The sequence below is a fragment of the Carya illinoinensis genome, chromosome 10 (genome assembly GCF_018687715.1).
Source record: "Carya illinoinensis cultivar Pawnee chromosome 10, C.illinoinensisPawnee_v1, whole genome shotgun sequence".
NCBI classification, from domain to species: domain Eukaryota; kingdom Viridiplantae; phylum Streptophyta; class Magnoliopsida; order Fagales; family Juglandaceae; genus Carya; species Carya illinoinensis.
This window is the reverse complement of record NC_056761.1, coordinates 17,105,279-17,249,457: the sequence shown is the minus strand read 5'-3', so window position 1 is coordinate 17,249,457 and position 144,179 is coordinate 17,105,279. Positions and strand designations below refer to the sequence as shown.

At 36.0% G+C, this 144,179-nt stretch overlaps 6 protein-coding genes across 8 annotated transcripts; 3 read left to right on the top strand and 3 right to left on the bottom strand.

Annotated features, from left to right (window-relative positions):
• Positions 1 to 28,959: 28,959 nt before the first annotated feature.
• On the bottom strand, positions 28,960 to 31,001 carry LOC122278281 (probable purine permease 4). Its single transcript, XM_043088464.1, has one exon. The coding sequence runs from the start codon at positions 30,238 to 30,240 to the stop codon at positions 29,161 to 29,163; it is 1,080 nt and encodes a 359-aa protein (XP_042944398.1). The 5' UTR covers positions 30,241 to 31,001; the 3' UTR covers positions 28,960 to 29,160.
• A 31,214-nt stretch (positions 31,002 to 62,215) lies between these two features.
• LOC122278501 lies at positions 62,216 to 63,610 on the top strand. Its single transcript, XM_043088683.1, has one exon. It carries the CDS (start codon positions 62,216 to 62,218, stop codon positions 63,608 to 63,610), a length of 1,395 nt encoding a protein of 464 aa, XP_042944617.1.
• A 6,108-nt stretch (positions 63,611 to 69,718) lies between these two features.
• LOC122278500 lies at positions 69,719 to 70,670 on the top strand. Its single transcript, XM_043088682.1, is given in 2 exon segments — positions 69,719 to 70,241; positions 70,244 to 70,670. Coding segments are annotated over 2 exon segments (762 nt in total). The 3' UTR covers positions 70,483 to 70,670.
• Positions 70,671 to 81,909: 11,239 nt separating this feature from the next.
• LOC122279454 (galactan beta-1,4-galactosyltransferase GALS3-like) lies at positions 81,910 to 85,084 on the bottom strand. The gene is made up of 2 exons (XM_043090135.1): positions 83,751 to 85,084; positions 81,910 to 82,408 (listed from the first exon to the last, which is right to left on the bottom strand). Exons 1-2 carry the CDS (start codon positions 84,947 to 84,949, stop codon positions 82,063 to 82,065), a joined length of 1,545 nt encoding a protein of 514 aa, XP_042946069.1. The 5' UTR covers positions 84,950 to 85,084; the 3' UTR covers positions 81,910 to 82,062.
• A 17,275-nt stretch (positions 85,085 to 102,359) lies between these two features.
• On the top strand, positions 102,360 to 104,763 carry LOC122278050. Of its 2 annotated transcripts, XM_043088121.1 has the most exons (4): positions 102,360 to 102,540; positions 102,636 to 102,773; positions 103,414 to 103,475; positions 104,492 to 104,763. In XM_043088121.1, exons 1-4 carry the CDS (start codon positions 102,450 to 102,452, stop codon positions 104,579 to 104,581), a joined length of 381 nt encoding a protein of 126 aa, XP_042944055.1. In that variant the 5' UTR covers positions 102,360 to 102,449; the 3' UTR covers positions 104,582 to 104,763. The 2 variants fall into 2 exon arrangements, with proteins under 2 accessions (XP_042944055.1, XP_042944056.1); XM_043088122.1 differs by lacking the exon at positions 103,414 to 103,475 and having other exon boundaries at positions 102,376 to 102,540.
• Positions 104,764 to 116,507: 11,744 nt separating this feature from the next.
• On the bottom strand, positions 116,508 to 136,379 carry LOC122279282 (DDB1- and CUL4-associated factor 4). Of its 2 annotated transcripts, XM_043089806.1 has the most exons (14): positions 136,163 to 136,379; positions 135,878 to 136,002; positions 135,062 to 135,124; positions 133,868 to 134,011; positions 130,557 to 130,687; positions 129,961 to 130,191; positions 129,245 to 129,423; positions 128,741 to 128,841; positions 128,091 to 128,246; positions 127,208 to 127,263; positions 127,055 to 127,112; positions 117,612 to 117,732; positions 117,423 to 117,533; positions 116,508 to 117,258 (listed from the first exon to the last, which is right to left on the bottom strand). In XM_043089806.1, the coding sequence occupies exons 1-14, from the start codon at positions 136,170 to 136,172 to the stop codon at positions 117,140 to 117,142; spliced, it is 1,605 nt and encodes a 534-aa protein (XP_042945740.1). In that variant the 5' UTR covers positions 136,173 to 136,379; the 3' UTR covers positions 116,508 to 117,139. The 2 variants fall into 2 exon arrangements, with proteins under 2 accessions (XP_042945740.1, XP_042945741.1); XM_043089807.1 differs by lacking the exon at positions 135,062 to 135,124 and having other exon boundaries at positions 136,163 to 136,373.
• Positions 136,380 to 144,179: the final 7,800 nt, after the last annotated feature.

Below are 144,179 nucleotides of genomic sequence, written 5' to 3'. Positions count from 1 at the left end.
CCCGAGGATGCGGCTCCGCCGGGTTGCTGATGTTATGCTTTATAGTTTGGTCTAAAACTATATTCGTGTTTTGTAATATTTTATTTAGGTATGTTTTAAACAGCTTGTATTACATTAAGAAAAATTCTGGTACTTAGTTATGACTTTCGTTATCCGCTGCGTGTTTCTTCGTGCACATATGTTGCTTTTGCACACACTTGGCACTCGCCGATAGGGTGGTGACCCGGGTTGTCATCATCCGGACGTCTCGATTTCGCCGTGTCCATGCATGGGGATTTGGGGGCGTCACAAATGGTTTTCCCAAGTCCCCTGAAATTCCATGACACAGCGTCGCAACATGTCTCCAAGAGTCTGAATGGTGCGCTCCGATTGGCCGTCTGTCTGAGGGTGGTAAGCAGTACTGAACTTCAACTTATACCCAAAGCTGCCTGCAAACTTTTCCAGAACTGCGACGTGAACCTTGGGTCTCGATCCGACACTATACTCTTTGGTATGCCGTGCAGCCGCACTATTTCTTTCACGTACAAGCGTGTCAACTTACCCAAGGAGTCGGTGTTATTAACAGGCAGGAAATGAGCACTTTTCGTTAACCGGTCAGCAATCACCCAAACAGAATTTTTCCCACTAGGCATTCTCGGCAAACCCACTACAAAGTCCATCGTGATGTCATCCTATTTCCACTCAGGAATAGGAAGGGATTGGAGCATACCTGCAGGTCTTTGATGCTCAGCCTTCACTTGACGGCATGTGTGGCATTTCTCAACATATAAGGCAATATCCCTCTTCATTCCATCCCACCAGTAATTTTTCTTCAAGTCCCGATACATCTTTGTACTGCCGGGATGAACTGAATAAGGGGCCGCATGAGCTTCTGCCATGATCTGCTCCTTGAATTCTGAATCTTTGGGGACCACTCTGCGATCTCGGAACCGAAGTATCCCATCTTTATCCATGCTATAATGCAACGGCCCTCGAGATTTTCTGACCCTTTTTCTGATATTCAACAGTTTTGGATCCTTCATTTGAAGAGTCTTCAACTCCTCAAAATCAGTTACCCGAATATTAAGAACTGAAGATAAAATCTCTTCTTGCTGCGAACTCTCAATAAGGAGCCTTCTCATCCCACAAAGCAACGAATTCAATTCCGATGGCTCGGCTTCATCTTCCAAGTGCGATTTTCGGCTCAAAGCATCAGCAACAATATTAACCTTCCCCGGATGATATTTGATCTCACACTGGTAGTCACTGATTAGCTCTAGCCATCGCATCTGCCTCATGTTAAGATTTTTCTAGGAAAACAAATGCTTCAAGCTCTTTTGATCAGTGCAAAAAGTGCTGCCAGATCTTGAGTGCAAAAACAATCGCAGCCAATTCCAAATCGTGCGTCGGATAATTTTTCTCATGGTCCTTTAGCTGACGAGATGCATAGGCAACAACCCGTCCTTCCTGCATAAGGACACAACCCAAACCAAACTTAGACGCATCACTAAAGACTACGAATGGCTTATGCGATTCTGGAAGCGCTAACACTGGTGCCGTCGTCAACCTGTTCTTTAATTCTTGGAAGCTTCTCTCACACTTATCTGACCAAACAAATTCTGTATTCTTCCGAGTCACAGCTGTGAGAGGTCCAGATAGACGAGCAAATCCCTCCACAAATCTTTGGTAATAACCAGCAAGCCCCAAGAAACTCCGGATCTCGCGCACCTTAGTAGGCTCAACAGCCACTCCGTCTCGGGAAATCACATGCCCAAGAAATCTGACTTCCTCTAGCCAGAATTCACACTTGCTAAGCTTGGCATAAAGCTGGTGTTCTCTCAATTTCCCAAGTACCAGACGAAGATGATACACATGTTCTTCAACATCTCGGGAATAAATCAGAATATCATCAATAAACACTACCACAAAGGAATCCAGATAAGGTCGAAATACTCGATTCATCAAATCCATGAAAGCGGCAGGGGCATTAACTAACCCAAACGGCATCACCTTAAATTCATAATGCCTGTACCTCGACCTGAAAGCAGTTTTAGGCACATCCTTGTCTCTGATCCTCAGCTGGTAGTATCCTGACCTCAAATCAATCTTCGAGAACACGGCTGCTCCTTGAAGCTGATCAAATAAATCATCAATCCGCGGGAGAGGATATTTATTTTTGATGGTCACCTTGTTTAATTCCCGATAATCTATGCACATATGGAGGGTTCCATCTTTCTTTTTAACCAACAACACTGGCGCACCCCACGGCGAAGTACTAGGCTGAATAAATCCCTTATCTACCAGTTCTTGCAACTGAGTCTTCAACTCTTTTAATTCAGCAGGTGCCATGCGATAAGGAGCTTTATGTACAGGAGCCGCTCCAGGTTCCAAGTCGATAACAAACTCCATTTCCCGAACAGGGGGTAGTCCGGGCAAGTCATCCACAAACACATCGGGAAATTCTTCTACAATTAGAATGTCTACCAAAGACTTCTCCTCGGACGGCGTGGACACCATCTGAACTAAGAATGCATCCGCTCCCCATACAATCTCTCTTCTTGCTTGAATTGCCGATATAATTATAGGCTTTTCTTTCAACTTACTCCCCGCAAATTCCAGACAATCATCATCTGAAAGCTGAAAGGTAATTACCCTACTTCTGCAATTAATACTCGCAGAATATCGGTATAGCCAATCCATCCCGAGGATGATATCAAAACCCAACAGCTTAAACACAACTAAATCAACATCCAAGAACCTTCCATTAAAATTTAACGGGCATCCCAACGCAACCTTGGAGCACCATACCATTTCACCATCGGGTAAAGCCACCACCAATGACTTTGGCAAAGGTTCCGTGACCAAATTACACATCCGCGCAAACGTGGAAGATACAAATGACTGTGAAGCACCGAAATCAAACAAAGTGCAAGCATAAAACTCATACAAACAGACTCTCCCTGAACCAAACACACAACCCACGAAATCCAAAAAAACAAAGGAGAAACCAAATACACCAAAATTAAATCCAACATAGAATCAAATTAATCCATACCTGTAATTACCCCAACATCATGGGTCGTTGGTGCCTCATCATCCACATCTCCGAGTGTGACAGCATAAACTCGGGCTTGCACTGCTTGCCTTGGATTTGTTCTTCCACCCCGTCTACCTCCACGGCTTCCTTGAACTGTTCTTGGACATTCTCGGGCAAAATGACCCTGCTGGCCACAATTATAACATCGAGCCCCACCAGAAGGGCACTCACCCACATGGGCTCTATTACAAACTCCGCAAACAGGCACATGTCCTCTCATGCGAACACCTGAGGATGCTTGCGGTTGAGTTCCGGTCCGCTGAACAAATTTCTGAGGCGAACCCGAGCTGCTTCCTTCACCAGAAAAACTCCGCCTCTTATGACCAGGAGGGGAGCCCATACTTAGATTATTTTCTCGTTCCACAAGGGTGGCCTCATCCACTAATTCCTGAAAAGTGGATATCCGATGGCTGACCACCATACAGCGTATATCAGGGCGTAGTCCCTCCTGAAAATGATCAGCTCGAATCTCCTCTGTGGCGATAAGGTGGGGAGCAAATCGCCCAAGTTCTATAAACCTTTGGGCGTACTGTTCCACTGTCATGCCTCCTTGAACCAAATTTGAGAACTTTCTTGCCTTTTGTTTCCTTACCGATGCGGGAAAGAAGCGATCATTAAATTCTTTCTTGAAGCGCTGCCAGGTTACAGTGGCAAATGATCCCAACTCTGCTTCCAACATTACCCTCTTGGTATCCCACCAATCAGAAGCAGTGCCTTGCAAGAGATAGCTGGCGTAGAGTAACTGTTGCGCCTCGGTGCAACCACACACCTCAAAAGTTCTTTCCAGGTCTTTGATCCACTTTCCAGCTTGAAGTGGATCCTCTTCTCCAGTGAAGTGTGGCGTCCTATGCGCTAGAAAGCGCTCATAGATGCATCTGGCTTGCACCATGCTGCTAGATCCTCCCGAGTAAAGCCAAGGCCCTCTCTGATATGGCCAAGGACCTCCTGCTTGCAGCCAAAATCCTTCTTATTGCGGACAAGGCCCTCCTTGTGGCGGCCAGGGACCTCCTTGTTGTGGTCAAGGTCCCCCTGGTTGTGGCCAAGGCCCTGTCTGTTGTGGCCTAAAATTTTGCTGCATAAACTCCGTCATCTGCCGTATGGCTTGGGCTATGGAGTCATCTCTTGATGTATTGTCCCGTGGCTCCTGAGTAGATTTCTTTGGCCTTCCCATTTTCCTGCCACCACAACCTTTGACCCCCTTTCAGAAAACAAAAACAAATAAAACCAACAACCAACAAAAACAGAACCAAAGACCAACACCACATCACACAAAACAAAAGAAACCAACTTGCAAAAACATAACTAAATAAATAAAACAAACAAACAAGTTCAAACAAATAAAACAAATAAAACAATTAAAACAATTTAAATAACTTTACTTAACATAATTTTAAAACACAACTTTAAAAGCATTCTGGTACTACCTACGGGACATGTGGTTTTAACCAGAGCCAAACCGCTCTGATACCACCTGTGACGCCCCTAAATCCCCATGCACGGACACGGGAAAATCGAGACATCCGGATGATGACATCACGAGTCATCATCCTATCGACGTGTGCCAAGTGTGTGTATAAGCGACGAATGTGCACGAGAAATACGCAGCAAAAAGCAAGTCAATAACTAAGTACCAGAATTTTTCTTGTTTAATACAAAGATATTCAAAACATACATAAATAAATATTACAAGACCCAAATATAATTTAATATCAAATACAAATACATAACATCAGCATTCCGGCGGAGCCGCATCCTCGGGCTCATTCTCCTCCTCCTCATCCTCGATCTCTGCACCAAAATCTACGGTACCAAAAATGGTGCCGCAGGTAAGTAAACTCCAAACACCACTAGATAAAAACATATAAAACTCAAACAACATGGATGCAAAAAAAGCCAATGCACATGTCCCGTAAAACCATAATTTTACCACGCACGCCAAAAACCCATTTGGCCCATAAAAACATATCCTTAAAACCAAGCCTCGCCATTATCCCAGATAATGGCCCAAACCACCATTTTCCCAGAAAATGGATCAATGCATCGAAAACCAACATCGCTATATTCCCAAAAAATGGCCCACATCCGAAAACTATAAAACAATTCGATTATGCATGCACCATGATCTCCCCTAGGGATCATCCGCACACCCTGCCTCTGTGCCACACCGCAGGTAACGACTACGCATGTGACACCTAAACGAGCGATGCCCAGACTCGCGCCCAGCACGTACCTGGGCAGGCCATCCTCTAGCCCTCGCCAGCGAAGGGCCACGGAGTTGGTGAGTAGAGCGATTTCCAGACTCGCGCCCAGCGCGTACCTGGCCAGGCCATCCTCTAGCCCTGCTCCCGTCGTCGCCCAGCGACAACTCAGGTGACGTCACTCAGTATTATCCACTCCCGAGTGACCAGAGGAGCTCCACCGAGATAATAACCCATCCCGGCTTGGGCTCGTGAGACACACGCACTCGAAAATCCATTCACGCCAGCAAAACAGGATTTCTCAAATAAAATAAAAATACGCGTGCATGCACCATGCAAATGCAATTTCAATGCACAAAACAATCAACCGACAACAAATCAATAAATCAAGCAACTCCATCCTCCATCCATCCGACCCCCGAACTCCTCGGACTCAGTCCGGAATCAACCAACCAGTAGCAATAATTTGTTGTAAGAGCAAAATATATTTAAATCTAAAAGTTGGGTTTGAAAAATACTTACAGCGCTATATGGTATTTTTAGAAAGCTTGCGACGTTGCAAACGGCAGAAGGAAAGCAACGTAACAGTGAAAATTCATTGTGGCCGTGGGTTGTAAAATACCCACTTTTGAACGGAGACAAACCAGGGCTTGGGATTGATAGGGAATGGTCTAAGGATGATTATGAAGCTAGTGGAAGTGAAGTTTGGCCGTGGGTGGTGGCGGAAACGGTGGTTGATGGCCGGATTTCCCAAAATGGAAAGTTAGCTCGTGGGAGCTGTTCCGGTGACTATTAGAGGCCGGAAATGGGTGGGTTAGGACGGCAAGGAACCGATGATGAAGTGGTGAAGAGGTGGTGGCCAGAGGTGGAGCGACGGTGGCGGATCGAGGCAAAAATCGTGGGGCTTTGTTGGGCGTTTTCCAGCCAAACGGCTGGCCGGATGGGGCTGGGATTCGGTGGGGTGGTGCGCCGGAGGGAGGGGGTTCGACCGGTGGGGGCGGTGTCGCCCACGGTGGCCGGACGGCGGTGGGTCGGGGCTAAAGGTGATTCCAGCGTGGGAGAGAGAGAGAGAGAGAGAGAGAGAGAGAGAGAGAGAGAGAGAGAGAGAGAGAGAGAGAGAGAGAGAGAAGAAAAGAAAAAGAAAGAAAAAAGAAAAAGAAAAAGAAAAGAGAAAAGGGGAAAAAGGAAAAAGGAAAAAAAAAAAGAGATGTAGGAGGAAATGAGGTCCAATCCTCACTCCGGACAACAAAACAAATCCGCCGAGAAAGAGATTAAAAACCGTAAAACAAATAAATAAATGAAACACAACATCAATTAAATAAAAACCAATTAAAATACATTAATTTAAAATAAATAAACTAATATATTAATTAAATTAAAAACAACCCTTCAGTGAAAAAAAAAACACGTGAAAGCGGGTCATGACAATTATTAATTCAAAAAATTAATAACTTCAAAATTATAATTGAAAAAGAAATATACTCCAATTTACCTAATACTTTTTGAAATAAAAAACAACATATAGTTGAATTATCTTATAAAAAGGAATTCTCTGAAAAGAATATTTCTATTAAAGCTAGACAAATTCAAATTCAAATGAATTATTAAAATTCTGTAAAAAAGAAATTAATTTATTAACAAAATGATTATAGGAAAAGCAAGTCACCATGGAGTTGTGTTGCATTTTACGTTCAGGCATATATAATTAGAAAGAGGAGTTTCTCGATTAGTCATTAATTATAAACCATTAAACAAAGTATTACAATGGAATGGGTACCCAATTTCTAATAAAAAAATATTTGTTATCTCGACTTTTTAATGATTTATTAAAAAATGCTTCTAGTGAATTTCAGAATAGTATGAATGAAATATTTACTCATTTTACTCACTTTTCAATAGTTTATATAGATAATGTATTAATCTTTTTCTCATCTGTTGAACAACATTAGAAACATTTGAATACTTTTGTCCAAATTATTAAACAAAATGGATTAGTTGTTTGATTACCTAAAATAAAACTATTCCAAAATAAAATTAGATTTCTTGGACATGATATCTATCAAGGAACTATTATACCAATTAGTAGAGCAATATAATTTGCTAATAAATTTTCTGATGAAATAAAAGATAAGCAACAATTACAAAGATTTTTAAGAAGTCTTAGGTTGTGTTTGGCCACTTTGAAATTTTCATCTCAAAGATAAAATTCTCATCTCATCATTACAACTTTCCTAAATTTCCATATAAAATATAATAAACTATTTAACTTTTTCAAATCTCAAAACAATAATAATATTAAAATATAATATCTTAATATTTTATCTTAAAACTTAAAATTTTCATATGAAAATTCTCAGTGGCTAAGCAGAACCTAAAGTCTTCTGTGGGCAAACCGATTCTTGGGCTTCAATTAATGCAAGGCTTCCTTGTGTTTCTTCACATGGCCCTCTATTAGGCCTGATTTAAGTCATGGGTTGCAAGTCCTTCTCGGGTTGCCTTCTCTACATGGTTTGTTCATCATATCACATACATGAGCTTTGGCTATGGACATGGGCTTCTATTGTGATAATTTATTTTCAGGTCCTAAGACATGATCAATCCTAGAACACCATAAGCAACATGAGCCCATTTGAATTTAAATAGGGGTAAAAAAATATCATTTCACATGTCGGAAACAGTTAATCACATTGTCAAATTAATACCCTTCATTTAACAAATAAAGTTCACTTAATCCATTGTATTAAGAGTATTAAAAGTAACATAATTATCCATTTATCATGCTTATTCTTTTTTTTTTTTTTTTTACTTTTATGTAGAGCTCATGGAAGTAGTTGGATGTTCATTAAAACTTGCATAAGTTGTTGGAGATGATTAAGGTTGGTCATCTTTTTACACTTCTTTCCTCAAGTTTTTTCTTCATTTAATGTAATTGATAGCTTTTAATTGGAATTAACTGTTTGATTTGTTTTAATACAATTGCAATGTTTGTTTGAATGGACTATTGGAGTTGGTGGCTTGGTGCATAGATCTTTATTCTGGTAGTATTTTTCTTATTGTGTAAATAATTAATATTGGTACAATGGTTGTCTTTTTATTTTATAATGTGGACATTTGAGGAGACTGTAACTATTTTATTATTAGTTTTATTTTGTAATCAGGACTTTGTGTGCCAGCTTGTAATCTAGACTTTGTGTGGTAGTCTGGTAGCTTGTAATATGGAATTGTAAATTTAAAATATGTAATACGGAAATTGCACTCCCGAACTTGTTTTATTTTATAGCAGATTTTTTATAGTTGATTTAGTGATTTTATTTTATAGCAGATTTTATTTTATTGCAGATTTTTATTTTCTATTTTTAACTTTTTATAGCAGTTTTATTTATAGTAGATTTTTTTACATTAGATTTTCCTTTTCCGTGATTATCTTTTTATAGCAGTTTTATTTATAGCGGAATTTCTTTTACAACGGATTTTCATAGCAGATTTTTTCTTTTTATAGCAGATTTTTTTACAGCAAATTTTTTTATACAACAGATTTTTTTTATACAACAATTTTTTTATAATAATTTTTTTTTATGAAATTGGCACTTGATTAAAACCGGACAACTAGACCAAAACCGGTAAAATCGGAAGTATCAACCGATGCGAAATTGGTTCTTGAAAATATAAAACCAATGTAACCAATTCGGTTTCAAAATTGTACAAAATTGTATTGAACCGGACCTGTTACACCCGTAAGTAAAATTTCAAATCTGAAATCCTGAGAATAAAGACAATCAATCTAAATTAGCTAGAAATAGATCAAGTTGTTCTGGAGTATGAGCTACCTCATCCCACATATTAGACTAGGTAAACAAAGATCCATCAGTATCCAATCCTTTAAAACCACAGTAATCAACAACCTCTCTAAAAGCAGTCGAGTGTCCATCCGCATGATTACGGCCTTCTTTCTTTTCATATTGAACCAAAATTTAATTAAAGTCTCCAAAACATAGCCATGAACTAGTAACATAAGCAGAAATAAACTTCACCAACTTCCACGCATCACATCTCCTTCTACTTTAGGATGCCCATATACCGCTGTGAGTCACTATGTTAATCCAGATACCTTGTCAAGTCACCCAAGCATCACTTGATGCTTGGAATATGACAAAAGATCCAGATTGGTTTTACAACGCCAAAATAGTCCCAACCCACTGCTACGACCTTCATAATTAACTATTAAACATTCATCAAATCCCAAACCAAGTTTCAACCCTTCTAAATTATATGTTGAGAATCTAGTTTCCATGACAAAAACCAAATTGGAAACTTCTCTCTAGATAAAATCCAAAAGAACTCAAACTCCCTGTGGTTCCCAAGCCCACGGGAGTTCCAACTGTGAATCATTATAGCTGTAGGTGACGCTAAACCTCAGCCTTTGCCAAAATCACTGCCACTTTCGAATCTCGAGGATTAATCAAAATAGAAGAAGCGCACACCTTAGCAATATGTTTAGAGGGAGTCACCGAGAACTAACATGTACCATTGTGGTTCGAAGAGCTCCTCGTCCATCATCGTTGTGCCTATAGTAGTGATGAGTTTGTGTTTGAAACCCTAGCAAACAAGCATTTGTTCTTCCTCCCAAACTTGGACAATATTGGAGCCTTCCCAGTATTAGGACTTTTAAAATGAGGACCAGGCCCAAATGGGCCCGATCAGAAACTGAACACAAGCTAGGCTTCTTAGACTTTGGTGCATATCCATGAGAAGATGTAACCCATGTATTCTCTGATGTAACCTTACCAACCAATGAATCATCTGTCGATACGTTGTCCCAAGAACTAGAAACCGCCGCCAAACTTAACCTTACATTGCCGAACAAACAATTGTTATCAGTCGAGGACCCATAGAGACATTCTTTCGAAGACTGGAAGCATCAGTCGAAGCTCTCAATCACGCACTAAAAGGAAACCCAATCTTCTTTTATACATACCGATTATCCACCCTCAAATCATAATCCTGATCTCTATGACCCAATTTTTCACAATAATAGTAAAAATTGGACAATTTTTCATATTTGAATTAGACCTAAACAACAGTTGAATCAGCCAGCACCACACGCTTAACTCTTGGCAATGGTTTGTTGATGTCTCAAGAAACAAGAACTCTCAAAAAATCCCCCACTCCGGAGAGTTTTTTGGCAAGTCAATATCTTCAACAACACTAACTGAAGCACCAATTTGTTTAACAATTTCACCATCATACCTTTCAATTGTAAGTCAAATACCCAAACCCAAAAAAGAGGCCAAAACCATTTTAATATCGGAAGGTTGGAGATCAACATTATAATTTTGGAGAAAAACCAAACTCTTAACAAAAGTCCATGGACTGTTGCGAAGAACCTTGTCCTTATCCCTCAAATCAGAGAATTGTGCTAAGAAGAGATTATCCCCCAATTCAAAAAAATTTACCCCTCACACAAGAGTCCAAACTTTACGCATCACGGATTTAAATGCCTCTTTGTTGTAAAATTTCCTTGAACAAAGTTTTAAACAAGAGGCAATATCACGAGGATTAATAGAAAAATCCATATCAGAATCCTATACCAAAACATCTACATTCTCAACTTCAAATAGAAAAACACGTTGCCATTGATAAGACAACTCCTCATCCATTGTGGGATAAAATCCCAAACCTACCCTATAAAAGGGAAGACCACTTGCAAGAAATAAGAAATAAACTCCCAAGTAGCAAGAAAATTGATTGCAAACGGAGAAAGCAAAATCTCCAAAAAAAGGCAAATAATCTTCATACTTAATCACCGGAGCAAATAATAACTAACCAGAAGGCCAATATTTATTATTTGAGAAATGCTACATGGAAGTCTTACACCACATACCTCCACCTAATCAACATATGATTTTTCATTTTTTTCCCTTCTATTTAAACACAAACATATTTAAGCATTAAGATAAAAGGATAAAAATGAAAAATCACATGTTGATTAGGTGAAGGTGAGTGATATAAGGCTTAAGTGTAGAAGTTCTCTTATTTTATTTGATCCACATCAGTCCACACTCTGGCTTGTGTGGCCAGTGTGTTAAAATAAGGGCTTCTCCTTAGCAGTTCTGGTTTTATTAATGTGTATTACTTACTTGTTGAGAAAACAATAAGCTACACATTTGAAGTTAAATGAAGGTATAAGAAATGGGTTTTAGCTAGCCTACTAGATGATAGAGTAAGGATTAAATGCATAAAACCTCTTCAGTTTGATCAACTAATGCTTGAATGTCTATTTCAACGAAACAATAAATTCCTTACAAGGTCAAAGGTTGCTCGACAAGAGAGAGTCCAGATCTTACATACATATGTTGGAGAAGTTGAGACCGGCCAATTGTTTTGCCGAATTATTTGATACACTACATGAAATGCTCGTTGGCATCTACACCATTTGAAAATCCAACACAACCAACATTAAAAGTCGTAAGAGTCATATGGTGTATCTATCTCTCTCCAAAATTAGACCATTCAACTCAATTACATAATTAGAGAGGATCTTTATTATCATGTGGAATTTTTTTTTTAATAACAAAACCATTCATTAATAAGGTTATAACAATCATTACAAACTATTTTTGTCAAGCCAAATGGCTTAAGAAACAAATACTAGAACATCAGCCCACCACATTTCAATATTCTCAACATTTCAAGCATAATGAGCAAGCCTATGAGCTACCTCATTTCTCATATGATGCACATGTTGAATCTTATACTCAGTAGATGGTTCTAGCATCCGCTTTGTTTCTTTTAGCAAGTTCTTGATAGTTGAAAAGGATTCTACATCTTCCTGTGGCTCCTTAACCATCAATAAACAGTCACTTTCTAGAATTAGTTTTAAGATTCCCAAATGAGCACACACATGTAAGCCTTGAAACATAGCAAGAAGCTCAATAGTTTCTAGATCATGCACTTCATTCTCAACTTTGCTAGCAGCCATCACAAGGTCCTCTTTCTCATCTCTAAGAACCACACCTACATCAGCCTTATGAATGTCAAGAAACATTGCTCTATCCACATTCAGTTTGAGGTAGCCAATTGATGGTGACTTCCAATAGCTAACAGTCTTTGATTTTGTAGTTGGTAAGGAGGTCATCTCCTTGTGAGTTCTCTACAAAAATAATGCATAGTCAATCACACTGATTGGATCAATAAGAGTTCTTTAAGCTTGCATCTTGTTTCTTCTAAATCAAAAGTCTCAAGATATCAGGAAAAATGTTGTCATGTCATTTATATTGCCCTTCTCTAGCACATATTGTATATTTGTTCTACAGCTCTCGAATGACAGGGCAAAATATTAAAGTGTGTTGAGTATCTTCTAGACAAGACTTACAAAACAAACACACATTTTCAACCTCCACATTCCTTTTCCTAAGATTAGATTGAGTAGGTGGACCTTCTTTACAAGCTCGCCATGCAAATATTTTGATTTTATTAGGAACTTTCATCCTCCATAGGACTTTTTGCACTTGAGATTGGCTATGAACTCTAGAGCTTCCCCTATGGCTACCTCTAACATGTTCTCTAAAAAATCTATAAGCACTTCAAACACTGAAATTGCCATTTTTTTCCTATGTCCATATCCATTGGTCTTCATTATGAGTTAGACATAGAATTTTCAATATATCAACTACTACATATGGATTCAATAGAGTTCTAACTTTGTCAGCCTTCCACCACATAATATCTCGATCAATAAGATTATTCACAATATCTTTCGTATTATCTACCTCTATCTCACTTATTTCCATTTGTAAAGCTTGATGTCCAGGAATCCATGCATCTATCCAGATCTTCACTGATTTCCCATCACCTACTCTCTATCTACAACCTTAGAATAACACCTTTTTAGCTTCTCAAATTCCTCTCCAAGCGTTTAAGGAGTTTGTTTTCAACTTTGACTCAAAAAATATGGTCTCCGAGCCATTGCCACTTGTGGTGGCTTGGTAGCCTTCACTATTTTATCTTTCTTTCTTTCTTTTGAAATATAAAATCTTTTTTTATTTAAAAAAGTTATTTATGTGTTTCTGAAAACTCATTTAGATTCTTAAAAAAAAGGTTAAAATTATCATGTGATAGGGTATGATTCGACCACATTTTGTAATTTACATTGATTGATGGAAAAATAAAAAGATGATGATCATTCTTATAGATTCATATCACAAGTGATTATTATTATTTCTTAAAAAATACAATAACCCTAAATCAAAGTACTCATGCATAGGGGGTTTTTAGTCAAAGTTTCCTATCTCATTTTATTCTAACTTATTAAAATCCATTAGTTTGCTCCTAATTAATGTAAAATTCTATGTACTCTCCTATATAAGTTTTACTACTTATCATTCACACACAACATACATCATACTTATTTTAATTTTTTTTATGTTTTATTCTTTCTAAACTAATTGAATTTTTCACTCATCATCTATACAACACACATTTGATAAGAGAAAAAAAAAATTAAAAAAATAAAAAAATTATGTGTGGTATGTGGTGATGATAAGTAGAATTTTTCCTCCTATACTATCAAGGGAATATCAAGTAGTATGTTTATATTAAACAAATTTAGTCCTCTAATTATATTGTTTGCACTGTATTGATTTCACCGTAGGACTCGATCAAGATGAACCTACAAGAGTAATGCACTAATGCCTAAGTTAGTGCCTTGAACAAGTCGTGAGTTGTGCAAGTGAGAAATTGACAACTTGAGTCCAATCTTTTGATCACCTGGTTCTTGATTTCTTTTATTATGGTTGTGCAAAACTCCAAAAACTCCAAAACTCTGACTCCAGTATTGACTCCGTACTATTGGAGTCGGAGCTCTGATAAAATAGAGTCGAAGTTTGAGGTTTTTTTTTTTTGTATTTTTAGTACAAGCCGATGACTCCAACATCCGACCTCTGCCTCTAACTGTAGCCTCCGACTCCACGATGACATCCGCCGCCAACTTCGATATTAGTTACATAGGTTATAAAAAATATGTATTATATAGTGATCATATATACTTATATTGATAGTCTATAACTTATATAGTTAAATTTGAAATTATACTAATACGTGTTAATTATTATAAAATAATATATTTATACTGTAATATAAAATATATACTAATAGTCTAGTATATGTGTATATCATAGTATTACTGTCATATATAGTCTAGCATAGAAATAATATACTTGATTAGCTAATATTGAGTAATATGTAATTGTCTATTATAATAGCATATACTTAGAAAAATGGTGTGTGATTTTATATATAGAGTAATTGTTTATAGTTATAAACAACAAATAATTAGTAATTAGATATACTCATAGCTCAATGAGTCAATACTAGACACTCGTAAATTAGTAATTGTTAGTAATCAATACCAAAAATTAAACTCAGGTTTTAGTTAGTAATCAATACCAAAAATTAAACTCAGGATTAAAACCATAAAATCCATAAATAAATAAAACTTGGGGTTAAAACAAAGATTAAAATTAAATTTAGGGTTTAAGAAAAATAAGGTTCAGGGTGTAGGGAAAAAAACAAAACCCAAAACAGGGTTTTGGAAAAAAAATAATAAAATAAAATAGGGTTTAGAAAAGAAATTTTCAATAATTTGACCCAAAATATGGACTTTGTATGGAGCCTATCGTATCGATCCAAAAATTGGGATTGAAAAATCGGTTGGATCATAGTTTAAAATAAAGCCCACTAAAAAAAGGACAAAAACATATATAGCCCAATTTTGCAACCCAAATCTGACATCCGATCCAACTGATCTGCTCCGTTTAATAGAGTTGGAGTTGGCTCATATTTTGAACGTGTCATAGTCGGAGAAAGAGGTCAGTATCAACTCTGACTGAATCGTAGTCGGAGTCGGAAAAATGCTGAATCTAACTCTGACTTGGTCGGTGCTCAACCTAACTTTTATAACCTTATCCTAGTCCTAGGCATATGCTTGGCATCGACCAAGTTATTAAGTGCACTCAGATCATGCCATAGATGAGGTGTGGCGGTCTTGTGGTGTGGTCTCCCCTACTCCCTTACTATTTGGGACGAACCGTGTTTCACTTCCAATTTCATGAACTTCAATCTTATCCTTCTATCTAATTCCATTGTCGCTTCTTGGAGGCGTTCTTTCTTGAGCATGTTGATCCAACACGTACGGCACCTTGACACATACTTTCAAGTTTTTGCTCTAACAACGGGGAGGGTGATGAGATCGTGTGTTCTAATTTTCACGGAGATGTTCCATCTATTCGTGAAAATAAAAAAGATAGAAAGAAGTCGTATATAACCTCTAAGAGTGACACGTATGCACTGCAAAAAGACATAATATGCTAGAAGTAAGAGGAATATATATATATATATATACACACACACATACACACACGTCCTTAATATGTTACCATGAGATACCGCCATTTGGCAAATTCCAAAGAGAGAGAGAGAGAGAGAGATCGAAGATTTTGCTCTAACACACTATCTCATGGAATATCTACCTACATAATTACCTGATGATATCTTCAACTTAATATACCATATTCTAGAGCATAAAGAATAAAAGAAGGGAATAATTCCAGGTGTACATACTCATTTCACTAACTTAAGAATCAGGGACATACATGAATTCCCAAGTTCTTGTGTAAAAAGAGGGCAGGCAAAGCTCAAGATCAGAAAAAGAAAGAAAGAGCATTTGTAGAATATCTGACAAGCTATATAGGGTTCGTCCTAGCCAACCCCCTCAGCACCCTTGAGAACCGCAGACTCATAAAGAACCAGTTTTGAGTGTCATCTGTTGCATGCTGCATGCTTTTGCCGGAGGAATTGGATCCGCGCTCCAACATCATAATCAGCTTTTATGTGTCTTTCTTCTTTGTTAATGTTGTTCAATCCAATACATATGTTTAACTTCTAAGTACATGTAATCTTTTTGCTGCAGGCAGGACTCTTATTTTTTGAAGTGTAAAGTGATCATGATAAGTTCGATCCCAAAGAAACTTGAACATAAATATTGTTCTTGATTCACATATATACAAACATTACTCGTGCAAACTCTTAACATATTATATATGGAAAATTCTTCTTATCATCCTCACACTTCACATACTATACTTATTTTAATTTTTTTATTATTTTTTCTATAATAAACATGTAGTGTGTAGATGATAAATATAATAATTTAATTATTTTAATAAGAATAAAATGAAATAAAAAATAAAAAAAATAAAAAATATTATTTTAATATATAAAGTGTGTGGTGTGGGATGATGTGTAGCATTCCCCATTATATATACACACACACGACATCATCATCAAAATCTTGACATGTGTTTGAGAATTTAAAATGATGTACTTGTATATGTAGATATATGTACTTCTTTGATAGGGATAAATATACAGTTGATTATCGAAATATCGCCATTTTTATAACGTGGTATTCGAATTATTGCACATTGCAACCTTAAACTATCAAAAAATTGTAATTAATATGCACCCTTTATTAAGTGACCATCAATAAAGTGTTATATCATGAACTTTTTTTGTCTATATTTTAACGGCCAAAATTGAATAAATGGTGTTATTTGACAATACTTATAAATGAAAAATTCTATTCATCATCTTCAAGTACACCACACATAATTTTTTAATTTTTTTAATTATTTTTCTCTTACCAAATATGTGGTGTATGGATGATGATTAGAAGAACTTAATTAGTTTAGGAAGAATAAAGCCCAAAAAATATTTTAAAAAATTTTAAAAAATAAAAATAAATGTAGTGTGTGGGGATGATGAATAGCAAAACTCTTTATAAAGAGGTTGAACATTTTACATCTTCAAACTATCATTCCTTTAACAATTTGGCACCATTTAGACATTTTTATAAGATTTCGAGCTTCTATATGTGTGTGTGTGTGTGTGTGTGTGAGAATGGCTGTTTAAATTTTAAAAACTAAGCTTGAGGATGATTAATTTAATTAGCAAACCACAAGTTTTAAGTGCTTGTTTATGCCGAAGAATTCTAAGCCAATATTCTTCTCATATCCCAATTAAGCTACATTCACTTTGATAATATCCTTAAGCCAGTACCGTTTGGTCATTTCATTTTATTATTACAATTTTTTCAAATTCACATATAAAAATATAATAAACAATTCAACTTTTTCAAATTCCAATTCAATGTTTTCAAATTTCAAAACAATAATAATATTTAAAAATAATATTCTAACAATATTTTATTCAACTTTCATCGACAAAAATCATCTCATCGCATCCTATCTCATCCCATCATCCAAACAAGCCTAATTCTCTCATTTTAGCTTCAACTCTCAAAAATAGATATATCCGGATCGATATCCCACTCTCCTATATATTTCAGTTGGATCAACTTTAAACCCTATATATTAAATGATTAATTAAGAACTTTGTTTTTTTTTTTCATATAGTTAGCCTAATTAATGATATTAATAGTAGTGTGGACACATTATCGATCATGTCATGCACAAGTACAGTACTGTTAGTTTAAATAATTAAAATGGACAAGTTTACTTTGGTTGACCTTTTTATCATCATTGGCTTCTAGTATTTGTTCATAATTAAAGGTGGATACAAATGGCAGACAACCATGTCCCCTCTCATTCTCCTCACTTCTAGTATAATAGTTAAAGTCAAAAGATTTTATTGGTTAGGACTCGAGGCAAGATTAGTAGAAAAACTTAAAGCAAAAGAGGTGTAGCTTTGTGTGCTAGGATCCAAGTGTAAAGATTAGGCCTATATCTTAAAGAAATAGGCATTAATCAATGAAATATTAATATATGTTATACACAAACATATAAATCTAATCACTTCTTAAAGAAACCGAAAGGAAAAGAGAAAAAGAAACAAGAGGTACTTCAAATCTTATCTGTAATTTCATTAAAAAAACATCCTCTTCTGTTCACTCTCTCTCTCTCTCCCTCCTTTTTCTTTTCTTTTACATATCACTAAGCCAACTTAGTTATGTAGATATATATTCTGGTTTATAATCATTTTTCATTTGCCTATATACCAATTAACTAATATTACAAAAGAGATCTCTTATGTATCATTTAAATGGCCCTTGATTATGTATGAAATGTATAGCTAAATATGATAAAAGTTAGCTAGGATGAACGTCAGCAATATCGCTCTAACAAATTTACAAATACGATTTGACAAATTATATATTATTCATTCTAGAATATTTTGGCATCCTCAATCACCCATGTTATGTGGTACACTATAAGTGGTAGGCATATTAAGTCATCATTTAAAATAGGACTTGGATCTTCTCCTATATATAGTTCTTTATTGAATTTAGGGTCTAAAGTAGAAGAGAGATAGACACATAAAATAAACTTCACAACATTTATATTTAGCTAGCTAAGTAAATTCTTTGAACAGTATTAAATACTCAATAAATGTTGTGGGATCTACTTTATATAATTACTATCTCTCTACCACTTTAGACTCTAGAATTTGATCAAGAATTCTAGTAGATCCAAGTTTTTAATCTACAATATACTACAACAAAATTGAGATTTAGTGACGCTTTAGAATTAGTGACAGTCCCCAAACTATCACAAAAAATCAGTTTTTGTGACGGTTTATACAAACCGTCACTAAATCTATATGAGAATTCGTTTGACGTTCGAATGTAGGAAAATTTACGTTCAAACGTTACATGAACGTTCGAACATTAAAGATTTTTACGTGCAAACATAAAATTTTTTGACGCCAACGTTCGAACGTTAATTAGTGATGTGCGAACGTTAATCAGTGACGTTCGAACGTTAATGGGTGAAGTTCGAATGTTAGATAGAGTATTTGGTAAATATGACTATAATTTAAATTTTATGTAGTTTTTAAATAAAATAATGCATCATTTGTGAACAATTATTACAAATTTAAAGAGATTGAAATTTGAAGCGCAATGATTTAATATTAAAATTGGATAAGTTAACTGTAGTATATTATAAACTATATATATAGTATATAATACACTATATTATATACTAGTTAAGTATATAATATATATTATACATATAGTCTAGTGCTATTTACTATACTATATATAGTCTAATATATAATATATATATATATATACTCATTATATATTATATCTATAGTCATTACATATAATATATTATATAGTTAATATACTATATATATTATTTATAATAATAGAGTACATTTCTTTCACATACGTTCGAACGTTAGTGGGTGAAATTCGAACATTAGATAGAGTATTTGGTAAATATGACTATGATGTAAATTTTATGTAGTTTTTAAATAAAATAATGCATTCTTTGTGAACAATTATTACAAATTTAAAGAGATTGAAATTTGATGCGCAATGATTTGATATTAAAATTCGATAAGCTAAATACAGTATATTATATACTATATATAATATATAATACACTATATTATATACTAGTTAAGTATATAATATATATTATATATATAGTCTACTGCTATATACTATACTATATATAGTCTAGTATATATTATATAATATATATATAGTATATATATACTCATTATATATTATATATATAGTCATTACATATAATATATAATATATAATATATTATATAGTTAATATATTAATATTATATAGTTAATATATATAGTTTATATTATAGTATATAGTTAATATTATATATAGTTAATATACTATATATATTAGTATATATTATTTATAATAATAGAGTACATTTCTTTTACATACGTTCGAACGTTAGTGGGTGAAATTCGAACGTTAGATAGAGTATTTGGTAAATATGACTATAATTTAAATTTTATGTAGTTTTTAAATAAAATAATGCATTCTTTATGAAAAATTATTACAAATTTAAAGAGATTGAAATTTGAAGGGCAATGATTTAATATTAAAATTGGATAAGCTAACTGCAGTATGTTATATACTATATGCATAATATATAATACATTATATTATATACTAGTTAAGTATATAATATATATTATATATATAGTCTAGTGCTATATACTATACTATATATAGTCTAGTATATATTATATAATATATATAGTATATATATACTCATTATATATTATATATATAGTCATTACATATAATATATAATATATTATATAGTTAATATATAGTATATTATATAGTTATATATATTATTATATATTATTTATAATAATCGAGTATATTTCTTTCACATACGTTTGAACGTATATGCAAAGATGTTTGAATATTAAAAAATGCGGGAAATTTCCCACTCATTTTTAAATAACATTCGAACGTTACTTTTTAAACATTCGAACGTATATGCATATACGTTCAAACGTGAAAAAATGCGAAAAAGTTTTCACTCATTTTTAAATAACGTTCGAACATTAAAATTTAACATTCGAACGTTACTTTTTAAATGTTCGAACGTATATGCATATACGTTCGAACGTGAAAAAATGCAGAAAATTTCTTATTCATTTTTAAATAACGTTCAAACGTTAAAATTTAACATTCGAATGTTACTTTTTAAACGTTCAAATGTATATGCATGTATGTTTAAACGTGAAAAAATGTGAGAAATTTCCTACTCATTTTTAAATAACGTTCGAACGTAAAAATTTAACATTCGAATGTTACTTTTTAAATATTCGAATGTTACTTTTTAAACGTTCAAACATCATATCAAATCAGAGTGATATTAATGAATAAATGCACGGGAGGAAGCAGAATCATTTCTTCTGCTTCTCCGGTGCGTGAAAGAGAGAGTGAGAGTGAGAGAGGGTTGTGGGTTAGAGAGGGAGTGTGTGTGTTAGAGTGAGAGATGGTTAGAGAGAGAGAGTAGAGTGAGAGAGGATTAATATTTTTGCTCTCTCCATTGATTTTGGTAAGGAAAAACTCTTTTTTCCTTTAAATGTTTTGCAATTTTATGATATTTATTTTGTGTTTTTTTATATATATGTCTTTAACTAACTAGTGTTGTGATTTTTTTGAAAGATTGGTTGTTGTGACTTGTTCAAAACTTGTGATTTGTAAGAGGATATTGTGAGTGATAGGTATATTTCTAAACTTTATTAAGATGTTTATATATTTTGTTGTGCTTTTGTTATGGATAATGATGAATATTTTGATGTGTATAATGTGAGTTGATTGTGGATTTTGAAGGATTAGATATGGGTATAATATTGTGAGTTGAGTACTGAATTTTGATTGTATATATTGTGAATATGTTTTGAATTGGATATTATTGATGAATTAGAAGGAATTGAATTGTTTATGTTGATGAATTAAAAGCAAAACTTTGTTATATGGATTATGTAATATGATGAATTAAAATAAAAAATTGTGTTGTGTGTATGCTTATTCTTAAAATGAAAATATAAATATTTGTGTATATTTATAGATTAAAATGAATATGTTTTACAATTGTGTATGTGAATTTGAAGCATATGTTGTGGTTATTTTTTTGTGACTATGTTTTGGTATTTGTGAATTAGTTATTATTGTGCACATGTATATGTGATTTGTGAATTAGTTTAGTCTATGGGAAATATGTTTATATATTGTGAATTTGTGTATTACATTATTTATTAAAATTGTTGGGAATATGTAAAATATTGTAAATTTAGTTGTGAATATGTTTATATATTGTGGAAATATATGATATCATTTTGAATAAATTTGTGAACTTTTATTGAATATGTTGGAAATAATTTATTAAATTATGCAACATGTCATTAATTTAATTTTTATTTGTATTTCTTTTAAATGTTACTTATTTTGCAGCATTTTTTTTTATCAAATGAGTATATGAGATCAAGACAACAAGAGTTGGAGTCTCTCTTAGAGCAACAATCTGATTTAGAGATGCGTTTGCAGGAGCAACATAGAAACTAGGAGGAAAAAATGTGCAATGAAGTTTAAAAACAAGTGCAGAGGGAGATAAGAGTCCAGATAAGGCGTGTTATGTTACTCCAGTAGAATCACGGTGGGTGAGGAAAGAAGAAGAAATGAAATCAATTCAATCAGTTTTCTCATTGTATAGAACTTTTAATATCTAATTTTACAACTATATAAAACATTGTTAGTTGTTAATTTGATGATGTAATATGATGATACAATTTGTATATTTTTTAATTTTATGAAAATAGTATTTTTGATCTATATGTTCAAATGTATATAACAAACGTTCGAATGTTGGTTCACGTTAGAACTAACATTCGAATGTAATTACATAAAATTATGAAATAATGTTCGAATGTACGACCCAACGTTCGAACATATTCACTCTCAAAACGAACACAACGTTCAAATGTTTAAAGGATTTACATTCGAACGTTTTGTTTGATGTTCCAACATAAATATGATACGTTCGAACTATAACCAACGAATGTCAAATTTTCTCATTCGAATGTCAATCAGTCAGGTTAACGTTCGAACTCTCTGTTGGACGTTCGAACGTTACATTTTATGACAGATTTCAACTGTCACAAAAAATCTCACATTCGAACGTGACATCAAACGGAAGACCTCCAACCGTCACTAAAAATATTTTTTGTGACGGTTGAATAGTAAACTGTCACCAATTGTTTTCTGTGACGCACATTAGGTTAGGCCTGTGCAAGAAATACAATAACCCGATCAACCCGTCAGACCCGTTTGAATATGACCCAATAAAGGTGGGTTGAAATTAAAATCGGTTTGAAAATTATTTGACCCGATTAATGTCGGGCCGTTATTTCAAACCCGTGTCTTAAAACTCCTCTGTAATCTTCTCTTACTTTCTCATCAAAACCCTAACCCCTGCCCTGTGTTCTCCTTATCGTGCTCTGTACCTTGCCTCCCGGTGACATTTCTGCATGAAACAAGAGTGAAATCGGCATTTTGATGCAAAAGTTCCAGGCCGCATCGTCTTCGAGAAGGATCTTGACAACTTTCTTCTTGGCGTGGCCGTGCTTGGACACATGCATGAGCGGAGTGAGGCCTTCCCTGTCGAAACCCATGCCCGATTGAGTATGAAACCCATGTCCATCTCTTGCGCGATTGAGGCCTTGCCAACTTTTTTCTTTTCCTCTCCGGAGTCTCCAGTGCATCTGATACCATTACTCAATCCCAGTCCATTATTGAGGGCAGTTCCTTGATTTCCAAAGAAGCGGCTCTGGACTTGGTTTCTTTAGCCTAGGTAGTTCCACCAACCGTTACTTGGGAAACCCTTGTTAAGCTTCAGCTTGATTTCCAGAAACCCTTTGTGTTATGCTAATCAATCTGATTCCACCTCGTCTGCAAACCCTAGAAAATCGAAGAGCAGCCCTGCATCCCCAGGATCAAAGGCAACGTAGTTGTCGGCCGCATCGAGTTCATAGCTTCTGCAGATGGCTTCACTTATGCAGACAAAGAGAACTGCATCGAGGATTCGAGTTCATCGCTTCTGCAGACGAGGAGAACTGCATCAAGTTCATCATTCATAGCTTTCTGATGTCCCTTTCGACTTCCCTTTTTTTTTTTTGGGTAAATGTCGAATATACGGGTTCGACCCGCTTTTATTTTTGTCGGGTCGGACCGGATCGGTTTGGCGCCTTATGTGGTTGGTTTCGGGTCGGATCAAACAGAAACCCGGTTTTGTCAAGACGGGTTGCAGCCCTATATTAGGTGACGGTAGTCGTGACGGTTTCGAACCGTCACCAAATGTCTTTAGTGACATTTTGGTCATTTTTTGTGACGTTTTCCTCTATCACAAAAAACTAATTGTGTTGTAGTGATAACAAATATGAGTATGATTATAAAATTTGAGATTAAGAGTAACATTGCTTTATCATTTTTCTTGTTGAATATATTCAAAAGATATGTATTTTAAGTGGTTTCGTAGTATGAAGAGTTGTGTTACTCTATAATCAGATGCTTTGAGTCGATGTTAAAAAATTTCTCAATACTTGCTCGATTTCAAAATTACCAGCATTAATTAACCTAATTAATGTTGCATTTAGATGGTGGGATTTAGGGAAAAGGGTTTGGATTTGGAAAATCCACTGTTTTGGATTATATATTAAACCTAGATATGGACCAGATTTTTAAACTTTCAAAATCTTGGCATTAAAAGAACGGAGTTTGAAATCATGACATTGATTAATGATTCAAATTCTTTTATCCAAATATTAAAATCTAAAGAAGATAACAAATTTTCACGTCACATTATTATATATTCTCCAATTATATTAACTGAATTTTCTAGAAGTTTTAGGCCGGCCGTTTGGAATTTAGACTAAATTGAGATAAACTCAGTTCAATTTAATTTTAAACTAAATCTAACATCTAAACATCCAACTCTCAAATCATTATATTCATCTCAACTCAAAATCTCTTTACACATAGGACCCACAACCATTTTTCAACTCAGCACCTTTTTATATGAGGAACCCACAACCTTTTTCAATTTATCACAAATACATTTAAACTCATCTTAACATCTAAATCTATATAAACTCATCTTAAGTGGACTCAACTCACTCCACTATCTCAACTCACTAGTATTATTCATAAAGAATTCAATTCAACTCAACATTTAAAATGAGCTTTAATTAAAACAACATTTTTCACATCTTCCAAGACCCCCGTTACTCCTAGTTGCCAACAATTAAGTTCCTCCTTTCTCATGATGGAGCTCTCTCCCGCTCTCTACGCTCTCTCTGTAAACCCACTCTCTTCTCCCTAATCTTCCCCAACACCAGAGCCGTGCAACGGGGGGTGGGAGCTTCGGCTCCCCCTTCCCTCCCTTCCCTCTCCCTTTCTCTATTAGTTTTTTCTTTTTATTTGGTTTTTCAGGCCAATAAGGGAGGAATGCCGCTCAGAATTGTCCAGCCACCAACCATCAACATATGCCCCTCTAAGATGTTGGTCAACTATCGATCTACAAGCCAACAAAACGTGGTGCCAAATGGAGTGGTGCATAACCCAAACGCGTGGGACGAAGCCTCGCTTTTTGCGACATGGCTATCACATGCCACCAAGCGGCCACCTGCAAACACTATTTTTTGCTTTTTTGGGTCCTCAGACTTCAGGAATTCAGTTTTTGAGCAATGGCTTTCCTTCCAAAGTAGTATGCGTCTTGCACGGCCTCTATTTGCTGGTTGTTTTTGTGTTGTCCTTTAGTTCTTCGGTGTTCGGTTTGTTGTGTCTTGCATGGCTTCTGTCGCCGTTGTGTGTGTTATGTACCTCTATTTTTGGAGTTTGGTTCTTTTGTGTCTTGCACGGCAGCACTTTGTAGCACGTGTTTGTGTCTTGCACAGCCTCTACTGTCGTGGCTTTGGTTTTTTTTTTTTTTTTTTTGTTCTGTTGGTTTCCTGTGTTGTCCAGGGTGAGTTGATGAGCTGTTGATTGGTTGCAATCTGAGGCAAAGAGCTGGTTGAGAGCGGTGGGCAATGTTATGGCCGGTGGTCGTATGGCCAACCTTCGTTGTGGAGGTTGCTGTGGTCCGTATGCAAGTTGGGTGCTCGTGCTATCTAGGCTCGTGATGCTGATTGCCTGCGGTGGGTGTGCCGTTGGAGCTCATGCCATGTTCATGGTTGGGTTGTTCTATCGTGTGTTTTGTTTTGTGGGTTTGTCTGTTTATTTAGTTTTAGTATAGAAATTTGCTATTGGACTTTTTGTTTATAGTAGTTGTTTCCCGTATTCCGCCTCCCTGGAGGTTGGAGGGAGTCATTCCATTCTAGTCATCTAGAGCGTTTACTCTTTCTTTTGAGAGATTTAGAAGTTAAGACAATGTTCGTCACTTTGTGTGCGGGAAAGCTCCTGAGCAAATGTGTTAGTTGACTTATAATCTAGTTCTACTATATTGATAAGTTACAGTTGTAACTTTGTTTATTGAATGAATACAATGAAGCATATTTCCATTAAAAAAAAAAAAAAAAAAACAACCCCCTTACTTTTTTATCAACCTCAAACCAATCTCAAAGCAAAAAAAATCAGTTCAAATTTTTAAAAATACTATTCATCATTATTTTATTATTATTAAATTAAAAAATTATTTATTATATTTTGCTTAATTTACAATCATGTCGCACCATATTAAAGGATGGTAATTTAAAGGGATAATGAATAATATTTTTTTATTATTTTTCTTTTGTTCATCATGATTAAAATATATCTCTTCCGCACACCCATATTTTTTTATGTATTCCTAGGTGCATGCTTTTAGTTTTTATCTTAATTATGGGGTGATCATAGGCCACCATTTGCACCCACAAACAAAAAAAGGGATCTGGATTCTGAATGCTTTAAACAAAAGATCGAAGTACTAGTACTAGTGATCTATCAAATGACTTTGTGATGATCGCTTAATTAGAAAGACATTAGAGAGCAATATAACGACAACCTATGTTGTATATACACCTAGCTATAGGTTATCATTCAGTAGTAATATATAGACCATGATTTGGAAAAAAATAATAATAATAATTTGAACAGTTCTTTTCAAAAAGATAAGGACAAATCACTTTCTTAATTTCTTTCATATCCTATAAATATTTTATATATGGTTTCTGTGCTACTACTTGTTTGTTTCTGAGGAAAACAAACATGACAGCTTGCTCATGATCTTTTGATCTCTATAGAAATGGCAACGTGAGAACCAAAAGAGTGGCTGCAGAGTGGAAAAAATTACAGTACTATTTGTGCATATATATATACACGAATGTTCTTTTTACCTGAAAAGGACATTGACTGAGTATTTTAAAAGATAATTAATAACTATAGTATATATCTTTAATTATTTAATCTTTCTTTTTAGCATATGATCTGCATCTTACGCTGACAAATATCTATAGTGGAATATTGCCTGTTTGATCTTAGTACGTATGCAGTGATCGATTACCACTTAATAGTCTTGAAATTGTTTTAATTGCAAGTGGCAAAATCCTCCAACAAGAAATCTTTTTCATGCAGACCAAACAGTAACATATGGGGAATAAATTCCGAAGCTAGCTTAGCTTGATCATCGATCAGCTGCATGCGTGATCAACAAAAGCACCACCATCTCGATCCCACCATGCATGGTTTAAATTTTTTCTTTGGTTTCAAGTGTTTTTCTTCTTGCCATTAGTCAATATTCCCTAAGAAAATATGGCATAATTATGTGTGTGCTAGCTTTAATTAACATTTTGATAGTCATTAATTAACAATATATATATTAATATTAATTTAATATTTATGCAAAAATATTTCTTAATTTTTTTAATTTGAGAGATATTTATTATTAATTTGAGAAGAGCTAATTATTTTCTCCATTAATGCCTGCATGTGATTTTCCTTTTAAACTGTTGATAAGTTCGTTAATTTCCAATTAATCACCTCATTAATTTAAAAGGAACTGTTTAGTTCTGTAATTTTAAACATTGATCCATTAGTAGTGAGTTGAGATATATGGTAGAGCGAGTTTTGCAGGCCTACCTAAGATGAGTTTATATGTGTTTAGATGTTAAAATGAGTTAAATATATATATATATATATATTTTTATATGAAATTGAAAAATATTGTAGGTCCCTCGTGTAAAGAGATGTTGAGTTGAAAAAAGTTGTGGATCCCACGTGTAAGGTGGTTTTAAGTTAAAATGAGTTTAATAATTTAAGAGTTGTGTATTTGAATGTTAGACACAGCTTAAAACTAGACTGAACTGAGTTGATTTTATTTGCGTCTAAGATATCTTCCTCATTGATTATGTACCAATTAATTAAGACGTTAATTATGGCCTACATACAATTCATTACATATTAATTAAAAGTACAGAAAAATTATTGTTCTTATAAAAGAAAGATATATAATAATCAATTCACCGCCACGCCTACCCTTTGAACATTTTAATTACCCTTTCAATTGTTGATAATTAATTATCTCTAGAAGTTAGATATACATAATTAAGGGATCATGGTGATTCATATAATACAATATATTTATATATATATATATATATATAGAAGTTGGGGTTTGATTAGGCATCCAATTATGTAGTAGTTTGATGGGACCGTGAGTAATCCACCATTAATAATGGATGGCAATACAGATAAATGCATATGTTACCCACCATCACTTAATGATGATGCTGAAAATTAATATTTGTGATAACACATTTATATATATATATATATATTGTCTGGAGTTCTTAATTAAGAACTTATTAATTAATGCCTCTGCATTAATTTCCTTATTAATTATTAAGAAAATACAGCTCAATGTCCGATGAACCCGTTTTTATTTTTTATTTTTACAAAGTTTAGTAAATAATTAAGAATTTACTACTGTATGGATTTAAAATTTTAATCAAGAACAATCTACATATATGAGCATGACCGACCTATATAATAAAGTACTAAATGGTTTTCAGGCATGCAAAATTAAGTACTAGATCATCTGTTATACATATGTTATGTAATCAACATATATATGATCACCAATTGAGATTTAAAATAGATAGACTTCGATCATGGATGATGATGAGACTTGATTAATTGAAAGACTATTGGTAAAGTCAACTTCAAATTACTAATCTCTAGCTAGCATGCATACATGAGCTCTTAGTTAGCGGGTGCTTAATCCTGTTTCCACACTTTTAATTGGATGATGATGATATTGATAGTTGATACTGATAACTATAATAATGATAATATAGTTTATCATGCTTTCAAATCTCTCATGAAAATTGATCCAATATTAGTCATTCATACATATTACAAGCTAAGCTAGGTAGCTAGCTAGGAGATAAACTCGGTAAGTGACCTGAGCTCTATCTTAATTTTGCTAGCTTGAGTCCCTTCGGCCCTCCTCCTGATCATCATCATCATCATCATCTCCAATCATGTCTTATTTAGAATCAAATGCTATCATTTACCCTAAGAACCATCTCCATCCTTTGATTGGTTTTCTCCTCCTCTCTTTTCTCTTCCTTCGTCTTCACGTACAAACCATACACATATGAACAAAACCCCCAACAACACAGCACTGTCGACACCACCTTTACGCCTCCAAACTCGTCTCCATACACCAAAACTCCTCCCAGCACGTTCATGGCCAACAAGGCTGTCATGCAGATGCCTCCGGTTAATGAAGACGTCAAAAACACCATCCCTGCTGTGCCCAGAAAGCACAGCTGCCATGTCAGTACGTTGAAAAACACCGTCACCCAGTACGCGGTTGGCCCCTTGTCGAATACCCTTTGGCTTTCTGTCTTCATTTCGGAGAATCCGCGGTCCAACGCCATCCCTGTGCTCGCCAATGCCGTGGCGGCGACCTCCATCACGAGCTGCATTTCCATCACCATCTGGTAGCAGTAAATTTTCCTGTAGATCATCTCCATGACTGGAAGATAGAGAGCAAACAGCAAACCGGCACCTATTGTGCAAAAGAAGCCAATGAAATATTTGGCACGGGTTAAACCGTTTGATCTGTCGTGTCTGGAATCCAAGGCTAAGAGCACAGAGCTCAGGGTTAAGAGAATCACAGAGTTGAGATTCGAGAATGTGATCTTTTGCTTGACAATGATAAAGGAGAATATGAGATTGAAAACCAACTGGGAGGATAATATGAGAGATGAGGTAGAGACGGGTAGATAAGAATTTCCCCAGGAGAAGAGGAGATTGTTTACGCCTAACATGAGGCCTATGAAGATTGACAAGATCAAGATCTTTGGAGTGAAGCAAGTGAAGGGTCTCCTCTTGGTGCATTTGAGGAGATAAGGGAGGTAAATGGTAAAGAGAAGGAGAGGAAACCCAGCGGACTGAACCCATGTGGAAAGCCATCTGCTTGAGCCCTTGTGATTGAAATAGAACTTGGAGAGCAGAGAAGAAGAAATCGAACCCACAAAAAGGAGAAGGTAATTCACCACCAAAAGGGGCAAATATCGCTTGCTTGTCTTTGATTTGTGGTCTTCATGCACTTGGGTCGAGTTCTCCATGGCTAATGATTATGAATCTTGCTTCAGTTGTTTCTGGGGAGGTGTTTGGGAGAATGTTTGGTTATGGTGTTGGGAAAAGGGTTCTGGGAGATTTTGCTGGGGGGGAATGATGTTGAGGCTTCCATTTAATAAAAAAGAAAAAGAATTTTGAAACAATTTAAAGAGACGAAACACTTCTGATGAGTGATGCCTATTGACTCTTATATGAGAGTAATGATTTAATATGTTTACACTAAAAAGCAATATTGAAGGAGGAGGCCTTGGATTGGGTGTATGGAGGCTATGGGCTCTATGAAACCTTTCGGCTCATAGGAGCTAGGCTAATTAGCCTGATTTTGATTGGTTGAAGTACGGATTGAAAGAGAATGATCCAATCATTATGGAATCAGAATGACTCGAATCATGCTCCTCATACATACATTATGAGAGCCTATTACCTAGTAGGCCAGCCCCTGCTTTCTGAAAATCCAACCGTCTGATTTGGACCCAAAAATGTGACGAATGAATGATTATGAGTAATGGGTCATGATCATCCTCACGAGATCAATGCTACATAGAAAGTTTTAGTGCATCATGAGGTGCATGCTAGTAGATCAGGGAATGATTCAAATAGATGGAGGAGGATAAGGGCGAGAGATCGAAGGATAAGGGTCATGAGAGGAGGATACGGAGGCAGATCAGAGTGAAAAACATGCAGGAAAGTCTACAAATGGCGTTGGGAAAGAGTATGGAAAGTACAGATGGAGGGAGTTATGATTTAGGATGCATGTAACGGCTAATTTTGACTGCTTCCCCACCAAATGCCTTGTGCTCCATGCAGCTTAATTATATAACACGCGTTTGTCATTACAAGAGCAGAGCAGCATGCGTTTTTAATGCTGTTTTCTGTTCATACTTCAAACTGTCTCTTAATTATAACACGCGTCCATCCTCTTTGGCATTTGTCTTTCCATTTTGGCTCCAACTCTACGTTCCTGAGAGGCCCGGTGAATTGGAAGCTGCTTCGTCATGGGTTAGTGTCACTCAGTACTGAACCTTTTTTAACTTAAAATTCAGAATAATACAAATTTAAATACAATAATCCTTCGTAATCAAATGAATTATAATTCAGACGGTGAGAAAATAAACAAAAATTAGATATTAAGACTGAGAGAAGATGAAAAATAAAGCCAAAATTATGAGAGTAAGGTTTATTCATAAAAGTCGAACTCCTTCGGAAACCCACAAGTCGGACTCAAATATATAGTTAAGGAAATCCGAAATTTTGATAATTTTGTCCAAAAATGCAAGTTCCTAATTATTGTATAAAAGTGAAAATTATGTAATAAAATAAGAATATTGCCAAACATTTAGCCCAAATTAGAATAAAAATCATTTCTAAAAAAAAAAGGCGCAACATTACCATTAAAGGAAACAATAACTTAAATTGATGATTCGTAGGGGAAAACAATTGATTTTATGATCGAAATAGGGATCACTAGACATGTATAGCTTATGACCACGACATGCAGTCTGAAAAGAACTTTCCAAATTGTGGTCATATATGCAATTTTGATACCCATAACTAATGTAATGGCCAAAAATATACTGGCATGTACGCAATATAGACCCAATTTGCCATATTTTTGTTGATGTGCTTTCTTGAGGTAGTTAATGTTAAATATTTTAACATGAAACATTAATATTAGGATTTTTGATTTTATATAATCCAGGATATTGAATATAATAATACAAATTTAAAAAGTACCCCTCTCCATTATAGTTTGACAAAGAGTTGACCTGACGATGAGGAAATGATTACACTAGCAACTTTACTCTTAAGTATCTCTCAATGACTAAAGGCATAATTATGTTGCAAGGGAGAACCCTTAATCCTCTCAATGCTTAAATAGATTTTTTGGTCATCATTGAATCTAGCCATCGTGAAGTAGTGGTGATTTGCATCATACTTCTACATGACCAAAAGTGGATTTCCTGCTATCAAAGCAACCGAAAAAATAAAAGTTTGAATATCCAATTACCTCTAAATTGTTAGTTCTTCTAAAGGTAGGCTGATAATTCTTAGGTCTTTGCAAATAGCGCAATACCCTCTTCGCAACTTCCCAATGAGACATTCATGGGTTGCTTTGGTAGTGCCCAAGCATGCTAACTGCAAAACTAATGTCTAGCCTCGTACAAATCCATAGAAATATCAAGCTTCCTACAACTAAAGCATAGGGTATCTTTTCCATCTCTTTACATTCCCACACAATTTTAAGACATTGTAATATGCTAAACTTATCAACTTTTGATATTGGAGTATTTAGCAATAAAGAACTTTTTATGCCAAATCTCTCAAGAACTCTCTCTATATAACTTTTCTGAGACAATTCTAACAGTCTTTGTATTTGATCTCAAGAAGCTTCAATTCCAATTACGAATGATGCCTCACCCATATCTATCATTTCATTATTCTTATAGAGAAAACCCTTGGTTTCATAACTAGATCGACCTAGATCACTACGAGCCAACAACATATCATCAACATACAGGATCAAAAATACAAACCTACTCCCACTAACTTTCAAATATATACATCGATCAAGAATCTTTCCTTAAATCCAAAAACAGTAATGGTGTTATTAAACTGTAAATATCGTTGTCGAGGGGGCTTGTTTAAGCCCATATATTGAATTCTTGAGCCTCCATACTAACTGGCCTTTGCCCATTTCTCAGTAATTTTTTGGTTGCTCTATGTAGATCTCTTTATCAAAACTTACAATTAAAAATGTCATTTTCAAATCCATCTGGTACAATTCAAAATCATATTGAGCCATTAATGTCATAATGATTCTGAAGAAGTCTTTATTAGACCCTCAAGAAAACGTCTTTTTGTAAACAATGCCTTCTTTTATAACCTTTGGCAACAAGTCTAGCCTTAAATCATTTGAAATTAATTTTTGAGTCACATTTTGTCTTAAAAGGCACATTTATGACCAACTTTTTTACACCCTTCAGAAAATTCAATGAGATCTTAGGTTTTATTCTAGTCCATGGACTTTCAATTCTATTGCCTTGATCCATTTACTAGATTCAATTCTTTCTATGGCTTGTGAGATTGTTAATGGATCTTCATTTTTCTCTATGTCAAATTCAAATTCCTGAAGATGCACCATGTAGTCCATCGATATAGCAAAAATGTGATCTCTCTGAGATATGGGTAAGAATTGTTCTGGCGACTCTATACTTGGTTCATCAAACTTAGATGCAAGAGTTTTGTCGACATCTAGATATAACTCTATCAGAAGGGTTGAAGATATCAAAGTTTAGTAAATACAATGAGGTCGACAACCCATATCATCACTTTCTATCCATAGTGTTTTTATTATAAGATGAGTGATTATTTACTTATTTCAAGGTATCATTATGATAAATCAAAGGAACCACTATCTTTTCTCAAGTTGCGAGGATGGGGACATTTATTCCTACTTTCTCAATGATCACATCTCTTGATTTCATTCTCCCCTTGATCTACTCGAGTTCAAGGAATTTGACATTTCCTATTTCCATTGTTCTCAGATTATAATTACGAAGTAAAACCTATATGCCAGGACTTCTCTAGTGAAAAAGTATATACCTCCATCCAGAAGCAAAAATGAAGGCAAAGAAGAGAGCCTTTCCTTATCGAGTGGAAGGAAAAGATGATCCTCCCTTGATTTGGGTGGAAAACAAGGCAGTGATGGTCTGCAGAGTATAACTTGAGGGTAAGCAAGCACCTAGGCGAGAACGAGAAGCTGAAGAGACTCCTAAATCTAAAAAGCCACCTAACGTACAAAGGCGAAGAATAAGCTTAAGGTGAACAATAGTTGAGGACAAGACCCCTCATTGACATGTACGAGCTTTTCAAAACTAAATGGAAATGTTCAGAAAGTGGCATATGTAGAAGCCCACACTCCATCTGAAGAGTGAGTGGATATGTCGAAAGGAATACGACTTAGCAGATCATATCATCTGAGCCCAAAGGTATGGTTTAATGCCATCTAGGAGACATTCAATCAGAGAGAGACTGAAGATTAGACATAAGGCAAACCTTAAGAACATGCAGACCATTCCTTGTCAATTTGTCTCTATCATCCTATAGTGGCACGATTGAGACTATAGGACTTCTATTTAATCACATCTAGAGCAAGAAGGACACCAGATGAACTTGTGCTATAAAAGGCTTAAGCCAAAAACCAAAATTTCACTTTTGAAATTGTAAACACATGAGAGCCCTTAGAGTTAGATTTTTCAAAAAAATAAAGTAACTTCAAACAAGAGAAACAAAGGAGCAATGCAGTGCCACTATAATTCTAAGACAATGGGATAAGTTAGTTTCTAAGATAGTGTCGAGGAATGAGGGGGAAACGTTGTGTGAGGATGTTATGGAATTTTGGCATATGCATACTCTGTAATCTCCCCTAATCTGATTATGAAATAATAAATATTTTTCCTTTATGTTTACACGCATTTTTACTTCTTGATTTTTCATATTTGAAAGCATTGGTTTTTTATGTTTGCTTTGAGTATTTCTATATTCTTGTGAGTAAGTGTATCACATGTCGATCATCATGGGACGAGACAGAGAATTCCTCACACCATTCCTACAATACGTCGCCCCTAGCTTTATACGAGTAGAGAAAGTTTCCGTATATGATTGGTGCTAGCCTCACCTAATAAAAAGAATGAAGAATCCTCTAGACGTATCACGTGTTGGTGTCTATGAGTTGGTTGGCTGGGTAGACATTCCACAGTGCAACCTGCATATCTCTATATCAGAGTCGACCTGTGTTAGGGAAAAGTGAGTTGACTTTCATCATGTTGGTTGGGTGGGAGAGATTTCTCAATTTTGAATGGTGGAGCAGCTCACCCCCATTGGCCCATCAGAAGATGAATGTTTGAGTGATGAATATCTATTTGATAACTATGAATTGCTATATGATTAGTGTTACTAGTTTTATGTGCTGCATAAGAGGGTGATTTCTCGCCTTGGTATGTGCAATTATATATATATTGAGTTTTGCGTAGATGGTAATTATTCAGAGGGTGATTCCTATACAAGTGTTCTCTCATTTTATATATGAAACTATTGATTGCATATTCACGAGCATTGTTTCTCATTAGCAGTCTTGTCATAGTTATCTAACCTATGTATGGTTTTGATATCAGAACCATAGATTTTGATGCATAAATAAACTCATGAGTGATACTAACAAGGAAGAGCCAACCAAGCCTAAGCAATAGGTACGAAGGCCTCTTTCCTGTCGTAGAACTTGATCATTTTGAGAGTTGTAAGTGTAAACATTAGTTAGACAACTAGATGTGTTTGTTCGACCTTATTTGGTTGTACGAACCAAATAGCTGGACATATGAATGATTTTCAAATGAAAGAAGTAACATAAGGATATTGCGAGAATGTAATTATAGTTTTTAAATTTCTAGTACTCTTACGTTTAGCCTTTTGACTAAACTTTTATTTTTCGCTACAAATCAAATACTCATTTCTTTACATGTGTACTTCCAAGTGACTATTGCACACCTAACCTGATTCGAATATTGGGTGTTGCCAATTGGTTGGCACTCTCGGCACCATGGATTCTTGCCACGACTATTATCAAAGAATGAGGTGCCAGACTATACCCTTTAGACCTTTATAGATAATCAATAAAGTATCCACTCACTATTCTAGGATCCAATTTCTTTTCTAGGTTGTAAAGTCTTGCTTCAATTGGACAACTTCAAACATGCATATATTTTAAACTTTGTGTCTTACTGGTCCATAGCTCGAAAGGAGTTTTTTGAACCCACTTACTGAACTCGAATATACATTGTCATTTTAAAAATTTCACTCCATAATGACTTGGATAAGGCAGAATTACTTACCATACTTCTAACCATATCTAATAAAGTTCGATTATGTCTCTTAGCAATATCATTTTGCTGAAATGTTTCCTAACATTATGTATTGTGCAATAATGAAATGCCATTCAAAAAGTTTGGCAAATGGGTCAGGGTTATGACCCGATTTTTCATACTTTTTATAGTATTCTCCACCTTAATCCGACCTAATGATTTTCACTTGCCTATTTAATTAGCTTTTACCTTCATGAGAAATACCTAAAGTACTGAAATATCTTAATATTTATGATGTAGCAGATATATATATATAGTGAAAAATCGTTTATGAAGATGATAAAGTACTTTTTCACACCAAAATATTTTATAGAGAATGGTCCACATATATTTGTATATATTATTTCAGGAAGCTCCTTACTTTTTATTGCTTTCCTTTAAGGTATTTTTGAACAAATTGAAATTACAATTATGAAATAAACATGAATAATCACTAATGCCAAATCTGGATAGAGAAATCAAATTTCACATCACATAAGTCACAAAAATTGTGTCACGGAGGTTTAAAAAATGGCCTATACTTAAAACTAAATGAAAGGTTCCCATGGCTAAAACTTCAACCATATTCTCTTTTCCCACAAAAATAAATCGTTCACTTGGTTTTAGTGCATGGCTTGTAAAGAATCCTTATATGGCAATGGAAACATGAACACTAGCACATGAATCTAACCATCAAGAGTTAGTAGGAAGAGTTTTGCTATTCATCATCTTCACACACCATACACTACATTTTTTTTATTTTATTTTATTTTTTTTAAAAATGGTTTATTCTTCTTAAAGTAATTGAATTTTTCTACTCACTGTCCATATACAATACATCTGGTAAGAGAAAAAAATAAAAATAAATATGGTGTGTGGTGTGAGAGATGATGAATAAAATTTTTTTAGTAGGAATATAAATCTAGTCCGTCCAGTCTGAATGCCAACACCACACACTATGACAAGACGAACCCAGCCAAACCACCATGTCACGGTTTTTCACTTACATGGCTCAAAAACCCCCTAACAATTTCTCTCCTTCATCTTTCTTTGAATTGCAAACCCCCCCCCCCCCCCCCCAACTCCATTTGAGTCCTCTCCTTCATCTCTCTCTGGATCATAAAAAACCCCCAACTCCATTTTGAGTTCATCTTTCTCAACCTCTTTCTCTAAATCACAAAAAATCTAAAAACCCCCAACTCCATTTGAGTCCTCTCCTTCGTTTTTCTCTGGATTGTAGAAAACCCCTAACTTCATTTCAAGTTCGTCTTTTGTGATGACCCGCTTTTACGTGTATTTTCACTGAAGGGTTATTTTTAATTTAATTAATATATTGGTTTATTTATTTTAAATTAATGTATTTAAATTGGTTTTTAATTTATTTGATATCGTGTTTAATTTATTTAGTCATTTTACGGTTTTTAATATCGTTTTCGGCAGATCAGTTTTTAGTTTCCGGAGTGAGGATTGGACTTCATTTCTTCTCTTTTCTCCTTTTCTTTTTCCCTTTTCCTTTTCTTTTTCTTCTTTTCTTTCTTTTCTTTCTTTTTCTTCTTCTTTTTCTTCCCGTTTTCTCTCTCCTCGCGCAGCTCTTCTTCCTTTTATCCTTACCGTCGCCGCCCCTTTGACTTCCTGGTGCGCTGCCGTCCAGCCGCCGTGTAGTGCACCACCCCCACCATTCTCTTCCCCTCCCACCACAGATCATCCCCACCAATTTTCAGAGCCATCCGACCAGCCGTTAGCCACCACGAGCCCCTGGAAGTTACGGCACCTGCCCTGTTTTTGTCCCCTGTCACCCATTGCTTTCGCAGCCCAGAATCACCGATCACCGATGGCGTGGCCTACACCACCCATCCAATTTTCTTCCCCTCTCATCGGTGAACATCCCCACCAAGTTTCACCTTCATCTGAGCCACCGTTAGCCACCACGAGCTCCTCCAAACCATACGCTTTTTCACCGATTTCGGCACCATCGCACCACCTCTGGCCACCATCTCTTCACAGCTTCTTCCCCCACCTCTTGCTGTCCTAACCCACCCAATTTCGGTCTCAATCCGTTGCCGAAGCAGCTCCCATGAGCTCAACTCCGTTCAACCCCTTTTTGGCTTTCCACCGCCAATTCCACCACCACCCATGGCCAAAACTTGTTTCCCTTAGCTTCATAAATATCTCAAGACCTTTTCCTATCAATTTCGTGCCTTGGTTTGTTCCTGTTCGAAAGTGGGTTATTTATTACCCATGGCAACAGTGTAAATTACACTATTACGTTGCTTTTCCTCCGCCGTTTGCAACGTCGCAAGCTTTCAAAAAATACCATATAGCGCTGTAAGTATTTTCCAAACTCTACTTTTAGATTTAAATGTATTTTGCTCTTACAATAAATATTTATCTGCTGGTTGGTTGATTCCGGACTCAGTCCGAGGAGTTCGGGGGTCGGATGGATGAAGACGGAGTTGCTTGGATTGTTGTTTTGTGCATTGTGGTTGCTTTTACATGGTACATGCACATGCATTTTATTTATTTGAGAAAATCATGTTTTGTTAGCGTAAATGGATTTTCGGGTGCGTGTGTCTCACGAGCCTAAGTCGGGATGGGTTATTATCTCGGTAGAGCTCCTCTGTCATTCGGGAGCATAATATACTGAGTGACGTCCCCTGAGTTGTCGCTGGGCGACGACAGGAGCGGGGGCTAGAGGATGCTTGACTACGAACGCGCCGGACGCGGAACTGGGCATCGCTCTACGCACCGACTCCGTGACCCTTCACTGGTGAGGGCCAGAGGATACTTGGCTACAAATGAGTGGCGCGAAACTTGGCATCGCTCGTTTAGGTGTCACACGCGTGGTCGTTACCTGCATTGTGGCACAGGAACCAGGGTGTGCGGATGACCCCTAGGGGAGGTCATGGTGCATACGGATTAATTGGTTAATGGATTGAGTTGGTTATGGACCAAATGTGACTTTTGGCGTGATATTTAGAAATAATATGTTTTTGGGCCAAATGAGATTTTTTTGGCGTGTGTGGAAAAAATATGGTTTTATGAGTTTCGTTTGAGTTTTAATATGCTTTAGTGGTATTTGGATTTTACTTACCTACGGCACCATTTTTGGTACCGTAGTTTTTGGTGCAAAGTTCGAGGAGGAGGAGGAGGCTGAGCTCGAGGATGCAGCTCCGCCGGAGTTTTGAGTTGAAGTTTAACCTTGTAGTTTGGTTTGAATCTATATTTATGTTTTGTAATATTTTAATATGTAAGTTTTGAACAGTTTTGTATTAAATAAGAAAAAATTCTAATACTTAGTTATGACTTTCGTTATTCGCTGCGTGTTTCTTTTTGCATATTTATTATTTTTACACACACTTGACACTCGTCGATTGGATAGTGACCCGTGTTGTCATCATCTGGAAGTCTTGATTTCCCCATGTTCGTGCGTGGGGATTTGGGGGTGTCACATCTTTCTCAACACCCAACTCCATTTCGAGTTTTTTCTTTCTCTGAAATGTTTGCCATTTCATCTTCGTCTTTCTTTGAGAATCATACAAACCCTAAAGGGGTACACAAAGAACCCATGGTGAATGTCTTCAACTATTCACCTTCATCTTTCTTTGGGAAGCGCAAAAACCCTAAAGGGGTATGCAGAGAACCCATGGCATTTTTCTATCTCATCTTCAAGTGTGGCGTTTTTGTGCCTGTTGGTGCACGTCTTCCACTCCATGACGGTAAGGTAATCCCTCTCACTCTATCGTAACGAAATAATTTTCTCTTGCTTTTCTTCTTATTTAACTCTTTAGGACCCTACAAAGGCTGATAAGTTGTTAAGAATTAAAAGGAAGTTAGTGAAACTAAAATAGAGCATATTGATAACCTAGTTCTGACATTGGTGACAAACATACTGAGGCGCTATTGCTTAAGATTCATCTCCATGCCTTCAATAGATTTGAAATTGGATTTTTAATTCAGTTGCATTTCAGCCATATGACTTAGAAAATCAAGAGACATTGATCACTTGCTTTAAGAAACAAAGATAAATGGCCAAGATTTGGAAGTTTAACCGTGAGTACTAAAAGCTATGTGAGCCTGCTTCATGTGCTAGAAGTTCAGCTTTATTACTAATCGGTATACTTGGTGTGAAGAGTCATGGATTCCCAATTAGATGCATTCTATCTTTTTCATTTCTAAGATCTCTATTTCTCTTTTTCATTGGCTTTTTTCCTTCATTTTTATCATGTTAGAAAAGAATTCACCATGCCCTATATCCTTTGAAGCGTAATTATTTGTTGATTGATCAATTAAATAAAATGTGGCCATAATGCATTTTTCCATGACTAAAATTTGTCTTCAAATGTAGATGGTGGTTTTCGTATTTGCTTACATCTACCATTAGTCAATTGTCATGCAACAAGGCTTATCAGTTGTCATTTGTGACGCCCCCAAATCCCCACGCACGGACACGGGGAAATCGAGACGTCCGGATGATGACAACCCGGGTCACCACCCTATCGACGAGTGCCAAGTGTGTGCAAAAGCAACAAATGTGTACGAAGGAACACGCAGCGGATAACGAAAGTCATATAACTAAGTACCAGAATTTTTCTTAATATAAAACAAGCAGTTTAAAACATACATAAATAAAATAGTACAAGATACAAATATAGTTTTAAACCAAACTATAAAGCATGACTTTGACTCAAAACTCTGGCGGAGCTGCATCCTCGGGCTCAGCCTCCTCCTCCTCCTCGAATCATGCACCAAAATCTACGGAATCAAAAAAAAATGGTACTGCAGGTAAGTAAAATCCAAACACCACCAGATAAAAAAATATAAAACTCAAGCAATATGCATGAAGTGATGCCAATGCACAAAACCCATAAAAACACATTTTTCCACACACGCCAAAAAAACCCATTTGGCTCAAAAACAAACCTTTCCAAATATCACGCCAAAAGTCACATTTGGCCCATATTCATCTCAAACCATTATCCAATTAAACCGTATGCACCATGACCTCCCCTAAGGGTCATCCACACACCTTGGCTCCAGTGCCACACTGTAGGTTACGACCACGCATGTGACACCTAACGAGCGATGCCCAGTTCCGCGCCCCGCGCGTTCGTAGCCAAGCATCCTCTAGCCCTCGCCAGCGAAGGGCCACGGAGTCGGTGCGTAGAGCGATGCCCGGTTCTGCGCCCGGCGCGTTCGTAGCCAAGCATCCCCTAGTCCCTACTCCCGTCGTCGCCCAGCGACAACTCAGGGGACGTCACTCAGTTTATTCCACTCCCGAGTGATAAGAGGAGCTCCACCGAGATAATACCCCATCCCGGCTTGGGGTCGTGATACACACGCACCCGTAAGTCCACTTACGCCAATAAACAGGCTTTTCTCAATTAAATAAAAACACACGTGCATGCACCATGTAAATGTTATATCAATGCATAAAAATAACTAACCAACATAAATCACTAAAATAAGCAACTCCGCCCTCCATCCATCCGACCCCCGAACTCCTCGGACTCAGTCCGGAATCAGCCAACCAACAGATAAATAATTATTGAATGAGCAAAATATATTTAAATCTGAAAGTAGGATTTGGAAAATACTTACAGCGCTATATGGTATTTTTAAAAAGCTTGCGGCGTTGCAAACGGCGGAAGGGAAGCAACGTAACAGTGAAAATTCACTGTGGCCATGGGTTGTAAAATACCCACTTTTGAACGGGGACAAACCAAGGCTTGGGATTGATAGGAAATGGTCTAAAGATGATTATGAAGCTATTGGAAGTGAAGTTTGGCTGTGGGTGGCGGCGAAAATGGTGGAAGGAGGCCGGATTTCCCAAAATGGAAAGCTAGCTCGTGGGAGCTGTTCCGGTGGCTATTAGGGGCCGGAAATGGGTGGGTTAGGACGGCAAGGAACCGGTGATGAAGTGGTGAAGAGGTGGTGGCCGGAGGTGGAGCGACGGCGGCGGATCGGGACAAAAACCGTGGGGCTTCTTGGGCGTTTTCCGGCCAAACGGCTGGCCGGATGGGGCTGAGATTCGGTAGGGTGGTGCGTCGGAGGGAGGTGAAGGTTTTGGTGGGGGTGGTGTGCCGCACGGTGGCCGGCGGCAGTGGGTCTGGGCAGAAGACAGCTCCGGCATGGGAGAGGAGAGAGAGAGAGAGAGAGAGAGAGAGAGAGAGAGAGAGAGAGAGAGAGAGAGAGAGAGAGAGAGAGAGAGAGAGACGAACAGGACGCGGGAAGAAGAAAAAGAAAAGGAAGAAGCAAAAGAAAAGAAAGAAAAAAGAAAAAGAAAAGAAAGAAGAAAAAGAAAAGAGAAAAAGAGAAAAAGGAAAAAAGGGAAAAAGAGATGTAGGAAGAAATGAGGTCCAATCCTCACTCCGGACAACAAAACAAATTCGCCAAGAACGAGATTAAAATCCGTAAAACAATTAAATAAATGAAACACAACATCCAACAAATAAAAATCAAATTTTAAAACGCAATAAATTAAAATAAATAAACTAATATATTAATTAAAATAAAAACAACCCTTCAGTGAAAATACACGCAAAAGCAGGTCATCACATCCTCCCCTCTTAAAAACAAATTTCATCCTCGAAATTTGCAAGATCAACTACCAACTTAAAACAAGCCACATAAAAACACATAAACCAGATGTGACCAAGATTAAGATACATACCTTCATTATTCAAACAAGTATGGGTACTACTCCCTCATGTCCGCTACTCGCTCCCAAGAGAAGTCTTGAGCTAACAGATCTCCCCAAGCCACCTTAACCAGAGGTATCGTCTTGGACCTCAACTGTTACTCCTTCCAATCCATGATCTGCGACGGAACAACCTCATAAGTGAGATCCGGTTGCAACTGAATACCCTCTGGGTCGACGAAGTGTGGCTCTTGCTGTCCAAAGCTCTTCTTCAGGGACGATACGTGGAAAACATCATGAATATTTCCAAAATATTCTGGCAAAGCAACTCTATAGGCGACGGACCCTACCTTCTCCAGAATCTGAAAAGGGCCGACATACCTCGGATCCAACTTCCTCTTCTTACCAAAACGCTTAACACCTCTCATGGGAGAGACTTTAAGGTAAACCCAATCACCAACTTCAAAAGATAACTCTCTCCTCCTGGTATCAGCATAACTTTTCTGGCGACTCTGAGCTGCCGCCATTTTATCTCTGATGATCCGGACTTGGCTTTGCATCTCTTGAATTATTTCGGGTCTAATTATCCTACTATCCCCGACTTCATCCCAACACAAGGGCAACCTGCACTTTCTCCCGTAAAGAGCTTCATAGGGAGCCATCTGAATGGTCGCATGGAAGCTATTATTATATGCAAACTCAATGAGCTGCAAATGGTTTTCCCAACTCCCTTGAAATTCCATGACATATGCTCGCAACATGTCTTCAAGGGTCTGAATGGTGCGCTCTGATTGGCCGTCTGTCTACGGGTGATATGCAATACTGAACTTCAACTTAGTACCCAAAGCTGACTACAAACTCTTCCAGAACTGCGACGTAAACCTTGGGTCTCGATCCGACACTATACTCTTTGGTATGCCGTGCAGTCGCACTATTTGTTTCACGTACAAGCGTGTCAACTTACCCAAGGAGTCGGTGTTATTAACAGGCAGGAAATTAGCACTTTTCGTTAACCGGTCAACAATCACCCAAACAGAATTTTTCCCACTAGGCGTTCTCGGCAAACCCACTACAAAGTCCATCATGATGTCATCACATTTCCACTCAGGAATAGGGAGGGGTTGGAGCATACCTGCAGGTCTTTGATGCTCGGCCTTCACTTGACGGCATGTGTGGCATTTCTCAACATATAAGGCAATATCCTTCTTCATTCCATCCCACCAGTAATTTTTCTTTAAGTCCCAATATATCTTTGTACTGCCGGGATGAACTGAATAAGGGGCCACATGAGCTTCTGCCATGATCCGCTCCTTGAATCCTGAATCTTTAGGGACCACCCTGCGATCTCGAAACCGAACTATCCCATCTTTATCCATGCTATAATGCAACGGCCCTCGAGATTTTCTGACTCTTTTTCTGATATTCAGCAGCTTTGGATCCTTCCTTTGAAGAGTCTTCAATTCTTCAAAATCAGTTACCCGAATATCAAGAACTGAAGATAAAATCTCTTCTTGCTGCGAACTCTCAATAAGGAGCCTTCTCATCCCACAAAGCAAAGAATCCAATTCTGACGGCTCGGCTTCATCTTCCAAGTGCGACTTTCGGCTCAAAGCATCAGCAACTATATTAGCCTTCCCCGGATGGTACTTGATCTCACACTGATAGTCACTGATTAGCTCTAGCCATCGCCTCTGCCTCATGTTCAGATTTTTCTGGGAAAACAAATGCTTCAAGCTCTTGTGATCAGTAAATACCTCGCAAGCTTCCCCATACAAGAAGTGCTGCCAGATCTTGAGGGCAAAAACAATCGCAGCTAATTCTAAATCGTGCGTCGGATAATTCTTCTCATGGTCCTTTGGAAATGAAGTTTGGCCGTGGGTGGCAGCGAAAACGGTGGAGGGAGGCCGGATTTCCCAAAATGGAAAGCTAGCTCGTGGGAGCTATTCCGGTGGCTATTAGGGGCCGGAAATGGGTGGGTTAGGACGGCAAGGAACCGGTGATGAAGTAGTGAAGATGTGGTGGCCGGAGGTGGAGCGACGGCGGCGGATCGGGACAAAAACCGTGGGGCTTCTTGGGCGTTTTCCGACCAAACGGTTGGCCGGATGGGGCTGAGGTTCGGTGGGGTGATGCGCCGGAGGGAGGGAAAGGTTTTGGTGGGGGTGGTGTGCCGCACGGTGGCCGGCGGCAGTGGGTCTGGGTAGAAGACAGCTCCGGTGTGAGAGAGAGAGAGAGAGAGAGAGAGAGAGAGAGAGAGAGAGAGAGAGAGAGAGAGAGAGAGAGAGACGAACGGGACGCGGGAAGAAGAAAAAGAAAAGGAAGAAGAAAAAGAAAAGGAAGAAGAAAAAGAAAAGAAAGAAAAAAGAAAAAGAAAAAGAAAGAAGAAAAAGAAAAGAGAAAAAGAGAAAAAGGAAAAAAAGGGAAAAGGAGATGTAGGAAGAAATGAGGTCCAATCCTCACTCCGGACAACAAAACAAATCCGCCGAGAACGAGATTAAAAACCGTAAAACAATTAAATAAATGAAACACAACATCCAACAAATAAAAACCAAATTTTAAAATGCAATAAATTAAAATAAATAAGCTAATATATTAATTAAAATAAAAACAACCATTCAGTGAAAATACACGCAAAAGCGGGTCATCACATCATTGTTTAAAGGTGGACAATGACTGATTGAGCTACGTTCCTTCAATTTTCTTAATTGTGGATTCTAGAGTTCTTTTTTAGTTGGATATGTGCTTTTTCTTTAACTAAACAATCATCCATTTTAGATCTTTTGCTGCTTCATAATTCTCAGATCAGTTGTGCATGATATTTGGCAGGTTTTTGTTTTTTGGTTTAACATTTTAGCAGCATTATGGTCATTCTACTTACTTTCATGAACTGATTTAACAATCTACATTGAAACTCATACATCCTCTTCGCCTAAATTGGTCGAGCTTATCTTAAATACCAAAACTCAAGTATTAGCTTGCATAAAAAAGCATTATTTCTCTCAACCATTATTGTATTGCAAATTTATCTTGACATTGGTTTACTTGTTAAGGTTAGAATATTGTTCACTGTTGGAGATAGATCACCTATGGCATCAAGTCAATCATCATGTGTAGTTAATGCATCGCAAATGGAATCACCAACCTATTGGTGTGGCTTGAAAGCCTCATTAAAGGACTCTCAAACTGACAAAAATCCTTGAAGGAAATTTTAAGCATGCTCAAAGTACAACACGGTAAAACATAGAATTTTTTCTCATATTTTTATATTACTTTTTAACTTATCATATTTTACATTGGTCAAATTGACAATTTGTACTGCAGGAGAAGCAAAGTGCCAATTCTTCATATGGGAAGACATATTTCAACTAGTAGAGAAGAAAATTTGCACAAGAGAGAATGCAGTTCAAAAAATAAAGGAAGATTTATTGTTGCGCGAGTATGCAGTTTAGAAAAAGAAAGATAAACTAGTTGAGAGAGAGAAAGTTCTTTACAAGCAAGAGGAGAAAATTAGAAAGCAAGTTGTAGAGAATAGATGTACACAAATATTATTATGTATGTATAGGGTGTTATCAATTGTAATAACTTTTTGTTGACTTGGACCATAAATGTATTTTTGAAGAAGTTAATTGTAAATGGATGGTTCGGGTTATAATATATTAATGTATTTCTCTTTTTGTTATGAAGGGAGATCTCAAGTGTTAATGGATTGTAAACTTTTGTTACTCAAAATGGATGGTTCCTGCATGTTGAACCAAATAATTCACCTAATTTGAACCTGACTATAATTCATCTAATTTGAACCAAATAATCAAATAAATCACAACCTGATATAACAAATGAGAAAATCATATATGAGTGGCTACACATATAAATAAGGACACATTTCCAGTTCAGACAAATACCACCAGTATCAATACAAAATTTTCTCCTAGAATTACAAAATAGAATTACAAAGTAGAAACATCCAAAATAAAAGGTCAAATACATCACAACCCCCAAAATACACTAATATATATCACAATGCCCAAAATCAGTCAAAATACATCACAAAATCCGAAATACATCAAAATACTTGCTTGCAACCACAACCTCACATCTCCTCATTAACCGATGGTGTTGGTTGTGTGAAAGTATTGTGCTGTGTTAGAACAACAAAATCATCCTTACTTGCACTGACTATCTAAAATAATTAAAAATAAAGAAATGAAAACCCATTATAAAAAAAATTTCAAATCAGTGAGAAGCAATATAGACTTAATGCACAAAAAAATTTATTACCTTATCAATTTCTAGAGCTTTAGATACCTCACCATCTTATGATACATCATCAAATATTTTTCTACAAGTCTAAACAAATTTCAAAAGAAAAGAATAACATCCATGAGAAAGAAATATATATGCAGTCAGAAGCAACATAGAATTAATACACTAAAAAATTTATTACCGGTTTCTTCTTTTGCCTTGTTGCAGCCTTCTCTACAAGCAGAACCTTCATTTTCATTGGCGTCATCCCTTTCCCTCGAACAACATGCGAGCTTAAGATTTTCTTTACCCTTGTCCGTGACCACAGTCTCTTTTATCCTGGTTGAACCGAACTCAATTTTTAATCCTTTAAATTAATTTTCAAACTCATCCAAGTGGCGCATGAATGTAATAACAGGGTTGTCACTTGGACAAACACGAGTTGCTAATTTTAGACATCGTTTAACCACAAACTCATACATCCGTGATTCCATGTTTTGCCGCAAGTCATCATGACTACTTTTTACCACTGTGTATATCCTCCTAAAGTCATTCCTCAATCAATCCAAGACGTACTTATTAAGTAATGAATGAATTTTATTCATCTGATAAACGTTCAATGCATGCCGACAAAGAATCCCCCTCATCTCAAATAACGCACATGTGTATTTCACATCAACTTCCTACTCATTAAAGTAAACTGTGTACTTGATGCTCTTAACATGGTCATCATTAGTGGTAATTTCATCCAAAACATCATATGTGGAAATGCAACCCTCATTGCTTATAAGTATGCAGTTACATAAAATCATTCCCCACACCTATCTTTGGACCTCTTTAAATTTTGCATTCATATACACTACTTGAAATTGTTTCTCAATATAAAATGCAGATGAACATGGGATGATTTGGTTGGAGAAACTGAAATCTGCTGTCGTCTCGACCTCTACCTTCTTCCTAAGCACATTTTCAAATTGATTGATAAATTCTTTCAACGTCATACCAAAATGCACAAACCCATTGAAGAAAGCATTCATGCTTTCAGACCTTTGTGTTGTGCTCATGCCAGCCAAAAATATTCCCTTAAGGTACACTGGTACATAGAACGACCTCTCATTATACAACCCTTGCGGCCATACATTCTCACCAAGGTCATACTTTTGAATAAGTTGCCCCAACTTCTGCTCAAATTCTACGCATTTTTATGAAGCATATAGAGCACTATGGATGGAAGTCTTCAACCATACTTTGAAGGCAAGGTGAGATCTCAATTTCTCGAGTAGTTTTCACATTATATGCTATAAATAAAATCTATAGCGAGTGTCTGGGAATACCACGCAATAGCACTCTTTATTGCTCGATCTTGGTCTGTTACAATCACTTTGGAGCTCGACCATCCGTGCACTCCAACCATGCTCAAAACAACCACACAAAAGTACTTGTGTCTTCACTTGAAATCAACCCAGCCTCTAATAGTATAGACTACCCATGATGATATACACAAACAAATGGAGCAAACGACATACCGTATCTATTTGTTAGATATGTTGTATCGAAGGTGATAACATTTCTGAAATACTCATATGCTACGCTACTACGTGCGTCAGCCCAGAACACATTTCTCGGTCTCAACTCCTCATCCACATCAATCATATTAACAAAATCATCATTTTGCAACCTCATCCTCTTGAAGTACTCAGTAAGTGCTTCACCACCTTCTTTACCCAATATTAATTGTTTGGCTTTATCAATAAAATCTCAATAGTCTTTTTCTTGAAAATCAAGATTCTCGAACCCCCTGCATCAACAACAAGTGCCCCAAAATTCTTTTTCATTCGAATACCTGCTCTGTCATTCAAATCAAGCATCCTCTAACTGTGTTCATCTAAACATTCATGCGATCTAAAGAATCTAGACTTCTATGGGCTTACAGTACTATGATTATGGGCAATCTCAACAGTGGTCACTATCCAAGTACGCTTCACTAAGTGAGCATTTATCCTTGTCTTATAATCTATTTTAATAGTTGATCATGGCATCGAGATATTACTATCGCGAGGTTAGTAATTGCCACCTCGCGCACACCCAATCACGAAATACTTCACCCTCCCATCTGCCTCTCTCTTTATCTTTTGTGTTATAACACCAAACCTTGTTGCTTGGCATATCGCTTATAAGAGGCCATAAGCTCATGATCAGTGGTAAACTCCATACCAGGTTTAGGCTCTTCCTCAACTCGGTCATCATCATAGTTTTCTTCATTTATCTCCTTGGCTTCTGTCTCTATGTCTAATGAAGTTTCTAAAAATGAAAATATTCACTTAGGATAAGCATTTAGCATTTATATTACCTCCAACAATACGGGATTTCTAATAAAATACATCAAATACATCAAAAGTGATGTACCTCGAACATTAGTTTTACTTTCAAATATAAATGGTATAGTATTGACGGTCTCTGTATTACTTGCTGTCTTTTCGGTGCTTCTCAACTCCTCTCCAGTACTCAATGGATACATGGCATTGATGGGGGCTGTAATCAAGTACAATGTTAGAATGGGTAACAATGAATGTAAGGGAAAAAAAAAAGATTAGAAAGGAATCTATCTAGCTCACTTGTTGAAGATAGCCCGACTCCTTCCTATTAGTCGACGAAGGGTAGAACATTATTGGGATAGGTGGCATTGGTGAGGGCTATAATCAAGCATGATATTAGAACGGGTAATAATATAAGTAAAAAAAGAGGTTACAAAAATTTCTACCTAGCTCATTTGTTGAACATGGCCCTACTTCTCCGCATTAGTTGACAAAGGGTATATGAACTTTATTGGAATACGTGGCATTGGTGGGGGTTGTAATTAGGCACGATATTAGAACGGGTAACAAAATTTGAAACAAAAAAGTTAGAAAAATTTATACTTGGCTTGTTTGTTGAAGATGGCCCGAACCTTTCGCATTACTTGACGGAGGGTAGAGGAATGTTGTTGAAAAATGTGGCATTGGTGGGAGATGCAATCGAGCATAGTATTAGAACAAGTAATAATACATGTAAAGAAAAAAATAAAAGGTTAGAAAGGAATCTACCTGGCTCATTTGTTGAAGACGGCCCGACTCCTTTGCATTACTTAACGAATGATAGATGAACGTTGTTGGAAAATGTGGCATTGGTGGGGGCTCCAATCAGGCACAGTGTTAGAACAAGTAACAATGCATGTAAGGAAAAAAAATAAAAGGTTAGAAAGGAATCTACCTGGCTTGTTTGTTGAAGACTGCCCAACTCTTCTGCATTACTCAACGAAGGATAGATTAACGTTGTTGGAAACGGTGGCATTGGTGGGGGATGTGATCAGGCACAGTGTTAAAAGGTGGCATTGGTAACCTACTTAAGAAAAAAAAATTTGAAAGTTTAGAAATCTATATACCTAGATCGTTTGTTGAACACAGCCCCTCCTCCACATTACTTGATAGAGGATAGATGAATGTTGTTGAAAACGGTGGCATTGGTGGGGGCTATAATCAGTCACAGTGTTAGAAAGGGTAAGAATGAACTTAAGGAAAAAAATTGAAAGTTTAGAAATCAACATACTTGGCTATCCCATGCGTATGTATATGAATTCAAATATGCATTTGAATGCATCATAAATGCCGGGTAGTAAGCATTTCCTAGACCATAATATCCCTACAATACACGAATAAAAATACAATAGCTAGTTGGAATAGAGATATCTTCCTTTGTTGAATGACCAATGTATCATACTTGAGTCGGTGAAATTGGTGTAAAAGGCTTAGGAGGCCTTTTATCTTCATTTCCGTCCATCATGCTATTTCAACTTAGTTTTTTAATAAGTGCCAACAAGCAATTAGTTTTTTAATAAGTGGCAACAAGCAATCCATGATGTGCACCTAGCCAAAAACATCTCATGCTAAAGAAGAAATTTGATTAAGGTCAAAACTGCCCTTATACCAAACATAAGGTAAATCTTTTGAAACAATAAATTACACTAAGCAACATGGTACTAGGAATGACAGCCACCAAAAAAAGTCATGCTAATTCAACAATATGAAATCGAACTTCTATGTTATAGTATAGAACAGCAAGTCAGCTATCATATAGCTAAGTTATTGTTTTCAATATCCAAATGTAACACAAAACTACACTCAAGTAGATCTTGCTCTACCTTTTCATTTAAATTTTCTCTCTTGCAAGTCTAAGTTATATAAACAACCATTTAAATTTTGCTCTCTTGTAAGTCTGCTGCATCATCCCACTGTCCAAGATCAACATTACATATTATATAGCAACACATATGGCGCAATGAAAAAATCAAATTAATAGAAAAATGAAGTTGGTCTTAAAGCCAAGTTTGAAAATCTCAACAGTCCAAAAAAAATAGAAAGGACGAAAAGTCCAACATTAGTTATCATAATATTACCATGGCTAAAGATTGAAAGCAAAAAACTCTAAGAATAGGAGAACAATTAGGGGTGAATGTGATAGCCTGGTGGTGCAAATCTTCAAAAAAAAAATACACATCCGTTAGACATTACAGTCCCACAAGTAGAGTTTAGTTCTCATCACTATCCATTACACAAACAATGCACAATAACTGAGATGAGAAATTAAACAGCACAACAATAAATCATCTTTACAAAATCGTACCCAAAATCACAGAATGCGTATTACAAAGCAGAGCATGTATTCCCAATAAATTACAGCATGCCCAATAAATTACAAAGCAAAGTTGTAACACCTGGACCTGGGTCCAGTGCCAAACTGTTTTAAAAAAACTTTAGATTTATGTTTGTGAAAAACCTATTTGAATTTTCAAATATCTTTTTCTTTTATTCTTTTTAAATAGACTACGGGTTTAAAAATATTTGTTTTGGTGGATTATGATTTTCTTTAAATTTGATATTTTAATTAAAAAAAATCTTTGCCCAAAATCTTTTATGAGCCAACTTTTTTTTTTTTTTTTTTTTTTCTGAACAAGCTGGTTTATTTGTTTTTAAGGTGGAGTCGAGACCCAAAATTTAAAGAAAAAATGGCCCCATCCAAAATGCAAGTCGTGATAATCCTATGGGCTGTAGTCTCCTCGCCATGCATGCCTTGCACCTATGTCCTTCCGATGCACGTTCCCTCTTATTTTGTTTGTCTCCTATAGTGTTTCAGCCATTTGACCTATATATATAGATGCACATACACGTCTCTTATGATTATAGTGATATTGCCGCCAGCCTCATCCAAAGCCAAACCCCTCCAGTCGTTGTCCCTGCACTGTAGCCCCTCCCTCCATTATACGTCAACCATTCCTCATGCTCGAAGAAAACCCAAGCTGCTGCTTCAATTTTCTCCTTCTCCTCTCAATTTCTCACTGTCACCGTCGCGCCTCCTCCTTGACTACACACCGTCTGAAACCAACCTCCAATCTCGCGTCACCCCCAGTGCTCAGCCACGTTCAACGTTTACATCATAGCACTCTTGCTTAGCCACTGCCCATTAACATGAAGTTGTTGCCACCCACACGCATGGCAACACCACCACAAGTCGCCAACCCAACTTCCATTGACCAATACTCCTCAGCCGTCCAACACCGAAGCACTGCCTCACATCACCGAAGCACCTCTGTTTTGGTTCTAAAAAACAGAGCAACCCGTCCAACTTCCATAGATTGCACTGTGAGCTGTCTCACGTCCTCCCAACTCCATGGGTTGCCACTCTCAGAGCTTTCTCACTGGAAGAACACGGTCAGTGCTCCACCCATAGCCATGACTATCGCATCTCGGTAAGCACCCAATGTCTTCCCCATTTCTCTCCCTCACACTGTGTTCTCTGTTCTCTCTATCTTACCTCTCTCTATTTGCTCCCTCTCTCAACACTTTCTCTCTCCCTCCCATAGTCCACAACCACTGCCCAGCCCCTGCTCAGTCACACGCCTCCTTCTCTCTCGGTATGGAAGTCTCCTCTTGATAGCACTAGTTGGTCTCAAGAGTAGTTTGTAGTTCAGAAAGTTTACTTTTAAATTTTACAGCCCGTCCAAGAAACCTATACCTGTTTTGCTTTATGCCTAGAATACCCCTTGTCATTAGGCTAGTTCTTCCTTGACCATAATTATAACCACTTTTTGTGGGTTTTGTTTTAAATTCAAGAATTTATAAAGAAAATAAATAAGTTTATAAATTGAATTTTTTGGTATTATATTATTTTTAATAGATTGAATTTCAAAAGCAAATAGTAGGAGTATAGTCCTATTTTTAAATACTTTAAATATGATTAAGTCTATTTTTATTAAATGACGTTTTTACTAGTACCAATATTAGTGAATATTGATTCATTTGAAAAATGGTTAGTTTCATTTTTAAGGTTATTTTTCAGTCACTCACTGGGTTGGTTTTTACACCAAGCCTGAGTCTTTTGTAGTAAATTATTGAATTTATTTCAGTGGAGTTGTTTCAACTTGGTTTCTTTCTATATTGTTTAAGTGTGTTATGTTGAGTTATTTTGAAGTAAAATGTTTTCTAGTTGAGTTTGAGTTTTAAATTATTTTGGGTTGGGTAATATATTTTTATTTCAGTGACTTTTCATTTTTTTTTTTAAATGGGTTGGGTTTTTTTTTCTTTTAAATAAACTTGTGAATAAGTGAAAATTAGGTTAAGAAAATATTAAGTAGACATCGATGAATTTTGGGAAGTGACGATATCTTAGGGTTAAGAGAATTTTTAGGTTTTTGAGGAATTAAAAAAGTTATTTCAGGTATAAATATGAGGTAACTGTTCATTTGAAGATTTATTCAAGTTACATGAATATTTCTATAGGTGACAATAGATATTTGTTTGGCACTGCTGTGAGGATATTCTAAAAAGTTAAGAAGTCCGAGTAAACAGGATTTCTATGCTAGACTTTGCGTAAAAATAAAATGAATTGAGGTTGATTTATGAAAATGTGCATTATATGTTATGAAAATTAGAATGATAAAAACAACCTCAGTTATTTGTTCAACATCATTCATAAATTTTGATGAAAGAGAAAGCATTTTTGTCACGATTAGTGCAGAAATGAGCTTATTTTCTAACATTTTATTTTTGAATTACACAAATGAGAGCGAATATGAAATTTTGTGCATAAATTATATTTTTGTGATTTGATTCCGTTCTGTTTTGAAGATGTTTTGAACTCTGATATGATATGATGTGATTTTTGAAAACTTTTGACATGACATTTTAAATTTATGATATGATTTGTGGATGGTGATCTATTTAACCTACTATGAATGCTAATAGTGTCTTCTGTTTGGGTTGGTACCAATTATTCTATTTCTGGTGCACCCACTTTGAAAAAAAAAATGATTTTTCTTGTGGTCTTTCATGTGTGCACGCACACTCGGGGCTCCGAGAATAATTAGGGGAAGATTCACATTTTATTTATGTTTGGTTTGCTACCGGGGTTTGCACACTATGGGGATTAAACATGACCTCTGATGTGATATGATGTTCAGGTATGATAGTGGTCAGTATGCTATGCTGAAGGAATTTTAAATAAGAATATTTTTTTAACTTTTGCTCTGATATTTTTGGATAACATGTTCAGACTCTGCATTCTGAACTCTGTAAATGTTCATGTTTGAATACTAGTATATGTTCTTTGCTTACTGAGTTGTTAATAACTCGCCCCTTGTCTCCATAACATTTTTTAGATATTTGTGATGGTTCAGCTAAAGAACACGAGTAGGAATTATTGGAAAACTTTAATGATCATATATGAATAAGTGCTAAGGGTACAAGTATTTTTGGAGGATCATATTTTGTAGATTTACCTTTGGCGGTTATTTTGGTACGTCGAGTTATGGGTAATTCGAGGTTTTTTTTTTTTTTGTGGAGTTGTTATTTTATTTTATTAAGGGTTTCGATTAGTATTTTTGTGGAAAGACATGGATATTTGTATTGAACAAATAAGTTAATATTTTATGGAGTTTTTTTTATTATTTTTTAGATTTTATGGTCAGGATATCGGAGTTGGCATTAAATAATAAGAACTAACTCTCCAAACTTTTGAGACCGGTGCATTACAAGATTAATCACAACATTCCCAATAAATTTATTTATAAAATGACAATGATTGAATAGAGTAAGTTCATTATGTTTAACCCCACAATATCAGCAGATTAAGAATCATATAACCGTGAAAAAAATATCAAATAATTGCAGTAAAGTTTGGACCTTTAACAGGTTTCTTATCATCGAAAGCTAGGTAAATTGATGACTGCTGCTGCAGCTAATATTGGACTCCTTCTGGAATTTGGAAAAAACAAACTATAAGTATAAACCAACATAACCCAAAAATCCCCATTAACCCAGAAGAAATACCCACACTGAAAATGCGTGACCTCACAAGAACAGCACAACAGAGGGTAGGCAGTAGACGACAGAAGATGGCAGAAGAGCGGCGAGAAGTGAGGGGAACCGAGCAGGAGGGTTGAAGTTGGAGGGAGGGAGAAATTCAACTACACGATTTTGTTTGGAAATGCAGACAGGAATAGATTTCATTTTGAGTAAAATGCATGCGTTCTACAGTAGAAATAAAAAAAAAAATGGAAAAAGCCACATAGGCAGTGTGTGGTGTCAGTGAAGTAGAAGGCTTAAGTTTAGAAGAACTCTTACAAGATTTGATTTGAAACATACAAAGGTAAAAGACTTACTCTTCTTTTCAAACTAAGCCTTACGATTCAGGCACTTAGCCTTCATGTCTCCTGGTTTCCCACAGAAGTGGCACTTGCCACTATTATCTTGAACTTAACTGACTATAGCAAGCTCATTTTCTTTTGGTGGTTCAATTTTCCTCATTTTTCCAAAATGTGGCTTTTTCTTTCCTACTTCTTTAGTCATAAAATTAACATAATAATGTACTTATTGTTTCAATCTTGCTTACTCCTGAACTACCATTCTTGTCAACTCATCCACATTCCAATTGTCTTTAATGGAATTATAGTGAATATGGAATGAATCATCTAAGATGGTAATGAATTCAAGATAAACTGCACAATAAACGACTCCTCTACTTTCATTTCTAGGGTTTGTAATCTAGCAACAATATTTTTCATTTCAAGGATATGCTCTTACATTCCTTTAGCTCTATCATATTTTATGGTGGTAAGTATAGCCATCAAAGTTCCTACTAAAGATTTATGGGTGGATCGAAACCCCTTCTCAATATTTTTCAAAAATATTTGATCATCTTCAATACTAGGAAGTGAATTGTTTGTTTATATTTTCAGCTATGGTCATCCTCATGAACATTAGACTTAACTTGTTTGATCTCTCTCCCACAACTTAGATGTTTCTTTTTCATTCTTACTACTATTCTCAGTGATGGATGCTTGTTTTGGACTTATAAGGGATAAGTCCAAGTCAAGAACTCTTAAGGTGAATCGGACTCCCTCAACCCACTCTAAAAATTTAGAGCCAATAGGAACATATGATGTCTATGAATGCAATGATATTGGTATGCTTAATGTAAGAAATCAAATTGTCGTCATGCAATGCTTTAAGTTAAAAAATTATAAACAATAATCATAATTTAAACAACTATGAATGAACTAATAGTGTCATTAATATTTCTCTCTTGGGTGTGAATCTCAATACACAAGGTGTTCTCACCAATATTAATTATGTTGATAAACTAATAGTGTCATCAAAATCTCCCTTTGGGAGTAACGGCCTTATTTTGATAGATGAACTAATAGTATCATCAAAATCTCTCCTTTGGGAGTGAACTTTGATACACAACTTGCTCACTCCAACCTTGTTTTCATGTATGAACCAATAAATAATGTTATCAAAATTCTTCTTATGGGAGTGAACTTTGATAGAGAGATGAATGACCTATGAATGAACTAATAGTGTCATTAATGTTTCTCTTTTGGGTGTGAATCTCAATACACAAGGTGTTCTCACCAATATTAAATTATGTTGATAAACTAATAGTATCATCAAAATCTCCCTTTGGGAGTAACGGCCTTATTTTGATAGATGAACTAATAGTGTCATCAAAATCTCTCCTTTGGGAGTGAACTTTGATACACAACTTGCTCACTCCAACCTTATTTTCATGTATGAACCAATAAATAATGTTATCAAAATTCCTCTTCTGGGAGTGAACTTTGATACAGAGTTGAAATGAGATGAGATCAGTGGCAGAACTAGCAATTATGTTGAGGGGGACCAACTTTTCTACCTTGACACATTTATGTAAAAAGTAATAATAGCTACAGTTGTAGGATTGCAAGCACTACACGCTCCCTTTGGAAAAAGAGTGAGGTCCATTGTTAAAAAATAATTTTTTCTTGTGAATTATAGATTTACTTTTTTTTTTCAAAATAAGTGTACGGAGCTTGCATATCCTAGGACCACAAACATCATTTCTCTTATGCAAATTAAAAAGAGATTAAAAAATTATAAAAACATAACTACATATAAAAGTATATGTCGATAATTTGCTGCGTACATGTAGAAATAAAATTATAAAAATACAACTTAATATATGTTTTAGATTCTAACGATAATGTTTCATGGAATAATATTCATCCATTGTTATTTTTTAATGAAATATTTAGAATTTATTTTCTTCATATAAAATATTAGTAGATCTTTTAAATGCCACATTTTATTCTAGTATGTAAGTTACTTTATCAGATTTCATGAAAAATTTATATATTTTTGAATCACATTAAACATATAATTCTATAATTGAAAGTTTACATAAATTCTTTTCTTACTTAATAACGTCTAGAGGATAAAATCTCCCAACTATTTTTCATATAGGTCATCGACCTTAAATAATTTTTCTTGTATTTTCACTTTAGATTCTATATTAAGAAGCCAAATATTGTATAACAAAAAATTTTGGGATTCATATATATTAATAAGCTTATTATTTTTCCTAAACTTAGTTTTAAGTTTAATTTCGAAGAGGTCATATCCTTGAAAATAAATAATATATAGAAATTAAATAGAATTTTGGGACTATAAGAAGGAAAAAAAAAAAAAACTAGAGAGATGCATTTTTAAGTATATTGAAATTTTAAAAACTTGTAGAGAGTACATAGAGATTATAAATTTTTTAAAGGGCCCATTTTCTATATTTATAGAATTATGTATAAAATCTAGTTGGATATATTGTGTTTTCAAAAAGTTTGACCCCCCTCAAGACAAACATGGATCTGCCATTGGATGAAATGGTTTTAGATAAAAGATGAAAGTTGAATAAAATATTGTTAGAATCTTATTTTTTAATATTATTATTGTTTTGAGATTTGAAAAAGTTGAATTGTTTATTATATTTTGTATGAGGATTTGGAAAAGTTGTAATGATGAAATGAGATGAGACGAAACGCTTTTCGAATCCAAATGGGGCATAATTGTTAGCTCCACCTTACCCATCTTATTATGGAGTTGAACCATTTGGTACCTTTCGACAACCAGTCCTTTTTGTAAGAGAAATTCTGGATGCAGTCTCCGTATGGGCCTCCCTGCACATGAAATGAAATGCATAGTTTCATTTAAGTGGCAAAAATGCATAAAAATAAAACGCTTCATTTCACTTGGCTATAGTTTTAATTGTTCAAGCTCCTTCTCCTGACTCCTGAGCCTTAACATGCTCTATAAAACTTGATTTGTTGCTCTATATCTCATACCAATACCATCATCATCTCATAATACCCTAGATAAGAAGGATCTGTCTATGATGCTCCCAAATCCCCACGCACGGACATGAGGAAATCAAGACGTCCGGATGATGACATCACGGGTCACCACCCTAACGACGTGTGCCAAGTGTGTGCAAAAGCAACAAATGTACACGAAAGGACACGCAGCGGATAGCAAAGTCATATAACTAAGTACCAGAATTTTTCTTAATTTAATACAAAACTATTCAAAACATAAATATTAAAATATTACAACTACAAATATTATTCAAAGCCAAATATAAAATATAACTTCAACTCAGAACTTTGGCGGAGCCCCGTCCTCGGGCTCAGCCTCCTCCTCCTCCTCGAACTCTGCACCAAAAACTAAAAAATGGTGCCGCAGGTAAGTAAAATCCAAACACTACTGGATAAAAACATATAAAACTCAAACAACATGTATGCAAGAAAAGCCAATGCACATATTCCGCAAAACCATATTTTTCCACGCACGCCAAAACCCATTTGGCCCACAACAACATATCGCTTAAAACTAAACCTCACCATTATCCCAGATAATGGCCCAAACCACCATTTTCCCAGAAAATGGATCACAAAGCCTCAAAACCGAACCTCACCATCATCCCAGATAATGACTCATTAACCAAACCATCAGAGCACTATAGGGGGAATCGCAGGCGGGACTCTACTACCATCCCTGCTCACCACCATCCCTACGCGTGCCTCTAAATCAAGCCAATCAATCCAATTATGCATGCACCATGATCTCCCCTATGGATCATCCACACACCTGGCTCTGTGCCACACCGCAGGTAACGACTACGCGTGTGACACCTAAACGAGCGATGCCCAGACTCGAGTCCAGCGTGTCCCTGGCCAGGCCATCCTTTAGTTCCCGCCACTCTAGGGACCACGGAGTCGACACGACAGCGTTACCATATCGTGCGATCCGGTCCTTGCCCTACGACAATCCAGGAGATGTCACTCAGTATTATCCACTCCCGAGTGACCAGAGGAGCTCCACCAAGATAATAACCCATCCCGGCTTGGGCTCGTGAGACACACGCACCCGAAATTCCATTTTCGCCAACAAAACAGGATTTTCTCAAATTAAATAAAATGCACATGTATGCAATATGCAACGCACACCTCATGGCTCAAATAACTAAGCAATCACATACAACCAAAACCAAGTACTCCGTCCTCAAACCATCTGACCCCCGAACTCCTCGGACTCAGTCTGGAATTAGCCAACCAATAGCAAATATTTATTGTAAGAGCAAAATATATTTAAATCTAAAAGCAGAGTTTGAAAAATACTTACAGCGCTATACGGTATTTTTAGAAAGCTCGCGGCATTGCAAACGGCGAAGGAAAAGCAACATAATAGTGTAATTTACACTATGGCCGTAGGTAATAAATTACCCACTTTTGAACAGGGACAAACCAAGGCGCGAAATTGATTGGGAATGGTCTTGAGATATTTATTAAGCTAAAGGAAACGAGTTTTGGCTGTGGATGGTGGTGGAAATGGCGGTCGAAGGCCAAAAAGGGGCTGAACGGAGTTGAGCTCGTGAGAGCTGCTCCGGCAACGGATCGAGGCCGGAAATGGGTGGTTTAGGTCGGCAAGAGGTAGGGGAAGAAGCTGTGAAGAGATGGTGGCCGGAGGTGGTGCGAGGGCGCCGGAATCGGTGAAAAATCGTATGACTTGGAGGAGCTCGTGGTGGCTAACGGTGGCTCGGATGGTGGTGAAACTTGGTGGGGATGTTCACCGGTGAGAGGGGAAGAAAACTGGGTGGGTGGTGTAGGCCACGCCACCGGCAAGCGGCGGTTCTGGGCTGCGAAAGCAACTGGCGACAGGGGCAAAAACAGAGCAGGCGCAGTGACTTCCAACGGCTCGCGGTGGCTAACGACTGGTCCGATGGCTCTGAAAATTGGTGGGGATGATTTCTGGTGGAAGGGGAAGAGAATGGTGGTGGTGGTGCACTAAACGGTGGTCGGACGGCGAAGAACTGGGCAGTTAAAGGGGCGGCGACGGGAAGGAGAAAAAGAGGCTGTTCTGCGTACGCAGGAGAGAAAGGAGAAGAAAGAAGAAGAAAAGAAAGAAAAAGAAAGAAAAAGAAGGAAAAATGAAAAGGAAAAAGGAAAAAGGGAAAAGAAAAAGAAAAGATGAGAGAAAAGAAATGAGGTCCAGTCCTCACTCCGGAAACCAAAACTGATCCGCCGAAAACGATTTTAAAAACCGTAAAACAACTAAATAAATTAAACACAACATCAAATAAATTAAAACCAATTTAAAATACAATAATTTAAAATAAAAGAACTCTTATATTAAATAAATTAAAAAGCGCCTTCAGTAAAAATACACGTAAAAACGGGTCATCACACTGTCCTTCTATATTCTTTCTCTATTCATCTTTTTCTTTCACTTCTAAGTCCGATTTCTCTCAATTGACCATGGAATATAGGAGAACGTATAAAAGGGGAAGGGAAGAGCTGCTCTAGCTCTAAGAAGACTTCTAGAAAGATAGCCAGGAGCTAGCCTCTTCTTTCTATAGTAAAAGCTATATATATCTCATACTTTACTTTCAAAATACAAGTATCCAATTCTAGTTTGTTTAATCCAATAGACCTCCCCTTACTTAACCTATGGTTGGATTTCAATGAGTTCTCTAGTTGGAAGACCATCTGGTTCGGTTCATGTAGCACAAAATTCTTGATATCTAGGAGGTACAACATTTCTCTCATTAAAAAAAAAAAAAAAAAAAAAAAAAAAAAAAAAAAAAGCCACTTGTTTTCATTTCCAATATCCTCAAGGCTTGCAATCTTGTTGGATGCCAATGATCCCACTTCAAATATATGAGAATTTGTATGTAATGACTTTAATATTTGAGCATTTTGGAAAAAAGTATTTAAGCATCTGCTTTTTTTTTTTTTTTTTTGTGGAGGATGAGATCTATTTTTAGAGCACTCAAACGCTTTGAATGAGATTGTACATATTGACAATGGTGGATGAAATACAGAGGGAACTCTAACGGTAGAGATTTGTTTTCAGAGCACTCAAACGTAAGGCCACTTTGGTTTGGATCGATGTGTTTGGGCTGTATTATGGGAAGAGATATTAGAATCAACGAGGAGATAGTTCTATCAAATCGCTTGAGGGAGGAAAGAGAAAGTAAGGGACATTTTTGACATTTGACTAAAATCAAAGAAGAAATGTCATAAACATCCATGATGTGCGCACGTAGGCCCCCAACGGGGCCTTTACGTAGCACGACTTTTTTGGAATTTTGGTGCAAGCCATTTGCTTCATATTAGGTCAACAATCATATATGAGGCAAGATACTAATGAACAATAATTCAAATTTATAGTAGGAGAAGACCAGTACTTTGATCAACTCTGCTATGGGTCCTCTCTCCGCTGAGGTGAGGTGAAGTCTTTGCACTGCAAAGAGACGTCTCTTGGACTAGGTCCGAAGAGAGCAATAACTATGGAGGAAGAGCTGCACAAGCTATGGAAGGGATTCACGTTAACAGAGCAGGAGTCGGGCTTAGTGAGGGTGGAAAAGGACGTGACAAAGGTCCTCGTAGCTAAAGGTAAGCGATGCCTCCTTATGATGATCAATGCGGATAGAGTGGTAAACAAAGAGGCCCTCAGAACCACTATGTCAAAGGTATGGAGACCTGAAGGATGGATCCAGTTCAAAGAAGTAGGAAATAATAGGATGCTGGTGGAATTCCAACATGAAAGTGATAAAACAAAGGTCCTGCAAGGGAGGCCATGGTCTTTCGATAGAAGCTTAGTGTGCCTTCAGGAGATTGATGGGCAGGTCCCACTAAATGAAGTAGTCTTCACCAAGGAACCCTTCTGGGTTCAAGCTCATGATATGCCAATGGCATGCATGACAAAGGAAGTGGGAATGGAGCTGTTTTCAGGTATGGAAGCGATACTTGAAGTGGAAACAGATGAAGGGGGCTGTGGCTGGGGCTGTTCCCTGAGAGCAAAAGTCGAAGTTGACATTACCAAACCACTGATCCGAGGTCGTTTCTTAACCGTTGACAATGTTAAGCGATGGATTCCTTTCAAATACGAACGCCTCCCTGCTTTCTGCTTCGCCTGCGGCTCAATCAAACATGTCAACCTTTGCTCTGGTACAAGTGGATACAACAAACAGGATGAAAGTAGCCAGTATGGCCCTTGGCTCAGGGCTATCCCTGTAAAGCCAAATGTCTTTGTTGCTAAACGTTACGGCGGAGAGACGACCCAGAAAGCTCACCACAACCACCAGGAAGGCAGCTCAGGGACAAAGACAAATGAGGAAACTCAGAAACCAGGCATAGAAAAGGTGGTCGAGCTGAGTAAGGAAATAAACCTATCACGTGATGTGAAAAACCAACGAGGGACAGTGGTGCAGGAGGAGACCTTCTCAGCACAGGTTGATGATAGGGGACTAGAGAACTGCAAGGAACCTGTGGAAAAGCAGGTGGGGGGAAAGCTAAAAAAGGAAGTTCTGCTTGATACAGGAATGAAACAGGAAATCCTGTTTAACACAAAAAAGGAAGGTGGTCCCAAGCAAGCAGACTGCTCCCTAGCTAGCCAAATCAGATCTCTCGACAACTTCATGGACCAGCAGATAAAGGCACTGGCTGAGAACAGACAAAACAAAAGGTGGAAGAGGCGAGCTCGAGATAGGTCTGTTCCCCTTGACTCTCATCTCTTTATAGAAAATTCTAAAAATGGGGGAAATAAGAGGAAAGTAGAACCTGGTTTCCTGCCTGTCTCTAAGGGAAATGCTAGTAAACAACTTAGAATTAGTGGACCATGTGGGGAACTAAAAACTGAAGAGTTGGTGGTGGCTGCTAGGCAGCACCACCAACACCAATGAGGTGCCTAAGCTGGAACTGCCGAGGGCTTGGGAACCCTCGGACAGTTAACATTCTTAATCTTTTGATTAAGGACAAGTCCCCCAACATGGTGTTTCTGATGGAAACAAAATGTTCAAAAAACAGAATTGAAGAAGTTAGTAAGATACTGAAGTTTGAATCCTGCTTAGTAATTGACAGTATAGGAAGCAGTGGAGGACTAGCCTTGATGTGGAACAACAAAGTTGATGTGGACATTTTTAATTACTCTAGATGGCATATAAGTGCTCATGTCAAACCTGGTCCAGATAAACCCAGATGGCTCTTCACAGGGTTCTATGGACACCCTGAGACAGCCAAAAGAAATAGGAGCTGGGATTTGTTAAAGACTCTCAACCCCGGGTCCTCAATGGCCTGGCTGTGTTGTGGAGATTTTAATGAAATTCTTGATCAAAGTGAAAAGGCAGGGGGTTGTCTCAGACCTTATAGACAACTGGCAAGTTTTCGAGAGGCAATCATGGATTGCTCTTTGAATCCTATCAAGACTCAAGGCCCTAAGTTTACTTGGGCCAACAACAGAAGGGATGGGAATTTCACTAAAGAGAAACTTGATAGAGCCGTGGCAAACCTTAATTGGTTACAAACCTTCAGTGAGTCTTGCTGTCATGTGCTCCCTGCCATGAGGTCTGACCATTCCCCCCTTCTGGTCCAAGTGAATGGCAAAGATGGTACACCACCCAGCAAACCTTTTATATTCAGATTTGAAGCTGCTTGGAACCTGAAAGAGAGTGTTCTGAATCCCATTAGAGAAGGATGGGGTAAAGTAACAATGGGGGGTGATGTTGCCTCTACTATGAGCAAGAGGCTACATAACTGTGGCCTAGCTCTAAAGAAGTGGAATCTGTCAACCAATAAACAGGCTCCCATTAATCTAAAACAGAAGATGAAACTGCTGGGGGAGTTGCAAGACTCAAATCAAGGGGACAACACAGATGCAGTGTTCCAAATTCAGAAAGAAATTGAACAAGCTCTAGGTGAAGAGGAATTAAAATGGAAACAAAGAGCAAAACAACACTGGCTACAAAATGGGGACAGAAATACAAAATTCTACCACCTACATGCCACTCAAAGAAGAAAGATTAATAAAATTTCTCAGGTGCTGGACCACAACAACTCACTAATCACTCAGCAGCAGCAAATTGGTGATATTTTTACAACTTTCTTCTCTGATTTGTTCACCACATCAATCCCATCTGATATTGATTTGTGTCTTGAAGATTTTCCCCACAAAATTACCCCATCTATGAATGAAAAGCTGCTAGAAAAATTCTCTGAAGATGAGGTAAGGGCTGCTGTGTTTCAGATGAAAGGAATGGGGTCCCCAGGCCCTGATGGATTCCCAGCATTGTTTTATCAATCCCATTGGGATATTCTTGGCAAGGAAGTGAGCAGGTTTGCACTTAACATACTAAACTGTGGAAAATCTTTGGAGGGAGTTAATGAGACCTACATTACTCTCATCCCTAAGATCAAAGAGCCCTCTAGAGTCCAAGACTTTAGACCAATCAGTTTATGCAATGTTATTTATAAAATTGTTGCTAAAATGCTCTCTAACAGACTAAAGCTTGTCCTACCACTGCTTATATCTTCAAACCAAAGTGCTTTTGTACCAGGCAGAGCTATCACTGATAACATATTGGTGGCATACGAAACACTCCACTCAATGACAACTAGAATGAAAGGGAGGACAGGATTCATGGCTACAAAGCTCGACATGAGCAAGGCTTATGACCGTGTGGAGTGGGATTTCTTGGCTGCAGTGATGAAAAAGATGGGGTTTGATCAAGTCTGGATCTCTATCATCCTAAACTGTGTTTCCACTGTCTCATACTCCATTCTCCTGAATGGTGAACCTCAAGCCCCTTTCAAACCAACTAGAGGGCTAAGGCAAGGGGATCCCTTGTCCCCTTACCTGTTTATCATATGTGCTGAGGCTCTATCTTGCATGCTACAAAGGGCTGAGGCAGTGGGAAGTCTATCTAGTGTTCCCATTGGGAAAGGTCCCCAAAGAGTAAGCCACCTGTTCTTTGCAGATGACAGCATGATTTTTTGCAAGTCAAATTCTCTTGAGTGGAGTAGGCTGATGAGAATTCTGAGTATCTATGAGAGGGCCTCGGGTCAGGTACTTAACAAGGAGAAATCCTCCATTTTCTTCAGCAGCAACACTCCTCTAGACAATCAGCACATCATACTGAGTATTGCTGGAGTCAAGTCAACTGGTTCATTTGACAAGTATCTGGGGCTTCCTGCAATGGTGGGAAGATCCAAAACTGCTGCATTCCATAGCCTTATTGATAGGACTTGGGCTAAAATAACAAACTGGAAGACAAAATGCCTCTCAACAGCTGGCAAAGAGGTTCTTATTAAATCAGTGTTGCAGGCCATACCTACCTACACAATGGGGATCTTCTTACTTCCTCAATCCATCACAAGAAGATTGGACCAATTGTTGAGAAAATTCTGGTGGGGCTCAAATGAAGATCATGCCAAGATTCAATGGGTAAAGTGGAACAAACTGAACAAGAGAAAAGACCTTGGTGGGCTGGGATTTCGAAACTTCAGTAGCTTTAACCTGGCCCTCCTGGCCAAGCAAGGTTGGAACATCCTCACCAATCCTAGCTCCCTTTCTGCCCAAGTGCTTAAGCAGAAGTACTTCCCCTCGGGAAACCTACTGCATGCTAAACTGAGCTATAGACCATCTTTGGCCTGGAGAAGTATGCTGGCAGGAGTAAAGTTATTAAAAGAGGGCCTACAATGGAGAATTGGAAATGGTCACAGTGTTAGGATCTGGGAGGACAGATGGTTACCCAGGTCTATCTCTTTATCTATAGGAAACAGGAGCAATGGGGATAGCAGAGTGGAATGGGTATCAGAACTTATAGAACCTGTGATGAAGACATGGAATGAGACCTTACTCAACCAATGGTTCCCTACACAGCAGGTGGATCTCATAAAATCCATCCCTATCAGTTTGGGAAACAGAGAGGACAAGCTGATCTGGTGTGGTACAAACAATGGTCTCTTCTCAGTAAAAAGTGCATACCACTTACATAGGCAAATTCTCTCCCTCGAGGAAGAAGGGACTTCTAGTGAACACGATCAGAGTGAGTTCTGGAAGTCTATGTGGAAATTACAGGTCCCTCACACGGTCAGAAGCTTCCTTTGGAGAGCATGTAATGAGGTTCTCCCCACTTTTGACAATCTGCAGAGGAGAAAACTGAGAGAACATAGCCTATGCCCAATCTGTGGAGTTGAAAGAGAGACATCAGGCCATGCACTTTGGGGATGCACTGCAGCTAAGGATGTGTGGGGGCAAACCAGTACTAAAACAATGAAGATGTCTATCCAATGTGACCTATTTAGAGACATTTGGGAGCAATTAACTCTAAAGCTTCCAAAAGATGAACTTCAGATGGCTGGTGTGATTGCAAGACTAATATGGAACAGAAGAAATGAGAGTGTGCATGGAAAAGACCCGAGACACCCTAACTCTATTCTAGTCAAGGCCAAAGAGGACCTGAGGTTATATCATCTAGTCCAATCCAAGGAGAGGTCTAATGGTGTTGTTGTGTGTCCCAATCCAGTGCAGAAGTGGAAAAAACCCCCAGCAGGTAAACTAAAACTTAACTGGGATGCTGCTATTAATGCCTCAGTGGGAGTGATAGGTATGGGAGGCTTAGTAAGGGATTGTCAAGGCAGAGTTTTGGGGTCAGTAAGGGCAAACAGAAAGCTAAAATTATCACCCCTTGATGCTGAGGCCTATGCCTTACTGGTGGCTAGTCAGTTTTGCAAAGATAGTGGCTTCTCTGAGCTAGTCCTTGAAGGAGACTCAATGCAGGTGGTCCTCAAAATGAAAAACTCAGTCAGGGACTGGAGCCAAGCAAGTCTAATTCTCGAAGAGGCTAAATCTATCCTGAATTCTTTTACAAGTTGGAAGATTGAACACACAAAGAGGGATGCTAATATGGCTGCTCATTTGCTAGCCAAGGATGCCCTCAACGTGGTAGATGACATTTTTGATCTTGAGTCTATTCCTAATTGTATTAAGAGTGCTGTCCTTAGTGACTCTATGTAATCAGTTTGCTTAAGTAATGAAATGAGAATTGTTCTTGTCAAAAAAAAAAAAAAATAATTCAAATTTATAATATTAAGAGCCAAAAGCAACTTAAATAAGTCATGCATTTATTATACAATAAGAGTACATTCATGAAAGAAAAATAAAATTTCATTTTTTAAATAAATATTAAAATAATATTATAAAATATTATGATCCGATCTCGGTCAGAACTGGACCACATGGGTCAAAACCCAATGGTTGAACTCTACCATGCAACCTGGTTAAATACACTGGTCATAATCGGCACGGGCAGCTTTAGAACAATGATGTTTAACTATAATAAAACCTGGCCAAAGATGATAGGGAAAAACGTACGCCAACGTACACGTACAAACATATCAAACAAATTATAGGTATTAGTGATGTGCCTAAATGCTCGAGTTTATCTAAGTCCATAATAGTTCTTTCTCGCCCAAATTTATTTCTCAAAATAATCGCCTAAACTGGTTGTTGTGGAGGTTTGTAACCCCCTGTTGGGGAAAGTGGAAACCAAGCTGGCCTCCTTCCTGCTGCCATGGTTATACTTCAAAGTTCGAAGTCAAAATTGGGCCTGCTTTATAAGTGGCATTTCACGGGGCCCTTTTCTTGCTCATGGGCCAAAATGTCACAGAACATGAGCACTACTTCAATAGTCCATTTTTATTTTATTTTATTTATTTTTTGGGAGGGGGGGAAGTTTTTTTATCAGCATAAAGATGATTGGTTTGGTCCCTTAAACCTACTCATACATCTTATATGCTTTTATTAAGAATATATTAGCTTGCTCTCAAATTGTTGAGGAAAATATTTCATGATTATCGTTTAGCCACAAAATGAACAATAGATATATTAGTTAAGAGGCTGATTTTTCTTTTCCTTGGTTGAACAAAATTTTGAGAAATAAATTTCACATTTCCTGTGGACAAGGTCTTGAAATTCATGAGCCTAACTCATATCATAAAGCGCGTTCAAAAAGAAAAATTTACTTCAACCTTATAAACATGCCAAAGACCTTATCTAAATTAAAGGTAACGTGAGATTAATTCATCAACACAAAACCATTTTTTATGGACTTTTCAGCAGGCATATACCACATATATTTCAATCATATTTTCTTCTTCTAGAATATAGATTTGGGATTATATGTATGTGGGGTTGGAGCAGATCAAGAAGAAAGTGGAGGAGCAGTCTCTAGTCTCTACACACAAAGTTAAAACATTTTAGATCACAATATGCATGCTACGATCCCAAGGTGAAATAGTGGGAATCAGCTCCTCCAATATTATAAGTTTCCCAACTCGTCTCCCATCACATATATATCGTGCATGCAAGTGAACTTGTTTTTGTTTAAGAAAATATCAAAACCCTGGTTGACTCACTTTTAATATGGAGCTCCAAGCCTCCAACCGATTAAGCCAGCTTGTTTGAGTCCCTTGAAAAGCCTTTTGAGTATGCCATGCTTTACTTATTTAGCTAGCCAACCTTGAGTGAAATCCATCTTTTAGTTCTTGGTATTCTGCATTGAATCTAGAACACTTATGTTAAAGATTAATTGGCTGGCATATAGGAGTAGTTGTACACAGTCACAGGGGATAAAAAAATAAACAAAAAATATCTGGAAAAATATATTATTAATAACAAAAATTCTATGTGCAGTCATTTTCGCGCACTCTTTTGTGCACTCCAATGATATGATTGGTTGAATATTAAAAAAAAAATTAATCCAGCCAATCATATCAGTGGAGTGCACAGGGAATACGCAAAAGTAACTGTATGTAGCATTGCTCAATTAATAATATATACTTTGGAGTTTGGAGATTAGAACAATCAACAATGTTTTATTATGTGGAAGAAACCTATAGAAAAATAATGTGAGGTTTCCATGTCCATTAATGAGAAAGGGATCAATAAGCTTATAAATTTATAATTATATTAATATTGCAGGCTGCAGCCTCATGTTGCAGGCCCAAAACCCATGTTGTTAAAGCTGCAGCAGACTCCCAAGGTAGCCCATATTTGGCTGATTATGTTGAAAAATATTTGGAGAAACGAAAACAAAGTGAATCCTGGTCATGATACCAATCATGATCTTGCTGATCATCATAATCACTATTCTGCAGATCAGGAAAATCCAGTTCCCAACAAGCAATTATCTGCAGAATCTATGTTACAAAGAAGCAAGTCATGCGGTGAAGGAAGAAGAAGGGCTCCTGCGGATGAACTGACGCGTAGGCTGCCTAAACCAGATGCTGCCGTTGAAGAAGACAGGAACATGGAACCTTGCGAAAAGGGTTTCAATTGTGATCTTCTGTGCCTGTTCTTGCAAGTGTTTTGCACGGGAAACGGAGTAAGTCCCGGGAATGAAGAAGTAGCGATCGGAGAGGTCATATCAAGGACAGTTTCCATGGAAAAATTCGAATGTGGGTCCTGGGCTTCATCGGCCATATGTCGTGGCAGTGATGAAAATGGAGACTCCAAGCATTTGTACTTCGATCTGCCATTGAGTTGATCCGAAGTAGCGTTACTGACGATGCAAATTCAACGGTGACAGCAGCTTTTGTCTTCGACAAACATCGTAAAGGAATTTTAAAGAAGAATGGCACGAGATCAGATGAATCTTCTCTTCGCCATGTTCGTTTCTCTACGCCGTGCCCTGACTCGCCAACTTTATGCATTTCGCCTCGATTGCTCAAGGCAAGGGAGGACTTCACTGCTTTCCTAGAAGCACAGAGTAAATAAATAAAGCATCATGCATTATTCTCAGATTGCAATGTTTGTGTTTCTTTTTAATGATGCATTTGTATATTTGGTCATTTACCTTATAAATTTGTGCTGACCATTTTGGCTGTGTTAGCACTTTAATATGGACTATTGCATGATTAATATTTTGAAGTCCACTTATCTATAGCATTTTATGTTTCTTCACATTCTTAATTGCACTCTACAAGAAAAATGCTTATTCATGACAAGGTACTTGTGACGAAATGGCCACTTATAAGAGAATGAATTGGTGTTTGTTGTAACCAAAACAGGGTTAGAATGGAAAATGCTAGGGATGCAAGTGAAGATAGCTATGTGTATTACAATCAGATTTCTCTTGGCTGGATATATCATATATTTCCAATGTCTGCAAGGTTAATGTTAAGGATTTCTCAGGTGGATCTCTTTCTTTCGGAACATCTAGTTATCCTTGTTTATCTGTGAAATTATGTGAGGTACATGTTTTGGTCCGGAGGTTAAGATAGGGTTTTCAGCATTCTATTAAATAGGTTGAGATATGTGATGACAAGTGTAGTTATTTTGAACGTTGATCCATGAATTCTATTAGTTGTTATTGTTCTTGGAGATCATACATTATATTTGTAGATTTTCTCAATTTATTGTTTAAAGTTACCGGTTTGTCTTTTATGTTCCGCAATTTTAATATAGAAAATGATAAATGTATTTAAGAAAAACTTATTTCTTTATATGTTAGTTATTGATATGCTGAAAATTATGAAATTAAAAAGAAAAATTAACAAAATGAACTTTGTAACTAAAATTATAAATACTGTTATGAAACTAAAAGAGAAATGATATTGCAAGAAAAAGAGTTGTTATTCAATACAAAACTTGAACATATACAAGTGAATTATACCCATATATAAAAGTACAAAGGAGTTTAGGTATAACTTAAGTCTTAATTGATAGCTCAATAGTCTTAATTGATGGCTAAATGGTATTAGTTGATGGCTAAAGATAGTCTTAATTTATAGCTAAAAATGGTCATACAAATAACTTTATAACACTCCCCCCTTGGATGACCGTACATAAAAAATATACATCCTTAAGATCTTGCCAAAGAAAAACCTAGTGGAAAAAACCAATGGATAAAGAAAAGAGAAAAACTTTCAACCGGTCCTTCTGTTTTTCTTCAAATAACAGCCTGCCAATAAAAAAATGACACGTATGAGTTTCACTTTATTTCCGTTATACCGCACCACAGACCAACTTCACAGAATAAAAAAGCCACCAAATCCTTCCCCCCCCCCCCCCCACACCCCCCCCCCCCCCCCCTCGCACACACTAATTCTGCAATATATATGGCTTGAATTGGTTATGGTACCCAGCTGCAGCTCCACTTGCCACCGGCGTTGTTGTGGATTAACAACTTTTTCTGTTTGAAAGAGGATGATGATAATGTACAGAGAAAATAGTTGAACTAATTCCAAATGGTGTAGGAGGTCAGCGGAAACAAGAGCGAGAAGTGAAAAGATGATGAAGAGCTTGGGAAAGACTTCCATGGCAAAACGGAATGAAAAAAGTGAAATTGGTGAGTTACAGAGAGGAAATGAAAAGTAGAGTTGGTGAGTTGCAGTAGAGTTATTTTGGTAAAGGAAATCTAGTGTAATGAGTTTATTATAGAGTCTCTATAATTGATGATGTGGCACAATTCTATAGTTGGCTGTTTATGCCTCAATAGCAGACGGACCGTTTAAAAGTGGAACTCTAAAGAAAAAGAGTACAACATTCATGTGTACTACCAAGTGCTTTAAAATTACCTCATTAAAACCTTGCAAATGAAAACCCAGTGGGATAAAACCTTAGCGAAAGAAAAAAAGTACAATCAGCACAAGTTTTCAAAACATTTACTCCCCCTGAAAAGTGTATGATAATAGGTCTTCAAGTCTTCGCATTCTAATATTCTGCGTAATTTTCTTAAATGTTGCAGTTAGTAATGCTTTAGTGAATAAATCTGCCAGATTATCACTTGACCGTATCTACTTGACATTAATTTCACATTTCTCCTAAAATTCATAGGTATAAAAGAATTTAGATGAAATATGTTTGATTCTATCACCTTTGATATATCCTCCTCTAATTTGAGTAATACAAGCAGCATTATCTTCGTATAAAATTGTTAGACTATCATTAATCACTGGAAGACCACGCTTTTTTTGAATATGTTGAATCTCGGATCTTAGCCAAATACATTCTCGACTTGCTTCATGAATTGCAATGATCTCTGAGTGATTTGAAGAGGTAGCAGATAGTGTTTACTTGATAGATCTCCATGATATAGTAGAATTTTCATAAGTAAATACATATCTAGTTTGAGATCTACCTCTGTGTGGATATGAAAAATAACCTGCATCCGCATATCCAACTAATTGCTGACTTAATCCATGTTGATAAAATAATCACATATCAACCGTACCTCAAATGTATCGAATAACATGTTTAATGTCATTCCAATGTCTTTGAGTTGGTGTGAAACTATATCTTGCAAGTAAATTAACTGAAAATGCATTATCAGACTAAATGCAATTTGCAAGATACATCAAGGCTCCAATTGCACTGAGATAAGGTATTTCAGGACCATGAATTTCTTCATCGTCTTCACAAGGACGAAATGGATCTTTCTACATATCAAATGATCGAACAACCATTGGAGTACTCAAGAGATGAGCTTTGTCATGTAAAAGTGCTTCAAGACTTTCTCTATATAATTTGACTGATGAATGAGAATTCTATTTTGCAAATGTTCGAGCTGCAGGCCGAGACAAAATTTCGTTTTGCCAAAATCTTTCAATACAAATTCATTCTTTAAATATGTAACAGTTCTTCTAATATCTTCAAGAGTTCCAACAAAATTTAGATCATCAACATAAACCGCAATAATAATAAATCTAGAGTCTAATTTCTTAATAAAAACACATAGGCATATTGGATTATTCTCAAATCCTTCTTTCAATAGATATTCGCTAAGGCGTTTATACCACATGTGTCTGGATTGTTTTAACCCATATAAAGATATTTGAATTTAATAGAATATATATTTTTGGATGTATTCAGATTAGAAGTTTCAGGAATTTTATATCCTTTAGGGATTTCATATATATGCCATGATCCAATGATTCATATAAATATACAGTAACCACATCCATCAACTACATATCCAATCTTTTTGTAACTACCAAACTAATCAAAAATATGAATGTGATTGCATCCATAACAGAAGAGTATGTTTCCTCATAATCAATCCCTGGTTTCTGCAGGAAATCTTGTGCAACAAGTCGTGCTTTATATCGCACAATTTCATTGCTCTCATTACGCTTACGCATAAATACTCATTTATATCCAACAGACATTGCACCCTTTGGCGTTTGTACAATTGGTCCAAAGACCTCTCGCTTTGCTAGAGAGTTTAATTCAGTTTCAATAACTGATTTCCATTTGGGCCAGTCATTTTTATGTCGACATTTTTCGACAGTTCTTGGCTCAATTTCTTCATTACTTTTGGTAATGTCAAGGCCTATTTTATATGAAAATATGTTATCGACAACAATTTTATTTCTATCCAAACTTTCTCCAGTACTCATGAAATGTATCGAGATCTCGTTATTTTCAGGTATCTATCCCTCTTCAAGGGAAGACATTTCATTAAATACCTCTTCAGGAGGTTCTTTTTCAGGAGATTTTCTCTCTTCAGGAGCATCAATTACTTATATGGCTTGTGTTGTGGGTATATACTCTTCAGGAGTACCAAATTTATTTTGTATTTTTCTCTTTAGATGAATTTTATCTTTTGTACCAATAGGTCATCCACGCTTAAGGTGTATCTTAGACTGACTTATTGTTGTTTTGATAACTTGTCCTTCAGGGACTGCAATCCTTGCTGGAATATTAACAGCAGGAATATATGATTTTACCACACATTTAGTGTCAATAAATACATCCGGTAATTGATTTGCAACACTTTGCAAATAAATAATCTTTTGAACCTCTAGTTTACATTCATTCGTACGAGAATCAAATTGGGACAGAGATTTTTTTCCCAAGTAATTTTCTATCATGTTTTAGGCACCGACTTCTCATTACCCAATATTAGAAAAATAGATTTGTCAAAATGACAATCCTCAAAACGTACCTTAAACATATTCCCAGTAAGAGGCTCGAGGTATTTAATAATAGATGAAAAATCAAACCCAACATATATCTCAAGTCTACATTGAGGATCCGTCTTTGTAAGTTGTGGAGGTGCAATTGGAACATATACCGTACATCCAAAAATATGAAGATGGCAAAAATTTGGTTGTTGACCAAATGCAAGCTGCAATGGAGAATATTTGTGATATGCTGATAGCCTAACTCGAATCAACGATGCTGCATAAAGTATAGCATGTCCCTAAACAAAAATAAGAAGTTTTGATTTCATAAGTAAAAGTCTAGCGATTAGTTGAAGCTTTTTAATTAATGATTCAACTAAACCATTTTGAGTATACGTGGGCAACTGGATGTTCAACATCTATTCCTATTAACATGCAATAGTTATCAAAAGCTTGAAATGTAAATTCACCTGCATTATCTAATTGAATAGTTTTAATTGGATAATCAGGGAATTGTGTTCGTAGTTTAATTATTTGGGCAAGAAGTTTAGCAAATGCAATATTTCTAGTAGAAAGTAGACAAACATGTGACCATCGACTTGATGCATCAATTAAAACCATAAAGTATCTAAACGGTCCAATTGGTGGTTAAATAAGCACACATATATCACAATGAATCCTTTGTAAAAATGACGGAGATTTAAAAACAACTTTTGAGAGAGATGGTTTGATAATCAATTTATCCTGAGAACATGCAGAGCATGGATATTCATTGGGTAAGATAATCTTCTGATTATTTGGGTGATGCCTATACAAATTATCAATTATTTGCCTCATCATTATTGATTTTGGATGTTCAAGGCGATCATGCTGCCAAATCATAAATATTTTGGGATCAATGCACTTCTGGTGCATTACCACATGTGATTCAATTGTTCTTATTTCTGTATAATACAATCCAGAAAAGAGAGCAAACAGTTTTTCTAATACGAGATTCTGACTCGAAATTATTTTAGTAATGAGAATATGCTCTTTATTGTCTTCGTTGGTAGTTTCAATATGACAACTATTACGACATATATATTTAAAACTCAATAAATTTCTTCTAGATCATGAAGAAAATAGAGCATCATTAATACAAAATTTGGTGCCATTAAGCAACATAATATAAGTTCCTTCAGAGCCTTCAATTAGATTTGATGAACCAGGTATGGTATGAACGCAGATTTTACTTAATGTTAGATTTTGAAAATATTTTGTATCATTAAGAATTGTGTGAGTTGTAGCACTGTCAGCCAGACATACATCTCTATTATTTATCTCAAAGATAAAAAATTTATCAGTAGGACTCATGATTATACAAAATATATAAAACTTTCATTACTACAAAATATAAAAAATATAAAAAATTTTTACAGTAAGATAAGGAAAATACATTAATTAAAAATGAACACTTCTATCACTAATCAAATTATCAACTCTACTACTAGAATCCTAAAAAAAGTCAGAAACATCAAGATTTGTAATATCTTCTCCATCTATATAAACTAAAGCATCTAATGGTTCAGCAAAATTTATTTCAAACTTTTTTGTTTTTTCTTTTATAGAAGTTTGGTATAAGTCAACCAAGTGCTTGGTTGTACGACAGGTACGAGACTAATGTCTAGTCATACCACATCTATGACATCTATCTTCATCTTTCTTTAAAAATTTATTTTGAGGACCTTTACCTTTATTTGAGTTGAACCACTTCTGGTGGTACGGTATATATCTATTATCATTCCTTTTAATGTGGTTGCTTCTAAGACCTCCACTTCTATAGTTTTTCCTACCACGTCCACACTCTCGGTTTCTTTGAAAAAATACACCATTCACATCTGAGAATGGTGTAAATCTAGTACCATTCACTTTAGAGAATGATATAGAATCAGTAGGACGTGACTGATAATTTCTTAACAAAATCTCATTATTTTGCTTAGCCACTAGAAAACAAGATATAAGTTTAGAATATTTTTTAAACTTTCGCTCTCGATACTGCTACTGCAGGAGCTCATTCGATGCATGAAAAGTAGTATATATCTTCTCTAACAAGTCATCATCAGTAACTTTTTCACCACATAATTTTAATAGTGAGCTAATTTTAAAAAATGCAGAATTAGACTCACTAACACTTTTAAAGTCTTACAACTTCAGGTGCATCCAATCATGATGAGTTTTTAGGAGGATTATAATTTTCTGGTGCTTATATCTCTCCCTTAAATCATTCCACAAAATAAGGAGATTTTTCACCGTGAGATACTCAATTTTTAATTCTTCATGAAAATGGTACCGAACGAAAATCATTACCTTAGCGCTGTCCTGCCAGTCGCCTTGATTTCCTTCTTTAATCGTATCTCCCAAGTCCATCGCATCCAGATGGATCTCGGCATCAAGGATCTAATATAAATAATTTTTTCTAAAAATGTAAAAAGCAACAAATTTCAATTTTGTAAGATTTGACATTTTCTATATATATATAAATCAGGAATATAAGTATGTTTATATTGTAAATAAGAAATACATTCACAAAATTATGAGAATAAATATAGAGTTTCATCAAGTAATAATAAGTAATGTAACATTTCATATTCATTTTGGGAACTATAAATAATATATTGAAAAACTTACTTGAAGTAAAAGACTACTAGTTTCAAAATCATCAGAACTTTCGTGCTGATAACGTGTTATGAAATTAAAAGAGAAATGATATTGCAAGAAAAATAGGATATTACAAGAGAAAAAGTTGTTATTTAATACAAAACTTGATCATATACAAGTGAATTATACCTATATATATATGAGTACGAAGGAGTTTAGGTATAGCTTAAGTCTTAATTAATGACTCAATAGTCTTAATTGATAACTAAAAATGATCTTAATTGATAGCTAAATTTGGTCGTACAAATAACTTTATAACAAATACTACTTTTTTTTTTAATATTTAAATAGAATAGATAGATTCAAGTTAGCAAGTTGATTGTCTATATGGGACTCAGCCACAACAAGGAAGAAGTGAAAAACCGTTCCTAGACGGCCCGGCCCATTCACAACCACAATGTTTTCTGCATCTTTTGCAAACATAGGGCCCATATAGCTAGCTGAGCGGGAACCTCTGTTGTTTCCTCCTCATCAATAAATGAAAAATTGACCACACAAACAGCCTGGTCTTTTCGTTCCCTCAATCCTACGTTTTTAGGATCATGTTACAGGGACCGATGCTCTACCGATAAGATAATCTAACAGTTGCTTCATTTCAAAATATTTTTATTCTTTTCTTTTATTTATTTTTTTAATATTTTTAAATATTATTTTATAAAAAAAAATATAAAATCAATAATATTCACTTACTTAATCACTAAAAAAAATAAAAAAATAAAAATTGGTAAATTATTGATACACCATCGATTCGAACAACATTTTCCCTGTTTTTAACTAATTAAACTTGTACCTCCACTTCCATGACATCTCCCCAAGTGGAGGCCATCCTTAGCATCATACAAGGAATTAAGGATTGTATCATAAAACTCAAAATAGGAAACAAGAATACAATTGTAAAAGTACAACAATAGTCAATCATTTATTAAACTTTTTATACAAAAAAACAAAAGGTAGAACCCATTATGAAAAATTCTTTTATTTTAATCCTACATTTTATAAAGATTTGTGTATTTGAGAAACTGAGACTTATCCCTAACATTATACATACTCAATTAGAGCAAGCGGAACAAAACAACATTTGAATAATACACTAAATGGATTTTAAAATCACTACTTCAGTACTTCTTTTGTTTATTTATGAGTAATATTATATATAATCATTTTTGTGTATTCTTTGCGCACTCCACTGATATAATTGACTATTTTAATTTTTTTTTAATACACAACCAATTACATAAATATAATGTACAAAATAATATATAAAAATGACTGTAAATAAAATTTTTGCTTATTTACCTAGATTCTATTTATCGGACACATCGTCCATTTAATTGTTTTTTATCTTTGCAGTGTTGAAGTCTCCCATCCCTCCCGGCCTCTTGTATTCCTGTCTATAATTTAGAGAAATCTTGCTTAGAGGAAAAAAAGCTAATCACATATGTTTATTCCCCCACCTTCCCGTGTTGATGCCTAACCCAGATGCTGCAAGCAGGAATACAAGAGCCCTGAACCTTCCTGTTCCACAAGTAATCATGTGAATGTGTCCCCCCCCCCCCCCCCCCCCCCCCCCCCCCCCCCCCCCCCCGCCGGCCGGTTTCAATGGTCTGTCACAGATGCATGTATTACCTCTATATATATATATAATATGAAAAGGGAAATTGAGGCCCATGCTGGCAGTGGCCACCCCTCCTTTTTTGTTGGGTTTCTCCATTCCCATTGTGGTTTGAACTTTGAAGCTCTTTATCCCATTAAAAATATATATATATATATATATATGGCAGCTCAGCTGCATGCATGCCTGCCGCCAGCTATATCTTATTGTCCTCGTCTATACGTTGCTTTCTCAGTCTGTCTGACGACGAGATCCCCCGACTCCACAAACGCAAATAACCAAACATTTGTCAATGGACGTACCTACACATCCCTCTCTTCACACACCCAAACATTCACAACAAAACACTTACCATCAATGCATCATAGTTATTAATAACCGTCGAAACCATTAGTTAGGATGTCACTCAATTCACGTGAATAGGTCCAAAAAACCTGATCACTCTCTCGTGGTGACCTCCTCTTCAAGTTTTTTGACCCCAAAAAATCTATTTATAATCCTCCATCCATATTGACACATTTGCTCTAATTATAATAAATAGTTATTGTGTTTAGACACCAACTTAATTGTATGCAAACAGAGCTCAAAAATCCCATCAAGATGTTTTGACCCAACAAGTTTCCATCAACATGTTCATGACTTGGGAACCACCAAACAAAAAGTCATCCAATTAAAGAGAAAAACACCAACTTGATGCAAAATCCCATAATTTCTACCTCTCAACGTTTAATTATTGATGAAATAAACAGTGATATATATCATGAGTTGGCAAAGGCTGCTCAATTAAATTAGTACATTGGAGATCATATTGGTGTGTGGTAGTTGAAATCAGTTTAATCCGCATTAATTTATCTCATATTAATTATTAATCAAATTTATTATTTTTTTAATTTTATATATTAAAAAAATTAAAGATATCTCTATCTATTTTGTAACATTTAAATATATATTTTAATAAAATTTAAAAAATACTATTTTTCACAAAAACAAAACTCAAATCATTTGATATATCTTCGTAAGATCCCACAGTTGGGAGATGAGTTTACATAAACTTTTATATATATATTCTCTACAGAACACCGCCCACACTGGAGTCTGCAGAAGCCGTGAGGCTGAGGGTAGTGATTAAATATAGGAGTGATTCATTCACATCTCTGTCAAACACATTATTGCAATGCAACGGTTGAGTACAAAAGCTGCCATCTTTGGTATAGTATTATTAATTTTAGGTTACGTGATGTAATCATTGTTACCACCGAATAAAGTTCTTCATCAAACTGATTTGGTTGGAACCCGCTGGTACAAAGAGAATTTCTACAATTCAAAGTTTAATTCTATGTCTCAAATGCCTTTTCAATTTATAAATTTACCTAAATTTTAGTTTGCATTTGATTTCTAATCGTGAAATGGATAAATGTTATATAAATAATTTATATAAAAATAAATTAATTTTTTAATAATAAATTTTATTTTTTTTCAAAATAATTATACGACGCTTATAGATTTTACGATTGTATATAGAAGATATTAAAAGTGGATGAAGAAGTGACATTATCCAAACAACTCTGCTCACATAACGAGAGAGAGATCCTTGCTAGGAAATTTATGTAATAATTGAACTACAATAAAAGATAAAAATCTAAATCTAATGGAGTTAATTAAAACGTAAATAGCTATAGTAGTTTGATGAAAATCTGCTTCGTTTTCCTTTTGATTGCACAGACAAAATATGCAGCCAGGACAGGTGGCAACCTCAATTATAAGGACTACAAATGATTTAGGTGATGTGTAGGCTCAGGACAGCCAAGCAGAGGACCCATCTCTTATTGTGTTGTTTCATATATGTAGATTTCAAAAAGTGAAATCTACTTGAAAGATTAGGGTATGGTTGAATAACGAGATATGATTAGCATTTTGTTAGTAATAATCAAATAATTCTTAATAATAGTAAAATAGTTTATTATAAATGTTTTTGAATTTTGGAAGATGAAAAAAAAAAATATTATTATTTTTTACGTTAGATGTTTTACGTTAGAATATAACTTTTTAATATTATTTTAATTTTGATAGTTAAAATTTTATTATTATTTTTTGTATTTTGTTTAAAAGTTTAAAAAAATTATAATAATTAGTTGAAAACGTTAAAATTTTATAATTGAAAAATATTTTATATTTGAGTGATTTTTTTTTTAAAAAAAAATTAGGAAAATTTTAAACATGAAATGAGATTATCTTACTTCCTAAACATGGTCTTATTCTTTTAGAACACTTTATATAGACCCATGTGAGTTTTGTAAACTTTAAATTTATATCTAGAATTGCATAAAGCCTAATGGGTTGATCTTTTGACACCTCCAATCACACACAGTCATCTCATGATTCTTTCAACAACTTTATGCATAATGTTATACCCCTATTGAATGGTCCCCTCTATTTCATCAGTGTTTCTTTTTTCATTTAAATTTTAATAGCTAACACATCAGTATGGTTATGTAAGTAGAATTATAAATATAAATAACATTTTCCATATTAATTTCTTATTAAAATAAAATTACAAATTTGATTGTCTGATTTTGCACCGCATCCTAATATTAGATTTCTCAGTTATGAAACCTCTTGAATTAGAAGAAAGTCGCTCACAATCATTATTTTCTCCTCTTTTTTCCTTGCGTTAGTTACATGACATGACATCCGAAAGATCCCTTTAGGCCTGGGTGTCGCCCACAATGACCTTTTTGACTTTGTCAAAAAAGCCAAACCCTTCGCATATTATTGCCAACAACCGAAATCCTTTCTCACGTCGAAGCATCATTTTCCTCACTTTTTTCCTGTGGCTGTGAAGCAGAGAAAGCATATAAATTCATGAACACAATAATAAAGCGAGATAGCAGCCACGCAACCGCCACCTTCAGTGGATGTATGTGGAGGTGGCCCCTTACCGACAACCCATTCAAACAGGATTATCAAAACACTTGCACATCTAAAGAATGAATATTAAACTTCATATATATATATATATATATAAAGAATCCAACATCAACTCTAATCAACCACCTCCAATCGATTCCCTTTTCTAAAAAAGATTAATGTAACCAAAAATAGAAGAGAATAGTACAAAGGTTGAAGAAGAAAAAATAGTTGTCATTGCCGTGTCCTTTGTAGCCTGGATCCAATCATTTTCAGCTCAAAGTTCTTCACAGACCCAGCAGCATCTCTCATTGTGGTGTCCATGACATATGGGGTTTTTTCGAATACGATCTCTGTCGAGTTTATTAGGTTCCGGCATGGTTCGCGCCGGACTGCTATGGTTCCATGGTAATGGAAGTATTTGATTCGGCCCTCTGTTTCATGAGTTGTTTTACCAGCGAGGTTTTGTGACATATGTACCCCAGTGGCATATACATTGCGCGGTTGCACAGCGTATTTGCGGTCCCTCCTAATTCCTTTCACCACATCCCTATATACAAGCTTTTCGAACCCCCACCTCCTGAAATTTGGACATCACAGAATATTACAAGACAAGGATGTGAAGAAGATGTATTTCAATGCCAAATGCAGTCATCATCAAAACAACTGTGAAGTCATAGACAAATAATATCTTGATTGTTTCTGAAAACAAATCATCTTGGCTTTTCTGTTGTACACGATCCACCTCAAATGGAACCAAACAATCAACCGTCCAGCAAAAATCATTGGCTAACATGGCTCTTACAATGAAACATGAAAAAAAAATATAAAAAATAAGTTCTACGAACGACAATATAGATGGTTTAGCCTACGACCCTCCTATCAAGAAGTCCCGAAAAATCGTTCCCAACCTCACTATTTTTATTTTCTGGTTCGGCATCAGTCTTTATCTCAAATCAGTAACAACATAATTGAATTGTCACGGATGTCAAACCTTTTAAAAAAGCATTCAAGTGCCTTTCATTACACTTGGGGAGCAGTCTGTTTCCAAAAATCATATTATACTTAATTATTTGACCCTTTGGCCTATCTTACATCTTACGCCAGGAGAGAACACCTTTCATTGAAGGATTGTTCCCTAAAATAAAAAGGAATCTTTAAAAAATATGAGTAATATACTACTTTTAAGAATTAACAAGATCCCAAGCATGCATGACATACAAAACCCACCCAACTTCCACATACCCTAAAACAACCATGAGAAGGAAGAATCAATTTCAATCCTACACGAAAGTTCCAATGGTTCCAAATGTATAAAACACTTTGGTCCATGATATTTTCAACATCAATGCCAAAATGCTCCCGTCACCCAACTACAGCATAATAATGTAAATGTAGTAAGATTAAATATAATTCATAAAAACTGATTATAGTATGAAATACTCAATTGCTAACACAAATAAAGTGCAGCACTGTAAAGGTTGTAAAATCCCTTGTATGGGGGGAAAACTACAACCTATGCTCTCAAACAGATAAACTCCGTGCGGATTGAACTACTAACATGGCAATGTGAGTTCAACACGACAAGTTATTTACTATCAAACAATCTGGATCTATAATTTCCTTCGATAAACGCACCACGCAGATCAATACAAACATCAAATCTTCAATAACTGAAATTCAAAAAGTGTAAAACAATTCTCAAACTACAAGTATGACATTTCCCCTGCCTAGGTGAAATTTAATTGCTCAGGAAGTTGGCTTTTAAAACCTATCCACCCATGGAAAATGTAAAATTGAAGACATTGTAAAAGACGTCAAAAACTGTGTTCAACCCAAGCAATTTCCCACTATTTTCTCAACTTAAATCATGCTAAGAAAAAAAGCAATCAAGAGCAGAGGGCAGGACGCATGGAATGTACCTGTAGGTTCTGCCGGCTGGTTCGTAAAGGCATAGCTTACTGCTCATGGGCATCTGCTCAATGGTGAACTGCGAGTAGTTGGAGAGCGAATCGAGCACCGTTTTAATGGTGCTTTTGGGCGGCACATATATATACTCATCAACATCAAAGAAGAACATCCACTTAGCCATAAACTTGTATCTATGCAAGCAATCATTTACCACCATGAACTGGTTGTGATAGTACCCGTCAAACCTTTCCTGCTCCCTTATATCTTGCAACGTCACAAAGCCCTTTTCCATCCATGGTCTCAACACCTCCAACATCTCCTCATGAATCCCACCCGCGTCGTGTATCACAAAATGCGATCTCTCCCCGAACAATCTAACGTGGTAGGCTATCCATTCCCTCAGTCTCTGGGGACTCAAATTCCCATACAAGGACGAGCCACAATACAGATAATCGTACTTGGGTTTTGAAGTAAACAATGCGAGATTCAAGGATCCGGGAGACTCTGTCAAGGCCGGGATGGTGTCCGTGACGTTGAAGCTGCGGTCACCGCCACCGGAGGTGGAGGCGTAGAGGAGTAATGTTCCGCCGGAGTTGTCGGTATTGATGGGTTGAGAGAAGGTGCAGTTGACGACTACGACAGTGTAGACCCGGCCGTAGCCCCAGTCCGGGAGGATCTTGTAGCCGACGGCGGAAATGGGTTCGGAGGAGTTGAGATGTGGGACCCACTGGCACTGGTAGGTCGGCTTGGCGAAGACGTGGAGGGGCTTGGAAGCTATACCCACAATGGCAAAGGTGTTGAGGCCTCCTCTGTAAGCCCCCATAGTGACGAAGCTGTAGGCGGCCGCGCCGTAAGTATTGAAGCCACGCTTGATAACGCCATTATCAAGCGTCTGATCTTCTTGCCGAAGGGACGTTGACGCCGGCTGAGACGGCGGTGGCGGGGACGGTGAAGAAGGTGGGGGGGCGAGTAGGGAAGAATGTAAGGCAGAGGAAGTAATGGTGGGTGGGGCCATCTCGGTGGTGACGACCCTCGAGATGCAGAAGCGGAGATCGGAGGTGGAGATGGTGAAACGAGAAGGAAAGAACTGGAGAAGGGTGGCCAAACTGCAAAGTATTAGAAGAGCAGTTAACAACAGCTTAAGCTCTGCCGCAAAATTCCACACCCCCACCACCAACATCCTCTTCTCTTTCTCCTTAGGTTTATCCATCAGTCAGTAAAAGAAGAACAGGATTCAGGAAGGAAGAAGAATGGCAGAAAGATTTATCCTATCCTCCTCTGTATCTCCCTGTCTCTCTTTCTGCCTGCCTCAAAAAGTTTCTGTCATTATGTGTGTTTATATTGGAACGAGCACTATTAGCCGTTCTCCCTTCACTGTCATCTGGAATTTTTTATTATCAAAATAATTATATTGAGATGTATCACTTTCCCTATTTATAACAATAAAAATGTTACGTGAAGTAATTTGTGTGTAATCTATTTTATTAATATGGTTGATTATGTGTTAAAAAAATTTATATAATTAATTATATTAATAAAAAGTATAAAGAGTATATTAAATTATTTTATATTTTATACTATTTAGAAAAAAGAAAAAAATAGAAAAATTTTATTTGCAATCCTTATTTGAAAACTGTATATACAGATTATTTATTAAAAAAGAAAAAAATTATTTTAAGAGAGATATTTTAATAATTTTAAAAAGTTTTAAAAATAAAATTACATATACCTGCATTGCAGTTTTTATTTGGAAACTGTATATAACATTTTTCAAAAATTATTCATTATTTATTTTCTCATAGTCTCATGATGTAATATTAAATAATAGGTTTACGAATAAAATATAATAAATAATCCTTAATTATTTAATATCATATTATAAAATAATAAACAAATGATAAAAATTAAGATAATAAAAAACATTACTCTGTTTGTATTATAATACATAAGCAAGTTTGTTCTACAATATTAATCAACTCTAATCAAATCGATTATAATTTTATATTTATAAGTAATTCATTTAATGAATATATAAAAATTAAAAAATTAAAAAAAAGTGAGTTTTGTTTTAATTGATTCAAATTTGGACTGTCTGTTGAAATTACACTAGTAATTGTGAATTTGATTTTTGGTATTTAACAACATTTACCCTTAAGCTTTGTAATGTGATTCAGATTTATATCGTAGTAATATTAGATATAGTCATACAAGTATCGCATAATTTTTTAACAAAAATAAAATTTATTTTTTATATAGATCTTTATTTACTTATTTTTTTTTTCAAAAAATTATGCTACACTATATATTTTATAATTATAAATATTATTTTTCTTTTCACTCACACGAAGAAACTATAAATTACATGCCAAAATAAACAAATAAAAAGTTAAAAACCAAATTTGGAAGGGTTTAGGCCTGAACCATGTACAATGTATTTTATTATATTCACTTAACAAAGATGTTGTCGGTTATCGAACCGTTATATTTGTTTACCCATTAAAAGAAGGAGAGTGCTACGGCCAACCGCTGGAGGATCTCGCTGGGTAAAAAAAAAATTATTTTTATTTCTTTTTTTATATCATTTTTTTAATATTTTTAAATATCTAAAAAAATATAAAAAATTCACAATAATATTAAATAATTTTTACTTAATTATTAAAAAAAATTGGGAGCGGTAGCCCCCAACAGAAATCTAGCATTTTCCTTAAAAGAAACAAAACAACATAAACTTCAAGAGGGAAATAAATAAATATTATATAAAACAGATGATAAAGTTACTATTTTATTTTTTTATATATTTATATTTTAAATAAAATATTTAATATTATTATTTTTATAAGTTATTTTATAAAAATATCTTATATTTAAAAATAATAATAGATACCGTTTTAAAATTCACAAATTTAAAGCATTCTTTTTTTAAAAAAAGTAAGATGACTATTAAAAAATAATTTTTTTTATAAAAATTCTAATTTTTTTAAAAAAATAATAAACTTTAGAAGGGTAAATATTATTTTTATATTTAAAATATAATTATATAAAAAGTTATAAAATAATTATGTATTTATTTTTATTTTTATATATATATCTAGAGAGAGGGTGGGGGCCGGCTCTATAAAAAACCTCGCCTCGTGCCAAAAGAGGCGTCTGGAGTCTCGTCTCATTTCCCAATGAATTTATTTCTTTCGTTCTTGCCACCATACCCCCTTTACTTTGCACAGTCTTCTAGTTTTAACTTTATGTTATTGTGAAAGGCAATAATGAAAGATGAATTGGAATAACTTTATGTTATATATACTGAGTCACTGACAGTGATAAAGACCTTCATTAAATATTTGTAATACTACTTTATAATATGTAAGTTTGCTTAGGAAACAAATAAAAAAAAAAAAGAGGCTGGATCTAAAAATTGTATGGAATCTCATGGATGAATTTATAAAAATGATTAGTTTTCTTGATATTTTGAATAATATAATGTCAATATCAAAGGACAATAATATTGAGTAATTATCGAGATTAACGTCTCGTTTAGATATAAGAAGTATTTCATCACATTTCCGTCATTATAATTTTTTTAAATTCTCATAAAAAATATCATTAATAATTTAATTTTTTTAATTTTAAAATAATAATAATATTAAAAAATAATATTTTATTTAATTTTTAACTTTTATTTTAATTTATTTTATATCAATTCATTATCTAAATAATATCTTAAATTAAATGCTGAATTTCTAGCTTGATGGAAAATACTGAGCATAAATTTGATTTGATAATAGTAGAAAAAGCTGAAACTTGCCATGACGTGTAGGAAAGTTTATAATTTGAGAATGGACAGTGAAAGAAGAAATTATAGGTAGCTACTTTGACAGAAGGATTTTTAGAGGATGATAACGAGAATAAGGCCCTTTTATTTTAATTTTTACATAAAATATAATAAATAATTTAATTTTTTTAATTTTTAAATAATAATATTATTATTAAAAAATAAAATTTTATTCAATTTTTAATATTTATCTCAATTTACTATTAAAACATACTTAAATTATAAAAAGATAATGATGACAGTGATTCTAATAAAAAAAAGTTGTAAAAAATTACATATTTAGAAAGAGAATTTAGTAATATTCAATATTAGGAATGATTTGATGGGTTTGATTGGATTTAGAGATAAAAAAAGATGATTTTAGATAAAAGTTAAAATTTAAATAAAATATTATTATCATTTTGAGAGTTAAAAAAATTGAATTGTTTATTATATTTTATTTAGAATTTTAAAAAATTATAATAATGAGATGAGATGAAATAAAATACTCTTTAAATCTAAATGAGAGGTAACATTTAGGCAGTGATATCAAATATTTTTTAAATAATAATAAAATATTAAATAATAATAAATAATAAAAAATATATAAAAATAATAATAAAATAAAATAAAAATAGTAGAATATTTACTCAATCCGGGGAGGGGCATGATGCAAACAGATTCCCAATCATAAAAGGCCGTGACAGTTTACGGAATACGGTGTCTTCTGTTGCGCTGTGCTGTCCTTCCGGCTGGTCTGTCTTCGGTCGACACAATAATAATATTATTATTATTATTATAATAAAGATTGTAATGAAAATAACTGTTTTTTTAATACTGTTGGACGCGTGGCCGCGCCAGCCAGGTGGACCACATTAGACTTTAGAGTCCCATGTTTGGACGGCCGATCTTTTTCTTACGTATAATATGAAATGATATAATAATCGGCGAGGCTGAGAGAGGGGCACACCGCCACGCGGAATCAATCACCGATTCTTCTCCATGTTAAAATCATTTCAAAAACACGGAAATGGAATGCACCGAAAACTTGACCCAATTAACGAACTAAACGACTTTATTCCTAAGAAATTTCAAAGATTTATACGAGTGCATGGCAACGAAACTCCGCCTGTGTTACTTTGTCTATGCAGAAAGAAAACAACGGTTTTTACGGCTACGACGCGTTTATATCGGCTATTAGTAAAGCACAGTAGATCTAGTCGCCGGTCGTCGGGCCATGAGTAAAAGGTGTGGAAATTTTGTGAACTACCGTACGCGGTTTGTACAGTAAATTAATTTTATATAAAAAATAAAATTCTATTAAAATATTAATTTTTAATATTATTATAATTTTAAAATTTGAAAAAAATTAAATTATTTATTATATTTTATATAAAAATTTAAAATAATTGTAATAATTAAAAAAAAAAACATTTTCACCATCCAAATGAGATTTAAAGTTTTATAACCACTTGTATATTAATTTAGCTAAATTTTTAATTTACGATATTATTTTTTTATTATTATTAACAAATCATCTAAAATCATCAAAACATCTAAACATAGCTTAAGTTTGTTATATGAATAATGAAAATTTATATAAAACAGTAGGGGAAAAGGGACACGGAATGCAGAAAGAAAGGAGAGGCAGCATGCATTCAACGGAAAACGAGAAGAAGGGAGAAAAGGGTTCGAGAGAATTCATGTAAGATTTAAAATTGAATTCAAATCCCATCAATGGTAGAATTGAATTTAAGTATTTAGTTAATATTATTATAATCAGACCTGAATTCAAATATCATATTTATCATTTAAAATTATAAACAAATGCTAGTATTGTTAACTTCAAAACCACGTCGTAGTGCATTATTTTAGTACGGAGGAATGAGATCCTCGCCATTTTTTTCGATTAAATTAAATAATCTAACTCGAAGGGATAGATACAATATAAAACTTTTTATTAATATTGATTCCACGTAATCAACTAATATTGTTGCTATCTCATCTTCGAATATTATCTTTAAAAAATTTTAAGGTTCGGTTTGGATAATAAGTTGAGATGAGATAAAAGTTAAAAATTAAATAAAATATTATTAAATTTTTTTTAATATTATTATTATTTTGATATTTTAAAAAATTGAATTATTTATTATATTTTATGTTAAAAATTAAAAAATTATAATAATAATATGAAATAAAACACTTTGTGTATCCAAACAGGGCCTAAACCTCCATATTTGTCATGCTACTGAGTATTCAGTATAGGCAGACAAATCATGCATGAAATCTTAATAATTCATTTAGAGCAATACTATATACAATCCCCATTTAGAAACTGTAATGTAAGACTAGACAATTTTATCTTTAAATTTTTTTAAAATTATAAAAATATCTCTCTTAAAATAATATTTTTTTCTCATTTAATAAAGGGTTTGCATATACAACTCCTACTGAAAGACTACAAATAGAATTTCTAATTGAGATATTGAAATGATTCATCATCATAAGCACAAAAATATAGTTTGATAAAAGAGAAGCAGCTACCCAAATGAGTTTCCTTTACATAAATGCCAAGTATGATGCAGCATGGATGGACAAAGGAAGGAATGAGGAGTAAAAGAAGTAGATGGATAGACTTGAAAGATTGCAGCTAAATTTGCAACTCCTCCTACTTCAAACATCAATGCTCCCCTTGATCAGATAATTGCAACCAAAGTTAAGAATTCCTCAACCACTTTACGTTAGCATTTATATATATATAAAGCTTTGGTCATCCTAGCGACCTAGTAGCATTAATTATAGTAACTCCATCTACGGTCGTACCATAATTCAATGAGGAAGGAAAGTATATACTGTGGTTTTGGTTTTCAAGAAGCTCTAATGCACAGTATTTGTATAATGATTGTTAATAATGATCATCCTTTGTAAGTAATGAAAGAGTTTGCATGTGATTGATCTATAATTAAATAGAAAATTGATTTTTGTAAGTTTAGGATACACCAGTGCCGCGTAAATATTTTGAAAAAATTCAAGATCACTCGCGTAATTTTTTTTATTAATAATATATTTCACTTTTTTTTAAAGATATTATACGAATTTTAAACACTCAAAACTTGTATATATTAGAGCATTACATAAATATTGAACATAATTTTACATACAACCGTAAAGTACATAGATGTCACATAATTATTTTAAAAAAGAGTATAGTCCACTATTAAAAAATTAATTTTTTTTATGTAAATTTTGTATTTTATTCACTTTTTTTAAAATGATTACGTAGTAATTACATAATTTAGGATTGCAAATATATTTTCTGAAATAGAAAATATAGAAGCAATTTGGCAGTTTTTGGTAATTTTATATTCCCTACATTATCGAACGGGTTCATGATGCCAGTGAAAATGGCATGCAACAACAAGTCACATATTTTCCAGGAGACCAAAAAACAGAGCAAGCAAGCCACTAGAAAGTGAAAGGAATTGAAGGTTTTAGCCTTATGATGTATGATGTACACGGTAGGGTGGAAACAATTGCATCATGTTAAAAAGCAATTTACAATCTAACTACATGTCATATCAAACTAAATTAATTTACAAATTTCTTGATAGCAAATTATGGAGATAGATATGTTAATATGAAGCCCGTCAGACAAGGAGGTAAGGTAGAGTAAAATAAGAAATCATCTCAAACATTTAAATTAATGTTTTATATAGTTGCAGTATTGGAATGTTAATGTAGGATGGTGCTGAGGACTACTTGTAAAAGAAAATCTCATCCTAGTGAGAGAAAGTCTCCCTTCTCTCTAAGAAACAAGTTCGGCAAAACCGACCGAGGGAGGTGCGCCTCCCTCCTCTCTCTTTTCCAGTTTGTTTTTAGATTTCCCTTCTGCTTTGTTTGTTTTCATGTTTTTATATTGATAATAAAAGCTATGTTTGTTGTACTTCCACGGCCTCCACTAGGCTTGGTTCTCGGGATTCTCAATCATATTTCATGCAGATGGGCGAGGAGAATTTTCACGATGGAGGTAGAAGAACTCGGCTTCGTATGGCCGTGGTTTTGGGTGGCTGAAAACTAAAGACCTAATCCGATGTTCCTGGCTGTTTGGCTGATAGGCGTTAGCTTCCATACGTATAAAATGAAGTAAGTATGCTTGAGAGATGTATGTGGGGTAGCCTGGAAGAATGGTTTGCTGAGGAATGCTTTGGAGGTTTTACGGCATGAGCGGGGGCAAGGCGGCTTGCTCTCAGAGGTGATGGATTGCATGTTGAGTTTGAGTGATTTTCTGCGGAATTATGGCCTCTGTTTTATCCGTGGAAAATAGAGGAGATTTTTGGGATGCATGTCAACGTACATGAGGGGGATAAGGCGTCTTTCTGGGGTGGAGCCCTGCCGTAACTCATGGCGGATTTCTTCATAGATGGTGGTCAGAGAAGGGGGTCAACGAGAGTGTTTGCTTTTTCGATTTGTTTTTCTGTTTTCCTGACTTTCTCATTTTTATAATCTAGTTTATCTTGTTCCTTTTATTGTGGGTTAGCTATTGGGTTACGGTTTTCTCCTTTTATTTTGTTCGTTTCTTCAGTTTTCTTCCAGTATGTAATAAGAGTTACGGTGGCTGAGGCCTTCCATTTGGTCGGTTTCTGGGTGCCTAGATTTGGTCAGTTTAGCCTTTGGGTTTGTTTTTTAGTCTGTGATAAGGGTTTTCGGTGACTGTATGCTTCTAGTGGCTGTTTCTATGGAGATTGTTAGTCCGTTGAGGTGTCCGTTCACTCAATCATGTTTGCTGGTTGCAGGTTATGACAGGACGTAGGGAGGGTGAGGGAAGTTACGGTAAGCAGGGATAGTGGGCGACAAAAGTGGGGAGCTACGTGGGCATTAAAATGCAGTTAGTGGATGGACGTACAGCGTGGACATTCGGTGACTGTGGAGCACTGGGTTTTTTTTCTTTTATTTTTCAGCTAAGTTTGTTTTATTTTGTTATGTCTGTTAGGATTAAATGAGAATAATTTGAAGCAGGTAATTCACTTTCCTCTTTTGGAGGAGGAGGGTAGTGAGTCCCTATCCTTCTTTGGAGGATGAGGGTGAAAAATCTCCCTCCTCCTTTAGAGGGTGGGGGTGAAATGAGTTGTTTTTTCTCAAAGACAAGCCGATATGGACACTTCTATTTTTACAGAGTCTCACATCTCAGAAGACCTGTGTCTTTGGAGAGTTTTATGAAGTTTTTAGACAGTTTCTAGCACAATGAAAGTTGTGTACAGGTGAGCATATAACTGATGAGTAGTTAGCTTGTAATCACGGTTTGTTTCCAGACTTATTGGTCACAACTGTAACTTCATTCATTTATTCATGAATTGAAGTCTATTTCAAAAAAAAAAAAAAAATTAATGTTTTATATACTTTCAAGGATGAAGGAGATCCTTCCTACTTGTCTCTCAAACATATTAAGATTTCTCATAATTTTATATTTACACACTTTCTACTATTTAGAGAGATAATAGATACAGAATATAGACCTCACTGTATTTCCTGTACTCTATACTATCCACGATTAGCATGTAATGTAATGTTTTAAATTTAAAGAAGGTGTGCATCTTTAGTAGTAACATAGAAAGTGTTTAAATAAGTAGTGCTAGTGTGTCATGTATCCTCAGGAATGTTTTTAATTTTGGAAGTGTGGAGCAGAAAAAATAACAACCACATTTTAGGTGAAAAAATAAGGCACCAATTGCCAAGTTGAGTTGGTGAAGTTTCTGAGCAAAATCCCTAGTGCTAGCCAACACTTTTTTCTTGCATTTTCTGTGCATGAGGTTAGCCACTTAACCAATCATATTGGTCAAATCATGCAATCATGGCAAAAGAGAGCATGTAAATTCACACACACTGGTGGTTAATTCGTATATGAGACCCAAATTCTAACTAATCTCTCATCTCGCAAATTGCAGTTATATTTATTGATAAATCTTCCAGATAAATAACTATGGCCTTTACCAGCTCTTTGGATGACAAGATAAATTTGTCCATATTACTCATGGGCTGTGGCCTTGCAGCACAAAATCAAAACTCATTTCATTTATCTTTCTATCTTTACATTTCATAACATAATTAAATGAAAACAAAAATATAACTGAAACCAATGTTGAATCCACTGAACACGTCTTCCTAAGATCAGTGGCAGAGCCACATTGGAGCGGGGTCATGATTTGGAAAAATATATATATATATATATATATATATGTTAATTTTTTGATTTAATAAAATAATATTAATTTATCATGTATTGACTCATTCCTCTAAAAATTATTTTGGCCCATCTATAAAATTTAATATGATATAAAAATGAAATAAATAAAACACATCTCATATAAAATAAAATACATATTTTTATTATAAATAAATTTTTTTAAAAAAATCTACAGTGCAGCAATACAATATGTGGCCGTACAACATTAATATATATATGCGTGAAACCCTAATTAGGGGTTGGGTCAGACTCTTTAAAGAGCTAAACCGAGTAAAAAAAAAAAAAAACAATTCCTCGGGGTTTGCACCTGCATGTCCATAGATTGTTGTAATCTCATCTGCATGTTCATGCAACTCTTTATTGATTTTCTAAGCTCAGACATCTCATGATAGAGTTGTTCCATCTGGCCTGTCAAATTATAAAGGAGTTCCATTTCCGTCCACCAGTATTATTTGATTACCTTAAAAACAAGAACTTCGAGATAACTAACTAGTGGGAAATTTTAGTAGAACTCATTGTTGAGTTATGATTTGTGGAGGAAGGATACTCTTGGCGATTACCCTGGGAGTAAGGTTGAGATGGTAAATGTTGGGGTAGAGATATAGATGTTCTGAGACTAGAATGACGACCAGCTTCATTAACCCGGTAAGTCCATGACCATGATGGAGATGGTAGAAACATTTGCAAGAATGACGAAGATTGATGATCAAAATAATCCCCGCCTTCCTGATCTTGACTACTATTGAGGTTTTCTTCCTCCTCTTCTTCATCTGTCTTATCTTTGTCTTCTTCTTCCTCCTCCTTCTCCTCTTTTTCATCATGATTGTCGAATTCATGTGTATGTCTTTCTAAGAAAGACATCAATTAATCCATTTTGTCTTGGATGCTATCATCTACTCCTTCATTTGCATGTGTTTGTCTTTCTAAGTGAGATTCCATCAATTCTTTGAAGTCACTAATAAGAAAATTTCATTTTTTTTTTCCACAAAAGTAAAATTTGAGATTAAAATCGGTGAATCATAGAACAATTATTGAATCAAACTATAAGTAAAATTTTATAATCTTTGAAAAAACTGTGTGTGTGTGTGTGTGTTTTTTTTTTTTTTTTATCAAAATGCTTTTAAATGTGATATTGACTTAAAGAACTATTATATGAGAAGTTATTGAGCAAATCTCTGTAATATAGAAATCAATAAAATACAACAAGCATTATCTAATAGATAATGTGCCAGTTCAGCATAATTAATAATGTTTGATCAGTTCCAAAAAATTTTGTTGTTCATTCAATTGTAAATATATATCTAGGTTAGAATAAAGCAGTGATAAAAAAAAAAGGAAATTAATTGGGGAAGCACAAGCTTGTGTACCTTCAAAGGAGTTGGTATATATCCCCAATGCATGAGTTAGACTTGTTCAACACTTCTTGGTACCATTATTCTCCACAATCTTCCCAATAACTTCTTGGGTGAGAAATATCCCCAATCCAGTCATAAATGGTTTCTACATATTCATGGGGACAAAACTCTTGTTCTTTCAATATCTGATCACTCTCGACCTAAGAAGCTAATAGGCCCCTTTTTTACAAGAAGCTGGATAGCTAACAAAATGGTGGAAACCTAAGCTATTTATAATAAATAAGGTACACTCTATCAACACCAAGGTTTCCAACAAATAGATAACATTCGGGTTATTTTTCTTAATATTTGGCCTTAAACTTCTAATTTCCTTGAGTTGAGCTAGACCAGTGTTTTCATTCAGATGGGGGAGAAATTTTGAAGCTGCCTCTTTAGCTTTTTTGGACTTTCCTAGTGATGGTGACAAAGGCCTACTGTAAGGTGACTTATAGACCTTCTCTTTTAATTTTTTTGACTTGCCCAGTGAGCCTGACTGCATTTCTAGTAAGGTGAGAACCAATGTAGCATCGTCAGGGTGGTGATCTTTGGCTATGTTCTTTCCTTGGTAGGGCATTTCAGGCTTTTGAGTCATTAGTGACTTTTTCTTCAACGACTAGAGGTTATCTGAGGGAGTTGAAATACTAGGCCTCTTTGGTGTTGGTTGCTTGGGTTTAATTGGTATGGGTGAGGCTGGGTTATGTGGGACAAGGCTTGAATTTGTTTGGTTGAGGACAAAGGGGATAGCTAGGCTTGAGGGGCTTGGGTGGCTTTAGGTGTTGAGTGTTTCGGGAGTGATTGAGGGACTTGAGGGATTAGCTGGGTTTGAGGGGCTTGAGAGAATGGTTGGGCTTGAGGGGCTGGTGCTAGTGGGCCTTAAGGAGAAAATGTTTTCAGTTGGTTTATCTAGGAAGAATGGGCATTGTCTAATAAAAGATGAAGTGAAAAAGTTGGTCTCACCTATATGGATTGCAGTTGGTTTGTTGATGTGTTTTAAAGTCTTGCATTACTAAATATATATGTCGCCATTATCATTACAACATTTTGTGCCTTTTGTCACTATTTTTTTTTCTCGCAGTTAAAAACTTGATGCAAATAGATACCTTTATTCACAACTTTGAAGTCTCCAAAAGCTGTAGATGAATATGTCAAAAATACTCACTGACACGACAAAAACATAACGATGCAAATAACATGGTGCGTATAATTCATTTGTAGCACTTTTTTACATCTGTTGTAATGACATACAACAACTGCAAGTATGATCCCCTTTATAAAGTTCACTGCACCTTTGTGTGACGAGAAGCTTTCACCGTTATAACTAGATTCTATAAATAGGCTGAAACCTGCTGCCCATGGGATTTTTCCCATCTCTTCTCATCAACCTCCTTATTATACTATTATCATTTGGGCAAAACCCATGAATAGTGGTACTGACAAATTTCGACTCCTATTTCACACATCAAAAAATCATTGCTGTCGTAGTATGGTTGAGGACCGGGAACCACGAAATCGTCAGGTACTACATACGGGGTTGATTGTGGCTCAGTCGGTGGCTTCAATTTTTTGATCGATTCATAGTAGTTTCGGGAGATGCGGCAACTAGGCGTCATCGCTCACGCCATACAAATCATGAGGGATTTTTTGAAGTGTGGTAATTAATAGAAGTATTAGCATGCTTGTGCTGTCATAAGCCAATGGGAGTAGTAAGAATCGATGCTAAATGTATTCAATCTCACTTTATGTTCCCATTTTTGCCCATGTTTTTCCTTTTACCTTTGTTTAAGTTTTCTTTGTGCTTTTAGCTTCTTAGGCTTTACCTCTTCAGATTAAGCTGAAATATAAAATTAGCCTCTGTTTTGGGGATGAAAACAGGTTGCTATGCTTGCCTTTAATCATGCTTTTGGAGTTTAATGATGAGCTAGGTGAGCCATATATCCCTTTTTTAAAGCCAAAATACAACATAGTAGATAGGATCTAACACTAGGTGTTTCTTGAAGATGAAATATTAAATCACCATTTTCAGTGGGATTTTGTAAAAAAATGGTTATGGACTTTCAACACATTTTGTAGGGAAGTATTTTTGGTTAAGTGTACAACTTATATTTTGCTTCATTTTGAATCAACCACAATAGACATCCTTAAATAGTTAGCTTCTTTAACAAACCAAAGCACAACTCTCTAGAGTTTTAAAGAGCATAAACTTTAAAGACAAGTAAGCTACAACCTATACATACACACAAATCACGTAAAAGTAAATAAACAAGAAGACCTCTGCTCAGCATATATGCTTTCCGTGGGGTGTATCTCCTAGCTGACACTCCAGATGTTTGTGAGATAAATTCCACCTGATGCATCATTGCCATCTTATCAGTCAAAATAATCTCTAGTTCAGTTGGTGAGAGGGATAAATATTATCTAATTGTTGAGTTAGGTGGAGTTGAATTGAGAGTGGTTGGCACCAAATTGAATGCTGGGATTACACTGTAGTTGAATAGTGCTTTTGATTCATAGGACTTCGAGGCTGGAGTTCTTTCTACTTGCATTGAGGAGAAAACTGGTGATGGAAAGAAGCTATGAAGCTCTGACTGGCCTTGTGCGTTGCCCAAAGAGGTATGATCTTCTGGATTGAGTACCGAGAGGTGGATTGTTCTCTATTGTTGGTTGTTTGCTATTAGGATTGCCTTCCCTTTGGATTTCCATGTCTGCTGTTCGGTAGCTTGGTCGAGAGGAGTTAGGTTGAGCTCATTTAGTTTATGCCAGTCTGGTGTTTGATAAAAGGTCTGAGCAGTGAGAGGGCTTGTGTATTCTGCTCACAGCCATGGTCCAAAAGCAAGGCTTGTGGGTGGTAGGTAGTTACAGAATATTTTGGAGGGACCCAATCTTCCACATGCATAGCAGAAATCAAATAACCTCTTGTATTTGAAGGAGATCCAAGTATCTTGATTACCAACTCTTGGTAGTATGAAACCTTATTTTAGAGGGTTAGTGACATCACTTTCAACTTTAATTCTGATATGCTTTCTGTATGCTATGTCGAAAATTTGGTCTTCTTCGACCCTCACTAGGTTGCCTAAAGCTTTCCTTATGTTTGTAGCATTCTTTAGGGTCATGTGATTCAAAGGTAAACTATGAATTTGGACAATGAAAATAGAGTGATTAAGATAGATTTCTTGTAAAGTAGAACCTAGAGACCATGATTTTAGGATAAAGAGGTGACCTTTGAAGTTCCATTGTACTTGGTTGAGTACTTTGAGATTGTCCAGTGGAGAGTGGAAAGTAAATAAGAATAGATTGGCTTCTAGATCTTCAATGAGGAATATTTGCATAAAGTTCCAGGCTGCCTTGATGCTTGAGTGAATAGCAAACTTGTTGAGTGGTCTGTCTGCTACCAAACAACCTACCAGCGCCATATCTGAAGTTAATTCTGTTGTTTCTGGTCCAGGTTCTAGGTTAAGATATTGCCATGATAGAGCTTCTATCTAGTGATAAGGGATTCTAAGTCCATTGTTCTGTTGGCTATTGGTGTTCTATGGTGGTTTTTTTAGTGGAAGACTATTGTTGATATCATGAAGGGGGAGTTAAAACAGTGTAGTGTGGATAGACTCTAGCATGAGAGTAGTTTTTTAAGTACTTCTGATTGAGCTAAAATATTGTATATTTTATATATTTAAAATCAATGTATTTTAATTGTTTCTTGACATTATTATTGGTTTTAGATAAAAAAATAATTAATAGGTATAAATTTGAGTTGTGGTTTAAATTGGTTAATATCATAGTTTATACTTAAATTTATAACCTCTGATTTAATTAAGCGATATTTTTTCACATGAATAATGTTTCTCTTTGATATTTTATTTTTACTTTTTTTTTTATGTGTTGTTTCTTTTCCTTATTTTTACTTTTCCTTTGATTTTATAGTTTTAGAGTTCCTGTCTTTAGATATTTTATAGTTTTAGAGTTCTTGTCTTTAGATAAAATGCACGCAATTTTAGCACATGATCGGCTTGATTTTGGATAGGAAGCCAAAGGAAAAACATATGCACATGGTTCCGTGGGACCCACTCATTATTTTATGGAAGCACATGGATTTGGGAAGCACAAGCACACACGTCAATTGCATTTCAACCATCAAGCACATGAAAAAAGCAGCGCACGTTTTGACCATCATGCAGCGGACTTTGTAATGAGAAAAGAAAAGGCTAACATTTTCATGTGCTGAGGATGGACTTACAGGGTGTCACGTAAGAGGTTTTGGAGAGATTAGATGAGGGATTCATGGAGAGGGAGGGAGGGACGTCGTGGACTTCGGCAGCTGAAAAAAAAAACACGAAAATAAAGAGGGCCACCTGGATATAAGAAAAGAGGATGCTAAAAGACGTGAAAAGGGGGAGGGTACTGACTTGGAGAGCTAAAACGAAAAAAGCTAAGGTCGAGGGTTTTCATTTTCATCTGGAGGAGGACTTATGGTAGTTGGTAGGAGTGAGAGAAACAGGAGACGCTGCACTGGAACATGAAAGCACTGGGAACGGATGTACGGTGTGAGACTTGACGGGATTTTTTTTTTTTGGCTCTGTTTTTTAGAGGGAAAAACAGGGACTTTTGGGCTGGATGAAGCAAACTGGAGGGGAAGTTTTCATTTTTATTGCTAGGAGAGAAGACGCGGGGATTGGACAGCTTTAACTTCTTGGTTTTGAGTTAGGGGGTCACGCTGAGTGTCTTACGGGACAGCAGAGGAGTTTTCATCATCTTTTGCGGTGAGAGAGATGAAACGGAGCGGGACGAGAAGTTGGACATCGGGAGTTTTTTTTATTTTAGGCTCTATTTTCTCTCACCTTTGCTCTCTTATTCAGATTATTTTTCAATATTATTTTGTGTTTATTTTAGTTTACTGATGGAGAATATTTATTTGACTTCTATGACTCTTGTGATGAACATAGTTGGCTAAATCTTTTGTACTAAGGTTAGAGGTGAAGTCTAATGAGTTAAATATTGCTTCCAATCAATAATAGTGTTTTTATTGTGAGTTTGATCGATTGAATGGTTTTATTATTAGAAGATTTGATTATCTATATATTTATCTTGATTCATTGTGATTTCTAGATATATTGGACGCTTGAAGAATCTCTATGATTTTCAAATAGATTTGTAAATGTTTTAATCATCAATTGTTTATGCTTAATCTTTATTGATAAATTTTCTTGATCTTAAATGTTAAATCTTCCAATTAAATTGAATCATTATTCTAGTTTAATTGAAATAAATCGATCGGAAACAATATTCTAAATTATTAGACAGATCCTCAAAATCTTAGTCATTTTCTATATCGATTTACTTTATCATTTTAGTTTTATTTTATTATTTTAAAAATCTTCATCTTAGTAATTTTTTTTTCTATTCGATTGCACATTCATTTTAGTAATTTATTTTTATTGTTTGAGTTATTTTTTTTATCACATAAGTCAATCCCTATAGATTCGACTATGTTAAGTACTACAACACCTATATACTTGTAGGTAAAACTTCATTAAATTTTGATTCAATAGTTTGAGTCAAAGTTTAGGCGCAACAACTTCCATTAATAGGTTTCACATATTTACAATAGAATGATCAAAATGATTGACATTAAAAGAGTTTGATAAGGTTCACTTTTAAAAGTTAGGAAGTAATCTGTCTAAAAGATAAACGACATGATATATTTTAATATTTAGTCTTTTTATGTTTTTTCAAATTCTTAATCTCTAAATTAAAGGGTGACCACATCGCAATCAAAATGAAAAATGATATTTACAGTCGTAGAGTGTGTGATTATTATGCAACCATTTTTTAAAAAAGTAATCAAATATGAGATCCACATAAAAAAAAAAAAACTGCCGGTGTAACAGGTCCGGTTCGGTCTGGTTTTAGACATATTTTAGAACCGAACCAGTATATACCAGTTATGAGATTTGAAGAACCGATACTACACCAGTTACACCCCTATACCATTACTTCCAATTTTACCGATTTCGGTCTAGTGTTAAAAAAAGGAAAACTAGAACCAGATCAATTTTGACCCATTTTGAGAAAAATAAACCTAGTACTGGACTAAACCAAACCCAATACTGGACCAATCCCACTAGTTTAGTCCTGCCCGGTTCATCGGTTATTTTTGCCCTTAGAAAAACCTAATTTTTTAATAGTAAACCCTACTCTTTTTTAAAAAACTTGCACCGTACTAACACACTTTTACGATTGTATCTAGCTTTTTAAAATCAAAATATGGTTTCTTTAACCGTACCTTTAGGATAATTTTAGATATGACTGCTTGAGATATAAGGAAATCTCATAAAGGGATTCCACACACTGATGTGGCTCACTAGCAAGATATCATATTACATTTTTTTTTCTCCCCCCTCCCTGTGCCTCTCCCCTCCTTCCATTTCCCTCACCCTTCCCTTACCGACAATATTTGCCTGTGTTGGGGTGGTTCTCCAGCCATCCGACGATGACAACTAGCCACACAATCCGCAATCGCCCCAGCCACATTGTGACCATGACACTGCACAAGCCAACGGAAGCCAATAGCCGTCGGCCATAAGCTGTGACCGCCAACCACGCAAGCTCCTCACGACCACACTCTAGTTGCACCAACCACGACCACATGCTCCCATGTCTCTGCCAGTGCAAGCCCCGACCACACTCCAGCAACACCACTGATGGCTTCTGTCCACCTTGAGGTGGCCCCGACCAACAAGGCAGGCATAGGCAAAGGGGAGAGAAAGGGAAGGGGGAGGTGGGGAATGGACAGGCACGAGGAAATCACAGGGAGAAAAGGGGGAAAAAAAAGAGAGACATGACCTTCTGCTAGTGCGCCACATCAATATGTGGGATCTTTTTATGGGATTCCTTTGTATCTATAGTATTTTTCTTGGTCATTTGGTTACTCAAAACATTTCATCTCATTATTATAACTTTCACAAATTCTTACACAAAATATAATAAATAATTTAACTTTTTTAAATTTTAAAATAAAATTAATATTAAAAAATTATATTATAACAATATTTTATTTTATTTTTAAAAAATATTTAATCTCATTTATGTAACCAAGCTGGATAAATTTACTCAACTGGTTCTGGATGATGGGTCTGGGTTCTGGCTCCAGTCCAAATCTTGCGACGGACTCAGCCCAAACAACGGGTTCATCGCCCATGAATCCAATATTTCATTCTGGCGACGTGGTGAGCGGCACTCTGCACACAGAGAGAGACAGAGAGAGAGAGAGAGAGAGATGGCTTGGAGCGCGACGATGATCGGAGCACTACTGGGACTGGGCACCCAGATGTACTCAAACGCACTCCGAAAACTCCCTTACATGCGCCGTGAGTCCTTCTCTCTTCCCCTCCTCTCTTACCTCTGTTCCTTTTTCTCCACAGTCGTCTCCTGGGCTGATTATGTTTTTTCCTTTTGTGTTTAGATCCATGGGAGCACGTGGTGGGTATGGGACTCGGGGCCGTCTTCGTTAACCAGCTCGTCAAATGGGACGCTCAGCTCCAGGAGGACCTCGACAAGATGCTCGCCAAAGCCAAGGCCGCTAACGAGCGCCGCTACTTCGGTATTTCCTTTTCCTTTTCTTCCTCCTTTTTTTCTGTATTTGCTTTTATATGATGTCAAATCGGATATTATATGAATAATTTCGGACATTGTGATTTATCAAAAAAAATAATTTGGGACATTGTGTATCCATTTCATGTGGGTACGTGAAATTCCAATCAGCCTATGTTGTTGCATCGTGAAACTGAATTTCTTGTATATTTTCTCACATGTCCGTTCTCACTGTCTTGGTAGAATCCGCATCATCTGAAGCGCCTTTTATTGACTGGGTTTTCGGATAATATTTCTGATACATTTAACTTGCTTGGATGGTGTTTGGAACTTTTTAACAAAAAGTTTGTTTTCTTTTAGTAGAATCACGCCCTCCTAATGGCAGTTATTTTTAGCATTCAAATTAAGTGGGCTTCGATTGGTCTATATTGTGAAATTTTGTAACGATGACGTGTGTTCTTCTGGTTTTAAATGAAATGCCTATGTTTCAGCAACTATGCCGGTTGTTTGCTTGGTCCTAAGTTCAACTCAATATTGATATTTTGGCAGCTATGGTTTCTGTTAGCTGATAACCTTTTGATTCTGTAACAGATTCTTTCCATATAGTCTAGTGTCTACAGATTTTTGATCTGTCACACCTGTGTTTGCAGGTTACAATTCACTCGTTTTCAAATCCAGCTGTTTTCTGTGCAACTCTAGAATCTCTTCTTTGGTATTTGATGGGGGTGGCCCTTTGAATGTTGTTAAAATTAATTCTCTGTTTTTTTTTTTTTTTTTAATCACTAGTGGTCTGTGAACTCTTTTGAGACTGAAGGATATAATGCTTCAGTGGTCCTTAGACCACATGTTGTCGCTTTCTCCCTCAAGTAAGGGGTGGAGAGTGAAGTTATGCCATTCAAGGGACTAGGGAGCACTCTCCTAACACAAATTACCATACTCTCAAGATGATATTTTTTTCCCTATCTTTGGCACTCTCTATTTCCAAACAATTTTTTTTTTCCCATATTTTAGTCTTTAAATAGGATGTGTTTTACTAATTTTCCATATTTTAGTCTTTAAATGTGATGTGTTTTACCTTTGGCGCTCTTTGATGCCTGATAACATTATTATTTGTTTTCCATATTTAGGAATAATGTGAAGTTTTCCTTTCATTTTAACATTTTAAATCAACATAATGCAAAAGACCCTCCATATATTTTGCTATCCAATGTTATGAAACCTACATTGGTTATGTTGTGCTAACAAGCATACAGAGGCCCTTGAAGGTTACTTGCTTTAGGGTATAGTATGCAAACTTGCGCTTTTGTATTTTCTTACATATAGGCATGGTTGGATTCATCCTGATACTTATTTTTTGGTTTTTATTTGAAATTGAATATGTACAATTAATTGGATTCATGTTTTGTAAATTTTATTTACTTATCAAAAAAAATTTTATGCTTTTGCCTCTTAATTGGCTAAAATAGGACGTCCTCTTAATTGGCTAAACGTTTAAAATCACTTGGAAGTTCAATTACTGTTTGTTTAGTTGGGGAGCGTACCATGCTGGAGATTCTAGACATTTTTTGAGTCACCTAATATAATTTCATTTATAAAAAGTTAACAAACCGAAACAAAGAGAAACCTGTGTCTGTATTTTGTAACTGTATATACATCCCATCCCTCCCTCATTTCTCTTACTCTCTGTTGACTACTTTGTTTATCTTGTAATTTTGCTGTCAATTGCAGATGAAGATGACGATTAACTTGCTTTTCCATGGATTGTGGCAGCTTCAGACAAGGCATTCTTGTTTTCAGAAAATGTTGTCTTCAAGTTAGATGCATGTTTGCTTTCCAGTTAATGTTGCTCTGTTCGTAAGGCTGATAGAACTCTTTCAAGTCAATACCCATTTTTACACAATTATTTAGATGCTTTCATGATGCTGACTGGCTGATGTAAAACCTCTGCCAATAAAATGAATCACTTGAGCTACTCTTTCAAGTAAAAACTATTTTGTAAAGCAGGTGTCATGATGCCATTTAACGGAGCTCCCACTTAAGATAATTTTTAAGATCTAGAATACAAATGGCCGATTATGGGTGTAGATCTTAGATCCTAGTGGTTCAAATGAAAGCTTAGTCACATCTACTACTTTAACCGGCCTTACAATCTTTCACCTAGTGTCTGGTTCATTGATACAACCCTAGGTAAAATCTCCTCTATTTATGGCAGGACAGCTTCCATATTCGGTACACTACAGGGGCAGTCCAGACTCCAGAGTGCTCACAGTAAAAGTTAGTGCAGTTCTCTGCATGTTCAACTGATGCTAGGAGTCGATCTATTTGTTCTGTAATAGATTGGTTCAAAGTTGTTATTTTATTCTAAATTGGACTTCAGTCTTCTCAACATTATTTCGTTAAATTATGTGTAAGGAATCTATACTCATCTTTCCAAAGTCCATCATCCTCTATATTGTTGAACACGTACAAGGAGATCGCATGCTTGCCGGGAAGATGGCCTTTCTTTTTGGTGCAGTTTTTGTGCAATGAAGGGCTATTCAAGCACTTGGAAGGCTGCACATTCTTCACCCGGCAGGAGTGGTTTCCAAGAAGGATCGATCAACATCTCACGACCAGCATTTTGCATTTCTATATGCGTCTCCACCCACAAGCTCCGTTAGCACAATACCATTCTATAAACGTCACTCTTTTCCGTTGCCTCTAACAAACATGCGTATTCTGAAAACCCAGGAAACATGCGTATAGGGGGAGAGAAGTAGAAGTAACTCAAACCTTTGAAATTTCAAACTGTCTGATGACATGACCTTACAAATTTCATGGAATTTAAATTATCAAATTTAGGGACACCTAACAATATAAGAATAGATGACGTGGCTTAACAGAAGTAACTTTAATACTTCGAGAATTATTTGAGCTATAGATGATGAAGTAAGAATCATATAGCATCAACTCAGAGCGTGAACCGTCCAGACTCCATATACCTGGTCATGCTATGAAGCCACCAACTGCTTTTGCAAGCCCAAAGTCCCCCAAATGTGACTCCAAATTGGAATCTAGCAACAAGTTGCTAGATTTTAATCCCTGTGAATGATCTTTGGTACGCAATCATGGTGCAGGCTAATCCTACTGAAATCCATAGCCTTGCCTCCCAATCAAGGCTCCTAGTCTTCTTGCTACCGAGCGCGCGGTTGTCCATGCATGCAGCTAGCCAATCCCATACACTTCCATTTGCCATGTACTAGTATATCAGCAGATTCAAATTAAATTGCTCCTAATTTGTTGCTGCAGTAACCCATGCATCAATCTCACATGGTGCCAGTGCGGTTGATGTATGTGATACCCCATATGCCAGTTCTATCTTAAATTGCTCCCCATCAAGGCTCCTAATTTCCACTACTAGTACTTCTAAACTGCAGCTGTATGTGATACCCCATATGCTAAGAAGTTATTGCTCTTTATAATATTCCAATGAGGCTCTAATTATATAATTGACTAGTCATTTTGAAGTATAGGTCATAGCTTGGGCCTTCTATTAGAATGGTACAAATTGTATTGAAGTCAATCTCAATTAAAAATGTGGGATTTGAGCTGTGCCACCTACAACGAATGAGCTTGATGAGAATTTCAGGAATTTAAGAGAAGAGATTGTAATGTCTCATATGATAAGAAGATAAGGTAGGTAGTGTTTTGGATCCCACGTTATTTAGGAAGGATGAGAGGTTATTACTCTTTATAATGTTCTAATGGAGTTTCAATTGTATTATTGATCACTAGTCTTTAGAATATACGCCATATAGTTTGGGCCTTCTATTGGGATGTTACACTGTATCTCCTGATGGCAATTTGGCTTTAGAAATCTTCCGAGCACCACCTGACCCAAACATGAACTCTTTTCCCATATAGTTTGTGGCCTCCATGATGTCTTTCCACTTGAAATCTCGCTTCGCAGCGCCATTTTGGAATAGTAGTTTTCTTCGCTGTTCGTGCTTGGGAAAAGCTCGATGAGTACGCACAAGCTTAACCCGAGACAAGTAGAAACTGTCTGATGTATAATGCTTAACCCTTCCCTTGCCCGGACAGAACTTTGTGTTTCTCCACACTGGTAATCAAGTAGGATGGCAATCTCAAAGAAGGATAACGCTCCCTTCTACGCGTAGTAGAATAATCCTCATAAGGCCTTTTCTTTTTGGGCTAATCAACATGGCCGTAGCTTGAAGAATCTATTGTTCTCTTTTGGGCTTCGAGGGAAGGAAACCTGGACTAGCTAGGAAGCCATTATAGATAGACATAATTAAACTGAATCAAAACTCTGATATTGAAAAATTATTGTTTGTCTTTTAGTGATCTTAAAAGAATAGGTGCAGTGATGATTCTAACATGAATCATAGACAATGTTACATCATTCCTTGCAATCTAGAAATCACCACCAAATTACCAATCAGCAACGAAGTAGATCTTAGATTTTTCGCCTGAGATCTGGTATAAAAATACGTAAAGCTTGAACATGAAGCTTGCATGCACGGGTTCCTTTTGATAATTTCATGATTTGATGGGTGTGGTGATTGAACTGTATATCTTCAATATATATTAACCTATAGTACTTTGTGAATCCCCTTCTGCCCTTCTAGCTTTTGGAGGATTAATCGAGACTTTATTGGACTCACTCGGTCTCTGTATGTATGTCTGCTGCATGGACCCATTCTTGAGGTGGGCTCTACTCTGTCCTCCGCCTGGGAGACTAGGGGTTGCTGCCAAGGGCGCGCTCACTGTCATAAAGGTCAATTCAAGATCATCTCTCTCTCTCTCTCTCTCTCTCTCTCTCTCTCTGAGCAAAGATTTTCTACCCACACAGTCATCTCCACAAGGCATGTTAAAGCAACCATCTTCGCATCACCTCAAAGGAATATTGTTAAAGCAGTTCACAATCCTTGCTTTCCCCTTTTTACTTTTGAACTCTCTCTCTCTCTCTCTCTCTCTCTCTCTCTCTCTCATTTGAATGCTTATAACAAGCCCAACAAGGTATCAGTCTCAATTGATCTCTCCTGGCCATCTTGAGCTCTAAGCTTTCACACAACCAACCCTTGACTGAGTACCAAGCTAGTCGCTAGCTAGATGCTGATCACTTGAGACCTGTTGGATGATTTTATACAGATTTCATTTTGCATGCATGGCTGCCGATATTGCCTCTCCCTATCTTTCCTCTCTGACCCTCTTCATCATTCTGTTACTCATCCCTAATCCCACCATTGCTGACACAAAGCATAGCTTTCCACCTGTTACGTTCAGAGATGGAGCAATGAAGAGAAACGCCATGGAATTTACCTCAAGAAAGCATGGCGTTGGAAAGTCGAAGACAGAATCATCAACTCACAAAAGTTTATCAGTAGCAACCAATGGTATCCATGTCCCTTCACCAGGTCGAAGGAGTGGTAGGTTCCAGACTAGCAGATCATCTCCATTGTTGCCATGGCAAGAAAATATATTCGATGCAGAACATGAAGTTCCAAGTGGTCCAAATCCCATTTCGAATAGGTAAGTGACGATCGAGCAAATTAAACGAAGTAAAAGAAGAAGAGAGATCAGAAAATGGCCACTTCCTCCATCCATATATATATCTTTAATCTGTGGTTTGTGTTTTTGCTGCATGCATGCCGTTTATATATATACAGTTAGGCTTACTGCAATAGTAAAATATCTCTACAGTTTATTCTTATTATTGTTTTTCCAAAACAGAACCTACGAACCAATCATTTAACCATGAGGATATGTACATAAGTATTGATCTTTGGTTTCTTCATTTGTGGAATAATTGTCATCATGATTCCGCCCTCCTCCTTCGGCCATGATCATGTCTTTCCTTTTTCTTTTCTTTGTGAATGAAATGGATATTACTGATCATGTTTTTTTAATTATATATGCACTCATAAATTAAAGATATTCTTGCTTTTGGGCACTGTTTGGTTCTGTGTATTTTGATTAAGGAGATCGAATCACTTGTCTGAATAGTGCTAGACGAATAGACATGAAGGGTCCGTTTCCCACTACTATATATATCTTTGTTTTATAACACTTCACCGAAAGAAGAAAAGACAATGTTCTTTAGTATAATAGGAAAAAGACAAGATTTTTTTAAAAAAACTTGCAACTATGTATCTATCTTAGGGCCAGAACCCAAAAAGAGAATTAAAATATCACTAAAGTACTTGTAGTTATTGGACAATCTGTGCTAATTTACATCGATATGAGAAAAAACAGCCAATATTGCAACCAATTTTCCTAATTGTACGTCCAATTTAAGGATTTCTTTTTATAAAAATAATCATCCAAAACTGATCGATCAAAGCAAAAGATACTTCATGCTGGAACGAGATTTGGTAAACTCATGGAGGTAATCATGAATTAAGCTGCACGTACGTGGGATATATGGATCGAGACAGAGTTGATCATCTGCAAATGACCGAGGAGAAGATGAAGAGATCATGATCATGATGTGGGCGTGCAGATTGGCACGTAAGAACCTCCCTTAGCAGGTGCATATATATAATATGAAACGAAAGATTCCGGTGAGGAAAGTTGAAGCGCGCAAAAAGCTAGCCATGGAAAATAGCTCCAAAATATATCACTTGCAAATCTCGAGTCTATTAATTTTCTGATGAATGATGCGTATTAAAGACGTACTTACGTGAAAATAATAGGACTCGTTTCTTTTATGAAAAGTGGGATAACGAGGAAAAACACATCAGGAGTTTTAATCAATATCCAATCAAGGAGATCATCAACGTCATTCTGCTAGCCAGTAGCTAGGCAATCTGTTCTTGTATATATATCTCAAGTACTGCTTGGTCATGTGTGTAAATATATACACATACATCTACATACGTGGATGAATCAAAGTTATGGACATAATGATTCGAGTAAATTTGTGGGTATTAACCTTTTGTTTAGGACGAGACTGCATGCAATCATGAAAGAGGGAGGATACCGAAGAAAGCAGAACCATAGTTTTGCGTGTAAAGTCATACGGACAGGACCTGGCATCCAAAGCAGTGGAGGAAGTGTCTCTTTCCTCTTCTCAATTTCCCAATATAGCCCTTACCATCTCATGTAAATAGTGCAAACCAAATTCAATGCCATTCTGTCCCTCTTCCCTTTTAAAAGCTGCATTGCACCAGCAGCCCATAGCAAAGGCTGTTGTCCGTCCTCATCAATCTGCCTTCTCCGTTTTTTGTTTTTTTTCTCTTCTTTTGACATCTACCCTACCTCTCAAACTACCTACTTGGCACTTTGTAGCTTGTTTTTTAGCTTTCCCTTTAAAGCATCAACTGTGAATTCATCTATGAAAAGCTTGACCAAAATTTCAAATGGAAATATGCCTTCGAAAGATTAAAAATGCTACTCTTACGCTTGGAGTTATCATTGAAATTTTTTGTTTTATTATTTTTTTACTTAATGATTAAATAATTATTTTTTAATAATATTATATATTTTTTTATTTTTTACAAAATATTTAAATATGTTAAAAAAATACATATTAAAAAATGTAAAAACAAATTCCAAAACAACTAGCGGGAGCCGTTGTGGGAGTCACACTACCCTTGAAAAATTTGCAATGTGATATTTGCAGTAATATTTTTTTTCTTTTTTTTTTTAATAATTTTTAAAGCACTTTTAAACATTTAAAAAAAATTACAAACTCACTAAAACTCAATTCCTTTAACTTAGAGGTGTGCAAAATATCGAAGGTTTCGATTCCACCCGATACCCACTCCGATTCTGACTCTAATGGAGTCAGAATACTCAGAAATCAGAGTCAGAGTAATTCCGACTTTATAAGCGGAGTTCCGATTCGGAGTCGAAGTCCCAATCTCTTCCGACTTTTTTAAGAAAATTCTAGATGCAAAACGACGTCTATGATGATTTTATCTCCTATCATAAACAACGCCGTTCCATTTTAATAGGAACGATGTTGTTTTCTTCTTTCTATCATAAACAACAACGCAAGAGTCAAGGACTCAAGACCCATGGGCCACAACATCGTCTTCTACTCTTCTTCAGTTCTTCTATTTTGCACACCCGTAGCTCTTAACCCACACGAGTCATGATTTTCTTCCCTCTTTAATGACTCATTCTTCACTTCTTAACAATTCACGCTGTACACCATAGTGCCCATCTTCACACCATAGATTGCTTCACGCCGCCGTAGCTGTAGTGCCATCTTCAAGTCGTCATAGTGCCATTTTCAAGCCGCCACCAATCGGTAATTTTAATTTTTAGGATTTTAATGTTTGTTTAGATAATGAATCTAATGATAATTCCTACTCACACATTTGTGTGCACATGGATGGTTAGATAAATCTCTCTTTGCCCTTTCATAATTTTGGAAAATAGTTTAGGTTGATGAATGATGAGCCCATGCGATAAATCTATAAAATCTCCCCCAGGTGTTTGATGGGTGTTTCTTGGACTCATGATTTGGAGTCATGATGGCGGGGTGTTTGCATGCTCATAGTGAAAATTATGTTTGCTTAAGAGGAAACTTGTTATTTTAAGCTCCAGAGTTTCAATTTGTATTTATTTTAATGCCTGAGAGTATAAATGTGTTTATCTTGCACAATGGCCAATCCTCTTGAATAAATGGTGTATTTAAGATTATGGTAGTAAGGAAGGAAAGTGTAAGTTTGTTTGGTTGAAGTGAAAGACTTGTGTTTGTGTTTTGAATTTTCGGTTTAAGTGTTAATATGATGATGCCTTGTAAGAAATGTGTTTGGATTGTTTCATGCTGGTTTAGTCATCTTTGAACCCACAAAGGCGGTGTGAGATTTTTGTAAAATATAGTTTGGTTTTTGCAAATTTATGGGTTCATCTTTCATATAGATAAAAAGGTATGTGTGAATTTGATTTAACATGCTTCGGAGTTGGGGGCTTTGATGTGATTTTGGGGTAAAGGTTGGGTCAGTCCTTGGATAAATGTGTTTGATTTTGTGATATTTATTTGTAAATAAAGCATTTCTCATAATAATCCTAGTAAAGAACATTTTTTTTCCCACAATAAATCTTGAGCATAACCACCCTTATAGGAACTCCTTATTTGTGATAAAACTTACTACCCAGTTCAAATTTTCAAGGGGAATGAAACAACCAAGCCTAGTACAAAGAGAAAGGGAACACAAATGGGGAAAGCATGATTTTGGGAATATCTTACACATGCACAACTATCCTTATTTATTGAAAAACATAAGAGGACAAATACTTTAGCTCCGACTAGCTTTACAGAAATTTTGAGAATATGGATAATTGCATTAGACCCCTCCAACCAAACTCAGAATTATAATATATATTGCACTATTATTCTTCTTTGTTATTATGTGATCTTGAGAATTATAATATATATTTCGTGACTGATGTTTTTAATATTAAAAGAACAACTGCTTACAATCCTTTTTCTTTTGTGATTTTTTGTGTTTCACAATTCATATTCCAAGCAAGTCTATAAAATATTAAATTAATCAAACTATATATATACACTCCAGCTAGTTATATATCATGAATTTGTAGCATGCACTTAAAGACTTAAAGTACTACTTTCTTTTCTTTCAATATATAATTGATTTATATATATATGTGTGTGTGTGTGTGTGTGTGTGTGTGTGTGTGTGTGTGTGTGTGTGTGTGTCATATTCTAGATATGGCTACTTCACATAGTGGGACTCTAGAATTAAATTAGGATCTCACAATTACTTCCCAAGCACCGAGATCTGTACCCACTTCCAGAGCACAAACTTCGTGTGCAAATACTTCATGTGCAAGTACTCAATTTCCACTCCTAGTAGACATAGAAAATGAAGATGCATTTAATGAGATGGCTATTGGGGACAAGCCGGATGTACCACCTCCATTTGCTAGGCCACCACGATCAAATAAGAAAAGGTCATGGAGATAAGAACATTTCACCAAAATTGACAGTAATCCCAAGGAATCGCAGGCAAGTTGTAATCATTGTGGTTCACACGTTATATGTCATTCAAAAAAATAAAGCACCACTTGTTTGATATCACATCTTAATAGTTGCTAGAGATATAAGATAGCAAAGGGATTGGTGGCCAAAAATCAGACTAAGTTTAGTTACAAAACTTCTGCTATGACTAATGGTACACAACTTAGAAAAATGGTCATCCCTCAATACAGTGAGATGTTGAAGGATGCGCCTGCAGAGATGATAATTGCAGATGATATGCCTTTTACTACAGTCGACAAAAGAGGGTTCCAAAAATTTATCAAGCTACTTGAGCCACGATTTCTATTGTTATCACGGTATATAGTGATGCGATATTGTATGAAAAAACATTTAAAAAACAAGGTTGAGATGAAAAAGATGTTTATCACCATTGGTCAGAGAGTGTCATTTATGACTAACACATGGACGTCCGTACATAACATTTCCTACATGTGTATCACATCATACTACACTGATAATGAATGAAATTTGAAAAAACAGATTATTGGATTCAAAGAAATCGTTAATCATAAGGGTATGCATCGATTAGGACAGAGATTGATGATTATTTGAAGGATTGGGGAATTTAGAAAGTTTTATGCATTACAGTTGACAATGCCAGTGCCAATAATACTGCAATTGAATTGTTCAAGCAGAATAGAAGGGCGAGAGATGATGTCATTTATTGCCACGAGTTTATCCATATTCGATGTTGTGCTTATATAATTAACCTGATTGTTACTGAGGGGTTAAAAGAGGTTGACGATTCCATTAATAAAGTCTGCAATATCATGCGGTATGTGAGGGCTTCCCCTAAAGGTTCAAAAAGTTTAGGGCAATAGCAGAATAGCTTGGGATTTCATGTTTTGGGACGTTGTGCTTGGACTTTTCGACTCGATGGAACTTTACATACATGATGTTGAATGTGACATAGAAGTACCCAAAAGTGTTTGAAAGGATGATGGCCTTAAGTATGCTTTGCTGGAACCTGTAGAAAAGAGGTTCGGTCCGCCAGACACACATGATTGGACGAGTGTGGGGTATTTTGTCACATTTTTATAGATTTTTTATGACCTTACTATGCGGATCTAGACGATTGCAAACTTGTGGTTCAGTGAGGTTTGGATGCTACGCTACCACTTGCAAGAAGGTTGTGATAACCCTAGTGGACTGTTATTTGGTATGGCTCAGATGATGTAGACCAAATATAATAAATATTGGGGTAAATATTGGACGCAAGTTGATAAGATAAATAGATTACTATTTGTGGCTGTGATCCTTGACCCCCGAGTCAAGTTGGCTATAATAGAATTTTGGATAAATTCTATCCTTGGGGCATTGAAGGCTGGGTCGTTTATTAGAGTGCTTAAAACTAATCTCAATGACTTATACAACCACTACAGTAATGGTGGCCAACCTTCATCTGCAACGGGTTCCTCACACGGTTGCTGTATTCAAATATTAACTTGGTGGAAGGCTAATTTTGCCAAATATCCAATCTTTTCCTGTATTGCCCAAGATGTGCTAACCATTTCTATTACTACGGTTGCATCTGAGTCGGCATTTAACATTGGAGATCGAGTGTTGGATGCTTTTTGGAGTTCATTGTCATCGTCAACAATAGAGACCATCGTTTGCACACAGAATTGAATCAATAATACATCCCTTAGACTAGATAGCATTGACATTGATTCTGAGAGCTATAGGCTTGAATTAGATAACCTTATTTTTTATTATTAAGTTTATTACAATAACTATTTAAGTATTTCAATGATTATTTAATTCTTTTTATGATTTCATAAATCTATTTAATTTATTCTTTTTATGATTTTACAGATTTAATTGTGAACCCTATCATAATTGCTGATGATTGATGAAGAATAGATAATGATAAGTTAGAGTTCCAATCAGAAATCGAAAATTCAACCTCCAATCAGAATTCCATTCCAAAAGTTGAGCTCCAATTCTATTCAGAGTTGGAATCGAAATGAATTTTGGACTCCGAAGTCGGAAGGGATGGAGTGGGATCACAGGCCTACAGTTTGACTACTAAAATAAACACACTACCTACCATTTTGTGGGCACCATTAAGCTCGATCCCCCAAGCATTTTCTGGCCATATCAAAAAGTCATTGTAAAGATTTCAATAAATAACATTTTAGCATTTTCGCCTTGGCTTTTCTAGTTTGTTTTACATTTTATTTATTACAAAAACATGAAATTAATTGATCCTATGTGCCTTAAAAAATGAGAGAATGTTTTTAAGAGAAATGATTTGTACAGTATTAGAATGTATAAATTTTGTATATTTTTTACGAAATGGAAAAATCTAAAAATCCAAAAAAATCTATATTTTAATAATAAGTCTTAATTGTTCTAAAAAAAATGTGTAAAACGTAAAGGAAAAATCTAGTTGCAAGCACAACTATACACTAATATATATATTAATTTAATGTGATTGGTCAAAAAATAAATTTTGTTAAAAACAGTACTAATTTAAATTTTGAATATAAATAAATCAGAATTGATATGCAGATTAGTACGTAACTTTATTTGTATGTAACAGAATTCAAACGTAAATAATCAAATTTACTATGGTAGGATTTTATGCCCCTTCTATTGTTATTGTTTATATTTTAAAATTATATCTAACGTTACTTTATTCAAGATAATCAATCCGTCGTCCGCCTCTTACTGCATCTCGTCACAAAAAGCTAGCTTTCCGGAAAGCATGCTAGCTTAAGTCAAGACAGAGACACGTAAAACTTTGATATATGGCATTCTTACCTTTTTCTTTCTTTCTCTCGGTTCTAAATGTCCAGATAGAGGAGTTTAGGTGGTTTGCTTTTGGCAATTAAAGAATCATTCTGTCTTCGCTTTTGAATTTGAGCCACTTCAAACTAATTTATATAAAAGTACACATGGTATAAATTTTTATAATAAAAATAATTTTATAATTTAATTTATCGTATAAAATTATTTTAATATTAAATTTATATTTTTTAATTAATTTATAGTTAAAACATTTTTCTGCCCCAATCGTGACATGACTACTGTTAACTGTAATCACAGGAGAAGTAGTACTCTAATCAGATTCAAAGAAATTAAACACCATCCGTCAATCTAATCATCCAGAAAGGGATCGAAAGAACTGATTGTCGATGTAGCCCTCTTGATAACAAGCGATTCAAAAGTGATGTGTATGCAAAGCTTTTCTATACCAAAAAGTGAACTGGTGATTAGTGATTGCCATCGCATTCTGCATGCGAGAGACAAGTACAGTAGATGTGGACTGTAGTACGCTTTGGGTCAAATCAGGTCGTATTCAGTACACGTCAAATCATGTTTACGTGAAGAAGAGAACAATTAACGATATGTAGGAAGCTTAAGCCGAGCAAAAAATGTCTTTCCTAGCTAGTTAGGGGAGCTGCTACTGCAGAAACTTTGAGGCTATATCTAATTTCTTTACTCGGATATATGCATGCTATCAGAATAATGGGCATGCATGCATGCCCAGCTACATTGCCAATCCTTTCCACGGTACTTGACAGCTGTTAAAGATGAAATTCTCAGGCCACCATGCCCTCTGATTAAACAAGTTGGATTGCTATAAATCATTTGTTACAGTAAAACTTCGAACGATCACAATATAATAACATGCACCCCATGATTCTCCCTTTGTGATGGTTCCATGCATTGGCGATGGATAAGAACAACCCTTCAAAGGGTTGACTGTCGTAAGTACAAGGGTTTCAAGAAGACTTCATTATTGTTTTCGTATTGATAGTTGCAGCTTTTAGAACAATCATGAATTAAAGCAGTTGTTGAGCCAAACAATAAGAACCATTCAAAACCACAAGCGGGTGGTCTTCATTACATAGGCAACGTAATCATCAACTAATTGAAGTGTGCTTGAGTTTGAAGAGAAGCATTGGGAAAAAAGTCACGTGTTCTTTAAATTCTCCGTTGATCCTCCGCCTAGTTTTATAGTGATTGGACTCTTCACTACAAAAAAGAGCCGACAGTCACAGATGGGCAGGTCTGCCAGTTCTAGGTCTGCTTTTTGGCAAGAGCTTGAAGAAGATCTAACTGTTTGTCAAAACGACGTTGTTCCATGCTCCAAACAAAAATTATGCAGCCCTTACAAGAACAACTCAAGTTGAATTGGTCCAAGATCATTATTCTTTCAACTTGCCTACATTCATGGCATCTCCTAGTGATTCCACTCACCAAGGCCCTGTTTGCTGTTAGTATCGTCATTGCTCTCATCCATATCACAGGCAATGTAGTGCTTCGCATACTTGAGGGGAAGTGCTTTTCAGAACCAAAATCTCACCACCAATTAAAGACTTCAGCACTGATATTGGTTCTTCACTACAAATTCATGACCAATTCATGTAAAACAGTCCTTCACGAGATCCAAGCCATGCCTCCAAACCATGGCCCTGCTGATATGGATACTCTTTATAGCTTTGCCTCTCGTCTTGAACTCCTACCAATCCTACACATGCAGGAATTCAATACAACTATGTCAATAAATGGGAAAATTTATACATGTAAAAGAACTTAAAAGCATTAACTCCTGTTAAATCTCTATATCCACTATAAAGTGAGAGAGAAAATTATAATATTAATCGAATGAGAACTAAGAAGAAATCCAAATACTTTCAGCTCTACGCCAGCACACAGCTGAAGGGACGGTATTAGAGAACTTATTCTCAAAGAGCAATTCACCAGACTTGATACTCCAAAGCCGTAAATTGCAGTCCTCTCCACCTAAAATGAAGTTAAGGTCAGATACAAGCTCAAATTTCAGAAACACTGATCACTAGTTAAATAGCTTACACTCAGTACCTGACATAAAAAATTTCTCAGATGCATCAACTGCAAGCTGTAAACGAGTATGGGAATTAACATGCCCTTCATAAGATTGCACAGCTCCTCTCCGGATTAGACGGTGATCATATAGTTTTACCTGGAAAAGAACAGAAGCTTAGGAGAGAAAACTCTATTTCTCCCTCCCTCTCTTTTCTGATGGGCCAACCGTAACAAAGTTCGAAACTAAATGCAGAAATCAAGATACGGACTAAAAGATCAACATAATTTTTAGCTTAGCTGGCAGTAATAGTACATCAGGAGGGATGAGAGAGGAATAATCCAAATTACTTCAAAAGCAAAAAAGTTATTGCAATTAAGAAGATTATAATATATTGTTTAAAAGGCTGTTACAATTATGAAAAGATTTAGTTTAGAAAACGGTATTGTCAATGTTGTGTATACATAATAATCATTTCACAGAATAACCAATGTCAATGCTGCATGAAACCAGATGAGCAGTCGCTGAGGGAGGTGGGGCTAAGACCCCCCCCCGGTAGTCGCCTGTAAGAAAAATTTAAGAATTTCTTTAGCTTCAATTGTAATTAGCCTTTATTTCTGGTATCCGTTCAACAATTCCAGTAAAGTAAGTTAAGAGGAGAATGATGATAATAACCGGAGGCATGTTCTGGATATTTTCCATGATGAATGAAGACTGAATGCTGAAATTGGAGGTGCTGATGTCCTCGAAAAATAGGGGATTCTTGCTTATTTTCATTCCAACCTTTTTTCTTGATGTAATCAGAGACCATAATAAAGAGGCATCAGAGCAGTCGGTTTTGGAGCTTTGTGTAGGTTGATAAGGAAAACAATGGCAGAGGGTACAAGGACTTAGAGAAGTTAGTGCTGGGTTTGAAGCAAGATCAAGACCAACAAGAGAAGAGGGTGGAAGATCACTAGAAGTCCTTGGATGACTTATCAAAGAAAATGGATCCCATGTTGGAGACCTTGAATGGGACATCTCCCTTCACAGAATTGCATCCCACCCAAAGTTCCAGAACTCTCTGGCATGCATCATGTCCTCAGGTGTCCTAGCGTGAAAATTCCATGAAGGGAGATGTCCACCATTCAAGGTCTCCAACATGAGGTTCATCTTCTTGATAAGTCATCCAAGGACTTCTAGTGATCTTCCAACCTCTTCTCTTGTTGCTCTTGAAATCAAACACAAACTTCTCTAAGTCCTTGTACCTTGTACCCTCTGCCATTGACCACTCTAATAACCCTTCGTTATATAGTCTTTGGTGAATAGTTTTTTTTTTTTTTGGCACCGGGTGTTTGAGAATAGCATCCCAACTAATCCCGAGGGTGTACAGGCACTCGGCAAGGAGTTTCCCGCAAGTTCACCTTGGGTAATTCAAGGGAAAATCACTGTCCTATGGCCCTTAGAAATTGTTTGCATCCAAGAGGATTCTTACCTTAGACCTTGGAGGAAGCATACCACCGAGACCAAGACCTTTAGAACTTGAGCCAACCACTAGGGGTTAGTCCTTGGTGAATAATATATAACCCTCTCATCCTAAAAAATTTATAATAACCCATAGCTTTATTCCAAGGTCTAAAAATTACATGTATTCAAGTTTTTGCTAAAAATCAAATTTTAGCCTTAATCTTAAAAGTTCTGAAATTTTTCTTTAAGTTCAAAGTTTGACCCTACAAAGGTTTAAAAGCCATAAAAAAATGGTTTTCAAAACTCAATGCTTTTCTCAATCCTTCATTGAGTCTATTCAATCTTCCTTTACTCTCATTTGCTATTCACCCTAACGTTGTGCATACGTTGATAACCCTTTTCTTTTTATCTTAAATTACGTTTGTATAACTTTTTTAATACTATATATATAGGAAAAATATATCATGCAAAAAAATTAACTATTAAATTAGGCCAACATGCATAAGTTTTGGAAATTAAGGGATATGTTTTGAAAATCTCTCTCGCCCCCCCCTCTCTCTCTCTTGGCATGACCTTTTGTCTTCCATTTCTGGTGCTTCTCGCCGGGGATATTCCTTAATCTTTCTTTGTTTCTCTGTTTTGATTTCTTTTCTTTCTTTTGGTTATATCTTTAGTTAGATGAAGATGGATCATAGTTTTTGGATAGAAGCTAAGAGGTTCGTGTTTAGTAGGAAAGGTGGCACCTTTTTCTGTATTACTGAGATGAGCAGGATGTTGTCAATGTCCCTTTATCTCAGTGGAGGTATGGTTGCTTGGATGGCAGAGGTGGTGGAGGATTGTTTGAGGCCATCAGGTAAAATGGAATCTTATCAGACTAGAAGGGAGGGAAATAGAGTTTTTTGAGTTCAAAGGTGTCAAAATGCGTATGGTAGGTTTGTGAAGTTGATTGAGTTTGGCAATGGTACGAGGAATGGTATCGTTGTGATTCCAGAAGGGAGGAAAGGGTGTGGTTGGGCAGGTTTTGCGAGGATAATGAGAGAGATGGTTGACTCTAAGCCCTCTGTCTCTGTTGCTGAAAACAGAGTTGATCCAAACAATGGTGGTGTTGTTTGAGATTCCAGAGTTAAAAAGGTGATTTCGGATACATCATTCAAAGGAGATATCCCTCCTCGTGAAGCTTCTTACCTGTCGGCATCGATGAATCTAGTGTATGAGGTTTTTAATTCTCACCAGGATATTGGAAATGGCAATATTAGGAAGGATGAGCCAAGGTTGGATGTTAGTAAAAGAAAGGATGATATGAATGCTGCTCTGCGGAGAAATCGGCTTGATGGTGGGTCGGATGGTTGGCCTTCTGTGGCGCTATAAAATTTTGGAGAAGTTGAAGGGTCTCTTTGGCACATAAGGGCATAATTGTTTCGATGGAACGAGAGGTTTGATTCATTGTTGAAGAAAGTTGATGGGGGTGGGCTTGCTTATGGGCCTAGGCCAAACATCTGTGAACGATGAAGTGGTGAATGATGGGGATGCAAAATGGACCTAGGGCTTCTAACGTTACTAAGGGAGATGGGCTGGCTAGAGGCCCAATAAACAAGCCTGTTCAATGGAGGACTAAGCCATTTCATGGGAATCAGAGTCCTAAAAGCTCGATAAGAGTTGAGGCTCAGCCCAAGGTTCGGCGGCTCCAACGGGTGCTTCGATGTCACAAACAGGGTTGACAGTGGCAAGCGAAACTCCGAGAGGTCTTCCGACGACAAGTTCTCCAATGACAAATTTCCATTTACATAGATCTAAGAATCTAACTAGTGTGGAGCCTCAAATAAGATCTTCGACGGCTTAGATGGATGCATCTTCATCACATAAGGGGTCGAATTGATGACTCTTCTAAGGGTACTCAGGTGGTGAATCTCACTCCTGTGAAGCAGAGGGAGTTTTCTTCCTCTGCTCACGAGGTTTTTAAGGGAGTTTCACATCACGAGAAGGGTTGAGAAGGCTCAGTGCAGTTACTTTCTTCTTCACAGTTATGCTATGGGGTACTGAGCAGGCGCCAGAGGGAGTGGATGTGGAGGATGTAGTTGGTGAAGTGGAGATGAGAGTTAACGATTATGGGCCCATCAAGGAGTATGATTTTGGGGTCCCTTGTACCTAGTTCAATAACTTAGATTTGCAGATGGTTCATGGTGGTAGGGAAGATTCTGAGGCAAGAGAGTTAGGGGAGTTGATGGATTCAGACAATGAAATGGATGCTGATCTGATCCATTGTGTTCTATCCCTCCTGAAATTGAATGGCCTACTAAATCCTTTGATTTGGTATTGTGGAAAGTGGATGAAATCAAGGACTACGTGGGAATTTCTTGTGACGGTTTTGAGGAACAATTTAGAGCACTTCTTATAGCAATTGAGGCTGGTCAGCCATCTTTGCCCAGATCCGCTTCAAAAAAGGAGGGAATTGAAAAGATTGTTGTGCTCCATTAATTATAATGCCAGGGGAGGAAGTGCCTTTAGAGCTGAAGGCAAGGAGAGGGTTGCCAATAGTTATCAATGAAACCAAATATTATTTCATGGAATGTTCAGGGGCTTATCGATTATAGAAAACATCTTCAGATGAAGAATTTGGTCCAGAAGTGGAGGGCTGATGTTATATGTTTCCAAGAAACCAAGCTGAAATTTGTTAATCAAACAATTGTCAACAGTTTGTGGAGTTGTCATTGTATGGGGTAGGTTGATTTAGTTTGGAATGGGGCCTCGGATGGCATTATTGTTAGGTGGGATAGGAGGGTAGTGGAGCTGATAGATTAATATGTGGGAGAATTTTTTGTGGCTTGTTTTAAAGTGTAGATGATGGATTTGAATGGGTGTTTGCAGGGGTTTATGGCCATAATGTGGATAATAGTAGGAGAATTTTATTGGATGAAATGGCGGGTGTTAGCTGCTGTTGGGATGTTCCTTGGTGTTTTGGAGGGGATTTCAACATTACACGGTTTCCTAACAAGCGTGTGGGGGATACTCATTTCTCTCATGCTATGACTATTTTTTCAGATCTGATTTTTAAGCCAGATTTGATTGATTTACAGATGGCGGGTGGGGATTTTACGTGGTCCAATGGAAGGGCATGGTCGAGGCTAAACAGATTTCTGGTTTCAGCTTGTTGGGAAGCTTGTTTTCCTGATTTGAGCCAGAAGAGATTACTGAGAATGTGTTCTGACCATTATCCCATTATGTTGGATTGTGGGGGCATAATTAGAGGTCATAGGTATTTTAAATTTGAAAATATGTGGTTGGAGGAAGAGGGTTTTGTGGATAGGGTGAGGTCGTGGTGGTCATCGCACTCCTTTTCAGGTACTCCGAGCTTTGTTTTGGCTAGTAAACTCAAAGCATTAAAACAAGATTTGAAGAAATGGAATGTGGAGGAGTTTCGGATCATGGAAAACGAGAGGAAGCTTTTGCTGCAACAGTTGAAGAGTTTGGTGGATAGCGAGCTGTTGGGGGACATATCCAATGAGGAATTGGAGAGAAAAAAAGAGGTAGTGGCTGAATTATTGAAGATCACTTTAATGGAGGAAATTTATTGGAGCCAAAAATCTCGGGTCCTTTGGTTGAAGGAAGGTGACAAGTGTACAAAAATTTTTCACTGAATGGCAAACTCTCATTGAAGAAATAATGTTGTTGAGGTACTTCATGACGGTTATAATTTCCTATCAGATCAATAGGCCATCAAGGAACATATTGTCAATTTCTATGAGAAGTTGTTCAGGGAAGAATATTTGTGGAGACACAAGCATGATGGACTTTTTTTTTTTTATTCCATTGAAAGTGCAGAATGGCTAGAGAGAGCTTTTGAAGATGATGAAGTTCTTGATGTGGTTAGAGGAATGGCAAGGGATAAGGCTTCGGTCCTAGATGGTTTTTCAATGGCTTTCTTCCAAGCTTGTTGAGATATAGTGAGGGAAGATATTATGAAAGTTTTTCTAGAATTTTATTCATTTATGAAATTCGAGAAAGGTTTCAGTGCTACTTTTATTGCACTAATTCCTAAAAAGGTGGGGGCTGTGGAGATGCGGGATTTTCAGCCTATTAGTTTGGTAAATGGGGTATACAAGATTATCTCTAAGGTGCTAGCTAATTGCATGAGTGTGGTGTTGGCTAAAATTATCTCAAAATCTCAAAATGCCTTGGTGAGGGGGAGACAAATTCTTGACTCGGTCTTGATTACTAATGAATGTTGGATAGCAGAATTAGATCAGATGAATTTGGAATATTGATCAAATTGTAGATGGAAAAGGCATATGACCATGTTAGTTTGTACTTGGGAGATATGGTTTTGGAGAGAAGTGTATGTGGATCAAGCATTGCATTTCGACACTGAGATTCTCCACTTTGGTGAATGGCACCTCAATTGGGTTTTTTAACAGTTCACGTGACTTGAGACGAGGAGATCTGTTATCTCCTTTACTTTTTGTTCTGGTCATGGATGCTTTGAGTAGAATGATTGAATCTGCAGTAGAAGGAAGTTTCTTGTCGGGTTTTGTGGTGGGAGATGAGTCTCGGAATAGCTTAAAAGTATCACATCTTTTTGCTGATGATACTTTAATTTTTAGTGAGACTAATCAAGAACATCTTCACTCTTTGAGAGCCTTGTTGTTATGTATTGAAGCAGTTTCAGGTCTCAGAATTAACTTAAACAAGTCTGAGGTTCGGTTTGGCTGTTTAGATTTTTCATCTCAAACATAAAATTCTCATCTCATCATTACAACTTTTTCAAATCCCTATATAAAATATAATAAACAATTTAACTTTTTCTTAACTTTTTCAAATCTCAATACAATAATAATATTAAAATATAATATTTTAATATTTAATCTTAAAACTCAAAATTCTCATCTCAAAAATCTCAGTGGCCAAGCAGAACCTGAAATTGTTCCAGTGGGCTCTTTATCCAATATTTCAGATTTAGCTAATATTTTGGAGTGTAAGATCTCTTTGCTGCCTTTGAACTATCTTGGTCTTCCCTTGGGTGCTCCTCATAAATCTGTTTTGATAGATGGGGTCATCGAGAAGATCGAGAGAAGGTTGGTTGGTTGGAAAAATTTATATTTGTCTAAAGGGGGACGAATTACTTTGATAAAGAGTACGTTGATTAATTTTCCCACTTATTTCCTTTCTCTTTTCCCTATGCTGGCAGGGGTGGCAAATAGAATTGAGAGGATCTATAGGAATTTCTTGTGGGGAGCTAAAGGGGAGGAAAAAAAAGTTTCACTTGGTAAGTTGGAATAAGGTGTGTTGACCAATTTTCATGCGGAGGTTTGGGGGTGCGGAATTCGGGGCTCTCTAATAAAGCCCTTCTTGGGATATGGTTATGGAGATATCATGGTGAGAGGGATGCATCATGGAAGAATGTTGTTGATGTTAAATATGGTGGGGAATTGGTGCTCTAATGAAGTTAAGAGGAGTGTATGAGGTGGGTTTGTGGAAGTCCATTAGGATGGGTTGAGGGGAGTTTGTCAAGCACATTAAATATAAGGTGGTGGGTGGGACAGGGATACATTTTTGGCATGATATATGGTGTGAGGATTCAGCCCTCAAGAATGTTCTTCCTTCCCTTTGGATTGCTAGGGACCAAGATGTTGCTGTGGCTGATTCTCTTTCTGCTTGAATAATAATCCTCAATGGAATGTTGAATTTGTGCGAGATGTGCATGATTGGGAAGTGAATGTAGTCTCAGATTTTTTTGGAAGATTATATGATCTAAAGATTGTTCAAGGAAGGGAGGATAGCTTGTTGTGGGTTCATGAAGGAAGATCCAGATTTTCTGTTAGTTCCTATTATAAGGTACTAACCTGCAATGGTGTGAGTGATTACCCCTGGAAATGCATTTGGAAAGTTAAGGTGCCTAGTAAGGTGGCATTTTTCTGTTGGTTGGTATCTCTTGGAAAAATTCTGACCATGGATAACTTTTTTTTTTTTTTTTAATAAGTAAAAAGTAGTATTAATAAGGATAAGCAAAGCCCAAGTACACAGGATGGTATACAAGAAATAAAACCTATCTAGTTCGTAATATTGGAAACAAGAAAATCATGCAAATTTAGGCCATTAAAGTCTACAGTTATAGCCCAAAGGAATAAAGTATGGAAAAATAAAGATCCAAGCTCCTCTAAAGACCACTCCTTATCTTCAAAGTCCTCTCATTACATTCTCGCCATATGCACCACATAATGCAAATGGGGACCATCTTTCACACCGCTTTGATTTGTGAAGCACCACCCAGAATTGTCTAGCTGGCCAATAACTCAACCACTGTAGCAGGCATCACCTAGTTTAATTATATTCGACTAAACACTTATCTCCACATGGCTCTAGCTGTCTCACAATGTAGCAAGAGATGATCCACTGTTTTGTCAGCTTTTTTGCACATACAACACCAATCTGAAATAATTACCCGGTGCTTCCACAGATTGTCGGTTGTCAAAATCTTATCCAAGGCCACTATACAAGGGAAGAAAAGTGCTTTGGGGGCACCTTGTTCCTCCACAATCTTCTCCATGGAAAGTGAGAATCTGGCAGGAGTGTAAGAGACTTATAGAAAGAGCAAACCAAGAAGGTACCCTTACCTACAGTTTTCCACCACAGCTTATCAGCTCAAAAACCGTTCAGTCTCACGGAATGCACAAGGCTGAAAAAAGCCTCAAAATTGTCTACTTCCTAATCTTGGGCTAATCTACTAAATGTGACATTCCATTGGACTTGGTCCCCTGAATGAACTATGAGATCCGCCACTAAAGCTTCTTGGTCACATACCACTCGAAAAACGGATGGAAAAGAGTCCTTTAGAGCCTCCTCCCCACGCCAAATGTCCCTCCAAAATTTTATACGAATACCCTCCTCCACCACAAATTTAGTATGGCGAGTGAACGCCCCCCACCCTCGTCTTAAGAAAGCGTTGACTTTGTGTAGAAGATTAGTGCTTTTAACCATCTTTTTCTTCATTGTGAGGTGGCCAAGATTTTGTGGAGTGAGATTTTTAGTAGGACGGGAATTGCTTGGGTGATACCTAAGCAAGTGGTGGATTTTTTTGCTTGTTGGAAAAGGTTTTGAGGGAAGACATCGTGTTGCTGCCACTTGGAAGATGACCCCCTTGTGTTTGATGTTGTGTTTATGGTTAGAGAGGAATGAGAGGTGTTTTGAAGACAAAGAACGCTCGATGGGAGAACTTAGGGAATTTTTCTTTAATACTTTTGAGTTTGTTTTCAGTTTCTTGAGTGTTTGTAGGTATTTCCTCTTGTATACTTCCTATATACTTGGGTTGTCTATTCTTGGTAATGAAATCTCTTATTAATTATAAAAAAATAAAAATAAAATTAGGCCCACCCCCTTAAAGATGGATTCCTAGCTCAACCCTTGCGGTGGAGCACATACAAATGCAGCTTGAAAATCAAAGAGTAAGCAAAATAGAGAACAAAAAAGGCATATTCATTCTTTCATTATTGAATGGGAGTCAAAAGTTATAGCGCTGATAAAATCTCTCGGGTGCAATCGCTGGGAGAGGAGTTGGGAACGAAAGGGTTTATTGAACTGATCAACAACTTTTCAACCATAGATCACCCCTCTTCCTCTCTCCATATTTTAATTTTTTTCCTCAAACCCAGTTGGGCTATTATTTATTTAGTTATTTTAACTGGGGACAAGTACTTCTAACATTGCATCACATTGAATGGAGAAAAGGGTACGTGAGGCTGAACCAATTGGCTGAGAAGGATTCATACCGCTGATCAAAACGAATTCAGTTAAGGCTTAATTCAGTTCAGTGCTGCCGATCACAATGAATTCAGTGCATCAAATTCCTGAATGCTAGTATTTGGGTTTTTTTTTTATAGGTTATAAAAAGATTATAATAATGTCTCTTCTCTGTTTCTAAATCTGTTTTTGAGTCTTCATTCTTGACGTACACTCATCATAAGAACAATTCAATATTTATTGCCATGCTCATGCAAGAACATTTTAAGTGGAAAGGAGTTAAGATGAAAAAGACAATACTAACCGATCCATCCATGGAGCTTGCCAAGAAGTAATGGTCATCATACTGAAGCGATACCAAACTAGAGTTTGGAAACCAGAGTCAAAAGTTAAAATCATAATCAAAAGACATTAAATGCAATTAAAAAAAAAGTCCATACGCGTTTAGCCCACTGACCAAGAAATAGATGAAGGCATTTTTATGGTGCATGAAGAATCAATGTTTCCTAAGACCTGCACAACAAATTATCCAATTCCATTACCCAAGAATTCATCTAAAAAAGCATCTAAAAACTGGCATCCATGGTAATAGTTCTTCGAATATAAGTAAAGACATTCCAGGGGAAAAAATCACAAGAAAAGTATGAAAAAGATGCCAATATTTGAAAACCTGAGTAAACAACCACAGAAAACAGAATCATTGCAGCACCCATATTTTTGACAGTGACCTCGTCAGGTTCTGTTCATAAGGATTAAACTACAAAGATGGAGAAGGAGAAGGAGAACTCTTACCAGGTCAGAGTATGAATATGTTTGTGATGAGTGCATGTCAAGAATCAAGAATGTATCTAGTATCAAAGACTATACCTTTTTTTTTTTAAAGTATCAAAGAAGATACCTTATGGAAATCTATAATATTCTCGCATATTTATTTATTTTTATTGGCACCGAGTATCCAAAACAAAGCCCCGACTAATCCCGAGGGTGCATAGGCCCTCGAAAGGAGTTTCCCGCAAGTGCACCCTGTGTAATTCATGGGAAGATTCATGGCCCCTAGAAATTGTTTGCACCCAAGAGTCAAACTTCAGACCTGGAAGAAGCACACCACCAAGACCAGGGCTCTTATCACTTGAGCCAATCCCTAGGGGTTAATATTCTTGCATAAAATGTCCACACCCTATAATAATGTCTTTTGAATAAAATTTACAGGGCACTGTCCTCTTTCTTAAATCAAGGAAAAAAATATTCACTGACAGATCTTCTAGCACTCAAAATGATCGCATTAAATAAACTGGTGCAACAATGAAATGAATTCCACATCCCATAAACAAACTTGTTACCTTGAAAAATTTTTGAGTAGAACTTCCAACAGTTTTACTCGAAGGTGAGCATTGTATTCTATGACTAATAAGTCTAACTGAATTCCCTTCCTGTTTTTCACGAACATCCACTGTCACAATCACCCCATTCCTGAGTCCACATAAAAGAGCATTTCCCTGCATGGATTTAAAAATACATAAAACAAGTTTTCATTAAAACAATTAGTTTCAAGAATATCTCTGCAGAAAGAAAAGCCCACGAACAAAAGAAAATATACTACCTCTTCCTCATTATAAAGAATTAGGGCAAGCTTGGCAAGTGGGATGAGATACAAAATTTTCATATCTCATCTCATCTCATCATTATAACGTTTTCAAATTCCCATATAAAATATAATATACAATTCAATTTTTTCAAATCCCAATTCAACTTTTTCAAATCTGAAAACAATAATAATATTTTAAGTTTTCATCTAAAACCAAAAATTCTCATCTTACTATCCAAACCTACTCTCTCATCAATTCAATTTATCACATTCACACATACTGGAACAGCAATATAATATCACCCATGATCCAAAGGCTCCAAATCCATCAAAGCAAAAATGCATATAATATGATCAGGCACCTCAATTGCATATCTAGCGAATCTCAAATGATGCATAAATTACCGACTCAACAAACTGTTGTGCAAAAACATCACTTTTGCCACGAAACACCCATGATGCAACTCCTGTTTCCAAATCCACCAAAGCAGCTCCAAGATTAGTACCTGTAATAATCAAAATAATAAAATCTTCTTTCAACATCTTAACAAACTTAGACAAAAGAATAATGTTAGGGGAAAATAACCCTCTTCAATTTTCCTCACTAAATTTCATTTATTTCTGATTTGAGTTTTTCATGACATGAGAATGAAGTATACATGACCAGTTGGTCAATTGTTACATCATAGAAGGAAACAAAACAAAGTATATACAATTGCTTCTCAAGAACAGCCCACTTATTATCATTAGAAAATAGGAAAGTAAATAGCCAAAGGTGATGTAGGAATTCAGGCCGGTATTGAAGACGTTTGTATATAATAGAATATGAAGTTAAATTAAAGACTAAATCTCATTGATGGAGAGAGGGGAGGGGGGCTAGATACAGAAGAAAAAAGAAGAAAAACTTGCCAATTGCTGCTCGACTCCCATTAAAACTGCAATCTGCTGTCCAAATGGTACAATTGAAAGAAGCTACCTCATGTATCCTTTGACTTATGCCAGGGACAATTGAATTGAGATCTAACGGTTCAACAAGTTTAACAATACAGAGAGATCCAGGTGATGTCTCTGATCCCAAAGTACTTATTCTGTTTTCCTATATCAAGGCAGTACAGGTGCAAAAGTAGATTTCCCTTTCAGAAATGTAATGGAGATTGTTTCACTGAGAACATAATATACATCAAGAGTATTAAAGGGTACGCCCAAAGTGGACTCCACCACATAATCTATATAATCAATGAATCAAACAGAGAAGCATGTCAAGAATCTAATGGTAGGCCCCACAAAAAATCCCTAAGTTCAAAAGGGTTATGACAGAGACAATATAACCGTCCAGTGTCCAGTGCTCAAAGTAAACACTCGACCATATTGTGAATAATTAAAAAGTAAAACTGCTTTTTTCTCCTTACAACTACAAAAGAAAGATGAGAATTAGAGTGACTTCAGAGTGTGATGAATCCAAAGGTGGAAAGCACAGCCAACAGATCTCAAATCTGCTAGAAGGTATGACAGATAAACTAAAGGTTTGGAATATATCCAATTCCAGAAATTAACAGTGTACAGTGTATAGAAACACAAGAAGCAATATGAAGAGTTTATCAAAGTCTGATATCACAAAAGGATACAGTGCATCCCGGATGCTTGAACCATCTTCTATTGCAGAGGGCTGCTTTTCAAACAATTTTATGCAAGATACATTTGATGACACTGATAAGGAAGCTCTGGCAGGTCTACAAATAGGCCCAGGAATTGTACCACAATCTGCTCGGTCATTTTTATTAGAAGGCCACACACGATCTGGCATGCATTTCACCCCGAAATCAAAATCTGGCTTAACTTTTCCAACTTCAACAAAACTGCAAGAGTACCAAACTTCATATGCAATAACTTGAAATGGACTCACTTACGTATAAAGTTACTAGTTTGGATGAAAAACCATATAAAATTGAAATTTTACCAGACAAAATGATTAATCAAAACCAATTTGCAGGACTATGCAAGAAAAGCAAATGTTTTAAACTAAAAACCAGAATTTAATAAGTTTATTTTTTCTAAAAAGTGAGCTTCAGTTTGTACTCAGAAAAGTAGTAGTATTACAGATTTCTATAATTTTGATGCTAGTTTTGCGCAAGCACTTGGTTGAATTGACAGAATCGAAGGTACTGCAATCGAAGGTACTAGCATACAGACATGAGTGCACCACATTCCAATTTCATTATACCTCAAGGAGCCATTCAAACCGCCTGTTAATAAAACATCAGTTTCAATTTGACCCTCGGGTGTCTGAACATCAACATGCATCTGCTCCAAAGCGCCATCAGCAATCTTATCTGTTTCACTAAACTTCCAAACCTGCAATGTTAAAAGACTAATAAGTTAGACAAAATAATAAAGTTGAATGAAACTCCCAAATTACAATTTCAAAGATAAATTCACCATGTCATGGAATTACTTCCTTATATATAAGCCATAGCAACCTTAAAACAATATTGTTACGGGATGAGTCACAACTCATACGAAGTCATCATCCTAATTAAGTAAAATAGATTATGTAATTGAAATATTAGATGAAACATTGATATGAGATCTTTAGGGTGATTCCTGGAGCCAACATCAGATAAACAAATTTCTGGATACCATTAGCTCATATGTACCTCAGGTCACAAAGGAAAGAAGAAAAAAAGGAAACGGTGCTTAATTCTGTCAGCTAAACTCAACCCTTTACGGTGATGCTACTCATTCCCATTTGGTTATCTTCCAAGTTCCTACTTTCTGAAACAAATTTTTATATGTGAGATGAAATCTCAATCAGGTCACATAAAGACTCTAACTTCACAAAGCTGCTGTAAGACTATGACAATCAGCACACCATGCTCAAACTGTCACTCAAATACAGGTTTGGGAGACCAAGTAAAAAATCAGTTCACGTTACATTCAATTGCTGTTGACAAGACAAAAATTAAACTCTTGTCATCTAGCATATAGAGATTCTCAAAGATAAGTCAAACAATCAAAATAAGAATAAAAAATTTAAAATTTAAAATTAAGCAATTAATTCAGTAATTAATTAAAAAAAGGCTGTGAAAAAATAAAAAGCAAAAGCGTAATGTTCCCAACTATGGAAAATAACAATAACCCTGTCTCTCTCTATTACACAAAATCTCTCCCAGCCATAAGCCCCCCGCCCCAAATAGCTCACTGGAGGAACCAGCAACCCTCACATAAAATCATTCCTTCAGTCTCTTATTCTCCCCTCTCCCTTCTTCTTGTTGTCCTTTTCTCTTAATTTTCCGTAGTTTTTCTCTTTTTTTCTCCAGCCATTGGAGGCTAGATCTAGGGCATTTAGTCAACCTTCTAACTACACGCACACTACCAAGGGGACTGCCACCTCCTCCTTGGCACATGACTATCACATGCCTGTGCTCGGCATGATTGACCACTACATACCACCCATTTGCCTCAGCTTCTAAATCCTTTTGACACCCACCTTTTCTGGCTGGCCAACAGGTTGAATTGAATTGGACCAGTCTCTATTGGGGGTTATTATGCATTTTTGTACTTGCTGTTTGCAGCCTTCTTTTTTTCAATTTTGTTTAGCCTTTTCTAATTCCAGTGACTTTAGATCTCAAAGGCATGGATCCACCAACTCCACTATTCAAATCTGAATTTTAACCGGTGTGTGGACCACAAGTGCTGTTGCACTCCACCACAGATTCTTTGTTGTCCTGTTTTGCCATTAGGCCAAGAAGCATTGGATTGGCTTGACGAACCATTTCCCAATTTATGTTTTTTTATTTCTTTGCATTGTATTAGCTATATTGGGGTGTCTGTTGTGGTTCTCCTCCTCAACCATTTGTACTTGTTATTTATATTAACATACATCTTAACAAAGAAAAAAAGCAAAATCATAAACAAAGTAGAGCTTCCTCACGTGCACTGGACTTCAATTCCATAGTTAAAGCATAAAAGCTGCATACTGTATGTGTGCCATGAATCCATAATGGTAGTTTTACAAATTTTAGCATTAAATTGCCTAATAAACGCATTTTATGTTTTGTCGTTCAAAATTTCCCACTGATGATGCCTGCTTTTTATATTTTTCTCATTTAATCAAGTAGGAACAGTGGGATACATAATTGGGTAGCCTTCCCCCCTGCAAATTCCTCACCTCCCAAGGTTTGAGCTGAAGCCTACCCTTATAGGAGCACTGCCTCACTACAAGGGTAAGTGGCACTAAGCTTTTTCTGAGATTCTTATTTCTTGTTTTCAATGTTAAAAAAAGTAATGAAGAGACCAAATCAATCATTTAAAAGGCCCAGATTTTTTTAACCTTCATCTGGGAATTCTGTCACATTAAAGTCCATTTCATGTGAATATGCATGTTATGGGTGGCAATGGCCCATACTTAGACGTGCATCTGTTTCCCAAAGATTCCAATAACTTTCACTTGTTATTATAAACATAGCATCGGAAATAGCCCTGAGGAAACATAGATGAGTACCACTTATTACCTACAGAAGAAAATTGAAAAAAGAGGACTTTAAAGTGAGAGTTCTGGCATGATCTATGGTGCGGCAATAGGGCCCTCAAGGAAGCCTTCCCAGCTATTTAGGGCATTGCGAGGGTGCAGGCAGCTTCAGTTGCAGATCTTCTTGACCTATCAGGGGTATCCCCCAATGGAACGCCACTCTCTTTAGAGCTGCACAAAACTGGGAAGTCAATACTTTCACCAAGTTCTACAATCTTATACTCTTCTAGAGCGAGGGTGGGAGAGGCTGACAAGATTGTGTGGCTCCCTTTGAAGAAAGGGAGATTTTCTATTCATTCATTTTACAAGTCTCTCATAAAATACAATGCAAACTCATTCCCTTGTATGCGCATTCAGAAGGCTAGGCACCCCTAAAAGCAGCTTTTTTGTATGGACAACCACATTGGGGAAAACTCTAACTATAGATAATCTAAGAAAATGCTAGTTTATTATTATGGATCGGTCTTGTATGTGCAAAAAGAGCAGAGAGATTGTTGATCATGTACTACTTCATTCTGAGGTGGCCATGTCACTTTGGAACGATACCTTTGCTAGAGTGGGATTAGAGGAAGGTTGTTGACTTCCTAGCTAGTTGGAATGGCCTACATGGCAATACTTCGATTGTGGCAATAGGGAAGATGGTCCCAATTTGTCTATGGTGAGTCTTTGGAGGGAGAGGAATGAAAAGAGCTTCAAGAATCATTAACGGTCAATGGACGTGCTTAGAAATCTTTTTTTTTTTTAATACTTTGTTGCATTGGTCAATTGTAATTGATTTCAATGGTCTGAATAGCCATGATTTTCTTGTATCGTTGGACACTCATGCTGCTCTTGTATATGTCCCATGTGCTTGGGCTATGCCTATTTATATAAATAAAATCCTTGTATTACTGATATTAAAGATAAAAATAAAATAAAATAAAGCAGAGAGAATCACAAGTGAACTGAGCAGAATAACAGCTGGAGAAATACTGTTAAGATTAACCTATCATCAGTCAACGTACCACAGGCTGTGATATTTGTATCTTTTGGAATTCCTCCTTGAAGTTGCACTTTCCTTTGATGGATGGAATGATGTTACCATATAATTCCCTAACCTGAAGCAAATTAGAAGCTCTTACACCAGTTCTCCTGCATAAGTTCGTCGCCTGTTATAAAATGAGTCAGAATAAGCCCAGGAATTCGTTGGCAACATGAAGCAATGAACTACTGCCAAGAGCATCAAATAAAACATGCCAAGCAGAGGCAGTTGTAAATCAGAACGGCTCAGGATGCAAGTTTGATTTCTGGTAAGCAAATATGACAATTTTTGTGAAACCACATTCAAAAGCAACTTGCATTGTTATTTATAAATAGGAAAAAAAGTGTAACAACATATATGATTCACTAAAAGGAAAGGTTTTAGACCTTTGTGCACTTATGAGAGGTAGAGGTAAAGCTATCAAGAGTAAGTTTAAATATGTAGCTACACCGTTTTAATTTCTTCTTTCAGCTGCTAAACACATCACAAGGCAGGATTAACTAGCATGGATAAGGGGTTGTTTGCCAACTCAAAGTCTTACACATACTGCAACTGATAGATCTTCATATTTTCATGCCCTTTAGTGATACTCCATTTGGTGGTCATAATATCTTTCAGGAAAATGAAATTCAGACAATCAAAAATGAAAGATTGGTTACTTATATTTGTTTAGTTTAGAAGAAAAGCTCATAGACATCTTTCAGATAACAACTTTTGAACGACTAGCACCAGCAATTTTTGACAACCCATAAACCAACACGAGATAAGTGGGCAAGGATTACATGTAATAGTATTCAGATCAAACCAGGTTGGCATAAGAGTTGTCTTAGGATCAACCCAACATGAACGGTTTACAAAACGAGTTATTCAAGTCGTGTCATGTCATCAATTTATTTAGAAAGGTTGTGTTAGAGTTGATGGGTTTGACTCATTTGATCAAATGGAACGGATTCTGGTTAACCTATATAGTTGTATACGTTTAGCTTGACATGGCGGTATGACTCATGATATGTTATCTCATTAAAAAGACAACAATACATGTCATGGAAAATATTCCCTAACCAAATATATTTTCAAATTTTATCATTGTGTTCCCCCAAGTTATATTTTCCATTGATCAAAACAAAGAAAAAAGTAGACATGCCCCAATTTTAAACCAAAAGTTTTTTATGACAACCTCACCAATACAAGGCTTTTTGGACCCACCCCTAGGACGTAAATCCCTGATACACAATACCACCTGCCAGAACCAGAACCGTATATCAGCTAATGTAAAGTAAATCTTATTGAGTTGAGATGAGAGAAGTTAAGATGAAAGTTGAAAGTTGAATAAAATATTGTTAGAATATTATTTTTTAATGTTATTATTATTTTGAGATTCGACAAAGTTTGAATTCTTTATTATAGATTGTGTAGAAATTTGAAAAAGTTATAATGATGAAATAAGATAAAATGAAACACTTTAACTATCTAAACCGGATAGTGCAGAATCAAACTCAGGATGTCTGACTCTACAGGTCGTCCCAGACCTGTCCTTTGGCCACTAGGCTACACCCCAACGACACTTTTATGCCAAACAATTTTCTGCTTCATTGTTTCTAAGAAATCAAGCTTTTCCAGTTGAGGTTGGTTAAAAAACGTAATAATTTTATACTAAAAAATTAACGTTTATTTACGTCTCAAATGAAACACCGCTTAAATGATGCATGCCATTCCCATTTACCAATGCTACGACACCACAAGCCTCCACCAACCAAAAATAGAAAGATTTTACCTAATTCGCACTGAACGAAACTTGGGGGGAAATCAACTTTTTTTTTTTTTTTTGGTAAGTATCAACGTTTTCTTAGCCATACAAGATATTCTGAGCTTTAACATATTAAACCTATGCCCACATAGAGCTTTTCTAAAAGATATTCCTTGTACCCTGTCATGGATATAACAAGTACTAGCAACGCCAGCCCCATGATACCCAAAGCTACTTAAGGCATACCCGTGTGGCCTTTGGGGCTAATTCTTGAGCAGTAGACGATGAAGAAGCACGAGAAGATCCGGGTATTGGACCTTTAATAGGGAAGTAGCGATTCTTCTGTGCATCGTAATAAAACCCAGGAAGCTCTGCCATATGTATATATATCACATCATTATTACAATTAATCAAAACAAAACCTGAACTTCAAGCAACCCAGAAAAAACAAAAGAACAATTCAATTTTATATTATTTTATTTATTTATTTTTGTATGATAAGATAAAAGGTATTCAGGGAAGGATGAGTACGCTGTGGCATAGCTTCGGCTTGGTAATCTAGAGCCAGAGAGGAAGAGAGCAAATTGTCGTAGGAGGTCGCGGAGGCGCCCAACAAGAGGAAAAGGTCAAAACCAAAACATGCCTGTGTTGCTGCTAAGTGTTGAGTCGGTGGAGTGAAACCAAAGAAATCAAAACCATCGTCCCCCAAAGTCGAAGTCACTCTTTTCGTACAATCCTCGTTGCGTGATAGGACTCGTATTAAATAAAAGTTTTTGCTACCTACAAATAAAATCGTGTATTAATTTACATATCAATATCGATTTTTTCATATTTAAAATTTAAATTAATATTATTTTTAATAAAATCTACTTTTTAATCAATCACAATAAATTGATATACATATTAGTATATAATTATGCTTGCAACTAGATGTTTTTATTAAAATAATGAATTTTACTATATACAAACACAATCGCGTACAATACTAATTCATTCATACTTAAAATTTAAATTAATACTATTTTTAATAAAATATATTTTTTGACCAATCACATCACATTGATGCACAGATTAGTGCACAATTATGCTTGCAACTATATTTTTCCTTAAATAATTTAAAAAATCTAGTTGCAAACACAATTGTACACTAATATGTATACTAATTTATTATGATTGATGAAAAAGTAAATTTTATTGAAAATAATACTAATTTAAATTTTAAGTATGAAGGAATTAATATTAGTACGCAACTTTACTTGTATGTAACAAAACTCTAAATAATTAATTAATAACACTGAAATAATTTAAATTAAAATATTTTATTAATTTTTTATTAAAAATTTGATTAAAAATATTATAAATTAAAAATTATATTATTTTTATTTAAGAATTTAAAAATATATATTTTATTTGAAAGATTAATAAAGTTGTATTGAATTTTATATTTAGATTATAATTAAATAATAATTAAATGAAAATGTCGAAAACTCAAACTTAAAAATATTTTACGTTTTAGTGATGTTTGGAAAGAAAATATCTAATAATATTTGAGAGTATCTTGTTACACAAATAAGAGCTAATTTTGCATTGAGATAATTGAATATTAATGAAGATGAAAAAATGCGGAAAAAATACACATAAATTGAGTGTAATAAAAAACTGAAAAAAAATTCTAAAAAAAATGAGGAAAAATCAGATTAAATTTAGAAAAATATCAATTTTTCTCTTATAAAAAATCAATTTAAGACTTCCCAAGAATTTTGTTTAAAAATAGTAGAGATTGTACATCAAATGACACCCCTAAATACATAAACAATTTCTTGAATCATATAAACCATAAATCTTAGATCCTAACATAAACAATTAATAATTAAAATAATAATTAATAAGGCCCTGTTTGGATTTTGAGATGGTCTCATTTCATCAAATTTATTACATTTCATTACATCACATCTCAACATCTAAATACTACACAAATACAATCACTTTTCAATTTAAAATTTTCAAAATCTTCATCTATCATCATTTAATCATTCTAGGTTTCCAAAACTTCAAAACAAAATACAAAAAACAATTCAATTTTTTCAAATCTCAAAATAAAAATATTATTAAAAATTATATTCTAACAATATTTTTATTTTATAATATTTTTATTTAACTTTTTATCTCTCATTTCATAAAATCTCATAAAATATCTTAACTCAAACCATTTCACCAATATTTACAGATTTCTTATCTCATCTCAACATTAAACGAGACCTAAATCTTGATTTTGGACCATAAACCATTGAATTATAGGTTTTTCTAGACTCTTGGAAGATAGAGGTTAGAGTGCGGTCATAAGAGAAGTTCCCTTCAATCAAACATTGCCATACCATTGGACTCTCAAGCCACCAATATACAACGTCAAAGATGTGGAGTCTCAAGAAGATGGGTGCATTATACACCCGTGTCGCCTATATTGGCGCGTGGGTCTCACATGCCATCCATCTGCAAAGTATCATAAGATATACACACCACCCTAGACAATTCCCTGGCCTCAAGTCCTCTGGATCCTTCATCCTACTCTACCTTTGTTAGTGCATGACCCCACCAACTAGCAAAGACTACACAACCAAGTCATTCAAAAATTGGCAAAACTCTAATCAGTCTAATTCCCTATTTATGTAGCTCCTTTTCCTAAAGAGAAATGTTTTAACCACAAAAATATTCTACAAAAGTGAACTCACAAATTGAGATGGTTTGATGCAATATGTTAGATTGTAAAGCTATTTTGATTGTAAAGTAGATTTAACGTATCATATAAAATGATGTCAATTTTTAGGTTTATTTTAGTGAGATTGCTTTATAACTGTAACACTTCTTTTCCTTAAAACTTGGGACTAGCACAACCTTAGGTAACATAGACAAGCTAGCAGCGTGATCTACTGTCGCTACAACTCCAGCCACCCTTGAAATCATTTAACGACTTCTTCCTTCTATAACCCAAGAGTAGGGTTGTACATAAAAGTCACTTGTCTATCTGAACCGTATTTCAGCCCAACCAGACCAGAAATACCCGAACCATTTCAACATAGTTTGGAATCGAAAATTACCGAATCTCTTCCAAATATAATTAGTTCAAGTCAGTTATTACCTGATACCCAAACTGCTCTGATATACACAAAACCATATGGTTTTGCTCAAACTATTATTCCCACCTATTGCATTAATCACCAATACAATCTCTTCATCATCTTTCCTTTCATTAGCCTCAATTATTATTATTATTCCAGTTGCTCTTTCCAATTTGCTCTTCATAATCTTCTTAGAACAACCTTTCCCACTAATATTCAAATTCTCTTCTTCCATATTATATCCAGCCTCCAACGTGTATCTGCACCAAAGAGAGCTTGACCATACAAATGATAGCACTTGCTATTTCCCTACATGGCTATACTGACTTGGTGAATCCTGAGAATTTTCCTATTGACTCTTGCAAATGCCTTGAATTTTCTAAAGAAAGAACCTAATCTATTATTAGATCTTGTTTGTGCATCGGCTTTCTCCCTTGAGAAGCTGTTCTTCATAACAAGGTTGAGGTGGATCTTAACTGTGAAAACGGAAAAGAAAAATAGGAAACTCAAGTCTAACAAAATATTGGGATGTTTGTTCGACGGGAAAGGAAAATGTCATGACTTTTCTTTTCCCCCACGAAAGCATACTGAGAAAATGAAAATTGATTCCTCCATTAACACTATTGCAGAGTTTGAATGCAAAAGTTGTCGTGCATGATTTCTTTTCCTTAAAATATTAAAATTTTGATGGGCCAGCTTTGAAAATTGTCAGAAATTCTTGGGAAAATGGAGTATAGTTTTACCATTTTTTTTAATTTGGCATCGAGACTTAATTCAAATTTCAGTCTCCCTCGCGCTAACTGTAGCTTGGCTATCATCCTGATTGCATGATTACCCAGTAGCAATAATATCCTAATAGACCCATCACTGCAATCTTTACCCAACCTTCAATATTTTTGGTTTCAATGAGGACTGTTTTTATTTGCTACTCCACACACACACATATATCACCTTTTCATCCTTATATTCCATGTCTTTCTCCAAACTGTAGGATTAGACGTGGAAAAAGACTAGAAGTGATTAAATAGTAGCGATGCATGCTTGCAGGCAGAATTAACATAAAAGCATGGTCTCCAAGCAAAAGAACTGGTGGAGACCAAATCAATGCAAATAAATAGAGCGAGAGTTAGACCCATAAGGTACACAATGGAAGCCATGCTTAAAGTAATTAGATCAATCCACTACTTTTTGGAGGAAATGTGTCTGGTCCCAGACAGGTTAATTGGTGAGAAGACAACATCGGAAACGTGCATACATAGAAAAAGTAATGCTTACCAAAATTTGCGACGGCGAATGGTAGTGGCTAGAGAGGCAGGCATCAGAGAACATGAAAGAGAAAAGAGCTTCAGTGATGAGGATGGGATTGGCTGGAGAGGCACACAGTCATAAGAGAACATGAAAGAGAAAAGGACTTCAGAGCTAACCTGGAAAATAAATAACAGAGAGGGATTTTTATGTTCATAGCTAACTTAAAAAATCGAAATCGTTCGAGTGAATAGTCCTACCCAAGAGCCCATTATTTTTCCTTTCCCCTACAAGAAAGCCACTCAAAATTTCTTAGTGTGGATGTCCCGAGACAATGCCTTATACAATGGATTTTGGGCCCTTGACCATTCCTACTCTTATAAGAATTTTCCTCATTTATCCAAAGTACAGTGCTTAACCCACCATGACCATTAATCGTTTATAATATAAAAGTCCTACTAGATCAAAGCGACCATTCTAGGTGGCTTACTACCAAACTCCCCCTAGGTAGGGAAGGGTGGAAACCTATCTTTCGGTCTCATATTTCATTTTCTTTATTCTTTTCTTATTATTATTTATAATTGTATTAAATAAATTGTAATGGGTGTTTATCAAGATCCCTCACCTCTACTCATATACCCTTCTATTTTAGTGATATAAATTTGCATCGCTAGAAAAGAAAAATTGTCTTGGGATTGATTTTTTTTTTTAAATTTATTTGTTGTTTTTAACAAATGAAAAGTGTTATTGTGACAAGGAAAGGACACAAGAGCAACACATCTATAACCTGTTTACAGCTCATTGATGTGGCATGTTATGTCAGCAATGCCACATCGATGAGCATCAAATAATAAAAAAAATCAAATCCAACCATGTTCACTTCTATCTCCCTCTTTGTTGCTACGCTCGTTGCCACACCAAGTAAGCTTGTCACCTCACACACACACACACACACACACATATCATAGTGTTTGTGGTCATATTGTATAAATTTCATTTTGAAAGTGCTAATTTATTCATATGGAGATTGTTATGGATGTGTTTTGTATCTCTGCCAACAACTTTTAGTAATCTGCAACCAGAAGGTAGGTGGAACTCAGTGTGGTGGGGGACACCTCTAATACCTAAGTCAATATAAAAAGTGGAGAGTATTTTAACTTTTAGAGAGTTTGGACCTTACCTCGGGCTTGTCCTTTGACCTATATTTATATAAGTTGGGTGTGTGATGAGAAGGCTTTGGCCATGGGTGGCGTTGGCGGTGGAAATGACGGTGGAAGTGAAAAAATGACAAATCAGAGTTAAACTCGTGGGAGCTGCTCCGGCAACGGATCGGGACTGGAAATGGGTGGTTTAAGACGGTAAGAGGTAGATGATGAAGTGGTGAAGAGATAGTGGCCGGAAGTGGAACAACGGCGACAGAAATGCACAAAAACGTGCGGCTTAGATGGGCTATCGGTGGCAAACGGCGGCGCGGATGGAGGTGAAATTTGGTGAGGAGGTATGCCGACTAGAGGGAAAAGTTTCTAGGTGGGTGGTGTCGGCCACGTCGCCGGCGAGCGGCGATGCTGGCGATAGTGAGGAGAGAGAGAGGACTTGCAGCGCACGGGGAGGAAACGAAAAAAGAAGAAGAAAGAAAAGAAAGAAAGAAGAAAATAAGGAAAAGAGAAAGAAAAAAAAGGAAAAAGGAAAAAAGAAAAAGAGAAAAGAAATGAGATCCAATCCTCACCCCTAGAGTCCAAAAACTGACCCGACGAAAACAAATATAAAAACTATAAAACGACTAAAATAAATTAAACACCACATCAAACTAAAATAAATCTAATTAAAATTCAATAATTTAAAATAAAAGAACTAATATTTTAATTAAAATAAAATACTCATTCAGTGAAAATGCACGTAAAAACGGGGTATCACACCCAGTGTGTGCTCTTTGCCTCATATTTGTAGGTTCAAGTTTGTGTGCTGCCCTAGGATTTCTAGAAGATGGGCCCCTATCTCACCTTCTATCATCTTGGCCTTCTCCTGCAATTTCTCGCCGCTTGGCTTTTTGGAGCTACTTTATACCTACTCCAGCTCAGACCTTCTTAGAACTATTAAGGCCTTGAGTGTGTCTTCTGCATCAATGAAGTCGTTTGCCCTACCTTATCCATGAACTCCCGTACTGTTGATGGAGTTCTTCTCACTAACTTAGCATTGAATAGGTTCCGAGGCTAAAAACCTCTTAGAAGTGATGCAAACGTAATCTTCTAATCTTTATTGTTAGTGGCCATGTGCTCTTTGTTCAACCTGGCAAGGTATGCTTTTCAGATTCTTGTCTTCCTGTTCATTAACAATTAGAAGGTATGCTGCAAGCAGCCACTTTAGTTTGATGGCCATAAATTGTGTCAAGAATTGTTTGACGAGTTCCTTAAAACTGTCTATGGAGCTTGGCTGCAAGGTTTCAAAACATCCACTTGCAACCCGTTTTAAACTCAGGGGGAAAGACTGACACACAATCTCTCTGGGAAAACTGTGGACAGTCATTTTGAGCTTTAAACATTTCCAACTGCTCGACAATATCCTTAGATACGTTATATAATTCCATTTGTAGGACTTTGAACTTGGTTGGGAGTGACACCATCATTATCTCAACACTGTAAGGTAGGTCGATGTTGTTTAGTAGATTTTCAACAGAGGAGGATGTGCCTACCTTCATGGCCATGTATTTTTCAATGAGGTGATGCAAATCTTGGTGCATCTTCCTCTTCTCTTCGTTGTCAAAGTTCATTTTGCACTTCGCACTTTGCATTTTGCATGCCTTTTTGGTGGGGCTTGGTGTAGCGTTCTTTGCACTTTTTTGTTTGAGAGGCTCATTCTTGCATCGGAGATTCTCCATCTCTAGAGTCATTCTCCTCAACCTTTCTTCTATCTCTACAAATCTTCCCTCCATCTTATTGTTTGCTTGATTACTTGTTGTTGGTGTTTCTTGATAGCATATTTTTACAGGCATACAAAAGGCACATTAAGATGTAAGAATCTCATAGATGGAGTCAACTATTATAGACGGTGTTTCGTATCTTTGCCAATGACTTCTACTAACTTGCAACTAGAAAGTAGGTGAGGCTCGGTGTGGTGGGGTATACCTTTGATGCCTACGTTAGTATAAAAATAGAGAGTATTTTAACTTTCAGAGAGTTTAGATCTTACCTCAAGGCGTGTCCTATGTCTATTTATATGGTATGGGTGTGTGATGAGAATGTGTGTTTCATGGCTTGACCTTCTCTAATCATCACTGGATTGTAGATTGTTAGGGCTCCAAATCAGCCGTTATGCCGAAGGGAATCAATGCCCTCAAAGTGTACCACAGACGGTCATCATGATGGATAATATCTTCTTGCTATATCATTAAGTCATTGTTAATGACAGTGGGATTTTAATTCTGTACTGGTGAAACATGGCGGCTAGCCCCTTGATTTGTGTTGTGTGGGCCTTTGCCCTTTGGTCTATAGGTCTTTTACAGTTGTGGGCTCAACCCACTTTTTGCTAGGGACTATTTGGCCCTCTAGAGATGTTTTGGTTGGCTAAAGGAGTTACATGAGTTTTGAATATTGAATTTGAACATAACTATGTACTAGATGAACATAAACTATTGCCAATTATTTGCAAAGATATTATTTAGATTGTTCGATCCATTGCTATATTTCTATGAATAGGCTACCCGTGTGTATATACCATGTATGTGAGTTTTTTATTTTTTGCGGATTAGTATGTATGCATCTACAATGATCATGCACAAATCATGATATATCTAGGCTCCAAAGTGAAAGGAAAGAGAATAGAAAAGAGAGACAAAGAAGGATCGGATGAAGGAAAAGAGAAGCGAAACAAAAGGAGATATGTGATGGATAAGATAGAAAGAAAAATGATGGAGACAAGGAGGGAGGAGCCTCGATCCACACATCATGGGGTCGAGTGGCCAAGCTAAGATGCGTTCTCATATTGGGGAGAGAAATTAAGGGTATGAAAGTATCATGAGTTTCATGGTTTGATTTCCCCTTAGATAGGACAAGCATATCCCTTTCAACATGTAACTAGGGAAAGCTAAGTTAGTTCAAGGGTATCATTAATTGCATAATAGTTACAAGAAGAAACAAATAAAGTGAGATCATGTAGTGGCTAGTTGGGTCATCCTTGAATGTGTAACATTA

What these genes read in the sequence shown, in the direction of transcription:
- LOC122278501 (XM_043088683.1), top strand. Translation starts at nt 62,216, where the DNA reads ATGGAGGAAGAGCTGCACAAGCTATGGAAGGGATTCACGTTAACAGAG.
- LOC122279282 (XM_043089806.1), bottom strand. An exon ending in CTACTCAAAAATTTTTCAAG is followed by an intron (nt 127,264 to 128,090) that starts GTAACAAGTTTG and finishes TTTGTTGTGCAG; the next exon opens with GTCTTAGGAAACATTGATTC. An exon ending in TGAGAAATTTTTTATGTCAG is followed by an intron (nt 117,534 to 117,611) that starts GTACTGAGTGTA and finishes ACTTCATTTTAG; the next exon opens with GTGGAGAGGACTGCAATTTA.
- LOC122279454 (XM_043090135.1), bottom strand. Translation starts at nt 84,949, where the DNA reads ATGGATAAACCTAAGGAGAAAGAGAAGAGGATGTTGGTGGTGGGGGTG. An exon ending in CCAGCCGGCAGAACCTACAG is followed by an intron (nt 82,409 to 83,750) that starts GTACATTCCATG and finishes TCCAAATTTCAG; the next exon opens with GAGGTGGGGGTTCGAAAAGC.
- LOC122278050 (XM_043088121.1), top strand. Translation starts at nt 102,450, where the DNA reads ATGGCTTGGAGCGCGACGATGATCGGAGCACTACTGGGACTGGGCACC. An exon ending in AAAACTCCCTTACATGCGCC is followed by an intron (nt 102,541 to 102,635) that starts GTGAGTCCTTCT and finishes TTTTGTGTTTAG; the next exon opens with ATCCATGGGAGCACGTGGTG. An exon ending in TAACGAGCGCCGCTACTTCG is followed by an intron (nt 102,774 to 103,413) that starts GTATTTCCTTTT and finishes CTGTGTTTGCAG; the next exon opens with GTTACAATTCACTCGTTTTC.
- LOC122278281 (XM_043088464.1), bottom strand. Translation starts at nt 30,240, where the DNA reads ATGGAGAACTCGACCCAAGTGCATGAAGACCACAAATCAAAGACAAGC.